Here is a 144179-nt window from a genome sequence, read left to right as displayed (position 1 = left end):
AAAGTAGTAGAGAGTCGTCGAAGGATTCAATAAATAACTTTTGTGGCCAAACTCCTTAACTTTAATTAATGCCCCGGCTCTGCTGTCCAGTATTGATTTTCGAGCATTTCGTAGACAGCTTCGCTCATCGAATATACTGACAACCATCGGACCATGGACGGTTTTGATGAACCACTGGTGTCATACAACCGCACCTTCACGCTGGTCGAAGAATTATTTGACTTTGGACAGATTACTTTCCGCGCCTTTAGTAGAAGCCTGACAAGGTCTAGCATGCTGCAATCGTTTGGTTCTAGATTTAGGTTCATATTCATGAGAAAATCTCAAAGTTGTCAGTTGAATCAACCAAAAATACAAATACAAACTTCCATGGAAATGCTAACCAGGATAGTTTTGTACCACCCACCATACTCGCCAGACATGGTCTTGGTCATGCTGCATGGTTTATAAAAGTAACTCTGAATATAAAAGTAGCATAATTTTCAGCATATAAGTAAAAATTGATGAAATTTCGACTAAAACTGGTTATGGGTGTAATATTTACGTTGTTAGGACTTTATCACAATCTGTTAAGTTATTGAGATGGCATCAAAGCTAGAGCTGATCCACCAAAAAATATGTTTACTGTCAAGGAAAATTCAACTGCACTCCACTAATCGATCGAGAAAACCTTCCAAAAGGCAGCAGAATCTGGGCACTAGAGGGCCAAAGTTTTTATGTAAGCCAATTGAAAACATACCGTAAACTAAAATTTGACTTATTTAGAAAAATAGTTTTTAGTTTTCATAAAATCACTTACAAGTATCACTAACCAGCAACAGCAAGGCAAACCAAACCATCAACAGCCACCAAGCAAACAATCTCTTGCATCATTATGCACCAGTAGAGCAGTTGACTTTTCAGCTTCCGAAACCACTTTTCACTAACCGAATCGTTCAGGGTACGCAATTTCATTCGCTCCCGCCCGGTAGCACAGCCGGCCCGCCAGCCCGCCAGTCAGCCAACCGGCCGGCCGGTTTCCCCTGTTTCGTTTGGGTTTCTCTGCTACCATGCCAGAGCCGACTGCCCGGCCGGTAGTGTTTTGGTTCCGAGTGGCGATGATGACGGCGAAATGGGGACAGGATTAATTGCGGGCAATAAATTAGAACGATACACACCAATTGACACGCCTCTCTGCTCGGCTGCTGCAATCGTTCGAAGAATGCCTGAGCAATGAGAGCAGTTGATGCTAGCAGGAAAAAGCATTTATACAGGCGTGAATTAGAAAGGTTTCACTGTCGCATGCTAGCCTATCGGGTGGAAAAGTAGAAACTTCTCTCGACAAGGATTCTGGTCCTAACAAAAAAGGAAAAAATAGAAAGTATGTACGGTAGTGGTGGGATGGTCTGTATTAGCCTGATGCACAGATTCCGGATATTCTTCTTGTACGAGGGCCCTATGTTCCATGTAACGAAGCTTCCAACGAACCACGACGAAGTGCCTGAATGGCAAGTTTATTAGGACCTCTAGTGTATGAATCCTGCCAGAGATGGTGGCGAAGGACGAAGAATGAATCTTGGCACCCATCCTACCTCAATACAGAATCTAACTGCGGAGAAAGAACTGGTAGAGAATGTTGGAAAAGTTGTGAGAATAATTGCTCTGATGGCAAACTGCGAGCCCTAACTTCCACTGGCAGAAAGATTTAGAGTAGAGATATTTTTGCTCTCGGTGTTAATGCAATGTTATGCGGCAAATTGTGTTATTCCCAGGAACGCCCATCTGTGTGGGTGGTTGCCAACTGAGACGGATGTTGCATTAAGTGACTATGGAAATCAAACTTTACGACTGCTTAAAGTCAGCAAAGGCTAAGAATAGTTAGCATTTTTGTACCATTCTTCTTGAAGCTAAACATCCTGCTCTGTATGTACTAAACAACAACTCATCCCAGCTAGAGCATTTTCGTTGCCTCGTGTTGCCGAGTACGTATCGGGTTTTCCCCAAAATACACAAACGCTTTCGTCCAGAAAGCGGCCCTAATGCCATTTCCGTTTGCGGGCATCAGTTCAAAAGAGGCGGCAATCAAATGAAATTTCTGGTTGCCGCTTGCTCTTCATCTCGAAGGAAACCTCCCAGCCTCCCAAAAAACGAGCTACGATTAATCATTGCCTCTGCGATGAAATTGCTGCGAAATTGTTTTTCACGGTACATTTGGTTCTCGTTGCGGGAAATGTTTCCTTCTCAATCGTTCGATGCCCTGGCACTGCAGCTCCCGGTGGGACTTTCCAATCCGACAGTCGTAGCATCTCTCTTCTGTCTGGTGGCGACACATGTGAACGACGACGACGATCCTCGTTGCCGTGTCTGGTGGAATTGTCCCACCAAAGCAGCAGCAGTGGAAACGGAACGGGGCAGGATGCAAGATGGCGAACATCCCTCCTGCCATGGTAGTGCCATCAACCGTCAGAATGTCGTCACACCATACATGTACCGTCTGCACATACGGTTGTACACCATGTGCTTCGAGAAAAACTCAAAAGACGTCAGGAATTGATCAACCAATATCGAACCACAGAACGTGAAACGGAACGGAAAGGCGAAAAACGTTTACTCTTTGGGTGACACTGTTTTTCATTACTGGCTGCTGGCTGATACGTTTGGTGAGATGCTTTAATGCGGTGGTCCTCTTTGCATTCATGCGCTTTGCTGCAAATTTAGAACGTTGATGACATCTTGTTACGAAGTAGGAATTAGGTTTTAACAGATCTAATTGTTGTTGATTATTCCACTCAAGTTAGCAACGTGATATCGTACGATCGTCGGGGTCTGAAAATTGTATATTAGAAATAGAATTAGAAATTAGAAATATATACCGTTACCTAAAACAATAGTCTATAAGACAAAATTCTACTATAAACAAGTATCAAATTCATGTATACAATAGAAACAACGCTTTAATTTTAATTTAATATTCAATTTCATATGTTTAAATCTTTAAAAACCCTTATGTGACTTGCTCCATTTTTACTTACACGTTGGCTGGAGTCTGGTTGGCTGATTAATCGTTTTCTGATTCTGCGTCAAGTTCATTGCAGTGCAATCTGATTATTTTACAAATAGGTCTAAAGTTCCCCAAGGAAGTAACCTTGGCCTTGGTTCATATGCTGCTTGCTTCCGCCTGGTGTATACTGACGATGTGAAGAAATATTTAGCTATTATAAAACCACACCTATCATATGAAATTACCAAATCTGTGGCACTCAGCTAGAGCGTATGTTCGGTTGTGCGATTATGATATAGGGAGTCCCTATATGGTTCTTTGGATTGCTCGGTTTGCAGCGGTCCAGAAGAAATTCACAAGATTTCTCCTCGTCCTGCGTTGGTGGAACGACGTAACCAATCATACGGCATCTAGTGTAGATTGCTTAGGGTAAATTGGGGGAAAATCTATCGTTGCTGTTATGGACGCAGCGGAATGAGAAAGACGAACGATTGGATTGGGATCATTCACTACCTTTAGTGGTGGATGAGCTATTTAGCAAATACATCAACAACTTACACTGTTTAATACAATTCGCATCGAGCGCTGTGTCGTAATTCTCATGACAGTTAATATTAAAATAGATGCACTGTTTTTCAGGCGCTTCTAAGAGAGCGTATAGCGTATGCCTTTAGTTAAGGAGTAATAATGCACACTGAAAGGTATTGCTTCGATCGCTTACCTTTAAATCAAGAGCTGCACCACTCCAAGTACGGACTATTGCTTGATTAGAATTGTATGGGGCCTGGCTCGCGGCTCAGCTTTTCGAGAAGATTCCACTTCGATTAAAGCTACTGCAACGCCGTATTTGTGGACAAATTCAACTTGCGTCCTACGCTGGATTAGATCATCTTCAACTAGTTGGATTACCTATGTAGTGAATTTGGTGGTTACAATACAATCAATTTCTGCAGTTTCCCAGTAGAATTGCGTTCCCGGATTGCATAAGCCGGCTGACCTTATCCCTAGAGGGATTTCACTAGAAGTTATTGTTAACAATAAGCTCTGGTGGCAGTGCCTTTATAGACTTCAAGGCGGCGTACGATTCTGTCAAACGAAATGAGCTGTGACAGATTAGGCTGATACGTGCTACCCTTGATGGTTCAAAATCAAACGTCAGGATAGCGGGTGAGACATCGGACTCGTTTTGACGTTAGATGGTTTGAAGCACGGTGACGGACTATCGAATTTGCTGTTCAACGTTGCATTGAAAGGTGCTATTCGAAGGGCAGCCGTGCAGAGAAGCGGTACCATCATCACGAAATCTCATATGCTCCTAGGGTTCGCGGACGACACCGATATCATCGGTGTTAACCGTGGAGCTGTGGAAGAAGTATACACTCATTTTAAAAAAGGAAGCTGCGAGGAATAGAGCTTACCATAAATTCTACCAAAATAAAGTATATGGTAGCTGGTAGAAGCGTGGTAGCCCTTCAGGTGCCAGAACTGCGATGGTGATCGATGGAGATACTTTTGAAGTAGTCGACGAATTTGTTTAGCTTGGTATGTTGGTGACATTTGACAACGCCCAAGTAATATTGACGATTTTATTACATTCTTATGTTGGTTTTTACACGCTTATGTTAGTTTTTAAGACCAAAAATGAGCATCAATACCGTTATAAGAGCGCTATAAAACTCAAATTGTTACTTAGCCAATGAGAGTCGTAAAGTAAAAAGCCGGATAAACTATGAATAACCTGTAACTTTTTGCTTCGCTTCACTAACACTTTTTAACTACTCTGACTATGTTAATCGCTAGTAAATGTTATAATTCGATTAATTGTGGTTTGGGCTACACAATTATGATAAAACATCAGAAGTTTTAATATTTATTACTTTTGTTTTTACCAGGAACATTTTTGGTGTAAGTTCGGAGCAAAATGCACCCCGTTACTCGGTGCAAAATGCACCCTCAGCAAACATACTTTATTTACTTTGCTTCGTTTTGAAAAGGACACGTAATTACGTCCGAATATCTAATATGTTGTCAGATACTGTTAAACAACTGCAGTTGGCACTGGAGGTTGTTAAATAATGTGTTTCAAAAATTATGCTTCTCGGCTACACGGAATTCCAAAAAAAACACACCTCCAATAATTCATCTTCCTTCCCTTGCTTAGGAACTGTAATCACAGCATTTGGTAAAAACTAGAAGCGACATTGTCAGTTAGCACGCACGAATTGTATTACAATTATTGAATTCATTGAATATATTCCCATTAATTGATACAAAACATGCATGGGTGCATTTTGCCCCGGCTAGTTGCGTTTTCAGACTTTTGCCTCAGTATCAAAAATCACTTTGCACGCCTTTTTCAAAAGGTTTTCAGCATGATAGCTTTAGAAACTTTTAACTAATATTCCTGAGATTATACTCAGTATTTAAGATTGATATTTGCTTTAAGCTTTAATAGAGAAAAATCACGATTTCCTTAAACGGTGCATATTACCCCAGGCTACCCTACTGCCAAAACTCGGTTGAAAGAACGCTGTAGACCAGAGATAGCGCTGTTGGCACTGTAATTTGTCCGTCGAAAAGGTAAGTTTAGTAGAAATAACCTCCGCAGTGATCTCGTTGGTGCATTCAAGTTGATATTTTTTTGAAGCGATAATTCTACAATTGATGAAGGGATGGTAAGAGAAAGTAATGAAGGATTTTTTCTGAGAATGGTGGGGACGAGTACGAAGGAAGGGGGGGGGGGGGTAATAGGTAGCTACGCGTAACAAGTTGTCGTTGTGACTCCTATCTTTTGTCCAATGCTGGAAGGTGCATGGGTCGAAGCTAGCTATAATCAGAGATTATAACCGGATTTGAACCCACAACACCTGCCAGGGCGTGTGGATCGCTGGTACCCGTGTACCTTTGAACCATAGAGGCGCTGGACAAAAGAAGTCTGCACAACCCCCCTTATTAACCGTAGCGACATGGGTTGGGCTATTTTTAGACACAAATTGTGCCTCTTCCTCCACCTACTGTAGAAACCACCGACTGAGAAGTTTTAATCTAACTTGTTTTTACTTTCAGGACGACGACACTATGCAGGCCCTTACGACTTGCAAGGTACTGCGTGTGACGTTGTTCGTCCGTAAGCGTGTTACTCCGCGTCTTCTCAGCGCGGGTCTTCGGAGAAAAGCTCCGTTCCTATGAAATTAACCAAACTCGTGATTTTAGTCATGACCTTAAAATGCGCTGAGAAGACGCGGACTAACACGCTTACGGATGAACAACGTCACACGCAGTACCTTGCAAGTCGTAAGGGCCTGCATAGTGTCGTCGTCCTGAAAGTAAAAACAAGTTAGATTAAAACTTCTCGGTCGGTGGTTTCTACAGTAGGTGGAGGAAGAGGCACAATTTGTGTCTAAAAATAGCCCAACCCATGTCGCTACGGTTAATAAGGGGGGTTGTGCAGACTTCTTTTGTCCAGCGCCTCTATGGTTCAAAGGTACACGGGTACCAGCGATCCACATGCCCTGGCAGGTGTTGTGGGTTCAAATCCGGTTATAATCGCTGATTATAGCTTGGTTCGACCCATGCACCTTCCAGCATTGGACAAAAGATAGGAGTCACAACGACAACTTGTTAAGCTAAGCGTAGCTACCTATTACCCCCCCCTTCCTTTCCACTCTTTCCCCCCATTCTCAAAAAAAAATCCCTCGTCATTACTTTCCCTTACCGTCCCTTCATCAATTGTAGAATCATCGTTCCAAAAAAATATTAATGTATGCCTGACCGCATTTCAAGGTCATGACTAAAATCACGAGTCTGGGCATTCAAGTTGATTTGACGAAGGATGGTAGGGCAGTCGATGTTGGATGTCAAGATATCCGAAACAACCATGACGCGCGCTGTTTCTCGGCGAAGTTCGAGAGTATCGATTCGGATGAGTTGGCAACGATCCTCGTATCGAGTATTCCTCATTGGCTGTCGCCATGGAAGCAATCGAAGAGCGCAGCATAGCATCGCGACGCTGGATACTTTCGATGCGGCAGATAGCGTTATTGTAGTTAGGGATCCGTACTACGGAACAGTATTCTTCGGAAGCTCGAACCAGTGACCCGTAGGGCGCTACCAAACATTCAATGCTGTATAAGTCACGTGTTATTTGCATAATTAAGCCTAGTTGTCTAGAGTCTTTGGCAACAATCAACGAAACGTGTTGTTTGAAAGTTAGCTTAACATCAAGTAACACGTCGAGATCCTAGACTTGTTCCACTCGCTAAATTGGAAGTCCATTGAGTTTGTAGTTCAATTGAATCGGTTGATTTTTTCTCGTAAAAGTGATTACAGAACATTTGATCGAATTTAGTAGCATACGATTCGTCTCGCACCAGCTGGCAAAAGCATTTAGCTGTTGTTAAAGAAACAAAGCATCGTCAATGTTTTGGACAGCGTTGAACAATTTTAAATCATCCGCGAAAGCTAGACGTGGGTATTCTAGCGAATGGATTGCATCGTTAAAATACAGGACAAACACCAGCGGGCCCAGATGACTGCCTTGTGCAATCCCGGAAGTAGCATGGAACGAAGCGGAAGTCACATCACCGATTTTCACACTCAGGATTCGTCCAGTTAAGTACGATTCGAACCAGTTCAACATGTTGTCGCTAAACCCATACCTATCCAATTTAGCGACAGCGATGCCATGATTAACTTAATCGAAAACAGCGAAGAGGTTGTAAATCGCGTCGGTTTGAGCTCGTTTAATGAAGCTGTCAGTTACGTAGCTAGTGAAGCAAAGTAGATTCGTAGCACAGGAACGTTTTGGGAGAAATCCGTGGTACTCATCTGCAATCGCTTGTTGGCAATGCGAAAAAAGTGGTTTAATGACCACTAGCCCGAATAATTTCGACGTGGCACACAGCGCAGAAATACCTCGATAGTTATCGACCTTCGATCGATCACCTTTTTTGTGAACCAGAAACCTTCAAGCTGCTTTCAGCTTTTAAGCTGCAGGGAATTTTCCAGTAGCGATAGATAGACGAAACAGAAGAATGAGAGGCTGAAGCAAACCAGCTATGCACTTGTTGAGCAGCGTAACCGGGATTCTATCCGGGCTTGGAGAGTACGAATGTTTGAACTTTGCAGAAGCGGCCAGAATCATGTTGACATCAGCTCCTAGAGTTTTTGAGCGTAAGATTCTGCGATCAATTCTCGAGAGCATATTAGATGAAAGAGTGAGGCACAGGCGCATGAATCATGAAATATACCAAGTATACTAAGCTGCTCATATTGTAAAGCAACTAAAACACGACAATCTACAAGTGGCTGGCCAAATAGCAAGGATGCCGAATGAGGGGCGACAGGAGAGCGGCAACCCAAGATCGAGAAACATGGAGACGGCTCCTGAATTCGGCACGGATTCGCTGAGCGGATTGTCACCGAAAAAGTAGAGTAAGTAAGGCAGGATTATATGCGCTCATATCTTTAACGATTTACTTTAGGGACATCAAATTCGTCTAGGTTAAATGTTCATATGATAAACGCGATCGAAGGGGTGAGATAGTTTTACATTTTTGCAAAATTGTTTACTTCCAGAACATCAGTTTCGTGTAGGTTTTATCGGTATAAATAATTTATGACCTGTTGGGATGGCAAGATTCTGTCACTGAGTAGTTCTCGCTGAAACGGGGCCACTACTGACACGACGTTTTCAAATATTGGAACTTTTGCACTTATCAATAAACCAAAGCTGTCGATTTTTGAAGGAATGAATAAAAAGCCAACTACTATGGTTTTTGATGCAATAAATTAAATATTTGCTATTTTGGTTGCGTGACCAAAATTATGTGTGTTCACGATACAGAAATCATTTAAATTTATACCATCATTCATGAGTTTAGCTGTGCAACTTCACACATTACTCCATTTAGGTGCCAAATGGACCAATGAAAAGATTTGTTTAGCAACGATACCACCACCCACCCGCTGCATATCGACGACGCAGGACGACGACGCAATGAAGTAGAAGCTTCAATCCGCCGCCCGGTCTCGCTTGCGTAAGCACCAACAAAGAAAGCGCGTCGATTGAAGCGAGCGGCTACTGGCGAACTGAAAAGGATTGTACCATATGTCATCATATGGCATCCGATCAGTTTAACCACGTGAAAGTGATGTGCTTCCTCCCACTGTGACGACGACGACGATGACGACTAATACCAAATCGTCCTCGTCCGTCAACAAACTGCGATGAGAGACAGGCTTTCGATGATGGGATACCACATGCGGAGTTTCGATAAGAGCTTCGTAGCAGACTGACTGATTGGAACAGCTTTGGTTTGCCCTTGCAATCACATCTTCTAAGCTGTTGTTTTCGGTCAGCCGGGCCCGGTGACCGGTACGAGACGACGGGAAATCGATAGGACGAATTAGTTCCGCTGGCCGAGATAATCGCTTCAGGTGTTATAATGCACGAAGTAATCCGTTCCGACCCATGCGGGTTTATGCCGAGTGCTTTCAAAAGCATTTATTGTTTCCATGCCTCTCATGAGCATATGAAGGCAGTTGAATACAGTCCTTTGGTTGTGGGAAACTTTGCCTTTGCCGTTTTAAAATCTAATTATGCTAGTAGTGTAGAGCAGAGCCACATCAAATCGGTGTCTCTACATAATTTATTCCTCATTACGAGTCCTGTGAACGAAATCGTTGAAGCGAATGCAAACGAAGCTACTCTAAAGAAAATCCTTGCTCGCATTAACGCTGCCACCGCATGCTTGCTTGTAGTACGAGCATAATAAAGGGTGAGTAATTCCTCGCTGTTAATTTAATATTTTAAGCAATGTGTCACGTTGATGTAATTTAAAATTCATCGCATACGTGTACTTATTCAATTGTCTGTTATGCATCTGCTTCCCGGAGTCCGGTTTTACGCCAGATAGAAAACATTTTTTTGTGTCCATCCGCTTTCGTTCCGTTGGATGCACAACTTCCAGAGCTTTAGTGCTAACCGGAAACAATGTCGCCGTGAACGGTCGGTGGTAGTGAGCGCTCCGTGAAACCGTCACAAAATGTACAAGCGCATGCACTTCGGTCTGTGCTTGGGCGGTGTGTGTGTGTTTGTGTATGTGTCGCACACGTGTACGTGTGAGTGTCAGTGTGTACAAATGCATTTGAATGCATTTTTTGAATGTAAGTGCGACGCAGTCCTATCGTTTTTAATTGAATAAAAAAAAGTTAAGCGTTTTCAAATTCCTCTCCTGGTGAGCCATCAAGTGAGTAGTGGCGGAAAATCCATGTCAACCAGCACTCGTGAACGGGCCTGTATTCGCACCTCGTCCGGTATTTTTCGTTCCTCTTAAGTAATACAGGTGTAACATTTGGTTGCAATTAAAAAAAACCTCGCAACAGAAATTGGAGGAACTTGACGAAAAACAAATTATAGCATTTACTGAATAATTTGAAACCGTGACGTTGCTGAGAACCTTAGGCAATTTGTTTTGCTGATTTAAAATTAAGAATTGACGGAAAATTTTATGTTGTATGTAAAAAGTAATGTAGTAAATTTTATGATTGTTTTGTAGACGTCTGATGATGGTCGAAGGAAAAAAGTAGCCAGAAATGTCACACCAAATCAACAGTTTTTGATTTTCACCGAAAAGAATCAACAAGTTCTAATACTATTCTTAAACAATTTGCTTGACTCGTTTCGAATTTACAAGGTTTTCGTTCTTTTCGAGACTACAGTCAATTGCACATTTGACTCTATGACTTATGGCAGACAAACTACATTCTAGGCAGACAAAGCCAAAATATATATATCTTATTCTATCTTCCTTATTATTATGTTCTAATAAACAATATTTTCTTTTGTTTTCATTTACAGGTAAAGCAATGATGCACTATTCATGTATGATGTTGCATTCGTACACTACGGTAGTGGTAGGAAGAAGAAAGCAAGATTCTGGTTCTGGTCTTTGTGTTACCAGGTTTGTGATTTCCAATTGAATTTCTTAACAAAGATCTGTTGGGTTGTTGTTAGATTGACATTTATAGTAAGATCAAATACCTCACATTTTCTTTTCATCATTAAACTAATAAAATGAAAATAAATAAGTGCAAGTAATTTTTACGCTCAATAAAATAATCATTCAGCATAGAGAAACTTAATAGCATTTTTTCTGACAGGCAGGGGTAATGAACTAAATTTGAATTAACAGGAATTTCTTTTGTATTTTTTTTTTGTTTGGCATTTTTCTTAGTTCGATTCTCAGTTCAGAGTTTTCACAAGCTCACCTATAATTTCTGCTGAGAAATTTGGCAAATGTGGATGCATGGCTATTTATCTAGTTTTAAGTGTACCAGATGCGCCTTACCTCCGGTATTGTACAAATAGCCATGCGTCCTCATAAAACGATTATTTCAGAGCAGCATTGGACAAGCGACAGGCTTGTATTGTCTTTCTCAGTTAGAACTGAGTAACGTCAATTTATAATTGAATTCCGTAAAGATCCAACTTCCTACAGCAGTTGTTAGAGTTGATTAAACTACGTTATTCAACACATCTCTGCATTTTCTATAAAATATCATACCTTAGTACAAACATATAAATTACTTCCACTAATTGGGGACAACTCAAGTTAAAGCCATTTCAAAGTAAAGACTCAATGATTACGCAGTCCACGGGCTTTGACCGATGGTCCCACCCGAAAGGTTTAATTAGGCACTTTGCTGTGCATAATCGCCAACCCAAATTCCGCACACTTATTTGGCTAAACACAATCGAGAACGCAAACGCGCGGTAACGCAAGCGCCACCGCTTCTGTAACTTTCACCCATTTATCCTAGCACCAGCAATTTGCCTCTAGAACGGTTATGGCTCCGATTATCGTTTAACCAAATCGTTTTGCCAATTAAGATTGAATCAATTTGGACGCAGCTGGTTTGACTTTGGGTTCAATTCGAAAATGAAAACGAAAAAAAAAAACAAATCGCCATCCGAAGCGTCGCCGCGTAGTGTCCTTCAGCCGGTTTTCTGTTTGATAAATGATGAATAATCTGCAGTGCCTGCGTGCGATGGCGCAGCCCCGCGCGAAATAATTGAATAATGAATTCCAATTCAAGCTATCAATACCCGGTGTACTTCTTGGGAGTCGCAGCCGCAGACTGAGCGAAACACGCTAGATTTCAGAGCAAAGGCCTAAATAATTCAATTCAGCCGCAAGGAAGTCTGGAACTGACGATACTGCCAGAACGCTGGCTGGGTTTCCATCGTAAGTTAATGAGTGAAATGAGATGGAAAGATGGTGCAAATTTAATTCGATGGAAATTTAGTCCCAACTTTGAGCAACTTTTTAAATGATTGAAGGCCTTTTCGCGGAAGTCGAGAGAGGTGGGTGAGGGGGGCGGGGGGTTGCCTGCAGTGTGGAAAGCTTTGAGCACATCTGCATACTCTCATGTGTAAGGGTGTGAGTGTATTCCAATGGCTTGAAAACTTCAACCACTTGGAGCGGCGACAGAAGGTTACACGCTGTGCATGGCTTGTGAAATTTATAGCTTTTCTACCATTGAAATAGAAATTTTATGGATTATGAAGGAGGTGGGCGAAGAAAAGCATCAATATTGATTATACGCGTGGTTTGGCAATTTGTTCAATGGATCCATAAATTATGATTGGCCACCTCATGACGACTGGGGGTGGAGGCGCTACGTAGAGAGATAAATAATGTATGCGAGTGGTTTGATGGTGAAGAAATTCCATCATTCGTGATGCATACAATATGTGATGATTGTCAGTTTAGAATACGATTACGTTTAACATTAAAATATAATCTTTCACGTTCAACATTTCGTTTTCTTCGTTATCGGTTTTAACCGACCCGTCTATTTTCCGACCAACCCGACATTGTTTTCAAGCGTATTATGACGTTTTCTTAAGGTTTTTATATCTCTTCAGAAGATTTTTATATCTCTACTAGTTGAGCCCGAATCTTACGATCCGGAAAATATAAATGTCTGTTTAGAATTCAGAAAACTGCGGATACATTCCATTGGCCAATGTTTGCGAAGATATTTAATCTTTGTATTTGTTCTTTGAGTTCTTAATATAGTTGCATAATATAGCTCTAAAATGTTGTACATAAAAGAGTCATAACCGGAAACTGAAACAAATAGTTTTCATGGTCGTATTGGATTTTATTTAACTGAATAAAAACATTATCTCCACTGTGCTGATTCTACAGGCGGGCAATATGACTCTTTTGTGTGAGTGGATCTGAACCGTCTATTGTCTGCCGCAAACGTATTTAGATGGTCGGTGTTAAGTCAGATAGAACCGAGTGGCAAAATTCTGACTTCGAGAAAAACGCATTCAAAGTTTACTGGATTCGAAATCATCTTCTAACTCTGGCTGTTTGCAACATTTATGTAGTCTGATTAGAGTAAAAGGCTGCTCGTTTGCTAGCATCAACTAATTTTTTAAAATTTTGCGACTTGGTCAAGTCTGATTTAACGCCGACCATATAATATCGCGACAAGCAATCGAGTTGAGCAGGCGAGTCGAGCAATCGAATCAAGTAATCGAGTCAAGCAGTTGAGTCGAGCAGTCGAGTCGAGCAGTTGAATCGAGTGGTCGAGTCAAGTAGTCAAGTCAAGCAGTCAAGTAGAGCTGAGAAATCGAGCAGTCCAGTCGAGTAGTTTATTCGAGCAATTAAGTCGAGTAGTCTAGTCGAGCAGATGAGTCGAGCACTCGAATCGAACAGGTTAGTCAAGCATTCTAGTCGAGCAGTCGGATCAAGCGGTTCAGTCGAACCGTTGAGTTGAGCAGTAAAGTCGAGTAGTCCAGTCGAGCAGTTGAATCGAGCAGTTAAGTCGAGCTGGCGAATCAAACAATTAAGTCAAGCAGTTGAGTCGAGCAGTCGGGTTGAGTGGTTAAGTCGTGCAGTCTAGTCGAGCTGTTGAATCAGGCTGTCAGTTGAGTCTACCAATCAAATCGAGTAGTCTAGTCGAGCAGTTCATTCGAGCAGTTTAGTCGAGCAGTTGAGTCGAGCAGTTCATTCGAGTAGTCGAGTCGAGCAGTTCATTCGATTGGTCGAATCGAGCAGTTCATTCGAGGAGTTCATTCGAGCAGTCGTGTCGAGGAGTCCATTCGAGCAGTCGAGTCGAGCAGTTCATTCGAGCTGTCGAGTCGAACGGTTTATTCGAGCAGTTTAGTCGAGTAGCCCAGTTGAGCAGCTGAGTCAAGCAGTCGAGTCGAACAGTCAAGTCGAGTCTAGCAGTCGAGTCGAGTAGTCCAGTCGAGCAGTTGAATCGAGTAGTCCAGTCGAGCAGTTGTATCGAGCATTTGAATCGAGCAGTTAAGTCGAGCTGTCGAATCAAACAGAAGTCAAGCAGTTGAGTCGAGCAGTCAAATCAAGCTGTTCAGCAAAGCAGTTCCGCCGAGCAGTTGAGTCGACCAGTCGAGATGACCAGTTGAACCGAGTAATCGAGTCGAGCAGTCCAGTCAAGCAGTTTAATTAAGCAGTTAAGTCGAGTAGTCCCGTCGGGCAGGTGAATCGAGTAGTCTAGTCGAGCAGTTGAGTTGAGCAGTTGAGTTAAGCAGTTGAGTTAAGCAGTCTAGTCGAGCAGTTGGGTCAAGCGGTTCAGTCGAGTAGTTAAGTCGAACAGTTGAGTCGAGCAGTTCAGTTGAGTAGTCCAGTCAAGCAGTTGAATCGAGTAGTTATGTCGACCTGTCGAATCAAACAGTTAAGTCAAGCAGTTGAGTCAAGTAGTTGGGTTGAGCGGCTAAGTCGAGATGTCTAGTCGAGCTGTAGAATCAACCTGTCAGTTGAGTCGAACAATCAAATCGTGTAGTCTAGTCGAGCAGTTGAATCGAGCAATCAGGTTGAGCAGTTGAGTCGAGCAACCGATTCGAATAGTCCATTGAAAGCAAATTGGAGGTACGCTATGTAACGCTAACACTATTTAACTCTATGAGGTGCAACAACATTACTTTTGCTCGTCTTGAATGTAATCTGGTACGATTGGTTTGAGTCTTTGCTTAATGTGGGCGATTATTACCACGAAAATACATATCGCGCCCCTCGTTTTGGCGTCAGACATAAGCCTCTTATATAAATAGATTATATAAATAGATTATAAATAGATCAGAATCAGGTAATAAACTGAAGTAGCCTCATCATGCTCTGCTCATGCTCTGCTGAAATCTATACCTATAAAGAAGGATTTCTGTCTGTCTGTCTGTCTGTCTGTCTGTCTGTCTGTCTGTCTGTCTGTCTGTCCTGTGTTCCTTATAGAATCAAAAACTACTGAACCAACCGGCGTGAAAATTTGCATGTAGAGGTTTTTGGGGCCAGGGAAGGTTTTAGTGATGGTTAGAGACCCCTCCCCCCACTAAGAGGGGGGGCTCCCATACAAATGAAACACAAATTTCTGCATAACTCGAGAACTAATCAAGCAAATAGAACCAAATTTGGCATGTGGGTGTTTTCGGTGACAAGAATTTATTCTAGGGTAATTTGAGACCCCTCCCCTCTTTATAAGGGGAATTATAACTCCTCTCCCCTTTAAGAGGGGGGGTTTCCATACAAATTTCCTCATAACTCGAGAACTAATCAAGCAAATGGAACCAAATTTGGCATGTGAAAGTTTTCGAGGGCAAGAAAATTTTCTATGTTGAATTAGGACCTCTCCTCACTTTAAGTGCGGGGGGGGGGGGCTCCTATACAAACGAAATACAAATTTCCTTATAACTCGAGAACTAATCAAGCAAATGGAACCAAATTTGGCATGTGTGTGTTTTTGGAGACAAAATTTTTTTCTATGATGAATTGGGACCCCTCCCCCCTTTAAGTGCGGGGGGGGGCTCCTATACAAACGAAATACAAATTTCCTTATAACTCGAGAGCTAATCCAGCAAATGGAACCAAATTTGGCATGTAGGTGTTTTTGGAGGCAAGAATTTTTTCTATGATGAATAAGAACCTCTCCCCACTTTAGGAGGGGGGGCTCCTATACAAATGAAATACAAATTTCCTCATAACTCGAGAACTAATCAAGCAAATAGAACCAAATTTGGCATGTGGGTGTTTTCGGTGACAAGAATTTATTCTATGGTAAATTGAGACCCCTCCCTCTTTATAAGGGCAATTTTAACTCCTCTCCCCTTTAAGAGGGGGGGTTTCCATACAAATTTCCTCATAACTCGAGAACTAATCAAGCAAATGGAACCAAATTTGGCATGTGAAGGTTTTCGAGGGCAGGAAAATTTTCTACGGTGAATTAGGACCCCTCCCCACTCTAAGAGGGGGGGCTCCTGTACAAATGAAATACAAATTTCCTCCTAACTCGAGAACTAATCAAGCAAATAGAACAACATTTGGCATGTGGGTGTTTTTTTTGGTGACAAGAATTTATTCTATGGTGAATTGAGACCCCTCCCCTCTTTATAAGAGGAATTATAACTCCTCTCCCCTTTAAGAGGGGGGGCTTCCATACAAATTTCCTCATCACTCGAGAACTAATCAAGCAAATGCAACGAAATTTGGCATGTGAAGGTTTTCGAGAGCAAGAAAATTTTCTATGGTGAATTAGGACCCCTCCCCACTTTAAGAGGAGGGGCTCCTGTACAAATGAAATACAAATTTCCTCATAACTCGAGAACTAATCAAGCGAATTGAACCAAATTTGGCATATGTGTGTTTTTGGAGACAATTTTTTTTTGCAATGATTAATTGGCACCCCTCCCCACTTTAGGAGGGGGGGTCCTATACAAACGAAATACAAATTTCCTCATAACTCGAGAACTAATCCAGCAAATGGAACCAAATTTGGCGTGTAGGTATTTTTGGAGGCAAGAATTTTTTCTGTGATGAATTAGGACCTCTTCCCACATTAGGAGGGGGGGCTCCAATACAAATGAAATACAAATTTCCCCATAACTCGAGAACTAATCAAGCAAATAGAACCAAATTCGGCATGTGGAGGTTTTTGGAGGCAAAAATATTTTCTACGGTGAATTAGGATCCTTCCACACTTCAAGAGGGGGGGCTTCTACACAAATGAAATACAAATTTCCTCATAATTCGAGAACTAATCAAGCAAATGGAACCATATTTGGCATGTGGGTGTTTTTGGAGGCAACCATTTTTCCCATTATGAATTAGGACTTCTTACCTTTTTAGGAGGGGGGGGGGCTCCCATTCAAACGAAATACAAATTTGCTCATAACTTTAGAACTAATCAAGCAAATGGAACCAAATTTGGCATGTGAGAGTTTTAGATGGCAGAATTTTTTTTCTGTGATGTATTACGACCCCTTTCCCTTTTAAGAGGGTGGGCTCCCATACAAATGAAATACAAATTTCCTTATAATTTGAGTACTAATCAAGCAAATGGAACCAAATTTAGCATGTAGGAGATTTTTGAGTCTTGAATTTATTTTATGATAGTTAGAGACTTCTCACCCCTGTGGTAGGGGGATATGGACTCTCATACAAATAAAACAGAAATTTTTGCGAAACTCAAAAACTAATCCAACTCGAGAAATTCGAGACTCTTCCATAAAACATTAATCAATAACAAGACCACAAAATCTTTCTATAGTAACACTAGATCATTCAGGACGAGCCGGTCGCGAGTGTTGCCGGTGACCCGCCGTCGGAAGCGCCGCCCACTGGGGGGCTTGCAAAACTCGAGATAGTGACAAAGATCATCCGAGATTCATGATTTATGTACAACACAGGTTAATTTGTGGCAATACGAAGTTTGTCGGGTCAGCTAGTCAGTTATAAAACCGATTATACTTTGATGACCATAATAAAATATCCCATACAAAAATTAATAAATTATTAGCAGTCTCCGTTGGTTTGCAGCATATGCGCATTAAATTTTATCGTGCATAATGATACGAAGGGTGGGTAAAATCAACGCGCCAGTTGTCAGTTAGACAATATCAATTTCTAGTAAAGTTGCTTTTATTGCTTCTTGTGACAAGAAAATCGATTGATAATAATATTCTTTCTGTAAAACACTTTGCCTTGATGGATTTTTGTTTGTGAGTTAAAACGAAATACCAGAATATGGTAATATGGCCCCGCATAAAAAAAAATGATTTCGGTGTTGCACTTTGGTATTCTTCATAATAGCAGCAATAAATCTGCTTAGTCAAGGTATTATCGTATAAAACTAAAAGTATTATTGTGGTTTGACAAGCTACTGTAATAAGATCAATTTTGATTGGTGTGCCATATTGATTTACTACGCCACAAGTATGCTATGTTTATAAGAGACGCGGTGCAGCCAACTAGTTTTATCGTGGTAATATAAGCAACCACAATAAATTTGCTTTATTAACAGTTTTATTATGGTTTAATAACTAGCTATAAGTGTGCTTTGACTCGTATCCTCTTGGTATTGTGTAATATAATAATATAACCGGAGGTAATGATTAAGACGGCAATAACAACTTTACAAAAATTCAAGTAAAACCAAATGCCTTTATAATTGTTACTTGGGATATACCACCTAGCCAGCACCAACTCGTATATCAATGTACGAAAACTATCGGAAAAATCTCTTAACAAATTCGGACTCGTAAATAAAGCCTAATAAAGCGCGCACAAGTTGATATTCTATCGTTTATAATGCTATAGTAACTGACAAACATACGATTTTCAGCACAAAGTCGTATAGTTGCATGCAGCTGGTCGTGCTTAATCGGATCTTATCGCATTGAAAAACCTATATAAGTGTATCGCTCAAAATTATTGCTCAGTGCGTATATCGCTTCCAAAATGGTACGGATAAGCGGCTTTTGCGCGTCGAATACAATTTTGTTGAATACATATCAGTACGTAACTCTTATTTGCAATCTAGTTACACATATGAAAATGCTAACTGAGCACCGACTCGAATGCAATATTTATCAGGGCAAAGCTGTCCTCAAGTCTGCATACAAAATTTTATCCCGCATCCTGTTTCATAGACTGATACCGTTTGAGGTTACCTTTGTTAGCAGAGTGGTTTACGAGAAGGACGCTCCAGGATAGACCAAATGTTCTTCTAATGACAAATTCTCGATAAATTCCGGGTATTCTACTTGGAGACTCACTATTTCTTAATTGACTTCAAGGCGATGTATTATTCTGTTAATCGAAATTAACTGTACCGGATTATGCTCTAATATGCTTATCTAACAAAACTAATTGGGTCGATACGTGCTACCCTTGATGATTTAAAATCAAGTGTTAAAATAGCGGGTGAGACATCAAACTCGCTTGTGAGCTTAGATAGTTTGATGCAAGATGAGTGACTATGGAATCTGCTGTTGAACGTTGCATTGGAAGGTGCTATTCGAAGGGCATGCGTACAGAGAAGTGGTACCAATACTCGTGGACGACACCGATATCATTGGTATTAATCATTAAAACGATGTGAGCCATGGAGTGAAAATGCGGAAAGGCCTTCTATGGATTACGCAGCCAGCTCGAGCTCCTTCCTTGCAACTCCGTACAAAACTTACGCTACAATGCATCTTTCAATAAGATGCTTTTAAGTGGCACGATCACCTACTCGTTTCTCGTACCATAATTGAATGCCCTTACTATGGACCTATAGTAGTTTCAACAAGACGGTGCAACATGCCACACCGCTTGTGCCGCAAGCCGTAATCCGCATAAACCTTACATCAGCCAGCAAAAGCAATAACTACATAACGTTAATTAATAACGTAAACACAGCGATCTAAAATTGCCACCTTGTTGAACTATTGAAATGCATTAGAGCAATTTCGAATAATACGCAAATAATTTTACGTAGTGTTCAATTCTTAAAACAAAGCAAAAGAACGATAGGTTCAAGAGAGAGGCAATAAATAAATTGCAGTCGGTAGTTTCCGATAGAATCTATGCCACCGATACCTTTGATTGACAGTTGTCTGCAACGAGAGCGTCTTTAATAACAATTTCACATTACACATGAAAGCACGGTAAAACTGTATGTTTTAATCGAAATTATAAAATCCACTCCACAGTCATTTCGACTTGTTAGCGCCACTCCAGTTCAATGTTCCAGTTTAATAGAGGACTCAATTTTAAACAACAGGCTTATTTCGTACTTGCGCTTGCATTCTTTTGCCACCAAATCCTTATTTTACGATACGAGGTATACCTTTTTGCCTCTAGAAAGCCTCATTTAACTTACCCGTTGGTCCCTGGATTATTCGGTATCCAGTGTGTGACGGGATTGTGCCGTCGTCCCTGCTGCCGTAGGATGTGCGCACACACACACACGCTCACGGAAATTGTCATTGGATGGTTAGGGTCTGTTATGTGCAAATTACCAAAAGACAGCTTCTCCGTCTGCAGTTTATCCCCACGTAGACAAGTGTGAAATTACATCGAAATGGATATTACTACTTCTGGTGATGCTTCTCTTCTGCTGTCGGGCTTCGAATGCCGTTGGCATTCAACGTTGTATTACATTTTTTATTTGGCTATTTTCGGTGCTCTAGCTATTTGCTGACGCCAGCAGCTTTTTTGCGGAAGTCGGTTAATGCTGGTAGTTAAGTTGGCGCCTGGCTGTGCCGTAGATTCACCACCCTTTTATGCAATTGTGTTGAATCCTCATCCAAAGCGTAAAGCTTACCAATCTTACAACGTTTTGAATTTAATTCAGATGGTCAGTCTCGGGCGACAGACAAACATTTCATTATTAGTATCCAATCAGAATGCGGTAGCTTGTAATTGTTCTTAGTCCATTTCACCTGATGATGCAGAAATGCTCTGAAACTGCACTGCAACATACCGGCCAGCGGCCTCTGCCTATTAGCGTATTTGCACCAATACCGATGACGCTAGCTTATGTAGGCAGCCACCTTGCAGGAAGATCTTTTGTGTTGGCTCTCAATGCAATATTCCCAAGTTGGATCAAACGTATCTGCACAATTGTCTATGCAGTTCAATATCGCTCTGCTTAGCAACTGGAAACCAATAGTTTACCACACCAGGAAGTTTGAAGTGTGCACACGAACAAACAGAGCAGCAGCTGTGGAATGAAAGTATAGAAAAGGATAATGATACTCAAACAAATTCATTAGAATAGATAATATAACAAACTGAAAACGGTCCATGGAAGATTCTCCACGAAGGAAGCGAAGGAAACTATATATCCGCACCAAAATTCACTCATCATCTATGATTTTGCTATGCTATTCTCAATCCTATGCATTGAAGGGTTGGAATGCTAATATGCAACACATCGATATTTCCAAGTAGTAGCTCGTACAGTGGGAGTGTGATGCTCGGCTGGCAAGAATTGCTAGCGAATAAAGGTGCCCGCAAGTTTTCATTACTGCTGCGCCGAGATAAGAAAAGCATACTGGAGAATGCACACAATGGAATCAAAATTGCAATTAGATGTGTATTAATTGAACCTATTCAAGTGCCACTTATGAATACTGCTCAGCCGAAGCCGATACGATCGATTTCCAATCATAAGAGCGTATTCCGGTTTGCAAAGGAAAATACAAAGATTCATATCGCACCTTTACACGAATGCTGATGATGATTATTAAGTTAGGTAATGTAGCGTTTAGATTTTTACTTGCGCTTGAATGACCAACGGCTATACGAGCGATTTACCAAATAATTAGGCGTATTAGCTCCTTTTAGAAGAATGTTTTGACCTGGAAAATCTACTATTACTTATCACAAAAATAACGGTCGATTAGGTTGAAAACTCCCGACTTTGGGGTGCAATTGAATTTTAAATCAAAGCTAAAATTCGACTAAAAATTAGACTTGGAATAAACCAGAAATTAGAGTTAAAAGCAGATTTGAAAACAGACTTAACAAAGGACATTAAATTGAATTTAGACTAGCTTGGACTTGAAGCTTTTCTTCATATTGAACTGGAAATTGGACTTAATTTTAGAGTAATTTGGACAGAAAGTTTTATTTAGAATTAGACATAAAACTTAAAACTAGACATGAAACTCAATTTAAAACAAAATTTGAAGTTTTGAGCTGAAATTGAACTGGAAACTTTATTTGAAATTAAAATTAAGTTAGACTTGGAGTTGGTTTTGACCTGGAATTGGATTGCACTAAAAACTGAACTTAAAATAGCAAATAAATTGGACTTAAAATTGTGTGTGTCTGTGTGTGTGTGTGTGTGTGTGTGTGTGTGTGTGTGTGTGTGTGTGTGTGTGTGTGTGTGTGTGTGTGTGTGTGTGTGTGTGTGTGTGTGTGTGTGTGTGTGTGTGTGTGTGTGTGTGTGTGTGTGTGTGTGTGTGTGTGTGTGTGTGTGTGTGTGTGTGTGTGTGTGTGTGTGTGTGTGTGTGTGTGTGTGTGTGTGTGTGTGTGTGTGTGTGTGTGTGTGTGTGTGTGTGTGTGTGTGTGTGTGTGTGTGTGTGCTGTGTTTGTTTGTGTGTGTGTGTGATACAATCCATCGCCCGCTGACCGGCAGCGCTTTTATGTAAAAAATTACTTGCATCTTTTAGTTAGAAAGTTTGTCTTCCTAAATACAAATAATTTTAGTCCTGGAGATAGAAGGTGATAGCTCTATTGTTCATCCAACGACCCATTTCTAGAATGCCTGGATATACACGCACATTCCGAAGTCGCCTTCATAAACAATAAGCCCCGCATGGATAGTTTTACATACCCACACTTTCAGAATAATTTTCATTATTCTGGCGCTTATTTAATTTGACAAAATCATTGTTATAATTTGAAACAAGCAGCATGCGAAGCTGATTTGAAATAGTTCTCTTCCATATATATACCGTTTAAGTTCTATTTTGGAGATATTGCATTAAACACGAAATTTCATTCATTCAAATTATCCGCTTTTATAATTTTAATCAAAATACAGCCGAAGAGAACATTTCAAAACTCTGCTTAACTATTTTAATTTTGATGCATAACAGCATCATCTGTACCGTAGCGCCAACTACATGTCAAACGAAACCCATATTCGTCAATAAACATCGAAAACAATTGTCATCTCGAATTATTTTTTATGGGGTTTCTATGACATGTCATCGGAAACTACTTTAAGTTTGAAAATGTACTTATCCGTGCTTATCCTTTATAAATCAGCGGGATTAGTAAGCCATTAGCACTAAACTACACACTCGCGCAAACTCCAAAAATAAATACTGAGTTTTAACACTGAAAATTTCGAAAGCAACGGAGCGATAAAATAAAAACAACTATTCTGAACCGTGCTGCCAGAACTCCAAGCAAATAAAATGGATTTAAAATTGGACTTAAAAATGGACTTAAAATCGGAAATGCAATTGAATTTGAAATTTAATGTGACTTTGGAAAAAATGAACTAACTTGAAGTTTTACTTCAAACCGGACAAGGAAACGAAGTTTTACTTGAAGTTATACTTGACATTTATCGTCTTGTTTTCTTACACGTTTTAGCTCGTCCTATTCTTTTTTTTCTCTTTTACAGTCTCGTTTTTCCACTGTTTTATTGTTTTTCTTTCTGTTCTATTGTTTTTATTCTTTTTTCTCGTTTTCCTTTTTTCTGTCCCGTGTTTCCCGTTTCATTATTTTATTTTCCTTCGTTTCTTGCCCGATTTTTTCTCATTTTCAGGAATTTTTCTCATGTTTTACACTCGTTTTTTGAGTTATTTTCTTTCCGTTTTCCAAATTGACTATACTCCTTTTTTCAGTGTTCGTCTTTTTCTAACTCGTTTTCTTTTTTGATTTTCCTCTTTTTGTTACCCCATTTTTACGCCTGTCACGTGTATTCTGATTTTGGCTCACTTTTTTCTCTTTCCTCTCTGATTTTCCTTCCCCTAATCTTTCGTTTGATTTCACTTCCATTTTAACCTTTTTGTTCAGTTTATTTCTCCTATTTTTCTTTTCTTCTTTTTCTCCCGCGTTTTGTCCCCACTTCTTCCCTTACATCTCGTTTGACCTCTTAGTCTCCTCTGAAGTTTTTTGAGCGTCTTAGTGGAATATGAAAATTGAAATCAAAGAAAAACTTTTTTAAGATTCACACATAGTTTCAAGATTCACACAATAGTTTTTCTGATTTTCCCGTTTTCTCTACCGGTCTTCTTTTTTCATTCTTGCAATTTTTTTTCTTATGATTTTTTTGTTGTCCTCTCGTTTTTCGTTTTCTCTGTGCACTATTTTCTCCTTTTATATTCCTTTTTCTTCTGTTCCTGTCCCGTTGATCGCCCTTTTCATGAATCTGGTTTTCCTCTGTTCCGTTTTTCGTATTTTTCTTCCGTTTTTCCTCGTTTTAAGGTCCGTTTTTCCTCTTTTCCTATCTCATGTTTTGTCTCGACATTTTTCTTTTTCTCGGTCCTATTTGCGTTCTCTACGCTTAACTCTTTTTCTATGCCGTTTTTCATTTTCGTCTCTTCCGTTTTCCCTCTATTATTGCTTACCTCATTGTCACGTTCTGTTTTTTACGTTTATCTCTTTTGATTTCCGTTTCCATTTTTATCTCCACTTCTTTAATGTTGCGTTTTGCTCTCTTCCTATTCTCGGTTCTCTATTTTCCTGTTCGCGTATTTAATCGTTTTCTTTTTTTCTTTTTTTTTGCTGCTTTTCTTTTTCTCCTTTTCTTTTTTTCCTTTACCAAACGGGATATCTCTTTAATGTCACATTTTCACTCTTTTTCTATGCTATTTATCATCACACTTCCCCTATTGTTTATTTTTTTCTTGTTTTGTCTCTTGTCTTCTTGTCTTGTGTGGAATTTCCTTTCTGTCTCTTCCAATTTTCATCTTTTTCTCTCCAGTCTCCTCGTTTTTTGCCTTGTTTTTCCTTTCTTTCTCTCACATTTTCTTCTTTTCCACTTTTTTCTCTTTCCATGTCCTGTTTTCCCCCATTCTGACACGTTGTTTCTTTCGTTTTCTTTTCATTTTTTCACACCAATTTTTATTCTCTTTCTCTCTCGTATTTTTCCAGATTTTGTCACGTTTTGCCTTTCATGCTCGTCTACGTTTTGTCTGCTTTTATCTTATTTTTTTTTTGCTTCTTTTGCAAGAGAACAACAAAAAACGAGCAACCTCTACATCCATCGGTAATCCTTCTGTGAATATGCTAAGAAAACGAACTAACGTTTTCATAAGAAACCGTTTGCTCTATGTTGCATGGTGGTACATTTTACTCAGGAACAACAAAAAATGTTACCAAGGAGGTCAAGTCTGAGGAAGACATGATGAAAAAGTGGATTTCCGTACAGATGAAGCTGCAGCTAGGTTGTACAAAACTTTTTGAGTGGAGTTAAGCGTAAGGTGTGAGCATACGGCATTATGGCATGGCTTATGGCATTGAAGTTGAATGAAATAAATGTGCCATAAGCTTCCTAATGGGTTATATTTTGTTGTCTGGAAGTTTGAAAAGAATCGGTCAATTGGGTAATTTTCTACAGCGTTTCTTCCGTGGTGCAATTTGATGTGTGACACCATTTATGCAGATAAAATTGAATTTTCTTGAATTGAATGATTGGCGATGATTTCGCATTTTGACCATTTTGCATGGCTTGTAGCACTAGTCAACTTTAAGCAACTGGCTGCAACCTGGTAGGCAGTTGACGAAGTTAGCTTACTTAAGTAGCTTGCTTACAACTACGAATCAACCGGAAAAATAAATAACTATTCTGGGTTATCATTTATAACACTGAGTCGCATTCGTCAACTTGCACGAAATTGTTGATAGCACCATTCAATGTCATAGATTGATTTGAAGTATAATTGTCTTGCAACTAACATGTGGACAGCCAGTTAAAATATCAATCAGCTAACGTCCTCTGCGTCTTACTAGTTCTTTTCGACACTTCTTGACAGCTATTTGCATACTTGACAGAAAAACAGTTTAAACTATGTAAATAATTGCAGGCAACTAGCCGGTTAGTTGGTTTCGAGGTGCGATGCTGGTCTAACAAGCCAGTCGTCGTATGTTCGAATCTCGGCTAGGCGGTGCTGCTAGATACAGTCAGTAGGATCGTTGTACTAGCCCCGTAACTGTCATGTACTCTAATAGTCGGTTGCGAAGTCTGTCGATAAAGAACGGTCAAGTTCGCAACAGGACGTCGGAAGCAACTAATCGTCGGAAAGCAGCAAATGAAACGCTCAAAAACTATTCTCGGGTAAGACAGCTGTAGCTTTTTGTCGCTTTGAGAATTGCTGCGTCACGTCACATGCACAAATATCTCTTCAGCTCTGTTTCCGTGTCCGTTTCGAACAAATTCTTGCAGTACATGGATGCAATCTGGAACTTCTCAGTGACGTTTCTCTTTCTGGACATCAAATTGGACTAGGGTAAATGTTTAAACGATAAAATCGGTTGAAGTGAAGGACTGGTTTTGCACTCTGATGTACTACCCAAGCACAGATATCAAATTGGTATAGGTTTAAGCGTCGTAAAGAATTTTCGATTTGTTGAGACATTGGGGTTTGTTACTTTTTTTGTAGATTGCGTGTGTAACTGTCGTCCCTATTTGTGACGCAAATTAATCATGAAAAAAATGCATGTGGAAATTTGATCTTGAAACTTTACATACATTTTTCCTATTAAGCATATAAATGATTGTTATAAATATGTTATTATAACATTGTAGGACATTTCATCTATCCAACGACATATAAACAATTATATTTCGTTCAGTACCCAGTTAATCAATAAGCATTAGTATAAGCAGTAAATCAATCGTTTATTAGCATTCCTGGTGTTTTATACTGAAGGTTGCTGTTTATCAGCCTTTTGACTAACTGTTGTAAATTGGCATCCACAATTTTATTTAAATTCTTCTTGTCGGTAACTAATTGTAGATCAGCACTATAGAAGGGCTAGCAGTAAAGTAGCCGCATATTTTGCCAAAATAGCATTTAAGTAGCATTTAAGGCAACTTAAATGCTTATTGGCTTGCATTTAAATTGCATCAGGGTTAAGTATCTTAACAATAAAACACATGTCACATTCACAGTGCAAAATGCGGTACAGTAGTCTAAATAGTCATAAAAGGGGCAATAATTTTATTAATGACACAAGCAAGCTCAGCTATTAGCGAGCGAATTCCTGTACCTACAAACATTTTTTGCGCCCAACTCCTGAGAGTATATTAAAGCACAAACACAGTTTGTTTGTACACGTTGTTTTTCGAAACATAAAAGTTATACAAGTAAATTCAGATTACAGCCACCTTCATACAAATAGACTACCCTTAACTCACTGGCTCGGAAAAGTTGGTCCACACAAAGTGCTCAGCAGTGAATTCGTAATTCGTTAGCATGACCATTCAAGGACGTAAGCGTTCTCCCATAAGTGTGGACGGGGACGTCAATAAACAAGTGAACGAGAAAAAAACTCAATTTACAGAACACAGAAAGCAGCGCCGCCAAGCCGACGGACGGATGCCGTCGGAGCGATGACACTTGTTATTTATTGGAAATATCTCGTCGGCTTTCGTCTTATCTGGATCTCGGTGGGCCGAAACGGAAATGCTTCATCATGCTTCGGACGGCCGCAATCGCTAGTTGGTATTCCGGCAACGAGCTGCCGAGTTGCGACTTGCGGCAGTCAGAGTGTGGTGGAGCTTATAACGATAAGAAAATGATATTGGTCCCCAGACTGCCAGGTGACGCACCACTTCGCTCCACCGGGACATTCGTAAGCTTATAATACTTTCTCGTTTTTTTCTCTTGCTCCCAAGAAACGAAGCTTGCCACTGAGTAGATTGCGGACCCAGCCGATGCGGGAAAATCTTAATCCTATTCCTCTAATCGACCTATTCAGGATTTCTTTCACGGTTCCCAATCTCTTCAGACTTGTCGGCCGAGTTCGACAGATTGACTTATTTATAAAACGTTCAGCGGCACGGCGCTGGCGGTGAAGCGAAATCGTGCCTTTCAAATGGCTTCGGAGGGCGGTGAATGGAAAACAGGTAGATAATCCATCCTACCCGTCTTCCCGACACGGAACGAACTGGATGCAAGGGATGAGAAGTTGATATATTTACGATTCCCGTTCCAGCGCACGGCGCTACTAGGGCAAGGAATTTTGGCTCTTTCCGCAGCCTGGCGCTAGAAATGAGCTCTGAATTTGAATTATTGCTTCTACGGTTGGTTGACATCCAGCGGAGTACGCAGTTTCCTTCATCGTAAGCCTGCAATGGCTCCTGTGGGGGTGGACTGTGGGGCACAAGAGGAAGTTTTTATTGATTCCAGCGGCTAACAACAATAGGTGCAAAGTGGATTCATTTGATAATGTTTGCGTCTTAATTTGCACCATCATTTTGAAATTTGGGCACTTAGGAAAGGTTTTATATCTCAGCTTTGAGCACCGATTAGCAGTGCTGCTTTCTTTAACAGTTTAAAATTTTAATTTAACGACGCATAAGACTGACACCATCAAAATTTAAATGTTCCTATAATGACCGTAGTAAACATAATTTGTCGGTTAGGTTTTAACCACAAGCATTTTCCTACCATAGGACCCTAAAGTGTGTATAAAAAGGCTTCTAGCGAAGGCGAACGACACGTGACGGCAGCTGTAATTGTCACTCAATATTCTCATCCCATGATGAGGGCACCCCCCATGCCGTAAGTAATCACACATTCGAATTACCTCTCCGGGATTCCATGGACGACAACAACGATGACGACGACGACGACGACCAACCGACAACGTATGCGAATCACCGACCAAGCATAAAAACACACTTCACATGCTCGCTCACTGGCGGAGGTTGCCGTCTGCCTCACCACGTCATACGTCGGTTCCTTTCAACCCAACACCTATTCAAACATTCCTCCGCTGTTGCCTCCCACCCAGAGCTTTTGGGGGGGGGGGGGGGGGGCGAATGGTGTGAATTGTTCGAGCCGAAAAAGCTCCGGTCCTAATGTTTACTTCGCTACGAATTCACGATAACTTTTTGCATGCTGGGTGCCAGGATTCGGTTCGGGACTCGAGCTTCATCCGGATGTGAAACCTCAGAGCAATTTGTTTAGCCAGTGCAAACTTTTTCCCCCGGAGCGCTTGGTGACAAAAACGGTCCTATTTTGCGGTTCACTGTCTCTGGCCTGGAAAAAGTCCCACTAGCTAGCTCGGTTCTGTTCTGCTATCGGCAGGGCAGAGCAGGGTCTGCATGATGGCAAACTGCGACGGCTTTGATGGACCGACCGAACGCTTTGACTTTGGTCAGTGGCAGTGCAACGAAAGGCGCGCGCTACAATAACAGTGCCGGATCCAAACACGCATTATTCTCATCATTTCCCATCACAATCAATGACAAGTTTGTTGCACTTCGTGATGTCATACATTGTAAATATGCTGCGGTTAGTGATTGAAGGCTGGTAGGCTAGTCGTGTTTGATGGATGCTTTCGATGGTGATTCGAATGTCAGTATGGGTGATATAAAAAGGATAACATAGGTTTAAAGTATCGTTTAAAGTACTGTTTAACTTGAAAACTTGAGCTTTATTCTACCGATGGCCTTGTTCGTAAGAATAAAGATTAAATCGTGCTGTAGCCATAAAACAATTGAAAATATTTATTCTAAAATATTTGTTTTATCATTTACCATTATTCACTTCATCAAACAAAATATTTTTGGAAAGCTGATTTTAGAATTTTCTTCAAATCCCTCTAAAATTTTCAAGTGAATGTTTTTAGTGGAGTTTAGTGGAACTTAAAACATAAAAAAAACCATACATTGTCATACAGCCTCCCAGTTAAGCTCGAGATAATCAATTTTCGATTTTCTCGGCTGGATGTCCGAGTATTTCTAAACCATCGTAGAACAAATATTTCGATTTTGTCTGTACCGTTTTGCTTCTTATTATGTCGTACTTCACTTCCTTCTGTCTTTCGTTTTCATTTTTCTTTTCATTTCTTGTCTGTTGCGCTTTTTCTCTTTTTCTGTTCTCCTTTCTCCATTTTCTGTTTTTCTGTTTTTGTCACATTTTTTCCTTTTTTTGTGTAGTTTATCTTCATTTTCTTTATTTCATTATGATTTTTCCTTATTTTCTCTCATTTTTTTGTCTCTTCCGTTATTCAACTTTTTCTGTCAAGTATCCTAGTTTTTCGCCTCGTTATTTCTACTTTTCTCTCTCGTTTTCTGTTGGGGAAGAATAAATGCTTAATGCGAGAAATGTAGATTCAGGCAAACTGAAAATTCTTGATATTAGGCCAAAAATATAGACTTAGCGAAGGTGAGAAGGTGAGGTCGAACTCACAGTTCCCAATCTCTAGTTGAGCGTGTTGTTTAACCAATTACACCACTAAGCCGTCTATACTCTGTGGTCTTATATCAAGGTTTTGTTATGTCTCTTCATTTCTCGTCTCTTCATTCTTCGTTTTCTTCATTTCCACTTTTTTTATGTCACACTTTTGCTTCCATTCGGTCTTGTGTCTTCTTTAGTTTTTCTTTTTCTTCTTCTTCTTTTTCCATCCTATTTGTTTTGTTGTGTTGAACGAATATTTTCAATTATTTATAACGGGCTGAGGGGACGATAAAAGAAGGTAATGAAGTAAAGGTATTTATAGTATCCAAACAGAGTAGGACAAGACGTGAAGAACAAAAAGTGGAAAATTAGAGAAGGGACGGTCATTGAAGCAGCGCTAATAAGCGATCAAAACGCTTATTTTTTTGCTGATTTAAGAAAAATCTCGCAACTTCCTCCCCCCTCCAGTAACCCAACATCGGTAGGATAGAAACTTTATGTGATAGACAGACGTTTTTTTTATTCTATATTAGAGAGGTTTTCAGTCTGCGGCTGGTTCGCCTCTTTTAGGCAGAAGTTGTGTTCGAATCCAATTTCAATTGACTCCCATTATAGCTTGATTCAATCAACGTATCCCCCAGCATAGGTTAAAAGGAACGATACACATACTTAATAAGCGTTGCTTCAATAACCCTTTCGTACCTAATTCTCTGCACTTTCCCCTTCACGTCTTGTCCTACTTTGCTTGGATACTATAAACACCTTTGTTTTATTTTTTTTTCTTCTACCGTCCCCTACGTTAATTGAAAAAACTACCATTATGAAAACAGGCACAAATACTTTATACTGAAATAAATTAAGTGTTAATATAATTTAATATCCATGAAAGTATTTAACTCAATTGAAGCTATCATTGTATCAATATAATTATGTTTTTTAACTATTCTTTAAATGGAAAATTAACTAAAAGATGATTTTGATTTGCTAATTTTTAAAACGATTATGACGTTTCGACGTATTTTTCTGTCTGTCGTTTTCACTTACTCAACCATAAACCTGTAGTTTAAATGATTATCTCAGCGGTAGAGTATTGCGAGTAAAACTCGGCTCCAGTATTTCATCGGTGTTTACTAATAAGTCTGGAGTTCCCCAAGGTAGGAACATGGGACCTTTGCTTTTCTTGTTGTTCTTTAACGACATCACTTTATCGCTTGGTATTGGCTGCAAATTAATGTACGCTGACGACCTGAAATTGTTTGCTCCAATACAAAATATCAAGGAACTCAAAATCCTGAAGAAATCTTCGATTGGGCGCACTGAGACAGCTTTTTCGGGTCGTAGTTTTTGGGTAAAAATGGGATCGAATGGCTATTCAGGAACGATTGTGGCTTTTTGACGTAATGCGATGATGCTCTATCCGGCCAAAACACGTATTGTCCATCTGCATGATGTTTTTGTAGAAACGGGATCAAAATTTTCTTCAACCATTCGTCTGGTGCATCTTAATTGATAGCCAAACCAAAGGGCTTGTTGTTGAAGAAACGAGAAAGAGAACGATATCCTTCTGCGTCCATAATTTCGGCTGGTCTTCCACTACCTTGCTTGCGAATAGTTGTTGGGCATCTTAGGATATGGTAAACAGTCGATGCCGCAACGTATTTGCTTTTTAAAAGTTGTACCGTATACTTTTTGCCGATATTTCTGTGGTAGTTCGTAGAAGTGTACAACGCGCTCCCGAAATGCTTCTTGTTTCGAAGCCATTTTTAGCAAAACTGGGCAAGCATAAACAAAACAAAAATATTAACAAAACGAGGCGAGAGAGAGGGCTAACACATACATACTCTCATTTCTCTCTGAGCTCGTTTGTTGTTGAGCGAAAAAATTCCAAAATTTTAGATACCACCCGTTATCACACATTCTTGAAAAAACCTCAAGGTAAAATTGCATTCTGAACTTAAACATTATAACCTACAGCATTCACTGTTATTGCTAAACTTATTTTGAGCTGTAAAGTAACTAGCATTCTATTTAAATTTGTAATAAAATAATCTAAAATTTTCGCAAAACCATCTCTCTAAAAAACTCAGCCACTTACTATGCACAAAAGCCAACGCATGTGTCACGTGCTAACAGTAATCATGCAGCTATTCATATTGGCAGCGTTACTGTTCCAACAGTTTTCACTTCCCGGAACCGGAGGAAAAAAATTGCATTCCCCATTTTCACTGGCATTGTTTCCGTACGGGCGGCGACAACGGAAAACAATTTCATTCCTATTGGAAACATCTCCGCTGAATAAATATCATCGTCCAGCACGAAACCGTGCCGCGCGCTTGGGGAAACTTTTCTTCGTCCTGCAACCCTTTTTTCAGTCAGTTTTTTTTTATTTTCCACTTCACTGACAAGGGTAGTGACACTCCGATGACAACGAGCAAAATTAATTGCATTTTTATTAGAAACATTTTCCCTTCCACTGCGTCCCACTTTCAGCGATATTGTCTGCTTAGTTCCGATTGTGATATGCACAGTAAACATAAAAACTTTTTTTTCCACTTAACCACTTTTTGGTTGTGTCAACGTAAAAAGGTACGAATGCTGTCACTGTAAAGTAAATTATTGATGTTTTTGATAAAGAAAAAAACCTAAAAACAGTGACTAATTCTCTCTCTTGAGCTTGCCACAATTTATCGACCCCACTCGATACCATCCTGCTAACTGATAAAAGCGTGCGAATTAATCATGTTAAACACATTTTCTTCGCGTTTACGTCAAAGCAAAAACATATTTCACTTCAGTCGAAGTAAAAAAAGAACAATAATGCGAGCAGCGAAAAAAAAATTCCCGCTTCAAATTAAAATTATGAGCAGAATAATAATCACCACAACCCAACGGTTTCCGCTCTATTTTTCACCATTTTTCGCAGTCCATCAAGTCTTCCATCTGCCATTCCGCCAGCCAGAATTCAGGCACTGGAAGATTGTCGTTTCTTTGCTTGCGCCAGCTATTGGTTCTTCGTCGGTAGCATTATCCTAACTAATGGTTTCCTCGGAAAAGTTCCCTCTTTGTTCCCGTTCGTATACATCGGTACGTGAGGTTCGACACACTAGTTATTTCCAATTCTCACTCTCAATCCTTGCACACCACCACCACCACCACCACCATCGTTCGACCGGCCGGCCGGTGGCGGAAGCTTAGAATAGGGAACTCACACAACGGTCCTCCCTCCCCTTCCGACTGCCGGCCTTTTTCCTCGAGTAGAAAAAGTATCATTTCATCACGAGCCAGCTAGACGTCTCGCGGTCTATCCAGAGCTCCAGTTGGTACCAGCAGCCAGCAGCGAACCGAACCCGTACCGAAGTGAAACTGTCAGATGTATCATTTCGAGAGTGCACTTGAAATGCAGCTGGCGTATGCCGCAAACGTAACGAACTGCATTAGAAAAATGGCATCTCTGGTGTTCTGATGGGTGGGCGAGGTTCGTGCCCCATCTTTCTTTCCCTCATCGTCCTCCGAAACGAAACGAAACGAGAACGAAACGGGCAGTCTATCGAGCAAGTGGAAATCATGCAGAAGTTGCAGACTTATTATGGCTCGTATTTTCCTGATTGAGAAAGTGAAAGGCACGTGAATGTGGTTTATAGTATTTTACTACTGGACATCATGGCAGGATGCGGTCGAAAGCTAACCGTATGACATAATGCAATTTTGGTTAAGTTTCTGGAGAGATGAAAAAGGTATTTGCAAAGGTTCGTGAAAAATTACACAAATATCTGTAGTTCGGTAATCATTACTACCAACCTTTTTTTCAATTATAGTCACTTTAACAGCTTATGTCATTCGTGACTTCTGCGGAGCTGGGATTCGAACCCGGGTCCTCGGCGTGAGAGGCGTGAATGCTAACCACTACGCCGGGACTGGCCCCTTACCTACCTTCATATTGGAGAAATCTTTGGAAGAAAAAATCATTTCAGTCGAGTTTTAACTACAATTGATTAGCTATTGCTACAAACTTACAATAAAACACAACATATCATGAGAAACATGTTTGTTAGACGCATTGCCCAAACAATTTTCTGCTATTTCCTCTTAAAACGAACGAAAATTGGATCAGCGAACCTAAATTTAATACTCCTTTTCTATGTTCGGGTTAAGCTTTTACCTTTCATTTTCCATCTCTTGCTATTTTAACTTTTAATTTTAGATTTTTAACTTTAGACGCTTTCTCAACTTTTTACTTCAGTTTGATTCAGACTTGAATTTCTGTTTTCAATTTTCGGCTTTCCTCTTTTGACTCTTGAATTCGGACTTTCGAGATCTGCTTTCCTTCCGAATTTCGACTGTCACCATTCATTTTTTTTTCAAAATTTCGATTTATGTTTGATGTTTGATTTAAAATTTTCGACTTTTGACCTACAATTTTCGAAATTCGATCGATTAGTGGCTTTTAACATTTTTTCACATTCCAACTCTCAGCTTTCTATTTTCGACTGTCAGCTTTCTTCTTTTGATTTCCGACTTCCAATTTTTAGCTTTACACTTTTGATTTTCGATTTTCAGATTTCTTTTGATGTTACAGTTTTGGTTTTTTGGTTTTAACTTTCTACTTTCGACATTCGACTTTCGATTTCCGTTTTTGGGTTTCCAACTTTTGTCTTCATTGTTCATTGACTTTCGGCTTTCGTCTTTCATATTCAATTTTTGACTTCTGGCTCTTATTTTTCAACTTTCATCTTTTGATTTACATGTTTTGATTGTACTCTTTTGGCTTTCGACTATCGGCTACTGTCGGCTTATCAAGTTTCGACTTGCAACTTCACATTTGTGACTTTCATTCTGCTTCTTCTTCTTCAGCAGCATAGAGCCGGGGTGGCTCGTGCTGTTTCAAGCACTCGTCTCCATTCAACTCGGTCTTGGGCCACTCGTCGCCAATTTCCTAGTCGTCTCAGAAGTCGCAAATCGCTCTCGACCTGGTCGAGCCATCGTGCACGTTGGGCCCCCCTGTTCCTGGTGCCGGTGGGGTTGTTGAAGAGGACTATTTTCGTCGCACAGTCGTCCGGCATCCTTACGACGTGTCCGGCCCACCGTAGCCTGCTAACTTTCGCTAGATGTACGATGGGAGTCTCCCCAAGCAGTGCCTGTAGCTCGTGATTCATACGCCTCCGCCACTCTCCGCTTTCAGTTTGTACTCCGCCAAATATCGTCCGCAGCACTTTCCGCTCAAACACGGCAAGGGCGCGTATGTCCTCCGTAAGCAGCGTCACGGCTTCAAGTCCATAAAGAACTACCGGTCTAATAATGGTTTTGTACATTGTTAGCTTCGTGCGGCGGCGTATGCTTCCTGATCGTAGCGTTTTACGAAGGGCAAAGTAGGCCCGATTTCCCGCTTGGATGCGCCGCTGGATCTCCTTACTAGTGTTGTTGTCCGCGGTCACCAGCGATCCCAAATACACGAACTCTTCTACCACTTCTAGTTCGTCGCCGTCAACGGTTACCGTCCGTGGGAGGCGCACATTTGTTTCCTTTGAGCCTCTTCCTTTCATGTATTTGGTCTTCGACGCATTTATTTTTAGCCCAATTCTCCTAGACTCCGCTTTCAGTCTGGCGTAGATTGCCTCCGCCGTCGCAAAGTTCCTGGCAATGATATCGAAGTCATCTGCAAAGCCTAGAAGTTGGCTACTCTTGGTAAAAATCGTGCCTCTCGTTTCGATGCCCGCTCGTCGGATCACCCCCTCAAGAGCGATGTTGAACAGCATGCAGGATAGACCGTCACCTTGTCTCAACCCTCGTCGCGTCTCGAAGGGACTCGAGAGTGTCCCAGAGATGCGTACAAAACACATCACTCGATCCAATGTAGCTCTGATCAGTCGCGTCAGTTTGTCCGGAAAACCGTATTCGTGCATTATCTGCCATAGCTTGTCTCGATCGACTGTATCGTATGCTGCTTTGAAATCAATAAAGATGTGATGCGTGGGCACGTTGTACTCCCGACATTTCTGCAAGATCTGTCGGATAGTAAAAATTTGGTCCGTAGTTGCGCGAGCCCCCATGAAACCCGCCTGATAATTCCCTACGAAACCTTGTGCTATCGGTGACAGCCGGCGTAACAGGATCTGGGAGAGTACCTTGTAGGCGGCATTTACCAGCGTAATACCGCGATAGTTGCAGCAGTCTAGCCGATCACCCTTTTTGTAGATGGGACAAACCACTCCTTCCATCCATTCCTCCGGTAGCTTTTCCTCCTCCCAAATCCTCGAAATAACCCAGTGTAGAGCCTTTGCTAGCGTTTCTCCGCCATGTTTATAAAGCTCTGCCGGTAGGCGGTCCTTCCCAGCGGCTTTATTGGTCTTCAGCAATCTGATTTCTCGTTTGACTTCTTGGAGATCAGGTGCTAGGACATCACTATCTTCCATGGGCGCTCCTAGGTTAACTTCCGTTCCGCCTCCTTCTGCGACTTCGCCATTGAGGTGTTCATCGAAGAACTGCTTCCACCTGTCGACCACCTCGCGCTCGTTTGTAATTAGATTCCCTCCCTCGTCCCTACACATGTCCGGTTTCGGTGTGTAGCCCTTCCGAGTTTGGTTCACCTTCTCATAAAACTTGCGCGTGTCATTAGCTCGGAATAGTTGCTCCAATTCTTCACGATCCCTGTCCTCCTTTTGGCGCTTTTTTCTCCTCAGGATCGTGGTCAACTTGTTCCTAGCTCGTCGGTATTTGGCCAGGTTCTCTCTAGTGGCAATACTTAGATAATTTTTCCAAGCATTTTTTTTCTCCTCCACCGCTTGTTGGCATTCCCCATCAAACCAATCATTTTGTGTACTCCGAGGCTCAATACCTAGTGCCGCGGTAGCGGCCTCTCCGATGGCCGAGCGTATTCTGCCCCAACCGTCTTCGAGGTTTGAAGCACCTAACTCCTCGGAAGAAGGCAGTGCCTCATTCAGTACTCGCGCGTAGTTCTCGGCAGCTTGTGGGTTATCTAGCTGCCTGATGTTCAGCCGAGGAGGGCGGCTTTGACGTGTTCGGTATACGGTGGACAGCTTTGAGCGCACATGTACTGCTACTAGGTAATGGTCAGAATCGATATCCGCACCCCGACGGGAGCGTACGTTCGTGATGTTAGAGAAGAACCGGCCCTCTATGAGAACGTGGTCAATTTGGTTCATTGTACGTTGGTCAGGTGATCTCCAGGTGGCTTTGTGGATATCCTTGCGCGGGAAAAAGGTGCTTCGGATCACCAGGCCTCGGGAAGCTGCGAAGTTTATACATCGTTGGCCGTTATCGTTTGTGTCGGTGTGCAGGCTATGGGGTCCTACCACCGGTCTATACATTTCTTCCCTACCGACCTGGGCGTTCATATCCCCGATGACGATCTTGATGTCCCGTGACGAGCAGCTGTCGTACGTTGCCTCCAGCCTCGCGTAGAACGCTTCTTTCTCATCGTCGGGTCTACCTTCGTGCGGGCAGTGCACGTTAATGATGCTATAATTGAAGAAACGACCCTTTATCCTCAATACACACATTCTCTCGTTGATCGCCTTCCAATCTATCACGCGATCCTGCATACCGCCCAGCACTACAAAGCCCGATCCCAGTTCGTTGGTAGCGCCACCGCTATGGTAAAACTGGGCCTTTCCGCCACGGATCTTCCATACCTTCTCTCCTTTGCGACAGATTTCCTGCAGAGCTACGATACCGAGTTTGCGGGGTTCCAGCTGTTCAATCAGCACCCGCTCGCAACCTGCGAAATTTAGCGATCTGCAGTTCCAAGTCCCGAGTCTCCATTCGTCGTCCTTATTCCGTCGCCTAGGTCGATGCCGAATATTCCGCTCCGAATATGCTTGAATGTTGTTAGTTTGTGTTGTTTAGGTGTGTAGCCGTACTGGGGCAACACTACCGAGTCTCGTGATGGGGCTGCCATCTTATAGTGCCGAGACTCACTACCTCCTTCCCGGTTAGTATACGACCTTAGTTTCCACCGGGGTTGGTTACCCGATCTCCGCTAAGGTTGCTCGTATTCCGGCTGGTACCACGAGGAGGTCGGGATCGGAGTGGCTGGATAAGAGGCTAACGACCACTATGGGGTCTATATTCCGCATTATCCGGCCGTTTACCAACCATTCTGCTACTCATTCTGCTACTTTCGATTTATTTTTAAGTTTTGACCTTTCACTTGGGAATCTGGATTTTAGACTTTCGAATTTTGACTTTTAATTTTTCACTTTTGAATTTCGACGTTCAACTTTCAACTTTCGACTTTTGACTTTCGACTTTCGACTTTCGACTTTCGACTTTCGACTTTCGACTTTCGACTTTCGACTTTCGACTTTCGACTTTCGACTTTCGACTTACGACTTTCGACTTTCGACTTTCGACTTTCGACTTTCGACTTTCGACTTTCGATTTTCGACTTTCGACTTTCGACTTTCGACTTTCGACTTTCGATTTTCGACTTTCGACTTTTGACTTTTGACTTTTGATTTTTGAATTTTGATTTTTGACTTGACTTTTGACTTTTGACTTTTGACTTTTGACTTTTGACTTTTGACTTTTGACTTTTGACTTTTGACTTTTGACTTTTGACTTTTGACTTTTGACTTTTGACTTTTGACTTTTGACTTTTGACTTTTGACTTTTGACTTTTGACTTTTGACTTTTGACTTTTGACTTTTGACTTTTGACTTTTGACTTTTGACTTTTGACTTTTGACTTTTGAGTTTTGACTTTTGACTTTTGACTTTTGATTATTAACTTTTGACTTTTGACTTCGAGCTTTGAACTTTAAATTTCGGCCTTTAGATTTATGAATTTTGACTTTTGAATTTGAGCTTTGGAATTTTGATTTTAAACTTTAGACTTTGAAGTTTCAGCTAACGACTTTCGAATTTCAACTACAGTAGACTCTCGGAAAAGTTAACTCTCTGAAAAGTTAATTGTTCAGAAAAGTTAATTGTTCAGAAAAGTTAAGCGAATATTAGCTATCATGTAACGCTCTAAAAAGTTAATTTTTGGCTTAACTTTTCTGAGAGTTAAAATTTATTGGTTGTCCAAAGCGTTTATTCACACACGTGTGTTTTCCTTCTATCTTTATTTCTCATTTTTCGGTTTATTATCGCCTTTCCACAACATACAGAGTATTATCATAGCTGGGATTAAATTAAACTCTTGTACCGGACAGTTGTAGTAATATAGTTCAATACGGGCACATAGCTGCTTCAGGATTTTTGAAAACAAACTGGAAAAGCGCAAACTCGGATTGAATTTTAAATGCAAAAGAAGGAACAGTAGGGAACAAAAAATAAGCGCGAACATTGTCAAAACGTTGTCGTAGACTACGAAAAATCAAAAGTTACCTAGAATAACCGACTATTTTAAATTTACTGAAAGGAACTAAGTATCATTTCATAAGGATCTTGCTGCATATTTCTTTACATTACAACTTCCAGATTCCTAAAAATGTGTATCCTGCATCCGAGAATATATTTTTCGCTTTTGTATTTATCATTTTCGATGACTCTTAGGACTACTCAGAAAAGTTAATATTTCAGAAAAGTTAATCGATCCATTTCCCAATCGATTAACTTTTCCGAGAGTTCACTGTATAAGCTTTCGATTTTCAGTTGTAGACTTTTGAACTGTGTTTTTCAGATATTGACTTCCGACTTTTGGCCTTCAACTTTTGAGGTTCAACATGTGTCTTTTTTACGAATTCCCATTCTTTCGACTTTCGAAATTCAGCTTTCGTCTTTTGACTTTCGATTTTCCCTTTTCGTTTATGGCTTAAGATATTCGGCTTCCGACTACCGAGTTTCAACTTCAGGTTTTTACTTTTGGCTTTCGACTTTTGATTTCACATTTAAACTTTCGTTTTTGTTTTTTAAACTTTCGAATTTCAACTTTCAACTTTCAACTTTAGACTTTAGACTGTATACTTTCGACTTTCGACTATAGGCTTTAGACTTTCCTCTGTTAACTTTCGATTTCTGATTTTTGACGTTTAACTTTGGGCTTTGGACTTTTGACTTTTAAACCTTTGACCTTTGACTTTTAACTTTTAACTTTTGACTTTGGGCTACATTTTCCATTTTCCGTTTTCCATTTTCCATTTTCTATTTTCCATTTTCCATTTTCCATTTTCCATTTTCCATTTTCCATTTTCCATTTTCCATTTTCCATTTTCCATTTTCCATTTTCCATTTTCCATTTTCCATTTTCCATTTTCCATTTTCCATTTTCCATTTTCCATTTTCCATTTTCCATTTTCCATTTTCCATTTTCCATTTTCCATTTTCCATTTTCCATTTTCCATTTTCCATTTTCCATTTTCCATTTTCCATTTTCCATTTTCCATTTTCCATTTTCCATTTTCCATTTTCCATTTTCCATTTTCCATTTTCCATTTTCCATTTTCCATTTTCCATTTTCCATTTTCCATTTTCCATTTTCCATTTTCCATTTTCCATTTTCCATTTTCCATTTTCCATTTTCCATTTTCCATTTTCCATTTTCCATTTTCCATTTTCCATTTTCCATTTTCCATTTTCCATTTTCCATTTTCCATTTTCCATTTTCCATTTTACATTTTCCATTTTACATTTTCCATTTTACATTTTACATTTTACATTTTACATTTTACATTTTTACACACTTTATATTTTATACTTTATACTTTATACTTTATACTTTATACTTTATACTTTATACTTTATACTTTATACTTTATACTTTATACTTTATACTTTATACTTTATACTTTATACTTTATACTTTATACTTTATACTTTATACTTTATACTTTATACTTTATACTTTATACTTTATACTTTATACTTTATACTTTATACTTTATACTTTATACTTTATACTTTATACTTTATACTTTATACTTTATACTTTATACTTTATACTTTATACTTTATACTTTATACTTTATACTTTATACTTTATACTTTATACTTTATACTTTATACTTTATACTCTCGATTTTCTTGATGCCCTCAAAGTACGGTGCACTCCAACTGTTATAAATAGCTTATTCTCCAATAGAAATTTGTAAATACATCCTTTTAGGCCATTACAAATATTTTAAAAAGTTTTTGTCCCTCCGGTGTTGGGCCACTGAAGGGGGGGGGGAACAAAGAGAATTTTTTAATCGAGCAAAAAAATATGGATTTTAGGTATTTTTTTTAAGTTTAAACGTTAAAATCAAATCTATTCTTGCTTTTAATATATACGTTGTTATTTTCCATGCAAAAATCTACGAAAAAAAAACAAAAGCGAAAGAAAATTTTTGGTCGATTTTCGGAAATTCCGCTATTTGAATTTCCGTCTTTATTTTATGCTAGAAGCGTTAACTCAACTCGAACACTCAAGTTTTTCAAGCCGTAGAGCCCGCAGACAATTGATTTTATAAAAAAAATTTAACTCACATCCTACAAATTATTTTTGCCCCCTGATTTTGCAAGCCAATTTCGAAGGGGGGGGGGGGGGTGACAACTTAAATGATTTGCAATGGCCTTATTAATACAATCCCTGTAATTGGTTAGAATGTCAAAATCCTTCACTACTGTCAAGCGAATACAGTTATTCTTTCTTAGCAAATAGCTTAAATTCTTTTCCTTGTTCTTGCATTAATTAGCTTTACTCCGAACCAAGTAACAAAACTGCGATTTCGAGAAAAAAGTGTTTGCCCTATTTGGTTTATACCTATCAATCGTTCAAAATCATTTCATAACTCTGGGTGTTTGCAACATTTATGTAGTCTGATTAGAGTAAAATGTTGTTTAGAAAATTCTTATCGTTTGCTGTCATTAACTCATTTTTTTGAATTTTGCGACTTGGTCCGGTCTGATTTAACACCGATGAATTAAAATATTATGAGGGCTTCAGATAATACAATAAAAAGGCGGTGAAAGAAACCAAAAATACAACAAAAAGACAACAAAGAGACGGCGTAAAGATTACGAAAATGTGATGCAAAAATGATGAAAAATTGGCCAAAATATAATGAAAAGTTGACGAAAAGACGACGAAAGGGCCAAAAATAAAACATAAATAAAATAATACGATAATACGATGAAAAGACGTCAAAAAGACGGTAAAACAGTGAAAAAAACGATAGCGCGGAACATGCTAGAAAGATAGAAAAACGATGACCAAATGACGAAACGACAGTTAAAAACAATATCTTTGTTTTCTTGACATCAAACAACAACGAAAATGGTAAAAAAGTGACTAAACAATAACAAAAGTCTGTGAAACAACGACAAAAGACGATGAAAAGATAACAAAAAACGAAGAAAAGACGACATAAAAAGCGACAAAAATACCAAAAACAGACGCCGAAAAACCAAAAAATACGATAAAGATATGGCAAAAAGAAGATAAAAATATGACAGAGAGGTGATCAAAAGGCGACGAATAAAAAAAATACAACAAAGAGATGGTAAAAAGATGAGGAAAAGACGTCGAAGATACCTTAATGAAAAGACTACGAAAGAATGACGAAAAGACAGTAAATAGACAATAACAAGGTGACAAAGAGACGGTAAAAACACGAGAAGATGACAAAAAAATGCCAAATAGATAAGAAAAACGATGGAAAAAGGTGAAAGACAACCAAAGAATCAAGGTTTTTTTTACATGGATTTGTGTTAGACAATATAGCGAAGCCAATGTAGCGATCACACATTCACACATTGGACCAACGCAAGCTTTTTACTCTATGTATCATTGCATGAAATCTGAAATCAAATTAAAAAGAAAACTTTCCGATTAAATTCTATTTGGCATGTATTCTGGAAAGTTTTCTTTTTAATTTAATTTCAGGTTTCGTATTCTACTAAAAAGCAAAGCAAAGCCTAGGTTCTACATTCCGTTATCGAAACATGACCTTCTATTTTTATGCGATAGATTTCGCAGCCAGCTGTTAGGGCACAGAACAATTGCGAGGCCAGTTGCGCCCAGCCGATATTCGTATTCTACTAAGTCCTAAAACTTCAGGCAATTGCATAAAATATCAAATTTCTGTACGTAAGGTTTGAGTGACTTTTAAAGTACACCATGTATACAGCTATTCTATGAAAAAACTAATATCGAAAATCAAAAATGCTCATGGAGACGCATGATATTTTATTTTGGCAGAAAAAAATCTGGCAGAGAAATGTATATATTTTTATATTTCTAGATACAAATGTTATAGAAACAATAAAAAAGGAAATCCGCGTAGTAGGACTCGGTCCTGCGGGACAATGTTAATAACGAAATCAAAATTTGAGAATTTATAAATCCAATCTACCCACCATGACTGGGATTCAGCTTCCCAGTTGGCAAGCCAAACTCGACCACACCAAAGCATTAATCTTTTGAAAGTGCTTTCTCGGTTGCAACAAGTAATCCACCATGCGCAGTTGAGATCGTTGTCATTTCGTGTCCTGACTTATGATGACAGTAACGTCCAATGAGCGCATTGTTCCGTTCAGTTTAGTTTCGTGCCGAAGACATACTGCGAAGCTTGCATTGATCCGGCTGCAGAGCAGCTCCTTTCCAGTGCGGCTTCTATTGGAACGAATTCCAATCAGTGGAAGACCGTATTCAAATGTCGTTCAAAATGCACTCCGTTTTTTTTCGCCACATCACTTGATGCAAATTCATGGCTCAGCCATAAACAATGAGCCATGCAGACACTACTGTTACGACGTAACTGGTACAAGAGTGAGCTGTGGGACAATGGCACTTCTTTTGTTCACATGATTTACAACAGAAGGAAATTAATTAAGAAGCTGTGATCCCCCGAGGGATTTGACTTTCAGTGCCACTGGAATGTATGGTTTGTTGGAACAAGGGAAGACAGCAGTTTTTCTTGTCATTCGAAGCTTAACAGTTTCAGCTTTTCTTTACTTTACTTTACTTTACTGCATTGCAGAACCACCCTTACTCAGACGGAGAGAAATAATCCGACAGACGAAAAAGCACCTACGCGACCACAGAAGGAGAAAATGCATTGAGTAAAATCTCCTAGAAGATCGACTAGTCTGCTAACGGATCCGGACAAGACAGTTGGCCATTGTGAATACAAATCACTTTCCATCCGCGTGCATACATCGTCCTGCCCAACAGCTCACACACGCGCACGCTTACAACATAACATACCTACATATGATAGAGAATGGACGCGAAAGTAGTTTTCTAGGCACATTCTCAATCCACTGGACAGACAGTGGCAGAAGAAATGAAAACAAATGGATCCGTAATTAATGTTTACTTCATTAACACTTTCCATCCGGGGGAAAAAAAATCTGGTACATGCGCTGAATTTAATGACTATAAATTTATCACAATGAGCAGCACGGATAACAAATAACGAAGGTTGATTACAGCTGCGGAGAAGGATCCCAGCCGGGATGAGCATAACAGTTGAACCATGGCTTGCAGTAATGGTTCATGTCTGTCAGAAATAGCATTTGCTAATTTGTTGACCAGTTACTGGATGCTCATTTGTATGTAGCACTTTAATTTACTTAAGAGCATATCAGAGCTTTTCATAAACTTTAAAGTTTACAAAGCGGTTTCCGGTGAAGCATCCTTACATCAATCGATTGGATATTCAAAAAAACGACAGTCTAGTCACAAGCACAAGTTCACTCATCTTTCGCGAACTTGCATCGTTAGCACATCATCACGTCAGCCAACACATTTTTGCGCTAAAATAATCAAAATAACCTTTCTCATCAACGTACCCGTCAATCAAAAGCCAGGCGAATATATATAACTGACAAGTGCAGGAAGCTTTCATCAGCTGCTGTGCAGAGCCTAGTCAAGCAGCAGTCAATTACCGTCTATTTTGCAATAATCCATTAGCCAACATCGAATCATCCGAGAGCACTGTGCTAATCTGGGAAGGTGTTGAAGTACAGTGGCGGCGGCAACAGGGCAGCCTAGTAGCGAGGAGCGTCCGTTCACGACCAGCACTCCTGCTGCCGCCACCAAGTAATGAAGTCCTTTCACTGCTCCCGAAAGCATCCGACCGACCTAGTTGGCAGTTCGTAGCGGCGCACATCAAGCTGCACCACTCGCCTATTCTTCACCGTCCGCAGAATTATCACAACATGTTTGCTGCCGGTTTTATCCTTGAGGAAGGGAAAAATAATTTTCTCAATTACATTTGGGAAATCAATAATATGCTTCCCGCTATTCCACCTGCAACCAGGGAAAGCTGTTCTTCACGTTATTAGTTGCCGATGTTCCCGTTTGGGTACACCTAGGCAAGTGACGCAATATGTGTGGCGAAGGTGTTGTGCGACCAAACGAGAGCTTGCTGAACCTGATGCCCCACTAAACTCCCCCCACTGGTTGTTGTGTTCGTACCCCCGTTGTTGGCCGTGTCTGCCGGGAAAGCTACTTGTTTGCAATTGACGATATTTGATATTTATTATTTGCCTAGCTGGCGCAGAGCTCTAGCAAAGCTTATAACACAATAACTGGTAAACCGTACGATGTGGGCGGGTTTTCGAGTGCGGATGGCTGATGACAGGTGTTTTTGTACTGCTTTTTCGGAAGGATGCGTAACCAACCAGGAATCGCCCACCGAATCCTAGCGATGGCGGCGGCGGCGGCGGCAGTGACCCGGACGGTGACTGCTGTGCAGGCACAGCATGCAGCAGCACACAAAAAAGAAGGGTTGCTTGCCAGCGGCAAATGGGCTGTATTGAATCAAAATATTTGCTTTTTGTTTCCAATTACGGCATTTGTGACCCCGCGGGGGTATGCTGAGCTGCAGTTACCAGGCAGCTGCTGTACGATGGAGCAGCAGCACAACACTTAAGTAGGGCGGGACGGTGCTGCAGGGAATGCGGATGTGTTTTCTTTCTAGAGGATTTGAATGACAAGCAGAACATTGTAAAGCAAATGAAAAAAACAAACGATGTTAATCACTTGAATGAGATAAAAACTGACACCGTTTACATCAAATTAAGATCTTATACCCGTGAAAATACCACAGTTGAATACAGAATTGACTTTTTGTATTTGAACGTCCAAATACAGTATTTGAATTTTTTTGAGTGAATATATTAATGATCAAACATTATCGTTTAAGTATAACAAATGAATGACATTATTTAAACGATTTTAACGTAGAACCTATTTTTCTTAATTACTTGGGATGCACCTTAGATGTATGAGCAATAAACATGTATCGAAAAGTGACCACATTTTGCACGCTTATAACTCAGCCAATTTCCAAAAATTGGGCTAGGCATTGATTAATATAGAGAATATAATTAAAATTTATCGAGTGATTATTGAAATAAGTATTAATATTAAGCACTCCCAAGTAACAATCCAATAGCAAATTGGTCTTATGCATTTCTTATAGTAGTTTTATCAAAGCATTGCAAAATCTATCAGGTTTTATAATGTTTTTCCTCAAGTGAATGTTATCTTATTTGATTAGCATTTCTGAAGTATGATTGAAGGAGACTTGAAGAAACACGCATAAAACTTAAATATCAATAAGTATAATTCACCTTATAAATGGTTTTAAAGGATACTTGATTTCTGCTCAAAACGACGCTCCTTAAAACCTAGCAATAGTTTTGACAAAAATTTATGACATTCTTCTGCAAGATTGGTTTGTCTTAACAATGCTACCATAAAACCGTCTTAAAACCGTACATTCTTGTAAGAGAAATCATAGTCTGGAGAAAGAACATTCGAGCGTAAACAACTGATCTGTCAAAATGGGCATCTGAACCAGGAGAAAATTGAACAAATATGGATCTTTTAATCGAAACTTTAACAAGATTTCACATGAAAAATCAGCGAAATCAAAAAACAATGAAGATTTCCAGTATATGAGCTGAGGAAGGACTATGCCGGTGATGATGCATCAATGGTGGATTTATATGTTATTAGAAAATTTCGTTCGATTGTATTTTGACGGAGGCGGTGCCGGTGCCGGTTTGTAGAATTGTTTGTATTTTTTTAACTGAATATAGAGGACATTAGCTGGTGTTGGAAAAATGTTCGAAGGGGTTGAAGCAGTTGAAGCATATTTTTTTTAAAGACGGTTGTAACGACAAAGTATATATAAAATTTTGCAGATTAAACTTTACGCATGGAACTGCCGTGCAGCCCTCTTTTAATTTTTAAAATCAATTTATATGGGTAATCATAATGATTGCTGTACTTAAAAAATAATTAAACTCAATATAAGTAGGTGAACCTCCAGCACAAAAAATATCCTACATTGACACTTTGTTGACGTTTTCTTTGTTTATACGAGAATGATTATCTTGCAAAAAACTTGGTCCCCTTGAGTAATTCAAACAATTCTTGTTCAAGCACAAGTTGTGTCAAGAATACAATAAGTATAGATGAACTTATCGACCTCTTGGAAAATTTTTCTTTGTTTTGTGCAAGAAATATTAGTCTATTCAGCGCTTTCAGGTTGATTTAGATAAAACCATTGAAAAAATTGCGAACAGGACTGTTTTGATTACTTTTGAAATTCTAGCCAATTGCATATGGGCGTTTATAAACCTGGTGTTATGCAATACCATAAGTGATTTTATATTTTTAAATAAATTTTCGGACACTTAAAAGACTTTTTGCCGCAATTTGTTAAAAATTTGGTAGCTATCAACTTCTTCATGAAATTATTGAATTTTTTTTTATTTATTAAATTTTTTAATAATCTAGCGAAAATAACCGGCGCGTTAAAATTTTCTAACTTTCATATCACAAAACATCGACAAACTGAGCGTGACATGAAAAATTTCTCATTGATTGACAAAAAGCAGCTGCTTTTATTTTCAATTTTCATTTATATCCATTTTGGAAAAGCAATATCTGTGAATGCTTTTTCTCTTATAGCTTTTAGTCAATTTAAAAAAATTAAGACTGTGAAAAGTGTTGATGTCTTGCAAGTGTTCTTAGAGACGACAACTATAAAAACATGAACTCTTGTGATGGTTTTCTTTTAGTTTCAACTGACTCTTGGAAGTCACTATAAATACATATCGATAAGAATTACAAGTTTTAAAAGGACCTTTAGAAATATTCTTGAGAACCTTCTTTAGTGTGGGCCTCCCCAGATTTATAAGGGTTTTATGGCTGTTTTATCACAGATTTGTAGAATTGCAAGTTTTATATTCGGTTTTAAGGAGCAAATACTAGAAACCCCTTCAAGTGCATCTTAAAATTGAATTTGTTACTTGGGCTGTCACAGAATGCACGAATAAATCAAGCACCTGTAAACACTCTTTTGCTTCCTAGACTCGGTACGACGTTCTTCTGCACTTTCGATTCTAGAAAAAATTGACGGAATCTTTCCGTCCCAACAGGTCAGGAATGATTTATTTCAATGAAACACAGACCGACATGATGTCCTGAAAGTAAACAATTTCGCAAAAGTGTGAAACTTTCTCTCCCCTGCGATTGATTTTATCATTTCAACATCAAACCTAGACGAACTTGATGTCCTGAAAGTAAACCATTGAAGAAACGAGCGCAATCATTCTTCCTCTTCAACCGATTATATCCTTATACAATGAAAATTTTTCGAAACTGAAGTCTTGTACGTAAACGTGGTAGACGGAATATTCGAGCATGTGACGTGATGCTCCGGATGTTCCGGATCTCTTAATATAGTTTTGATTGTATTGCTGTCAAGTATAAAAATAACCGAAAAGCATTGTTGCAAGAAAACTTGCAAGCTACAGAGAACGTCGTCATCGCCAGTGGCTCGTACTATTTCAAGCAGTCGTCTTCATTCAACTCGATCTTGAGCCCCTCGTCGCCAATTTCCCAGTCAACTCAGAAGTCGCAAATCACTTTCGACCTGGTCGAGGCATCTTGCACGCTGAGCCCCCTGTTCCTGGTTCCAGTGGAGTTGTTAAATACAACAGTTTTCGTCGTATTGTCATCCGGCATCCTTACAACGTGTCTGATCCACCCTAGCCGACTTCGGAGATAAGAATATCTCCAAATAGTGCCTGCAGCTCGTGATTCATACGCCTCCGCCACTCTCCGCTTTCCGTTTGTACTCCCCAGCATATCGACCATAGCACCCACCTCCCAAACACGGCAAGAGCGAGTGTGTCCTCCATGAGTACCGTAGCGGCTTTAAGTCCATAAAGAACTCTCGGTCTAGTCTAATAAGGTTTTTGTACATTGTCAGTCTCGTTGCTTTTTGAACGTAGCGTTTTACGAATGCCAAATTAGGCCCGATTTCCCGCTTGAATGCGCCGCTGGAACTCCATACTAGTGCTGTTGTTCGCGGTCACCAGCGATCCTAAATACTCGAACTTATCTACAGCTTGTAGTTCATCGCCGTCAATGGTTTCAATCCGTGGGAGGCTCGCGTTTGTTTTCTTTCAAGTTTTTGGTTTTCGGCGCATTTATTTTTAGTCCAATCCCCCTAGACTCCACTTTCAGTCTGGCGTAGAGGGCCTCCACCGTCGCAAAATTCATGGCTATGATATCAAAGTCTACATCTGCAAAGCCTAGGAGTTGGCTATCCTTGGTAAAAATCGTACCTCACCCGTACCACGTCGGATCACCCTCTCAAGAGTGATGTTGAATAGCATGTATGACAAGCTGTCACTTCGTCTTAACCCTCGCCGCGTCTCGAAGAGACTCGCGAGTGTCCCCGAGATGCGCACGAAATACATTACTCGATTAAATCAGCTCGATCTGATCAGTCGCGTCAGTTTGTCTGGAAAACTGTGTTCGTGCAGATTGTATCGAATGCTGCTTTGAAATCAATAAAGGTATAATGCGAGGGCACGTGGCACTCCCGACTTTTCTGCAGGATCTGTCGGACGGTAAAACTCTGATCCGTTGCGTGAATCCCGATGTCCCCTTAGTGCTATTGGTGACAGCCAGCGTAACAGCATATAGGCGGAGTTTACCAGCGTTATACCGCGATAGTTACAGCAGTCGAGCAGATCACCTTGGTTGTAGATGGGTTAAAGCACTCCTTCAATCCATTCCTCCGGCAGCTTCTGCTCCTCCCAAATCTTCGAAATAAACTTAACCCAGTGTAGAATCCTTGCCTATGCATTTCTCGCTCAACGTCATAAAGTTCTGCTGGAAGTTAACCCTCCCAGTGGCTCTGTTGGTCTTTAGCTAACCGATTTCTCATTTAACTTCTTGTAGATCAAGAGCTAAGGCATTACTATCTTCCACGGGCACTCCAAGGTTAACTTCCGTTTGGCCTCCTTCTCCATTAAGTTGTGCATCAAAGAACAAAGAACCCTTCCTTGTCCCTTCTACTCGTATCTAGTTTCTAAGTGTAGTCTTCACAAATACACCTTCTCGTAAAACTTGCGTGTGTCATTAGCAACAGTTGGAACCTACTTACTTAAGTGACTTTCCGTCCTAAAACAAAACCTGTTGAACAAGGTTTCTCCAGTCAACTCGGTTGTGGGTTACCGCTCTCCAATTTCTCGGATACCGAGTACTCTTCGCCAGACCTCGCTCCATCTAGTCTATCGATCTTGCTCGCTGCGCTCCTGGTCGGTTTGTTCCTACCGGATTTGAGGCAAACACCATCGTTGCAGGGTAGTGGTCCGGCATTCTTACAATATGCCATGCCCATCGTATCCGTCCAGCTTTAACCACCTTTTGGATACTGAGTGTGCTATAGAGCTGTGCGAGTTTATGGTTCATCCTTCGTCTCCATATTCCGTTCTCCTGTACGCCGCCGAAGACCGGTGTTGGCACTCGTTTTTCGAAAACTCCGAGCGCTCATAGGTCCTCCTCGAACATTGTCCCTGTTTCTGCCCGTAGATAACAACCAGTCTAATTAGCGTGTCGTACAGTACACTTTGCCTATAGTAAGCACAACTTCCGCTGATAATACGTCTCCGAATCTCACGGCTGGTATCATTGTCCGCTGTTACCAGTGAGCCAAGGTACACAAATTCGTCGACTTCGTCGATCATTATACAACTGCCCAAGCGGCGTCGGTCGGTCTCGGTTCCAACCAGCATGGCCAGCATGTACTTGGTTTTAGACGTATTTATCTTTAGCCCAATCTTTTCTTCTTCTCCCTTTAGTCTGGTGTACTGTTCAGCCACCGCCACAGATGTTCTGCTCGATTCATAACACCTTGTGGCGCTATGTTGAATAGCATGAGAGACCATCAACTTGACGAACCCCTGTGTGTGGTTCGAATGAACTTGACAATCCACCCAAAATCCGAACACAGCACTGCATAATATCCATCGTAGATTAAATCAGTTTGATGAGTTGCATGGGGAAGCCGTTTTCGCTCATGATTTTCCATAGCTCTTTCTGGTCGATGGTATCATATGCGGCTTTGAAGTCAACGAACAAATCGTGCGAGGGAACTCTGTATGCAGCATGCATGCATGCAGGGCCCTTTTGGAAGACCTGCCGCAGTCTAAATATTTGATACTGTAGCAACTGTAGGAACAGTTGATCTAATTCTTCACGATCTCTGCGTCTTTTGACGCTTTTTTACCTGGTCCTTTGCTCGTCGGTATTTGGCTAACTTCTTCCTAGTGGCTATGCACAGATAATTTCTCCAAACATTTTTTTTTCTTTCTAGCGCTTGTTGGCATTCCCATCAAACCAATCATTTTGTATACGGGGCTCTTCGTCTAGTACCGCGGGAGTGGTCTCTTTCATGGTCGAGCATGTCGAGCACCTAACTCCTCGGAAGAAAGCAGTGCCTCATCCAATATTCACGCGTTGTGGGTTATCTAGCTGTCTGATATTCAGCCAGATAAGGTGGCTTTGATGTATTTGGTACGCCGTTGCAGTTTTAAGTGCACATATACTGCTACTAAGTGATAATCAGAGTCAAAATCCGCACCACGTAGGAAACATATGTTCGTGGTGTTAGAGGAGAACCGATCGTCGTTGAGAACGTGGTCAATCTAGTTCATTATACGTTGGTCAGGTGATCTCCAGGTAGCTTTGTGGATATCTTTGCGTGGGAAACAGGTTTCGATCACCAGGCCTCAGGAAACTGCGAAGTGCGAAGGAAACATCGCTGGCCGTTTTCGGCTATGGGGTCGTATCACCGGTCTATACACTTCTTCCTTACCGACCTAGGCATTCGTATCCCCGGTGGCCCGATGATCTGCCGCTGCCGTGCAGCTATCGTACATTGCCACCAGTCTCGCGTAGAACGCTTCCTTCTCTTTGTCGGGTCTACCTTCGTGCTGGTAGTGCACATCGATGATGCTGTAATTTAAGAAACGTCACTTGATCCTTAACAGACACATTCACCCTTATTCTGCGAGGCGAGTGACGTGACTATTTGGAGTCACCTCGCGAGTGACGTGACACGGTCTGTCACTTAGGTGACAGGGGTTTCTTATTTAGGTGACTCGACTCGCCGTGGCGAGTCACGGCGAGTAACAATTGTCGTATTGAGTCACGTGACTCGCAGAATAAGGGCAATTCTCTCATTGTTCGCCTTCCAATCTATCACGCGATCCTGCATTCTGCCCATCACTACAAAACCCGTCTGCAGGTCGTTGGTTGCCTCTCCACTCTGGTAAAACTAGGACTTTCCGCTGCGAATCTTGCGAACCTTCTCTCCTTTGCGACAGATTTCCTGCGGAGTTACCATGCCGAGTTTACGGGGATCATGCTTTTCGAGCAGCTTCCGGTCGTCACCTGCGAAACTTGACAATCTGCAGTTCTAAGTACCAAGTTTCTATTCGTCGCCCTTGTTTCGTCGGCTAGGTCGATGCCGAGTATTCCGATCCGTATTTGCTTGATTGTTCGTTGTGTAGGTAGATTTAGGTAGGTTGCCTTACTAGGGCTACACTACTGAGTCTCGTGATGGGGCTGCCATCTTAGATGCCGTCACAATACAGTGCCTCCTTCTCTGTCGGTGTACGTCCTTAGTTTCCACCGGGGTTAGTTACCCAATCTCCGCAATGGTACTAGCTCGTATTCCGGCTGGTAGGGGTATGAGACTAGGATGTAAGGATATGAGTTGCTGGATAAGTCCATGATGTGCATTATCCAGGCATTCACCAACCAAACTAACGACTGTAATAATGAATAATCTTGTAATCAACATAATTTTTAATTGGCATTCTGTATGTTAGTTGAGAGACAATCATACTTCAAATCAAGTTACAGTTTCTGCACAGGTTCACCACAGACAAACAGACATAACTCTTAGAGGAAAACCCCACAAAACTATTAATAACTAACACGAATATTAGCACCATCTATGATCGATATTCCTAAATATTAACTTACAACAGGAGTATCCCTCGCATAAGTTTTTATGGGGCATTTTCCTCCTTTCATTGAAAAGCGCCACTTTGACGAATACGGAAACATTCCCAACCAAAAATAAATTTGAAATGACTGTTGCAGTGAGTGAGGAAAAGGAGAGTGAGTATTATGTCTGTTTGTCTGTGGCTTCACCATTTCGGAAAGATTAGAATATTAGATTCGGAACCAGGAATACTGTCGTTGATGTTCCCGCTTCCCGCTTTCATCCGTTACGCCCCCGCGAAGGTAAGGTAAGGTTCCTAGTTTGAGCTGACTGTAAATTGGTAAGACCTGTCATGTTTAAACGGCTGTAGTTTTGTTATACGTCACATCTAGACTTTGATCAAAAACAGGCCGATACATTTTTTCCCAGCCTTTCCTTGATTCTTTGGATCCCAGTTGATAGCTCAAACCTGGCCTCCACCGGAATTGAAAAAACGTTACGTTTCGCAAAATTGTTTTAAAGAAGTTTTATTTTTGAGGTTTTGGCCATGATTTCTTGACTTTTCAAACACAAACGACACATGCTTACACGGACTGGTCACTGATATGCTTTGGCGTGGAAGTTGCAGCTTAAAAATTAAAAAGCAGAATACGTTGGACGGTATGAAACCGGATTTAATAGCATCGAGACAATAGGCTTGTTTTTCGAGGTGCAACTACGATGTGTGTGATCGTTCATGCTCATGCTTATGCTCATGCTCGAGACTGTTGGACCTTGGCAGATTAATATAAAAGATCACTATTTATCTAGCCTGAGCAACAGGTTATAGGCCCAGCCAACCTAAAGATCGTCTAGTGGAGACTAGAGTTTTCGTGGATTAGGGTTACTAATCCGAGGAAGAAATTCCTATTTTCAATAAACAACTAGTAGTCAATCCGGTGGTTAACCGGATAATTCGCGAGTTCGATTTACTCGTGGAACGTCGCAGGAAGATTGCTGAACATGCTATTATTGGGTGGTTAACCCGGTGATTCTCGACATACTTCGATTCAACCAACATGGCGGATGGTGACAACGGCGGCAGCAGTCGACGGAACGGTGACTACGAGAGGGGCACTCTCGAGCGCACATTGCCGTTGACTGCAATACGTGACTTCGATCGGGAAAACATCTTCAACGACAACCGTGCCGTATTCGCAGCCTGGCAAAGATACAGCTCATTCACACCCTGCTGAGGACGCCGATGGAAGTGGTATTCTACAGACCAGTAGAAGGAGCTACTCCGGAGCAAGAGGCAGCAAGAAAGGAAAAGCTGCAAAAACGATTTAACGAAGATATTGAAGCCATGGACGAAATCATAATGCTGATCAATAACGAAATTTTGAACAAGATCATCGAACTACAATATGCAAAGGAAGTCATGGACGTAAAGACGTACCAGAAAGCCGATACAGCCGCAGTAGTAAATATGCGAAACCGACTGTTTGGCATAAAGTATAAGAATCTACAGACACTGGAAAAGATCTTTGACGAGTACGATTTAGTCATAAGGGAGCTAGATCGTATGGGTGCTAACATCTCGCATGCAGAGAAAGTGCATGCTCTGCTAATTGCTATGCCGACCAAGTACAAGTTCATCAAAGGGTCACTAATGATTCAACCTCATGAAGAGCTCTGTAAGAAAACAATCGCCGAACTAAAGCAGGTATTCCAGGACTCAGAAGTTGATGAAGCCGAAGAAGATAAGAACCACAACTTTGCACTGAAATCTAAGAAATTGACAAATAGATGTTTCGGATGCAATGAAGTTGGACACAACAAAAGTAAATGTCCACTGATGAAAAAGCTGAAGGCGAAGGATAAGGAGCAATACAAGATGAAGGAAACTAAGCGTACGCACGCAGATGACCGGAAGAAGCTTCAAGAAGCGCGGAAACATAATAGTTAGATGTGCTGCAGATTCTGCAGCTAGCGACCACATGGTTAACGACAAGTCACTGCTGGAGGATGGACAAGAACTGGATGAAGCACTCATAATAACAATTGCGAAAGCAGGCGAAAAACTTAGGGCTACGAAGCGCGGAAGTATTAGATTGAAATCTGTTGTGGGAGAAAATTTAATAAACAATCTGAAACTGTACAATGTTTTATGTATTCCCGGACTAGAAACGAGTATCCTTTCAGTCAGAAAAGCGAATGAAAATAATAAAAAGGGTCACTTTTACGAAAGAAAAGGTAATTTTCGAGTCTGAAAATAAAGTTGTTGCTTCGGGGTAGTTTGCCGACGGATTATTTCACCTTGATTTCATTTGGGAAGACAAGTCGAGCAAACATAATATCTGCTCAGCATTGGTAGGACATCGAGTGAGTCTGAATACTTGGCATAGAAGGGCATGGTTGAGGGTATCAATTGCAATTCAGAAATGATAGATACAGCAAACGTATGTATATTTATGCAAATTTAGATAGATTTTTGAAAATTCGCTGTTGAACTTATGCATTAATATCAAGCACTTTAAACAACCACTTAATTAATCATAAGTAAAAGCATACTTTTTGATTTCCAACCCCGAAACGATAATTTCATAGACCTTCGATTTCGATTACATAGATTTTAAAATTCAGAAAATAATTGTCAGAGTCTTCTCGTATCTCGTCACGATTACGGGTTATTTATTTCGGTTGAACCTAAACCAAATTGATGTTCTAGAAGTAAACAGTGTTGTGAAAGCACATAACCACACTCTTTCTTCAATCGATTTCATCGAAATGCTTAGATACTGTATTATAGAAATTTCCTGGTACCCGTACTATTGAGTTAGGGATATTTGTGTTTTAGTGTTGAGCTTAAAATTCTTTCAATAAAAAATCTCAAAATAAACTCTAATAAATAAAAATGGTAATGCAAAATTTTGGTTTATTTATATTACCAATAACAATTGGAGATTACACAAACTCAACGTACGTTTAAAATCTATCCTATCCCTATTTTTCAAAAAGTGGTCCTTTTTGTAATAGAGTAATACTCTCATCAAAACAAATAAGATTTTCATATATGAAATTAGTTAGAACACACTAAGAAAATCATGCCACCACATTTCCACAAAGACTCAACTTTTCTGATGAGCCTTGGGGCTTCTGAAGCCACCACAAGCTTGCTTTATTCAAAACAATTTACCACCACTCGAAAAACTCGCTGTACTTTCTTTAGCTTACCGCATCATCCCGGTTGACATCTTGACACGCATTCACTTGGCAGTAATGAACACCGGTGAATGCAGGCAGGCAGGCAACTGGGATGCGTGCCAAACTTCCGACGCTCATCTTCTTTCTTTGCCAGCGAAAGATCGTTTCCTCTCGCCCTAAGACGATGGATTTAATTTTTACTTTGCATTCGCCGCGAAAAGCTGGCACCGCTTTCGGATTCTCCTCGCTCGAAGAATAACGATGTAGGCCAAGGAGTCAGAACGGGAACATCTGTAAGATAGCGCTAATCTACGGGATGAGTTTTATCATTTGACTTGCATATCCTGTGCTTTTAATATGGCGCAACACGAACAAAGCCTATATTGCTCTCGTTCGGTTTAATTGAGACGTTTGGTTGCCGTGGAAAGACGACGAGTAAAAGCTGCTCCGCAGATTACTTTAATGTCGAGTGGAAAGTTGAATGAAGTATTTTGTAATTAGGAAAACTTCAATGTTTATTCATATTAAATGTAAATAAACGTACAGAAAAATTAACCAATACACAGTTTGATTTTGAGAACTTTGTTGCTTTTATATGCGAAGAAAAAAAAATATTCATGAAAATTTCAAAATGAAAAAAAATCTTTTCATTTCAATATTTTTATTCGAACAATGATTGCATGACATAACGAAATCTTCAGCGCGAAAACCCCTCCACGGAAATAGTTTTAAATTTTAGCCTAACAAATCACTGAAAACTTTTCCCTTCACCAGTTTGTACCACGCAAATGCTTCCGCGAACTTTCTGACAGCATTTCACCAGGGCGCTCTTCTGGCAAGCAGTGATCCCAAATGGAATTTTAAATAGGCAGCAAATTTGAATGTTGGCATTTTGCGAACAAAGTTTTTTCTGCGGCCAATTATGATTAACAACAGAGTCAAACTTTACGAAACGAAACAATACTTTCGCTATCGACAGTGCCTGTTTATTTTTCGAAGAACCCCACGCATTTCCGTAACGAAAGGTCTTACACGAACTCGAAAGAACTGCAAAGTAAACGAAAAAATCATTGATTGAAAACATTCGTTGACACTCCGGAATCACAATGGCACCAATCAAAAGCATCATAATGCCAATTTGCTTGGACTGGAAACAATCCAACATGAACCACCCTAGCAAGGATATTCATTTCATGCAGCACATTTGACAGGGTTGAAGAAACGGAGTTGATGAAAATTTGCAAACTTGGTCGCATTGAATACTGGAAAAGGGAAAGGGATGGAAAAGGAGAAAAAACTATGCTCCCGAACCGAACGGCACAATACAGCACACCACAACCCAAGAAAATATTACAGAGAACTTTCCTGGTTCCGTTCGATGTCCGTTCTTCTACTGCTGCCGCTATCTATGCGGTTGGCTGGGAAGATGGACTTTGCGGAACTTTCGGTTCAATCCAGACGGAACGCAGTATTTTGACCTTTCCTTTCGCTGGCTCTATAGCATTGTGTTCTAGAAGTTATATTAAAACTTTTGCGGGTACGGTAAAAAGCGTTTGCATATCTAAGGTAGTCAACCCAGCTCCCGGGGTGCGCTAGTGATGATTCGATTTCAATCAGCACAATCGCCGACCGGGTCGGACAACGGTGGAGCATCTTCAGTAAAACTCTTTTTTGTTCGCCGAAAACTTTCACTGCCAACAAATTCACACATTTTGATTTATATTTTCCTCGCTCAGTCAACCGTACTTCCGGCAGACTTATAAAGATTTTGGTGATGAAAAAATGGAAATTTACTAGTTTTTATTCGTCCTTTACAGTTAAATACTAACGCAGATGTTTTGTTTCTCTTGTTCTTTTTTTTGTAGACATGCTACGAAATGGAGCGATACCTGAAGGATGAGCCAAAACTGCAGACTTATAAAAAGCTGCCAGCTGACATAGCCACACCATGGGACCTGTTCGCTGCACCCGGCCCGATAGCGGGCTGGAAGGTAGAAGTAGATTCATACTGTATAGAGGAACTAAACCTAAATGATAGAAACTCAGACTCACACTCGAGCTCGTCGTCGTCGTCCTCGTCCTGCTCCGGTTCGTGGGACAGCAGTCCGTCGCTGAGCTGTGCGGTAGTGGTAAAAAAGGAACGACTCGATCCGGATGACGACGATGGTAACAATTCCGACAGTTACGACGAACAAAGTGAAAAATTTGGCAAAATCTCTGTTCATCATCACCACCATCATCATCATCACCCGCAGAATGCAATCGAGCTAAGGCTAGTGGCACGAGCGACGACATCCGAACTGTTACCGACGCTAACGCCCCCCTCCTCACCGGAATCGCATCTTAGTATAGGCAGCAAAGGTAGCGGTACGACGCTGGCGACGACCGTGAAAACTGAACCGGAAATTGCACTTTTGGAGCACCAGGGTAGCATTCTGAGGGTATCGACGGGGACGCACATACCACGGAATGCGATCGTCCGGTTGACGACGTCCAGCAGTAAAGGTGGCGTCGGGTTAACGCGAGTGATACAGGTCAGTCCTCAACTGCAAGCAGCCATCGCCCAGCGAAGTTCCACGTCGTCCTCCAGCACGTCATTTTCGTCAGGTAAGGCCGCGGAGAGTTTCTCGATAATTGCTGTGATATTTAATTGATTTTTTCATTCCGAACTTCACAGTGAGCAGCTCGAAACATCACCAGCGGCAGCACGACCACAGTCCAGACTCGAAGCGACGGATACACAAGTGTCAATTTCTCGGTTGCAAGAAAGTTTACACCAAGAGTTCGCACCTGAAAGCGCACCAGCGGACGCATACAGGTGAGTGACACATTTCTATTAAAATGCCTCTTCTTGGTAATACTTGAAAAAAACGGCGCAGTCATAAGCAGGGACGGGCATATATTTACACTACTTTTTTTTTACTAATTTTTAATAATGACTAGCTGACCCGACAAACTTCGTATTGCCACAAATTAAAATTAAATCGTGAATCTGTCACAATCTCGAGTTTAGTAAGTTTCTGAGGAGTTCAACTTTAGATAGCTCGTTTTGGCATTTACGTCACTATGAAAGCATGGGTAGTTTAATTTACAAATTTTCAATTTTTCCTCACAGTAAAGTAGAAAACAATCCCCCCGTTACTTAGCCAAAAAAAATAAAGCGGACAGCACTTAAATATTCGCCATGATTGTATAGCATTTCGCTGAATACCATTTCGCGAAAATCCTTACGCGGAATGTATCATTTAACGGAAAATCTTTTCGTGGAAAATACCATTACGATCCTTGGGGTGATCCGGCAAGAGCCGGACAATCTGTGAAATCAAAAAGCTGTTGCAGGAAGAAGCTTGGCCCATTCCAGATTGGCTCGACGCTGAAATTCAAAACGCCATTGCTGTTAGTATGTTCGAGCAGGGCAAATATGCAGACAGTTACGGCCATGCATTTAGCGCACTACTATCACTAACCGACGATAGTAGTCATGAAATGAAAGTTTCAACATTTCGGCAATTAGCGAAAGCATGCATTGCTCGTAAGCAACCGGACCAAGCTCAATTTCTTATAACACAGGCCATCAGCTGGGCATGGCATAAATGTGGACCGGTAAGTGTGCCTTATGCAAGGGCCCTGGAAGATTATGCGTATTATCTACTGGCAATGGGTTCACGCGACGACTGCGTGCAAGTATTTTCGGTAGCTAAGGATGTCTACCGTGAACTGTTTGGACATCTCGGTCTGCAACCGGATTTGGCCCAGGGCAACTTGCCGTTCTGGTTGTACCTGCAGACGACGCACTTCAAGGAATTTGGTTCAAAGGAAACCTATCTGAAGTTTGTCATTGATGTAAATCAAAAAGACAACTCAGCGATACCATTGAAGCCATCGGAAGACAGACAAAAGATAGCGGTGCAGCGAATCGATGCTCTAGAAAAGGCAGCAGCTTTGGCAAAGGGAGTTTTTTGTAATTCCTCCAGAACATGTGCTAGAAATACAGGAGCAGTTAATGTTGGATGATGTGAAAAGGGAATTTCATGAACATTACAGACTCCCGAAAAGGTTCTAGACTACAAACTAATTTTAGGTTCATGATTTTAATAATATGTTATGTATGAATGCGTTTAATGAATATACAAATAAATAAATTCCATTTGAACTTAAATTACACGTTTTATAATTCCTCGTTCTACGATATCGTTCTTATTTTCTCACGCCCAATGTTAGGTATTTGCCCATAACTGATGTTATGCTGATTGTATAGGGTAACGGTACCGGTTTTCGCCACCCTAGTGGATCACAGGTGTTTTATTGCTAGTTGGCCTACGATAATTGGCATAACATGAAACCTATGAAATTGACCAAACTCGTGATTTTAGTCATGACCTTGAAATGCGATCAGGCATATATTAATATATATCATACGAACGGAGCGTTTCTCCGAAGAACCGCGCTGAGAAACGCGGACTAACACGCTTTCGGACAAACAAACATCACACGCAGTAACTTACAAGTCGTAAGGGCCTGCATAGTGTCGTCGTCCTGAAAGTAAAAACACGTTTGATTAAAACTTCTCGATCGATGGTGTCTACAGTAGGTGGAGGAAGAGGCACAATTTGTGTCTAAAAATAGCCCAACTCATGTCGCTATGGTTAATAAGGGGGGTTGTGCAGACTTCTTTTGTCCAGCGCCTCTATGATTCAAAGGTACACGGGTACCAGCCCTGGCAGGTGTCGTGGGTTCAAATGCGGTTATAATCTCTGATTATAGCTTGGCTCGACCCATGCACCTTCCAGCATTGGACAAAAGATAGGAGTCACAACGACAACTTGTTAAGCATAGCTACCTGTGTTATAAGAAATTGAGCTTGGTCCGGTTGCTTACGAGCAATGCATGCTTTCGCTAATTGCCGAAATGTTGAAACTTTCATTTTATGACTACTATCGTCGGTTAGTGATAGTAGTGCGCTAAATGCATGGCCGTAACTGTCTGCATATTTGCCCTGCTCGAACATACTAACAGCAATGGCGTTTTGAATTTCAGCGTCGAGCCAATCTGGAATGGGCCAAACTTCTTCCTGCAACAGCTTTTTGATTTCACAGATTGTCCGGCAAGAGGCACGGTGCCTGCTTGAAAGGGTTTCTGGTAACAGGAGCGTACGCAGGATGTTCAATTGATAGATCGATCTGTGTTTAGTGCGCGTTCTCAGCACACATAAGAGCACAATCGCCTCGGCGTACCAGCCTGATCCATGCTAATTTAAAGCTATTTAAAATTCCAAACAACTTATAATCGTTCATAGTGGGAGACGGTCCTATACGAACGATGAAATTATCCACAAACTCCATAACAAAGTTTTTCTGGTACTTTTCCATCCACAGTAGGGATGAGAAAACTATCATTAATTACTGATAGTTATCAGTAATAATACCACTAACTATCAGTTAGTGATGTCCGTTAATCATTCGATTAATTCAACTAATCGAATAACACAAGAAATATTCGAATAATTTTTAATCGAATACTGCCAGCACCAGCAGTTGAATTAATCGAATAGTTCAATGAGTACGAATAATCCCCGAATAATGCTCGTTAATCGTTCATAATCATTCGATTAATCGAATTATTCAAAGAAATATTCGAATAGTCTTAATCGAACACCACTGGCACGAATAGCTGAATTAATCGATTACTGCAGACAACACTCACCGATCAACCGGTAATCGAATAATTGAAAATTTCGGACATCACTAGTATCAGTAAGGTTTCGCAGTTATTGATGCTTACTGATACAGTTTCGTCGTCCCGTTAGAAAAATCATTTGGATTAAAGTTAATGGTCGGTAGTTGCGTACGATAGACGAGAGTGACACAATATATCGTCGTTGTCGTCAGCAGCCTAGAGCCGGGGTGGCTCGTGCTGTTTCAAGCAGTCGTCTCTTTCAACTCGATCTAGGGTCATTCGTCACAAATTTAACAGTCGTCTCAAAAGTCATAAATCACTTTCGACTTGGTCAAGCCATCTTGCATGTTGAGTCTTCGTGTTTCCGGTGCCGGTGGGGTTGCTGAAAAGAACTGTTGTCGTTGCTCTGCCGTCCGGCATCCTTACGACGTGCCCGGCCCAGCGTAGCCTACCGACTTTCGTCAGATATAGATGAGAGTCTCTGGGATTCTTAAGCAGTAAAAGTATGTCGTGATTCATATACTTCTACCCTTGATGCAAATCATGCCTCTCGTTTCGATAACCGCTGGTCGGAACACCGCCTCAAGAGTGATGTTGAACAGTATACTGGATAAGCTGTCACCTTGTCCCAACCCTCGCCGCGTCTCGAAGGGACTCGAGTGTGTCCCAGAGACGTGCGAAACACATCACTTGTTCTAATGTAGCTTTGAATAGTCGCGACAGTTTATCCGGAAAACCGGTTTCGTGCATTATGTGCCATAGCTGGTCTCGATGGACTGTATCGTATGTTGCTTTCAATAAAGATGTGGTGCAAGGACACGATGTACCCTCAACATTTCTGCAAGATCTGTCGGATGGGAAAAATCTGGTCGGTAGTTGCGCGAGACCCCAGGAAGTCCACCTGATAAATTACAAGTTACAAAAAATAATGCCGGTATTAAAATTTCCTATTTTTTTGCTACAATGTCGTGATGGGTAAAATTACTGATATTTACTGATAGTTATCAGTAACGTACTGAAACTACTGATAGTTATCAGTAGCGATGTTTAATGATAGTTCCCATCCCTAATCCACAGGAAAAATTTTACTAGCTTAATGGATCCGCACGGCTCGTCCTGAAGAATTTTTGCAGCGTTACTTGGATTTAGAAGAATGGTTCTTTGAAACTTTGAAAATTGTGTTTTCGTATAGAAATCACTGCTCCACTCTCTGAAAGCCCCATGAGTTTGGACATTTAAAAAACCCGATTTAATCCACCTATTGGCAGTGGTTGGAGAATTCGCGAAAAAGTGATCATTTGAATCGATTAACATCCCTCATGAACATACACTATTCGCCTGCGTCGCCGATAATGCACGCATCAGCTTCGAATTTTATCACGAACAGAACCTCAATGTGAACATCAGAATTCGTTCAAAAATTGAATATTGAACATTGAGTGTGTTCGATTTTTCGGATATAGAATGCCCGGGGACGTCGGAAATTATTCAAAATAATATTACCACGAAAAGGGAATAGTTTAAAGTAGTGTTAGTGGCTTTATAAGCAGCAGAAAGCGTCGATTCGCACTTTTGCGTTGCTCACGATATTCGTATATTCAGCGATGCTACGAAACGTGAGTGTATGTTGCTCATTGTTATAGGCGAATTGAACCACTCGCGTAGCTGTTTTATCATGATAAAAACCGTTTGCCGATGCTCGGCGTATCTATTCATTTTGTGAGTTTTCCAACCTCTGCCTATTGGTGAAAAGAACCTTTGTTATACCATCTCATTAGTCATTTAAGTTAGAATTCGACACGCCTTCGGAACATAATTCAACTTTTATAACACTATGGTAGTTATGATCAATACATATGCATGTCTTTGTAATATACTGATAAATTTGTATAATATTTCAAAGCAATCAAAAAATGTCTTCCTTTTATTTGCAATTTGTGATTTTGAGTTAAAAGCGGGGTCGTATTCCAAAATAGCGGCCTCTAATTTTTGGGATTACGAGCTTGTAGGTGTACATTTAGTAGGTTACACATATTTTGCGAATATTTTTGCCATTACCAAACCTAGAGTATGCCAAAATCGAAATCTTGAGCAGTTCAGTCGAGTTAAGCAGTCGAGCAGTAGAGTTGAGCAGTCGCGTCGAGCAGCTGTGTCAAGCAGTCGATTAGAACAATCCAGTCGAGCAGTCGAATCAAGTAGTGTCGAAAAAAGAGTGTACGGAGTGGTAACACTCTCCGGTAGTGGTAATCCTCAACACTCTCATCGGATACCGAAAAACAACTCGGAATCAGAATGGAATGTTCTATTGGCGATCAGGATCACAAGCGTGTCCTAAAAGCGTTTGACCGGAATCCCAATGCTGCGGTCAGGGATGTGACCAAAAAGTCACGGGCCCGACAACTGTACACCCAGTTGCTGATGAAGCTACATTGTCACTTACGTCAAGGCGAATTTCCGGGACTACTGTTTTCACCGCCCAGTACAAGTTTGATGTTCCGGAGGAAGCAGATACTTTCAAAGTTTGCCAAGAAATACATGATTTGGCAAGCGACTTGCTCTTGCGATGTGTGCCGTTCGTGACTACCGGGGCTGTAAACGAGCAGATCTACCTCAAGGAGTCTCCACAGGAGTATCTGCTTCCTCTGTTTAAGCAACACGAGGGCCCACGATCTTCTGGCTGAATCTAGCATCGTGCCACTATTCAAAGGATGCCCTGGATTGTTACGATTGCAGCCCGAACACAGAACCTTGTGAGAAATAAATATGTCCAAAGGTTACAAAAGCCAATTCAAGAACTGAAAGACAGAGATATATTGGATGTAGTTCAATGTATTTATTTATGGTATATTGAGGTTTCGTTTATCCAGTTATTGCTCGGGTGGACAGAAATAAACACTTTGTGAAGTAGTAAATCTAAAAAATATTTTAATCTAAAAGTCTAGACACGTTGCACCTTATCTAATACATAGCAATCGTCGACTATCTTCCATTTGTTGCCTTGAGCCGTAATGATAAACGTTTGCTGGAACGGTCTAGGCTTCTGCAGGAACTTGACATAGCCAGCCACCTGGATGATGAAAGTTAACTGTGACGGCACTACATCATCCCAAATCGGATTTGCATCGAAGGTGTTCATTGTGTGCTCCGATCGTGGTAGTTGTTGGAAGTATCTTTGAATGTTGTCCGTTCCCGTTGCGCTGTGCCCATTCCAAACCAGCCGTCCATTGTCCATGTAGAAACGGGCCACCTGGTGACGTTTGTTATCCACACTTTCGTAGTACATCTTAGTAAATTCTTTAGCCGCTTGACAGGCGGTATCGATTTTCATACGCATGAGCGGATCAAAAATTATCGACATGTTGATAGCACCAAAATGTTAAATTAAAATAAAATTACAGTGAAATACAGCCGATCCCTTCTAAAGCTTTAAGCCGAATTTTCAGGAGCGAATGATAACGTATTGGTGCTTCAAACTGCTTAAATAGCAGATTTATTTACCTAATGGCTTTGTTGACTGTACTTCAAACAATGCGTACCAAAAATACCCTTTTATCGATAGGTAGAACACACGGTAACGACCGAGCATGTATTCTATAGATGTTCTAGGTAACATTTCGTGCCTATTACGAATTACCGAGAAATGGCTGAATCACAATTGGCTGAAATAACAAATGACTTACGTTAAGCGCTTTTATTAAGTGTTTTCGAAGCTTGTTTTTTGGTTTTGTAATAAATAGTTGTATTACTTATTTTGTTTTCGTCTTACCGCATACCGTTTCATGACAGACAGCAATTAATATATGGTTTCTACTAAAATTTTCTTTTTCAATCGCGTATCAATAAAAATCAAAGACAAAACATATAAATCTATACCTATAAAAATAATTTCTAGTAATTAAATTATTAATTATGAGTACCACTAAGAACTACATAGATCCCGATCAGCATGGATTTGTACCTATGGCTGTTCCGTGACTATAAACCTTTTGGATTTCGTGTCGAACTGTATTTTGGAAACCGAACGTTGAGCACAAGTTGACGTAATATATACAGATTTGAAAGCAGCTTTTGACCGAATTTGACCGAATCAAAATTTTGCGCTTGGTTGCTACTCAGCGGTTTGTCACGTGGCTGAAATCATTCCTGTGTGATAGAGTTTTACAAGTCAAGCTTGGATCGGATTTATCATCTGCATTCACAAACGAATCTGGTGTATTGCAGGGTTGCTACCCTGCCTTGGCCAACTTCTTTTTATTATATTTTTCAATGACGCAGCTCATGCTATAGCCCCCACGAAAGACACAATACTCGTAACACAAAATTTTGTAATCTGCGTTTTCGAACGAGACTTCAGTTTTGGTTACAGTTTAGTGTTTGATCAATAAAATTGGTCGAATAGAAGAAGTGGTTGTGCAGTGTTTCAATATGCTCTACCTTCAGGACATCAACTTGGTCTAGGTTCAGCCGAAAAAAGTAATCGGGACGGGATGGTTCGGTTATTTTTTTCTGAATTCGAAGTAAACGAAATCGTAGATGTATAAAAGCGTAGATGTATGGAAGCTATTTGAGTACATTTCGCGGGCGGCAAATAAATTTTTATACTGTTTAATTAGCACTTCTGCGCAAGATAGGACCATCACCAACCGATTCCTTGCATTTGGTACATAGGAGAATAGGTATCTTGTAAGATTTCAAACTAGCGGCTTCTAATTATTGGGATTACGAGCTCGTTTTCGCCCATTGCGCGTTGGTGGCGATAATTTTTGTATCTTCAAAAAAGAAGAAACCGAGAATTGGTTTTGGATATTATCACGACTCCTACGACTACGACGATTAAACTACGACTTAGCCATAGGATAACGTATGGTATGTAAGTAAACATTGTAATATTATTATTATATGTATGCTTGACGAATATAGAAATAAAAAGATTTTTCCCATTCCCGGATGTTATTGTGATAAGAAAATTAAGAAATTTCGAATTTGAAGGGTTCTTTTCATCACATGGTCCATCGAAGGGATTCTCTTAGCCTCAGTAGAGAAGCGAGACAGGTTTCCTTAAACCGTGGATCAAACCCAGCCGAATTTAATGTTTGTGTTAGGAAGTGCACTACAGCTGCAGTATTCGGTTGTAAAATGATTCTATGTACGCATGTTTGCCATTTCGTTGGAAGAGTGCTTTGCAAGGGTGTGCTACTAGACTACTAACTGCAACGAATAGCTTGATTTGTATAAGTATTAGCCGGATGCTGTAAATTTACGAAATAATGTGCATTAAAAATTTAGGAAATCTGGTTTCATGAACAGTGTCGCCAAATTGATGGTGGCAGGAAAATTTAGCTAATAAAAATTGCTAATAAACTGAATGGAGAAATTAATTCACCGAAACTTTGGTGCTTATCACAACCGAAACTGCACCGGTACTTTTAGTACTTCTTTAATGGAACACCTGTTTGAATTTGGATAATCAAGGCATGAGTTTCATCTAATTCAAGTACTGATAGAAGAGATATTTTGTATGTAGTTTAATGTATTTATTTGACCAAGCTTATGTATAATGTGGTATAATCAGGTTTATTGTAATTATATATTTTATCCGTCCATAAGATCAGATGGACAAAGTAACGTAAAATGTTATTCAATTATTAATCTAAAATTTGTCGCACTTTATCTTAATACATAGCAATCGTTGGCAATCTTCCATTTGTCACCCTGTGCCGTAACCATAAACGTTTGCTGGAACGGTCTAGCAGGATTCGCTAGGAACTTGACGTAGCCGGACACCTGGATGATGAGAGTTACCTGTGACGGCACTGCCTCATCCACAATCGGGTCTGCATTGAGGGTGTTCATTGTGTGCTCCGATCGTGGCAGTTGTTGGAAGTATGCCTGAATCTTGTCCTTTCCGGTAGCGCCGTGTCCGTTCCAAACCAGCAGCCCATCGTCCATATACAAACGGGCCATTTGGTGACGCTTGTTATCCACAGTTTCGTAGTACAACTTGGTGAATTCCTTAGCCGTTTGACACGCGGTATCGATTTTCGTGCGCAGCTCCGAGTCAATAATTAACGACATGTTGATAGAATGTAATCCGTTGAACACAATGAATGAATGAATACTTTTATTCTACTAGGAAAGCTAGTGAAAACACAATCGATATCTTCGTATGTCGAGTTGTCAGTAGCGAATGATAACGCATTAGTGCTTCAAACTGCTAAAATAGCAGATTTATTTACCTAAGTGATTTGTTGACCTAACTTCAAACAATGTATATCGAATTTATTCGATAGGTAAACTTGACACAGGATAACGGTTGAGTATGTATGTTTTAGGTAAAAATTAATTCCTTCCTTGAAATTACCTCGCATGCGCATGCGCATTACCGCGCATATATTGTTCAATTCGTAGAACGATTTCAGATCGACTGATAGGGTAAGCGTACCAGTAGTGGAGCATTTAGTAGTAAAATTTTGAATTTTTGGTTAAAATATAGTGATATCAGAACAAATATACATGTACACGCGCACGATATGATTGAAACATTCTTAATCTTACTAAAAATGACGGTTGGAATCATTAAAAATTCGAATTTTGTTAAAGAGAAAGATTTTTTCTACCATCATTGGTTAGCCTACAGTGGTGGTATCTACCGAGGTCCCTAGATGGAAGCATCGTGAGCCCATAATGGAGGCATTTTACATTACATTAAACATTCAATTACTGCAATAAAAATTTATACAAACTGGATCTGCTTGTTTGCATGAGATTACGTACTCACTTTATATGTTCGACAGCAGGGCCTTAAATTATCACCGAATTTCAAACAAAACAGAAAATCTTTTTTCTCAGCACACATTGTTTTTTATGCCTCTGAGTTTCGTATGTACAACTGCACAGTGATTTTCATCATAGTATACAAGTTCAATATATCGTGAAAATAGAACAGGAGAAAGTGATTTTCAAATCCAGAAGGTGATATTCAACAGTTAATCAGAATTTAGTAAAGATTTCTAATTGTGATTAACTTAAACATTATGTAGTAAACCAAATTGTACCATAATCCAAAACCAGACAATACTGTAGGCTAAAAGAATTTAGACAAAGACGATCAACACTTTGTAAGTAACAAACAAATTATAACCCAGATAACAACAGTTAATAAAAGTACCCTTTCGTAGAAGCCCTGATGAAGATCCAAATCCGGGTCGATACGTTGGCGTAAAAAGACAAATATAACGTCTACTAAAATTTAATGACTGAACGGCCAAAATCCCAATCATTCTATAAGGAATGTTTATAGAAACCGTTCTTTTCCTTACGTACATTTATTTGTGTTCAAGCACGGAGTAATTTTTGTAGGGAAATCCAGCATTGCTTACCTTTGTGCCTTGTTCGTTGCAAGAATCTACGACAATAGCTTTTTTCAAAGTAGAGAATGACAGTTGTACTTTATCTGTTTTAGTTATGTCGAAGGGAACCTTTTGAAGGGCATAAGGAAAACCTCTCAATATTAATCAGACAGCTACCAAACCACAACCGTGAGACACATCTTTCAAGATACCGTATAACTGTACACGTTACTTGCCTAACTGTTACCAGAGAACGCGGTAGCGTTCATTTCTTGCTCGATAATAATTTAACGCAACCGTCTTCAGAACTACCACCATCATTCACAGTGTGTGCGCGAAGCAATCATTTTTGGGAGCGATCAATCAATGTAGTATGAATAAAAGATTGTGCATGCAATAAAATGTCCTTACACCTTCGGTGTGCTTCGGTACGCTCGACGACGATGATGCTGTTGGTGTCAAAGTTGTCATCCGGTGCTGCCGGTGCTTTCCGGGAAACTTCCAAAACCGATGATGGATAAGTGCATATGGCAGTCTATCAAACTGTGCGGCACTTTGCTTCCAATCAACTTGATACTCTAAATCGCAACTGCAAGAGAGTTACCTACTTCGCAAATCTTGCAAGCATTTAAAAATACATGAACAAGAAGAGCGGGAAATCAACGGTGCAATCAGGCGTAGGAAAACCAACGTACCAGGACTGATTTGCCATCCAAGCCGCAGCACATGCCGCGCCGTCGCCGCCGCCGCCGCCGGATGGTTTGCGAAACGAAGTGCTATTACTCAAAAAGTGCTTATGTTGCAGTAAATTGTACACGCTTGAAGGCATTAAGCGAAAGCATTCCGGGAACTTCCGTACCCCGTCCGTACACTCACTGGGGGTGCTAGGCGAAGACATTCGCAACGGATGGGAACATTTCCTGCAGCGAAGCGACGGGAAACAGTGGTTTTTCAGTTTGGTTAGAAAAGTGTGGGCAATTCAGTGGAAATTAGTTGGAAAATTTCATCAATTTGCCTCTCTTTATTACATTTTTTGTGTTCAAGAATATGCCAGTCAAATTACTGTTTTGAAATAGTGACCACTGAGGGTGAATATTTAACCCTATGTGTAACAAAAAAAATGCCTGAAGTAGTGCAAACCTTCCAGTTTGCAGTAAATATTGTTGAATTTTCAATGAAAGTACACAAACATTTCCACCGAAGGGAAAACTTTCTATGTTGCCTGCTTAGGGGCTGCTGGAGATGCTGCTGTCGTTGCTGGGAAGTCCTCCTATCTCGGGGGTTCCGTCACCTTATGCGCTGCCAGTTCTACTATGTAGGTGGTTGTTTACTTTTTCTCAACTGCCGCACAGTGACAGCACGGCACGGTATGGCACACGTCATCTTTCTTGCCAGCACCAGCTCACCATCAGGAATACATGGCAGTTTGTTTGGAATCAGGAGTGAAGCATCTTTTGCCATTCCGGCCGAAAGAGCCATAGACGACGTCGACGACGGCGACGACAACTGTCGATGCCTTATGTTTGAGAATTGAATTTTGAGCGATGCTTCGGGCGTCAGCGCTTCTTTTGCTTGCTGAATTCATGATGCTCGATACTGTGTTCCAAAAGCAACTAAGCATACATTGTACATTTTTGCATAATAGCATTTCAATTCAATCATGATGTAAATTGAGTTTTATTCTGGAGCGGTAGGCGTAATAGAAAGAACGTTGGGCTCATTGATTATTGCTTGCAAAACTCTGCAAACTATTAGGTACAGGTCGCTTGACTAAAATAAAGCAACTACAGTTATGTCATAGATGGACGGTCACAAGAGTATTATATTTTTTGCTGTACATCACTTATTCAATGAGGAACGGGTCTTATATTGAAATACTATGCTGCATCAAAATCCGGACGGTACCAATATCCGGACACCTTCTCTAATTTATCCTTATTAAGTCATAATATGGTCATACTGCATGGCTGAGTTCGTACTTGCGCGAAAGAGTTCTCCGTGTAAAGCTTAATAAATGTTGTTCTACTGAGTTTACTAATAATTCTGGTGTCAAGGCAGTAACATGGGGCCTCTATTATTCGCACTATTTTTCAACGATGTTACATTACTGTTGGGTGTTGGCGTAAAACTTGTGTACGCCGATGATTTGAAGCTTTATATGCCGATACGATCCATCGAAGACTGTCGCCGATTACAAGAGCTCCTGGAGATATTCGTAAGCTGGTGCCGTAGTAACTAATTACTTATTAGTAAGGCTAAGTGTCATGTTATTACCTTTCACCGCACTGTGAATCCAATAGTGTTCCAGTATCAGACCGACAACCAGGAACTAGCAAGAGTAGATCACGTTAGCGACCTGAGTGTTTTGTTAGATGCGAAGCTCTCTTTCAATTCACACCGCACAAACGTCATCGCTAAGGCAACACGTCAGCTTGGCTTCATCTCGAAAATTGCTCGGGATTTCAACGATCCTCATTGCTTAAAGGCCTTATATTGCTCACTGGTGCGACCGCTACTTGAATATGCAAGTTTAGTATGGTGTCCTCAACAACTTGTTTGGAACTAGCGAATAGAACGTGTACAAAAACGGTTCCTCCGATTCGCACTACGTGATCTACCTTGGCGTGATCCGGCGAACTTGCCCCCGTATCCCGACCGCTGCCGCCTTCTTGGCATCGACACTCTTGAACGCCGCCGAAAGATTGAGCAAGCAATGTTTGTAACAAAAGTGATAAATAGTGAAATCGATAGCCCAAGAATTCTATCGCAGCTCAACTTTCGTGCCGCGCAACGTACCCTCCGTTCTAATGGTTTGCTTCAGCCCCGCTTTCACCGCACGACGTTTGGATTCAACGAACCGTTAACCTCCTACATGCGTACCTTTCGTACATTAGAAGACCTGTTTGACTTTGGTGTGCCGTCTAACAAATTACGACAAAAGCTTTTATTGTGTAGACTATAATATTTTTGTGTCACTTTTCGAAATTTTTCATTAAGACAATTAGTCAGATGAATGTTATATTAATAAATAAATAATATATATAAATTATGAAGTTTAGCTATGTGGATTACTTTGCAAATATATCTAAGATCATTAAAACATAATCGGTAGTTAAGTATATAGGCCTATAGCTATAGCCGGACTTTTATTCCCCTCGTGGGATTTTTAGGGAAAACGAAATCGAAAATACAACAAATGCAGATACGGTGGAAACCCCGTTCGCGAGACGAGGCAGCCAGCGTTCTCCACCAAGGGTGGAGAAGGATGCAACTAGAAGCGTATCAACTAGTGTGGGTGTCAAGGGCAGCGGTATGCCCACCACGCCGGACACAACGATGAACGACCCCGCGCTAATCAGGGCGATGGAGAAGAATAGAGACGCAGTAGGGTGACGGATCCATATTTCGCCACCTTTATCCAAAAAATTTACATGAAACGAAACAGAACAAGGTTCTATAAGTTCAGATATTTCATAACATGAAAAAATTATACTTCTGACATTTCTTTTACTGATTCAATCATCATATTCATACTAAATTGTGTATTTTTCTCGTTATATTGATTATTTAAATGTGTATTCTGTGCCCAAATTTCGCCACCCGGTTGCCAAATTTCGCCAGGCTCTGGACCCAAATTTCGCCACTTCAGAAAAACCCGATTCAAATAGCTGCAAATGTATAAATGAATGCTCTATATTCTTAATAAATCTAGTTGGTAAATAGATTTTGCTTCGTTTGCAAGTGATTGTTCATGAAACGTTTTTGAAAACCAATAAAATACCAAAATTCACTCATAAAGTAACTTAATTTTCTCTGTCTCCGGTAAATATATGCGAATCGAAATTCTAGTCAAATAGCAATTGTATCATATAGGCCTTAGGAAACTCTAAGTAAAGCGACGGCATTTTATTCAAACAATTAAAAAGAATTAAAAATATTTTCTTTTGCATTAACCCCTCTAAGGTCAGACTGTCGCAGTGGCCTTTTAACCCAATGCCCTTCTGGCATACAAAAAAAACCACGGAATCCGTAATAATTCCGGACATATGGCCATTATCTATAGATATTATGAAAATAGAAAAGATTTTCAGGAAATCCCCCAAATTTGGTGAAAAAATATTGAAAGATATAAAAGTTTTTAAAAGTACCATTTTAATGAATATTGCGATGCTAAAAATGATGTAGACCTTATGGGGTTGAGACAATTCATAAATTAAAAAATATCAAGAATCAAAGCACCTTGAATCTACTTAAGCATAACTTTCTCCTAATATTTTCTGTCAAATTGTCAAATTGTATTAGGGGGAAGTCCTGTATGGCCGGACAGGCCTCTATATCCGGACACAAGCGATTTCTCAAAAACAAGGAATGATAAAAATATTTGGAAGGAATAGGACAATACTACCGTTTAAGTACTCTTGTTCCATTCTTTTCAAATATTTTTATCATTCCTTGTTTTTGAGAAATTGCCAGTGGCCGACTTCCCCCTAATTATCCTTCGAAAAAATGTTAACTAAATGGTAATATTAATTTGTTTTTATTTTATATTTTGCGGAAAGCATAAAGTGTGTCAAGTGATTCTGGTTAAGAACAGCATACGCACAAAATTACAGCTTCTGCTTTTTGTTATTTCCAATTAAACTACAAATTTCGGGGATCGGCAAACTCTGTAAAATCTCGAATAGAACTTCCTTTTTTAATCACACAAAATCGCCATTAAATTTTCTGTTACAAACTTCGCTGACTTTAATTACAATTTATTCAAACACGATTTCCCTGTGAAACACTTCGTTTAATTTTAAAAATGTGTTTTGTATTCCCGAAGATTCCACAACAATAATTCACTTGTCGTCCCTTTGGCATTGAATAGCAAGGAATTTCGTGGAGTCAATGGCATTGAAATCCAACTGATGAAGTAATAAAACTCTTAATCAACTTTTAAAACGGTGTACCGTTAAGGAAACTGTAATATTCAATATAAATGTTCGATATATAGTTAACTAACTTTTTTTTATTGATTTTGTTCTAATTTCTGCAATTTTATTAAAGAAATGACATAACTAGAGACCATTCAACGAAAACGGTTTAAAAAAAAAATCAAGTGGCGAAATTTGGATCCATGGCTAAAAATGGATACCATATTTCGCCACTTTAATTTTGATGAATTTTTCTAAATTATCCAAAGTTTAAAGTGAAACCGGTATAAAATTAGCTGAAATATTGTACATAGAATCATATTAGTCAAGAATAATTGAATAATGAAACAGTTTGAGTACATTTTTCCCCAATAGTATTTTCGCCTCTCGTTTTGATTTTGTAAAAAAATATACACTTAGTATGAGATGGTATTTTCAAATTGTAATTAATACATGATAAATTAATAACAAGCGAAAGGCAATAATTATTTGTGGTAGTACATGCCCTTAATTTTACCAATTCGTTAAATAATTTTTTTTAAGTCGACCAAAAATATACAAAAAAAGCTTTGGATTCATCAAACTGGCGAAATATGGCTCCTGGCGAAATATGGATCCTCTACCCTACCTAAAGTGGTAGCAGCGTCACAGCAGCTCGATATAATAATCGAGTTCACATTAGGTCGCGGCAATTTCTTCAAGGACCTGAAGCAGAGCTTGCTCATGCTTCAGAGAACCTTGAATGCAGCGACCAAAACGCACAACGACCTCGTGGCGCGTGCAGGAGAGGCGAAGAAGGTACAGACGGCCGCCTGCCCGTTGACGGAGTGCCGCAACGAGGCCCATGAGGCCACCGAAAGCGCTACTAACAGCGGTAAGGCATCTGCCAAGCGTCTGAGACAGTCCCCGGGGGATGGCACCCTAGGTGGACCAAAAAAACACCTGATCGGTAAAAGCCCTCAGGCTAGCGAGTTGGTGGAGCCAACCGATCAAGCAGCGGGAAACATCAAGACGGGTGGCCCGTGGATCGAGGTCACGGCCAAGAGGAAGAAAAGAGGAAGCTCCACCAAAAAGAAAGCTTTACCTAAACCGACAGGGAAGCGAGCGAAGAAGGGCGACGCACTTATCCTGAAAACCGACTGGTCGAAATACTCGGAGGTTCTGAAAGCCATGAGAGGAGACGCCCTACACCCTTGGGGATCTGGGCGCGGACGTGCGGAGCATCCGCCGCTCACGCACGGGCGATATGATCCTGGAGTTAAAGAACAACGCCACCAAGAAGAGTTTCGCATACAAGTCCATAGCGGAAGGAGTGCTCGGGGACGGAGTGCTGGTATGTGCTCTCACACCAGAAGTAACTCTCCAGCTTAAGAACCTGGATGAGATCACCGAAGTATGCGAGGTCGTACAAGCTCTCAAAGAGCAAAGTGGAGTGGTGGTAGCAACCTGGGTCCAGCCGGGACCCAGGTAGCCTCCATACGACTTCCGCTAGCGGACGGAAATGAAGCCCTGAAAGCTGCTAGGCTAAAAGTGGGGTGGTCGGTATGCCAACTGAGCGTGCTCAAGCAGTCGGAAGCTTGCTTCCGGAGCTTCGAGCCCGGACATAAAACCTGGAACTGCAAGGGGCCAGATAGGAGCCAATTGTGCCGGAGATTTGACAGTGCTGGCCATAAAGCAAGGGACTGCGCGGAGCCTCCCAAGTGCCTGATCGGTACCGGTAAACCGGACGCAAAGCACGTTACGGGAGGTCCAAGGTACCCGGCCGGTGTGCCGGCGACACGTCACGTTCATAGTGCAAGTGACACAACTCAACTTGAACCACTGCAGCACGGCTCAGCAACTGTTACACCAAGCAGTTTCTGAGTCAGCAATGGACATTACCATAATCTCGGACCCATATCGCGTCCCTGCCGGAAACGGCAACTAGGTCTCGGATAGGTCCCGGACGGCGGCTATATGTACGACAAGCAGGTTCCCGGTTCAAGAGGTTGTATCAACTGCAGCCGAGGGGTTTGCGGTTGCCAAAGTGGGTGGAGTGTTCTACTGCAGCTGTTATGCTCCGCCGAGTTGATCTATCGAGCAGTTTACGCGGATGGTAGACCGAGTATCAGTTGAGCTGACTGGTTTAAGGCCGGTGGTTGTGACGGGCGTCTTTAACGCTTGGGCGATAGAGTGGTTAAGTCGTCGCACGAACCATAGGGGTCGGGTTCTGCTTAAGGCTCCGGCAAAGCTTAACGTCGGCACCACAAGTATCTTCAGTAGGAACGGTGCGGAGTCTATCATCGAGGTGACTTTCGGCAGTCCTGGTCTGATAGGAGACTGGAGGGTAGACAATGGCTACACTCACAGTGACCATCAGGCGGTCCGCTATGTTTATCTTCAGGTTTAGTTGAAAAATTTTCGGTGAAATAATGAAACTGATGAATATATCGCGTAACGTTTCAGCCTACTACTCTTCAGCTATCGTCTGACGCCTGTAAATATTTATTACCATTAAAATGTCCGCTATGTTGTCGGTCAGATAACGAGGCGGCAGGCGGTGACTAGAGCCAACACTCCAACCACCCGTGAATGGAAGACATCATACTCCGATCCCGAAGTATTTGTGGAAGTGATCTGAAGAGAGTGCGGTGATCGCGGTATGCTCGATCCGAACGCTGATCATTTGGTTGAGGTACTGTCGCGAGCGTGCGACGCTTCCATGCCTAGGAAAAACCGACCTAGATATGGAAGGTCACCGGTATACTGGTGGACAGCTGAAACTGCGGAACTCCGTGGAGCGTGCTTCCAAGTGAGGAGAATTATGCAAAGAGGTCGTTCGGACGAAGGCAGGGCTGAATGTACGCGCAGCGCTCAAGCGTGGGATAAATGCTAGTAAACGAGCCTGCTTTGAAAGGTTATGTGCTACTGTGCTAGTGCCAATACGATTCCGTGGGGTGATGCCTACAGGGTCGTAATGACAAACACCAAGGGCATGATGGCGCCGGCAGAGTGATCGCCAGAGATGCTGGAGCGGATTATCGAGGGCCTCTTTCCGCGCCACGAGCCAAGGCCCTGGCCTCCGGTCGCTGGGTCGTCCCACGGCCGACGTTCCAGTATCTCCGACCATAGTGTTTGATGGTCGGCCTCCTAACCTAGCGTAAGCGTAAGAGGACGGGTATCCGCTATTCCGCAGATGTCACGCTCGACGTGAGAAATGCGTTTATTAGCGCTAGTTGGGACTCCATAGCCAATTCGCTTCGGAACGTCCAAGTGCCGGTGTCGCTATGCTACAACACGGAGTAGGGTCAGAAGTGCGTTCCAATCACCGCAGGAGTTCCGCAAGGTTCCATACTGGACCCGGTGTTGTGGAACGTCATGTATGACGAGGTGTTCAAGCTAAAGTTCCCGGTAGGGGTGGGGATTGTCGGCTTAGCGGACGACATCACCTTGGAAGTCTACGGTGAATCTATCAGAGAGGTTGAGTTGGTGGCTGCCCACTCTATAAGGATTGTAGAAGATTGGATGCGCTCCAGGAAACTGACGCTAGCGCATCATAAAACGGAGTTTATCGTGATGAACAACCGCAAGTTGGTGCAGCAAGCAAAGATCAGCGTCGGTGACTGCACTATTTCGTCAACGCGGTCCTTAAAACTCCTGGGAGTTATGGTCGTCGATAAGCTCAAGCTCGAGAGCCATGTCAACTATGCCTGCAAGAAGGCTTCCACAGCTATTTCGGCATTGTCTCGTATGATGTCTAATAGCTCTGCGGTATATGGCAGCAAGCGAAGACTATTAGCCAATCTGGTCCAGTCCATACTTAGGTATGGTGGGCCGGTGTGGTCATTGGCGTAAGGTACCAAAAACTACCTAGGTAAGCTGGAAATTACCTATCGTCTCATGTGCTTGATAGTGGCGAGTACGTATCGCACAGTTTCACATGACGCAATCTGCGTCTTAGCGGGTATGATGCCTATTGGCATCACCATCAGCGAGAACGTAGAGTACTTCAACCAACATGGAACTGGAGGAATACGGAGTACCACAAGATCGGCCTCGATGAACACATGGCAGCGAGCTTGGTCTGATTCCACAAAAGGCCGATGGACACATTGACTTATCCCGGAACTATCCGGGTGGGTCAACAGGCGCCACGGCGAAGTCAACTTCCACCTGACACAGATTCTGTCAGGGCATGGTTGTTTTAGACAGTATCTGCGCAAGTTTGGGCATACGGAGTCCCCCGCGTGTCCCGAATGCGTGGATGTTGAGGAAACGGCAGAGCATGCTTTCTCCATATGCCCTCGTTTCGCGAGCGCAACATGATGGCAGTGAGCGGACAAGACACTACTTCGAATAACTTAGTCCAAAGGGTGTGTTCGAGCTCGGACGTCTAGGTAGCGGTCAATGCGGCTGCTACCCAGATTGCACTTGAGCTACAAAACCGCAGGAGAGCCGATCAACGGCGAATGAGCAGCCTAACTATCATAGTCCAGTAGTTATCTAAGAGAGTGCGTTAAGCACAATAGCCACTCCCTGAAGCAACACCGATAAGGTGGTGCCAGGGGGGATTGACGTTGGAGAGTCGAGTAGGTTTTTAGTGGGTCTGGACCCTCACGCCCCATTAGGGGGGTCGGGATACTTAAACTCACTCCCTGAGTTGTCTTCTCAGGTGCCTGATAGTACCGTATCTTCTAAGTAAGGTTCTCTGCAGGCAGGGAAACCTCGTCAAAAAGGGTAAGGGATCTAGTTCTTCGACCCTGTATTAGTTTTTGCACCTGGTTTCGCAGTAGTGCGAAAACTAGCACAGAGTCGCAAAACTAGTTACTATGTCTAAGTCAACTAAGTCTACACGAAAATACAAACAGTACAACAAAGATGATAAGCAAAACTCTGAGGCAAAACACTTAAAATGAAAAATATTGTAAGGAATAAAACAAACAAAAAACTGAGTCGAATGGTATATGACATTCGGCCCGCAGGACCTTCTATCCATTTCCGGTTTTCCAAGTGATTTCTATACCTTTATACTATCTTCTTCTATACCTATAAAGAAGGATTTCTGTCTGTCTGTCTGTCTGTCTGTCTGTCCGTATGTTCCTTATAGAATCGAAAACTACTGAACCAATCGGCATGAAAATATGCATGTAGAAGTTTTTTGGGGCCAGGAAAGGTTTTAGTGATGGTTAGAAATCCCTCCCTCCACTAAGAGGGGGGGCTCCCATACAAATGAAACACACATTTCTGCATAACTCGACAACTAATCAAGCAAATAGAACAAAATTTGGCATGTGGGTGTTTTCGGTGACAAGAATTTATTCTATGGTAAATTGAGACTCCTCCCCTCTTTATAAGGGGAATTATAACTCCTCTCCTCTTTAAAAGGGGGGGCTTCCATACAAATTTCCTCATAACGAGAGAACTAATCAAGCAAATGGAACCAAATTTGGCATGTGAATGTTTTCGAGGGCAAGAATATTTTCTATAGTAAATTAGGACCCCTCCCCACTTTAAGAGGGGGGGCTCCTGTACCAAAGAAACACAATTTTCCTCATAACTCGAGAAGTAATTAAGCAAATGGAACCAAATTTAGCACGTGGGTGTTTTTGGAGACAATTTGTTTTTCTATGATGAATTGGGACCCCTCCCCACTTTAGGAAGGGGGGCTCCTATACAAATGAAATGCAAATTTCCTCATAACTCGAGAACTAATCAAGCAAATGGAACCAAATTTGGCATGTGAAAGTTTTCGAGGGCAGGAATATTTTCTATGGTGAATTAAGACCCCTCCCAACTTTAAGAGGGGGGGCTCCAATACAAACGAAATACAAATTTCCTCATAACTCGAGAACTAATCAAGCAAATGGAACCAAATTTGGCACGTGGGTGTTTTTGGAGACAAAAATTTTTTTTATGATGAATTGGGTCCCCTACCCACTTTAGGAGGGGGGGCTCCTATACAAATGAAATTCAAATTTCCTCATAACTCGAGAACTAATCAAGCAAATAGAACCAAATTTGGCATGTGAAAGTTTTCGAGGGCAGGAATATTTTCTATGGTGAATTAAGACCCCTCCCAACTTTAAGAGGGGGGCTCCTATACAAACGAAATACAAATTTCCTCATAACTCGAGAACTAATCAAGCAAATGGAACCAAATTTGGCACGTGGGTGTTTTTGGAGACAAAAATTTTTGCTATGATGAATTGGGTCCCCTACCCACTTTAGGAGAGGGGGCTCCTATACAAATGAAATTCAAATTTCCTCATAACTCGAGAACTAATCAAGCAAATAGAACCAAATTTGGCATGTGGGTGTTTTTGGAGGCAACCATTTTTTCTATGATGAATTAGGACCCCTTACCTTTTTAAGAGGGGGGGCTCTCATACAAACGAAATACAAATTTCCTCATAACTCTAGAACTAATCAAGCAAATGGAACCAAATTTATCATGTAAGTGGTTTTGGACGCAAGATTTTTTTCTATGGTGAATTGAGACCCCTCTCTTCTTTAGAAAGCGACTCCCTATTAAGAGGGTGGCCTTCCATACAAATGAAATGCAAATTTCCTCTTATCTCGAGAACTAATCAATCAAATGGAACCAAATTTGGCATGTGGGAGATTTTGGAGTCTTGAATTTATTTTACGATAGTTAAAGACCTTTCACCCCTGTGGTAGGGGGATATGGACTCTCATACAAATAAAACAGAAATTTTTGCGAAACTCAAAAACTAATCGAACTCGAGAAATTCGAGACTCTTCCATAAAACATTAGTCAATACAAGACCACAAAAATTATCTATAGTAACACTAGATCATTCAGGCCGAGACGGTCGCGAGTGTTGCCGGTGATCCGCCGTCGGAAGCGCCGCCCACTGGGGGGCTTGCAAAACTCGAGATTGTGACAAAGATCATCCGAGATTCATGATTTATGTACAACACAGGTTAATTTGTGGCAATACGAAGTTTGTCGGGTCAGCTAGTATATTTATATAGTAGAAAGGCAAAAATACATTATGAACTGATGAAGTCTGAACACATTCATACACTAATGAAGCCTGCGAATCGTAGGCAAAATCCGTATCTGCCGCGAACAAAATCAATAATGTAATTTTATGGTGAAAAAAGCCCGCTTTCATTTAATTATCGTATTATACTAAAACGCTCATAAAAACTCTTTAGTAAACCAACTTTTACCATCGACATTTGTAAAAACCAGAAATGTCGTCTGCTTTTACCGAACGATGTTTGCTTTATTGCATGCATACTGTTATCCAATAAAAGCATCTGTTTACATCTAACATGCACCAAACCGGGAATGGAATCCGGAACTGATTCGGTTCGAAGCCGGGTTCAGACGCGAAGACGGTGGAGCTATAAATTGCTTGTTGCGCCGCTGTATGTTAGCGCGAATAGAGAAATTAGACCCGGTTCATTTCGCGCCGGCCGCTTTTGAGTCGGTATCGACAGACTGCAGCAGCAGCAGCAGCAGGAGCCAAACATACGGAGGAGGAGCCCTTTCTCCAGGTGTTGCCACTGTTAGTTCGGATTTCGGATTCTCTTTCATGTTCGATGGGCTATCGAACGAGATCCGATTTGTTAATGAATTTGAAAGGTTTGAAAGTGATATCGAGAAAATCGATCACAACGGGCCGGTTAGTTACGTAAGCAACTTTAGCAAAGTCGATTGAAGCCTTTGATGGGATCCGTCAATATTTCTATAGGGATTGCATAACCTGTATAGATATGAAAGCTGTAATCGTTTTAGGTAGGATGATTTACGCTTCCGTTGGCTATCGCACGATTGTACACGGCTTAGCAACAGCAAACAATGACATCAACTGCGACGGATTATTAATCGGACACGAAATAAATCTTTGTCATAGTTGCGACGGAACAGAGAAACTTTCCTTTTCTGTTCTCAACTGCCTTTGAAACTATCAAATTGCGTTTAGGGCTCTGTTCACTTTTGCTGCTTTGAGGTATTTTCCAGCCAGCTTGAGTTTGCAACACTGTTATAATTAGGATCAGCTTCTTATAATACGTTGTTCGTGAATGCTTTTGAACTGGCAAAGAATTCAAGTCTCGCCGCTTGCTCCCTCAGGGAGTTTCAGCTACCGAGAAAAACTTTCAAATAACACGCACGCAGGTTCTTTTCTTTCATCGTTTCTTGGCGAGTGCATAGTCTTTTGCCTGTTAGATCAAACAATTGACGTGAATGACAATAACGACAAGGACGAAGACGACGACGACGACGACGATGATGATGATGGAACCAATGTTGAAGAAAGTTTAGTCCAAAATTATCCAATCTCGTCACACAAACTTGCTCTCAGAACCGACGCCAATCATTGCCAAGTTGAACGACGACGACGTCGTGGAAAAGTTAGTTTTATGTTGGTCCTTTTCCAACTTGCGCACTAATTTATTTATCTTCAGCCAACTGCTTGCGGTTGAGTCAAGGATGAGTCTTCTGGAATCGACATCGATGAGTAAGCAGATTGCATTGGATTGATTGGATATGGCAGGGTAGGATATAACATACTGGGTTAACCATACACGCAGCCAGCCCTAGGAAGATACATAACTTTGTATTCGAAGGGGGGAAATATATATGGGATGTTTGTATATTATTGAAAAAAAAAAACTGCACGAGTAGTACATACTCAATGATTTAATTGAATAGAACATATTGATCTGCTCTAATCCATTTAATAAGGGTTACTTCTTATGGAGAACTGATATCGTTTGAGAAGGTATGGTGCGGAATTTCCAATGAATCTATTCCATCAAGGTGCCCAATAAGTTTTCCTTCAAGGCCAATCGAAAGTTTGTTTGTGATTGGTTGTGGTTGCGGTCATTAGAAGGGATCGTTTCTCTTTCCAGATATAATTTATCAAACTGAAATATGCCGAACCCTTCGTCACCTGTACAACATCGACATCATCAACATTTCGCATAATTCATAAGAGGTAAAACATCGCTCTATTCAGTATAGCTAGGTGAGGTTTTCCTCCGGACGAACATCGCTTAATCCGTTCACTCCACCCTTGGACAAGAGGAGCTCGATCCTGTGCACGTTTAATGAAAAATCCATTAATGCTGCTAGTATGATAAACCCTCCATCGTAGCCCCACTTTACTCTACAATGGAAGAGCAGTAGCAAAATGTGTAATTTGAAATGAATTCCCTCGTGAAAGCAATATCATTGTGCTGGCACACGTTGAAAACGCTCCATGCCGACTTGACCCATTGTTTTCCGACATGAATTTACGCCATTCAGCATCGACACTGAAGCTAATCCGCACAAAAGATGGACTGGCGAGTATCATTCATTTCCTTCCTTCCTGTCTTCCCATACATATAAACGGCAGGCACTGAAATGTAACCTTCTATCTGGCACACCCAGAGCTTTCGTGGACTTGAATGACAGCAAGTGTCCCTGTTCTCACTCGTTGGGCCCTTCGGATCTGTTCGGAAAGAAAGCAGCGACGGTGATGCTGCAGCACGTTCCACCCAAAGTATGCTCCGTTTCGCATCAATACCTTCCAGGGCGAGGAACACTCACGCAATCTCTAGATTCGACGCATAATTTCAATAAGCGAAAATAAATATTTAGAATCGTGTAAAACGACCGAGTGCAAGCAAATGTGAGTCCGTTCAAAACTGCACAATTGCAGCTGCAGGTCGATCGATGAACGAAAGCATCGACTAACCGCTTGCTGAAGATATGCCAGGGATGCTTTTTGAAAAGTTTTTAGATAAATAAAAAAATGCTGCTGAGAAATTCTATGCTGCCACTAGAAGGATATTTTTTTGAGGAAAATGCAAATTTTACTTCCAAGGTCGAGGAAATTATTTGTGGGGAAGAAAAACGTTGCAGATGTTGAATATTGAACATAAAACTGAAAACTGAACTTGGGAAACTGAAAACTCTATAACGAAATCGCTTGAATTGCCAGCCAAATATGACACAGAAATGTTGATTTAATGATTTTTATCTACTTTTATAAGTAAGTTTGATTAATTTGCAGTCATTAATGTTCCACTATTTACGAAATGTAGAAGACGATTTAGTAGTGCATCTGTCCGGGCCGGGCACTTCCAACGATGCTTTAAAGTCAATTTCGGAGTCATCGCGTGCTAAAAGATGACTACGTTTTAGCGTCAGAATGTGTGCACAATGAGCCAGATTTGCCGTACGAAACACAACTGTGTGTGTTGGTGGTAGCTTCCAAGGAACCAAGCAACTCACAGGATCTGCTTTCTTTCGAAAGCAGAAGCGACTGCTGCTGCTGCTGCTGGCCGGGTTGAAGCTCTTGCATAAGGCGGAAGCACATCACGCTCGGTACACAGTTTTATTATATTTATGAAGTCTCGTGATAATAACTATATCATATTTATGAAATAATGTTTCCTTGTAGCTTGTAGACTCGCCTCCCGTGGGGTCCTTATTCGTATTCTCCTCCGAGAGAGCACGCCCCGATGCGGGTTGGAGTTATCACGAGCACGCGATGAGCCATCCCAGCGCCAGCACCGGTCGTAGAAAGCAGCATCCTGGGTGCTAGAAATCGCTGCTGCTGCAATAGAATAATAGAAACTGCTGTCATCTGAGAACTGGCTAGCTAACACCGCACCGGTGTCGCCCATGCTGCCGTTAGTATGGTAGACTAGCTGCTAGTCGATTTATGCGAACAGCGACGACGGCGACGACGACGACGACACGACGTATGGATCACATGATCCGAATACGTAAGAGCGCTACAAGTATATAGCCTCTATCATACCTTATGATCCGTAACTATAGTCGCTATTACGAGGGATGGGAATCCTTGATACATGTGCACATAACAGGGTAAGAGCAGAGGACGCTAACCGACCGGGCAGCTGTAGATGAGCGGAATATTGATGATGTCCTCCAGGAGGGATATTAGCAATCACGGGAGGATTTGTTTCCTCGGCTTCAATGTCGATGAGGTTTGGAAGCAGTTGACTGACAAATTTGAAACATAAGACAAAGGGTAAATGATGTGGAAAGCTCGTTGCTCTACTGGAATAAACAATACTGTCTCGTCCGCTGTGCTCCGTGAAGCCGGATAAAGAATATTCATTCAAGGAAATGAATTGAAAAATACTTTTATTATTTTGACGCACGACTATGTTCTTTAGTTGGTGCTTTTAAATCAAATAGGGACACAGTTTTATTTATTAATTCAACCTTATGTTTTTTGTGTTGACTTATTAATAAAGTCAGGTCAGACATTTGAATAATTTTTTAAACCTAACGAAAGTTTCTTTCCAAGAGACAAATGAAATCGTAGAAGAAAGTAATGAAACACAGGTGTTGTAGATTCATAGTTCGTCCCTTTCTACCAAGAAAATATGCTGATGAAGATTCGCGGATTGAACCAAGCTTTAATGAAGCTAATTATAATCGAATTCCAACCCGACTTTTCTCCCACCTCATATGCTTCACATATATTGACTTAGGACTACGTCTTGGATTAGTGATTACTACACTCGGTAGCACTTTGCGAAAACGAAAACGGAACTGTAACGTTTGAATGGAAGAATTCCGTCGTCAATACGTCATTGGACAGAAAAAATGTCCTACAATTTTGTTATGTGTTGATAGTACTTTTGTACTTTGTACTTTGTATGCAATTAATAAAGCAGAACAAATTGGGAATGAATTCCTTTTACTTCTACTATATTTTAGTATCGTTCCGTGTACCCGCATTTCAGGTACAACTTGAAGCTTTCTTCAGCGTGTGGCAAGTTTTGGAAATAGTTTTAATTATTCTGAATATGAGATTGGTAAACTGTCAAACTTCATTGAAAAGTCAAGTTTTTCAATTCTTTCTCATTTTTCAATCCATCACAGATAAGCACACTTTTCGCTACTCTTACCCGAGACGGCCATTTTACACACGACACACCTACGATTTCGCTCACTTCGATTAAAAAAGAACTAACCAAGCTATCTCGTCTCGATGATTTGTTTATAGTGAACCTAGACGAAGTTGATGTCCTGAAAGTAAGCCGTATTGAACAAGCGCACTACCGCCCCTTCTCGATCAAACCATATCCCATTCTTGTCAAATACAAAGACACCTAAGCAAACTTAGCTTGTTGGAATGTACCCCATTAGGCATACGGACGTTAGGCATAAATACGTTAGGCATAATGGACGATAGGCATAATAAACAGTATGATATGGTAGGAATAATGGACGTTAGTTAGTTAGTTCATGATCAATTTCATAAAACCACTAATAAAACTATTAGCTCCACCAGAACTTTCTGATGACCGCTATAAAACTGTCTTCTGACCAAGCGGCCCACTCCTCAGAATGTAAAGGCTAAATCAGTTCGTCAGCTTTGTAAACTTGAAAATACATTCGTGAGCAGAAAAGTTAATTGACCAAACTTATGTTTTAGTCTTTGACCTTGAAATGCGGTCAGGCATTAATATTAATATTTTTTGAAACGATGGTTTTACAATTGTTGGAGGGACGGTAGGGGAAAGTAATGAAAAATTTTTGGGAAAGAGTGGAAAGGAAGAGGGGGTAATAGGTAGGTACGCTTAACAAGTTGTCGTTGTGACTCCTACCTTTTGTCCAATGCTGGAAGGTGCATGGGTCGAACCGAGCTATAATCGGAGATTATAACCGGATTTGAACCGACAACACCTGCCAGGGCGTGAGGCTCGCTGGTACTCGTGTACCTTTGAACCATAGAGGCGCTGGATAAAAGAAGTCTGCACAACCCCCTTATTAATGTAGCGACGTATCTGGTTTTTGGGTTATTTTTGACGGAGGAAGAGGCACAATCTGTGTGTCTAAAAATAGCCCAAAAACCAGATACGTCGCTACATTAATAAGGGGGGTTGTGCAGACTTCTTTTATCCAGCGCCTCTATGGTTCAAAGGTACACGAGTACCAGCGAGCCACACGCCCTGGCAGGTGTTGTTTCAAGAAACCGACAATTATTCAAAAGAAATAGCGATTGACTGTGACTGTGACTGTGACTGTGTGAGTGTTGCGAAACCCGCACGTGTGCGCGCTAATTTTCTCACACACGTGTACTCGTTCTAATGTACACGCCGGCATAAGCATTCCTTTCGTACTCCCGCTCTTGTTTATTCATGCTCTGCAACGACTTTTGCATGTGTGTATTTAGCTAACAGCCACGGTCGTCGCACTTGTACGTCATTGCAGCCTGAGTAACTGATACCGATAACTCGCGAGGACTCGCACTCCCAACCGTATGTAGAATCGAGGGCATAAGCTGAAGAAAAAAACAAAAGTATCCCACAAAATTTGACTGCCAGTGTGCCGCTAGCCCTCACGGGTAGTGACGAGTTGTTTGCCTCGTGAGTCGTTATGCAGAAAACCGCTACGAGACTGTGCGTTTGCGAGAGTGTAGGTAGTAAAATGTCTGCACACAGCAACGCCGGCTATTTTTCGTTTGTTCTGGGGGCACCATTTTGAGAATTTGCGTGGTGCGACAAATTGGCTAGCGCCGGCCCTGTTTCCTGTGACAGCAAAACCGATTGCTAATAACTTTCTTTCTGAAAAACACTTTGCTTTGATGAATTTTGGTTTGCAAGCTAAAACAAAATCTAGAATATGGCAATATGGCCTCGCTTAAAAAAATTAATTTTGGTGTTGAACTTCAGTATTCTTCATAACAGCAGCAAAAAAAATTGTTTGGTCAGGGTGTTACTGTTTTAATAACTCTATAAAACTAACAGATTTATTGCGGTTTGACAAGCAACCGCGATGAGATCAATTTTTACAGGTGCGCCATTTTGTGTTGCTACGTCACACTTATGTTATGGTAAGAGACGTGGTGCAGCCAGCAAGTTTTAACGTGGTAATATAAGCAACCACAATAAATTTGTTTTATTAACAGTTTTATTATAGTTTTATAAGTAGCTACAAGTGTGTTTGAACTCGTATCCTCCAGGTTTTGCGTAATAACACAATAAAACCAGAGGTAATGATTAATACCGCAATAAAACCTTTATGAAATTCAAGTAGAATCAAGTGACTGTAGAACTGTTACTTCGGGAGTCAGATTACATACGATTGGTCGAAACTCAAATGGCCGTAGCGAATGTCATAAAAGATATTCGCGGTCTTCCACCGGCTCAAATGGTGGGTATATACTGTCCTTACTCGCTACAGCTTGTCCGGACTCAACTGCTAGTCCGTAGACCTAGAAAAATGCATGCACCTAAATAGAGCTTGATGCGATGGCAGTTTTCGTATCTCCAGATTATGAAAACATAACAGTGAGGAATTAAAAAACTACAAGGTATACAGTCCTAAGGGTTGTACGAAAGGGTGACGTAGGACTATATCAGATCATTAGATTAAAGACTAATGCAAACTGCATTCCTGTGAGTGCCATTGTTTAAGTGAATGTTTAAAAGAGAAGAGCGAAATATTCAGATTCAATTCTTCATTGAATGCAATGGTGGATTTGAAAATACGTGGACGAGGATTCATAAGTACAACGCCTGCAACCATTGAGGCATAGATTTCTTTTAAAAATCACTTGTGTGCATCATAAAGGTTAAAATAGTAATGAATGACCAGCCCAGATTAGTATATTAAATATGATTATGCGTAGCTTGACATGTTTCAATACTCTTACTTTTATTCGCTTGTGGCCTTTAAAAGGGTTATTGGTTACAAATAACATTAAAGCCAAAGCACGTTCGTCGCAAATCTGACGTGACATTCGAATGTCCTTCTCTTTTGACATGAATATCAACAAGTACGTAAGTTAGCGGCGCCGATTCACTGTCTTTTGCTCCGAGAAGTTTAGTTTGACAGCTTACCGCTTGTTAAATAGCAGAAAATATGGCACATACGCAAAAATTTCTATTTTATTTGTATGAGAATCCTTATCCTTCTTCCATAGGGGTGAGGGGTCTTAAACTATCATAAAATAAATTCATGCCTCCAAAACCCCCACATGTTAAATTTGGTTCCATTTGCTTGATTAGTACTCGAGTTATGAGGAATTTTGTATTACATTTGTATGGAATCACCCCTTATTAAAGAAGGCAAAGGTCCTAATTCACCATAGAAAAAATCCTGCCTCCAAAAACCCCCACGTGCCAAATTTAGTTCCATTTGTTTAATTAGTTCTTGAGTTATGAGGGAATGTGTGTTTCATTTGGATATGAGCCCCCCCCTGTTAAAAGACGAATGGGTCTCAGTACACCATAGAAAAAAAACCTGGCTTCTAAGCCCCCCCCCCCATGTCCAAATTTGGTTCCATTTGCTTGATTAGTTCTAGAGTTATGAGGAAATTTGTATATTATTTATATTCGGACCGATAACAGGGATGGCGGTGTTTGGCATCAGAATTAGAAAAAAGTATGGAGGTCTGTGACTATAGGAACGAACGAAGATTTCACGTAGTTATACGAATGCGGGTACAATAGTACAGTGGACAGCCAGTTAAAATATCCTCTGCATCTCACTAGTTCCTTTCGACACTCTACTTTACAGCTATTTGCATACTTGACAGAAATACAATTGAAACAATATAAATAAGTATCTTCAAGAAATAATGATTTCACCGAAAATTTTTACCTAAACCTGAAGATAGTGATTTTGCGGTGACTTAAAATCAAAGAATATAAATAAGTGCAAGGAACTAATTCACGCCAAACAGCGAATGGAACGCTCAAAAACTATTCTCGGATAAGTCGCTGATCTTCCTCGCTTTGAGAACGTCACATGCACAAATATCTCTTCAACCTTATTTCCGCGCAAAATAACAACAACAAACAAATTCTGGGAATCTGGCAAAAGAAAAGGATGATCGCTGACTCTGATTATAGCTTAGTACCCCCCCCCCCCTTCCTCTCCACTCTTTCCACTTCATTCCCAAAAAATTTTCATTACTTTCCCCTACCGTCCCTCCATCAATTGTAGAACCATCGTTTCAAAAAATATTAAAATTAACGATCAAATAGATTAGTTTTCTGAGATTTTACATACCCTTAATTTTCCATTTCTAAATTTCTAAAGCCTGGAGTCGCTATTACATATTTAATTGCTGTCTATAAACCACGTACTTATTATTGGTTGTTGAAGAACCCCCCCCCCCAGTAGTTTTCGTGCATACGTTTTATTATAGTTTGTAAGGTGCGTTGAGTTTGGTCGTCCTCCGACTTCTAATGGCCCACGTGGTTCATGGTCGCCCTGTACGGACTAGTTTATATTGTTCTACATGTGTATTTTTCATAGATATACTACTGTTTATTTATTAGGTATTTAGCTTAACTTTATGGTGTTGGCACAACGTCACCCCCTAGAAGGAGTGAGATTGTGCCAAAGTTCAATTAATTTTAATATTATCAATGTTCATTGTAATTAAACCATTTTTCTGGCAGTTGTTTAATAAACATTGAAGTATATATTGACAGGCTTCAAATCAATTTAATCGCTAAATTGTGTGTATAAGAAGCTAAAGAACAAAAACCTATGTTTTTTTGGCACAATATCACCCCGGCAGACGATACCAAAACCATTGAAATCGATTCAGTAGATCACGAATCATAAACTTATAAAGAAGATAAATCTTTGATGCTTGAGTCAATAAGCATGAACCTGGGTCAATTTAAATTTAAATTTTAGGTCATTTTGAGCTTGAATTTGGGTCAATTTGAGCTGGAATTTGGGTTAACCTGGCATTTAAGTTGAATCAATTTAAGCTTAAACTTGGGATAATTTGAGCGTGAGCTTGGTTTAATTTCACCTTGAACTTGAGTCACTTTTATCTGGAACTTGAATCAATTTGAGCTTAAACTTGGACCAATTTGAGCGTGAACTTGGGTCAATTTGAACTTAAACTTGGGTCAATTTGAGCTTGAACTTGGGTTAATTTGAACTAAAACTTGAATCACTTTGAGCTTGAATTTGGGTCAATTTGAGTTTGAACTTGGATCACTTTTAGCTTAAACTAGGGTAAATTTGAGCTTAAACTTGGGTCAATTTGAGCTTGAATTTTGGTCAATTTGAGCTTGAGCTTGGGTCAGTTTGAGCGTAAACTAGGGTCAGGTTGGGTCAATTTGAGCTTGAATTTTGGTCAATTTGAGCTTGAATTTGAATTAATTTAAGTTTGAATTTGGGTCAATTTGAGCCTTTATTTGAGTCAATTTGAGCTTGAATTTGGGTTTGAATTTGGACCAATTTTAGTTAAAATTCATATAAATTTAGGTTTAAACTTGGGTTAATTGGAGTTTGAATTTGGGTCAATTTGAGCTTAAACTTTGGTCATAATTTGCTTGAATTTGGATTAATTTGAGCTTGAATTTGGACCATTTTGGGCTTAAATTTGTACTAATTTGGATCTGAATTTAGTTCAATTTGGGCTTAAATTGGAGTCAAATTGAGTTTGAATTTAGGTCAATTTAATCTTAAATTTGGATCAATTCGAGATTGAATTTGTGCCAATTTTAGTTCGTATTTATACAAATTTAGGCTTGAATTTGGGTCAATTTGAGCTGTAATTTGGGTCAAATTGAGCCGTAATTTGGATCAATTTCAGCTTGAAATTATGCTAATTAGGACTTGAATTTGGTTTAATTTGGGCTTAAATTTGGGTCAATTTAATCTTGAATTTGGATCAATTTGAACTTGAATTTAAGTCAATTTGTGCTTGAGGGTCGATTCAAGTTTGATTTTGGATCAATTTGATCCTTTATATGAGTCAATTTAAGCGTGAATTTGGATCAATTTGGGTTTGAATTTGGGCCAATTTTAGATTGAATTTATACCCATTTAGGCTTGAATTTTGGTCAATTTGGGCTATTATTTGTGTCAATATGGGCTTAAATTGGGCTTAATTTGGGCTTGAATTTGAGTCCATTTGAGTTTTAATATGAGTGTATTTGAGTTGAAACAAATTGGGTTTGAGTTTGGACCAATTTTAGTTTGGATTCATACATAGTTAGACTTGAATCTGGGTTAATTTGGGCTGTAACATGGGTCAAATGAAACTTGAATTTAGGTCAGTTTAATCTACAAACTCTATCTCATAACGGGTCTTTGAAGGCCAAATAAAAAAATTGCTCTAATATTTTTCGAAAAGGAACAAGATTTGAATAGACTAGAAGTACATCTAAATTTAGATTTTAAAATTCATGGAATTGCTGTATAATGTATTGAAAACTCTGTTTGTTGTTTAAATAATTTCAATAGAATACTGAGATAACCGAACAGAAGATAAGTCAATTTCAATCCAAACGATCCATTACTAATCAAAATACATTCTTTTACCGAGTATCACTTTTATGAACTTTCAGGCATTGTTTTATAAAAATTGTTAAACTTAACATTTGGCATCATTTCTCATTTGGCTCTACCCACTTGATGAAAACTTAAAAAAGTTCCAAGCACTTTTATTTTCCATCCGCTTGAACTTTGCCCACCCTAGAGGGTTTATTTCGACTGCTCGTGCCGCAGAAAATAGCTTCGGGTTTGTTTCTTCGATGGACCACGCGGTCTACACGGTACTACACCACGGTTCTCCGGTGCGGCAACTACCGGTACATAAAATATGATTCTAATAATCTCCAGTTAGCGGCAGAAACGTGAGCAATGTTCCGTGCACGACCTCGGCGGCGGGTTGGCGATGTCTACTCGTTCCTAGGGCACCGCCGCCTCCGCCCGAATACCGAAACTGGACGGATGAGGTGCCGAGTTAAGACCGCGGTGCAAAATCTGGGGAGATGCTCCGCTAGAATCCAAAGTTATTCAGCGAGCATTTTCGACGGTTCAATTTTTATTTTGCGGAGCACGCTTTCCTTTTGTTGAAATACGCGGCATACCACCCACCGCAGCGCACCGCAGCGTGAGGACCGTGAGGACCGTAGTTACCGTTGGTCGTCCGCCTCCCGCGTTTCCGCCAGCAACTAGCCAGATGAACTGTCGGTTTTCCTCCTGGGCATGCTTTCGACAGTCATCTGGTCTCGTCAGCTACTCGTTGCGAGATTTTGGTGGTTCTGCTTCTTTGAAAGGACCTGCACCAACCAACCAACCATCGGTATGCTGAAATGGCTTCATGTTGTTTCATGCCCCAGGTGGCATTAGGCAAAGGAAGGCATTTGGAAAAAATGAGATGGGTTCGAATTTTTTTTCTGGCAGTTTTGCAACGGTGTAACCATATTGCGTTAAAAGTTTTGGCAAAGTAATTGAAAAATTGTTTTTACCAAGCTCTACGTTTCCAATGCGATTTATTTTGTTCGAAAAAAAAATTAATTTTTTCTCAGAGAATAGCTGTGGTAAATTGGTTTGCTTATAATTTATTTTGTTCCTGTTGTTGATTGCTATGGATCAAAGAATTTTGTAGGCTAAGCTGAAATCTATTCGATTTTTATAGATATTGGGGGTGTAATACAGATGGTTTATTAAAAATATCATCACGTATAAGATGATATTTTTAATAAACCATCTGTATTACACCCCCAATACATAAACAAAACTGATTAGTATTAAATATTATTGCAATGGAATGTGAAATAACTTTCAACCTTTGGAAAACAATCAATAGCCTAAAAATTCAATTCCAAGTTCTACTGTATTGAAGAAGCTTTGCGTTCATATGCTGTATAATTTCCACACAGCAATTTTATGTTAATGACCTTGTATTATATGATGGGAAAAGTAATGGTAGCGAAGTTGTATCGCTTAACCATCATTTTTTGCACCTTGGCTTGTTTCACTCAACGATGTTGAAATCATGAATAAATCATTAATATCATATCTGGAAGCTCTACTTAATAACGAAATCATAAACCGGCTCCCAAATTTTCTTCCCATAAAAACACACTTCATATCACTACAATTTCGCAAACATCATGCTACGTACGGCATCATGGCATGCGATGTGGCCATTAGCGTGAACCGTTGTGGATTTTTTCTTACTGCACTGCAAGTACATTTCCTTTTCCGGATGAAGTACCGACATGAAAGCCATCAGCGCCAGAAGTTCCTTTGCAAAGTGGATGGAGCATGGCGAGATAGCAGTAGCAGCAGCAGGGAAAAAATCCCCAACCTTCTTGCCGTGATTTAGTCGTAGGATTCGAAAAGGACAGCACGATAAAACGATTCGTTGCGAAATCTGTCAACATGTCGAAAGCTAATTCGGACTTGGCCAAGAAGCAGCAGATATGCTTTGCTGGAGTACCTACCGGCGCGTTAAGATCGGCTCCCGCAGGGCTTGCGGTTTGGTTGGCACCGGTTCTCGGAGCGTGGGAGGCTTTTAGTGCGCGCAAAGAAGCTGGAATTACGTTGATAGAGGTCTGGTAACGATATAAAAGACGACCCTTTCACGAAATAAGCCAGGATGAACAGCACGGTAAGGCTGTTGAACCACGTGAAATAAATTTCTCCGTAAAGTAATAAAATAATTACAGCTCATGTGTGTACATGGCAGGTTTTAACGAAATGAAAAATATACAATTTTTAAGCTTTAAATGACATTGCTGCTTCGCTTATATTCAGAAATTTAAACCGTAGCACTTCTTTAAAACCTACTTACAAAAAAAACGGTTAAATTAATTCCATGTCGAAAGATAAATTAATAAAAAATAACAATTTACAACCATCCGCATTCCGTAGATTCCACCGCATCGGAAATCCGACCAAAACAGCTGTAAATCGCTTTCTTTATAACCAATTTGCTTCCCAGTGAACGGAGGGGAAAAAGCTAAACGTACCTTTTTTTGGGAGCCTTCATTTTCATTAGTCGAAATGTGCGAGCAAGCGAATGACGATGGCGTACGTACGATGACGGCTTGCCGCAAAAGTCTTGCGATACTGCCAAAGCTACACACACACACAGGCTCTCTGATCGGCGGTGCCGTTTTGCGTGTAAGGCAAACGCAAAAGCGTATCGGGAAAATCACTCTTTTTTCCCTCCTACTGGTGTATCCTTTCCGGTTGGACAAAAAATTCGCCTCTGTTTCACGCAAATTTTTCGTATCATTGCCTTTAATCCAGTGGCTGAGTTCTATTTTTTCCTTCCAATTCCGGATTACTTCGTCGACTGTGTTACTTCGGTTACCAGCGGGTACGGGTACGAGTACGAGGCAACGCAGGGAGGAAGAGCTTAGCAGATGCTGTGCTTTCCATCGAATGCTGTTTGTTATTATCCTTTGCCGTGGAAAGCCGACCGACCGCCCGTCCGCCCGTCCGCCCGCCCGGGGGAAGTGCCGTGAGAGGTCACACGCGGCAGCAGTGAAAGCGTGATAAGTCTCAATGTTGTCGAATCAGGAATAATACCCCGGGTAGGCAATTAGGGTTCCACTTTCTCCCGAGCTGCTGCTTTGTGCGCCCGGAGACGGTAATAATTGAGAAAATTTGATTTCAAGGATGGATGGAAGGTATGAGCCGGTAATGGCATTAATGACTTGAAGGTTTCGGGCGGAAAATATTGCCCCAGTTGGCATCGTTACCAGCCGGAAACCGGGAGGTAAGCGTCGTATTATTAGAGCGGAAATGGCGGATTTTTTTTTGTTATTTAATAAGATTTGATTGTATTTTAAGGCACTTCAGTGAATATAATTCGGATAATTTGAAATTTCATAAATTCATAACGAGATTATAATGTGCAAATATGATTTGAAATAGTGTTAATAGTGCTAATTTAATGCTAGATAACGAAAGTCATTTTTCAGAATAAACCTTCGGAAATGTAGTTGATGAAGAGATTTACAAAGCCGTCCTAGTCTATAATTCTCTATAGTCTTTTTCGGTCTGTAGGTCTCTCTATAGATCTTTCGGTGCACATGATACCATATGTGCAGCTTTCAAGACGACGAATGAATAGTGCATGGAATTACTTAACAGAATGACAAGATTTTGGCATCAATCGCTCAGAAATTCTTCTACGCGGTGTTTTGCATGAAAAACAAATCATATTTTAATTGATAAATGCGAGTCGGAAGATGTCCCGGACCTTGAGATTTCGTGGCGCAAAGTTGATGTTCAGCTTTAGCTTCAGCTATTTAGCGATGAAAATTGCTCTAGAAGCATTTCTTCCCTTAACCAGAGTGTCAACGTTTAGCAGTTTATATCTGCCTTCATAAGGTTTATCGGATCAGACCGTGGGAGAGATCTTAACGCGTGTCTGATGAATCTCCGCTGCACGGCTTCAACTCTAGATATCCAAATTTGCGTATGCGCGTTGACGAGCGTAAGCTGCTGCCACCTCAAAAAGTTTACTGTAGGGGTGAAGCGGAATAGGAATTTCTTAAAGAGCGCAAGAGATCGAAACATTTTAGCAGATTTTCACCCACGGGTACATACGCGTATTTCTATGAGTGTGCAAGAGATCGTTTAATGCCGTCAACGCGAATTGGACTTAACACTAAAGAGGCTGTGTACTAACTAAAAAGTAAAGGGATCGCAAACAGTACGCATTACGAAAGTCTTTTGCTATGTTCATTATGGATCCCAAGTTGCGGTTTGCTTTCGCTATAATGCTCTGGAAAAGTGGTTTTGGAACGTAAGCTTGGAGTCTAGTTCCACTCCTATATCTTTGATATTCGTAACACGTTGCAGAATAAATTAATATGATTGGGGTTTTGCATCTGGTAAAAGAGATAACTGAACATTAGGCACGCCTATAGTGAGGTTGTTCATATGCCACCAATCAGCAAATTGGTTTACCAAATCTTGCAGGCTGTTTGCAGTCATCTGATGATAACTATTGACTAGTCGTCGCGTCCATGTAAAGAGTAATGAGAAAGTATCAGCGGAAAATTATTAAGTGCAAAACTTGTATTGGTTGGTAATGCGTAAAACAGACCCCATTGTGGTCCCTAGCCTTTTATCTAGCAACTCCTACCCCTACCTCCACGTGGTACCAGCCGGAATACGAGCAACCTTAGCCGAGATCGGGTAACCAACCCCGGTGGAAACTAAGATCGTATACTAACAGGGGAGGAGGCACAGTTCAGTGTTGTCTCGACACTGAAAGATGGCAGCCCCATCCCGAGACTCGGTAGCGTAAGCCCTAGTACGGCTACCTATCTAAACCCAAAAAACTAACAACAAGAGTCAAGAAATATCTTCTGGGAATATTCGGCATGGACCAAGGCGACGAAATAAGGACATGGAATGGAGACTTGGTACCTGGAACTGCAGATCGCTAAACTTCGTTGGTGGCGACAGGGTGCTGCTCGATCAGCTAGAACCTCGAAAGTTTGGCATCGTGGCACTGCAGGAGATCTGTCGCAAAGGCGAGAAGGTGTGAAGGACTTTTCCAGAGTGGTGGAGCGACCACCGAGCTGCGAACGGACTTCGTAGTGTTGGGCAAAATGCAGGATCGCGTTATGGACTGGAAAGCGATCAACGAGAGAATGTGCGTGTTGAGAATAAAATGCGTTTCTTCAACTATACCATCATAAACGTGCATTGTCCATACGAAGATAGACCCGACGACGAGAAGGAAGGATTCTATGCGCAGCTGGAGGCAATATACGACAGCTGCTCACGACGAGACATCAAGATCGTCATCGGGGATATGAACGCCAAGGTCGGCCGGGAAGCAATGTACAGACCGGTGATCGGGCCCCATAGCCTGGACACCAACACGAACGATAACGGCCAGTGATGCATCAACTTTGCGGCTCCCCGAGACTTGGTGATCAAAAGCACTTTCTTTCTCCACAAAGATAACAAGGCCACCTGGAGATCACCTGACCAACGAACCTCGAACCAAATCGATCATATTCTCATCGAGGGCCGGTTTTTCTCGAACATCACCAACCTACGCTCCCTACGGAGTGCGGATATTGACTCGGACCACTACCTAGTAGCAGTACATGTGCGCTCAAAACTATCGACGGTTTATACCACGCGACAAAGTCGCCCTCCTCGGCTAAACATTCGGCAACTAGACAACCCGCGAACTGCTGAAAACTACGCACGCCTACTGGATGAAGCTCTGCCTTCCTCTATGGAGCTAGATGCTTCGAACCTCGAAAACGAATGGAATAGGATACGCTTGGCCGTCAACGAGGCCGCAACCGCGATGCTAGGTGTGGAAACCTCGAGTGCACGAAATAATTGGTTCGACGAGGAATGCCAAGAAGCGATAAAGAGGAAAAAAGAGCTTGGGAAAACTATCTGAGCATATCCACGAGAGAGAATTTGACCAAGTATCAACGAGCGAGGAATGAGTTGACCACGATCCTGAGTAGGAAAAAGCGCCAGAAGGAGGACAGATATCGTAAGGAGCTAGAACAACTATTCCAGGCTAATGACACCCGCAAGTTTTACGAGAAAGTGAACCAAACTCGCAAGGCCCACACACCAAAACCTGGCATGTGTAGGGACGAGGAAGGGGATCTAATCACAAACTAGCGCGAGGCGGTCGACAGGTGGAAGCAGTTCTTCGATGAGCATCTCAACGGCGATATAGCCGCAGGAGACGCAATGGAAGTTAACCTCGGAGTACCTACAAACGACAACAGTGTACCGGCACACGATCTCGAAGAGATCCGGCGAAAAATCGGTCTACTGAAGAATAATAGAGCCGCCGGAAAGGACCGACTCCCGGCAGAACTCTTCAAAAATGGCCAAGAACCGCTAGCAACGTGAAGTGCCTGGCCTGGCCTGGCTGATTTCAAGGATTTGGGAAGAAGAGAAACTTCCAGAGGAGTTGATGGAAGGCGTAGTTTGTCCCATCTACAAAAAGGGCGATCGACTAGACTGCTGTAACTACCGCGGCATTACGCTGGTCAACGCCGCCTACAAGATGCTCTCCCAGATTTTGTTACGTCGTCTATCCCCAATAGCAAGAGAATTCGTAGGGCAGTATCAGGCGGGCTTTATGGGAGCCCGTGCTACTACGGATCAAATTTTTACTCTTCGACAAATCCTTCAGAAATGTCGAGAGTACAACGTGCCCACGCATCATATTTTCGTGGATTTCAGAGCAGTATACGATACCGTTGAACGCGAACAGCTATGGCAGATAATGCACGAGTACGGTTTTCCGGACAAACTGACGCGGCTGATCAAAGCTACTCTGGAACGAGTGATGTGCTACGTGCGCGTTTCGGGGACACTCTCAAGCCCTTTCGAATCGCGCAGAAGATTACGGCAAGGGGATAGACTGTCCTGTATGTTATTCAATATCGCTATTGAAGGTGTGGTCCAGCGAGCGGGCATTGAAACGAGGGGAACGATCTTCAGTAAGAGTAGCCAACTCCTAGACTTTGCAGACGACCTCGACATCATTACTAGAAACCGTGGGACGGCGGAGGTAATCTACGCCAGACTAAAAACGGAGGCTAGGAGGATAGGGTTACAAATTAATGCGTCGAAAACCAAATATATGGTAGGAAGAGGATCCCGAGGAAGTAACGTTTGCCCCCCCGTGGACAGTGACTATTGACGGCGATGAATGGGATGATTTGGGATCTCTGGTCACCGCCGACAATAATACGAGTAAGGAGATCCAACGACGCATTCAAGCTGGAAATCGAGCCTACTTTTCCCTCCGCAAGACGTTTCGATCTAGAAGCATACGCCGTCGCACAAAGCTGACGATGTACAAAACGCCAATAAGACCGGTAGTCTTCTACGGACTTGAAACAGTAACTTTGCTTACGGAAGACATACGTGCACTTGCCGTTTTTGAACGAAAGGTGTTGCGGACTATTTTTGGCGGAGTGCAAACGTAAAGCGGAGAGTGGCGGAGACGTATGAATCACGAGCTACAGGTACTGCTTCTTCCCATCGTACACCTGGCGAAAGACTACGGTGGGCCGGCCACGTTGCAAGGGTGCCGGACGACTGTGTAGTGAAATCCGTTCTCTTCAAAAACCCCACCGGCACCAGGAATAGAGCGGCTCAACGTGCACGATGGCTCGACCAGGTTGAAGCCGACTTGCGTGTGTCGAGACGCGCAACGAATTGGCGACGAGTAGCCCAGGACCAAGTACAAGTACAATGGAGAGGAATTCTTGATACGGCAAGAGCCACCCCGGCTCTCGGCTGAATAAGTAAGTAGTAAAACTTGTATAAACGCCATCAGCATACCGTGGTACGGCCACAGACCAAAAAGGAAAAAAAATCGTTTGTTTCCAATTTCTAATATTTTCTTGAACCTTTTATAACCCCTTTCAACGACGTGTACTAATGTTTACCGGAAGGTTGTAAACATCTGAATGCCGACGACCTTAATTTTTTTGGGGTACTCCGTGACTGACAGTTGTTACAAGATGTCATCGACAAATTTCACGACTGCACAGTGGTTTGATTGCTCGGAATCGTGAACTTTTTTAATAATTCTTTTCATAGCGTTTATTTCAATATGGCGTCTTCGGCAGAATTTCTGTATATCAATAGACGCAACGACTGGTGGTTAGTATTAATTCGGAAGTCAAACACAGGTGGCGCTGCAAAATTTAACTTTCTAATTTGGTGATATAGAGCTATAGTATGCTCTAGAAAGTTTTAGATAATCTTATTATGAATCTTTTTGCTGAAAACATTATTCCTCTAAGTATCACGGTTTTTGAGATATTAGGCGTCTTTCATGACGGGCCCCCAAAAATCGGGGTTTTCACTGTAGCTTCAAAACTATGTGATTTACGGAAAAATAATGTTCTGCAAACATTTGCATCTATAAATATCACACACTTTTGCACAAGAACGTGAACACGTATCTTCTATACAGAGCGAATTAATGAACGATTTAGGTAAAAATTAGCCATATTTCGTACTGCTATACAATGAAAAGTTGGAAAAACTGGCGACCGAGATATAATTAAAGTGAAAGTGCATTAACGACTGATCTTAAAACATGACAAGTCATTTGTCTCTTTTAGTGTCTTCATTATTTAATTTGCATTAGCAATCATTTGATGGCTGAGCCCCCAGGTTTTATGACATAGTGTTATTTAGGGATGCCCTAGCGTTTAACTAGACCCAATGAAAGTTAACCTAGTTTTTCCCATTTTAGACATATCCAGAAACCAGTAATTTTCGTCCTATGAGATGGGGTTCTTGAGTTTGACTCCTCCGATGTAGCAATCTTTATTATCCTTCAATGGAAAGTCTTGCTTTGCCGTACATTATTTAACCTGCAGCTGGCATACCGTCTCACACTACACCTCCCCCTCCGAGTCGACCGGCCGTGGAAAGGACACAAAACCGCAAATAATTTAACCTCACAAAAAATTCTAAACGTATAACACGAAATGCCATTTGCCGACCCCAGGGAAAAATAATTCCTCAAATATGTTCCGATGTAGTTAAATCATTTCTCTTACGAAGATACTAGCACCTGCTTTTAAGGGGGTCGCCTTAGAATGAAACGAGCGATACGCCGTGCAGTTGTCAGTGTACGAGTTCGTTATTACCCTGTGAACTGCCAAACCCAGTCTGTGTCTTGTTTTGTACTCGAGTCACATTTTCAGTGTGCGTTTAATCATATGCCTCTGGTTTCAAGCGGTATGAAAGACATTTTCTGGTTATTTTGCAGGATCCGAAAAACGATGATAACTTAAACATGTTCCAAATCCTTGCGCAGCAAATTTCCCACCAGTGAGACTACGAAACGGGCACAAACGTGAGTCGCTGCAGTAATTATGCTGTCATAAATTAAATTACTTTGATGTCAACTGACGCAGCAGGATCAGCGAGAAGCGAAACGCTTCCGGAATGGAGCGATAGTAAGTAAAGCTGAACCATCCGGGATACAAGGCAGTTATTCCGTCGGACTGTCTGTTTCGGTTTTCGTGGGAGGAAATTCCTCGTTGGGGTTGGTGGCCGCGTCAAAGCACGGTGAAGACGCTTCAGCGGCGCTGCTGCCCTGCACACACAGCCAAGCGACTAGAATGAAATGAATTCATAATAAAAGCGAGACTGAATATTTTAGATTTTTCATTAGAGAGAAATTTTGCCCAAAAGCAAAACTCAAGAATGCTTTTTATTCCATTCCATCCATCGGGTTGCCGTGAGATACAATTTTGTTGTAACTGTTCGCGCCTGACGCAGGCAGACTTCCGCAGCGACTGTCGGCGGCGGTGCGAATTCGCGAGCGCTGCAGCGAAACGTCCTTATCGTGGAAACTCCGGTGGTAGAAAATTTGTCGTGGAACGTTTCAATTACAATTCGAGAAATAGTTTTAATTGCAGCTGTTCACGTCTTGCAACATCAATTAGTCAAGTTGCGCTTGCTTGCTGGGAAAAAAAAGTTGACAAAAAAGAACTCATTACAGCTCTCGCTTTCACTTGAACCGTGCAAAGTTAATTTGGGATTTAACTATTTTCTATCAATACATTAATATTGAATAACAGTAATCGTTTCTTATGTTCCACATGTACTTATCGCTTTACTCTTTGTCTTTTCAGGTAAAAACCACATACTTTGGAGTTGTGAAAATAGTGAGTAAAGCCACCCATCTGATTGAATTTACTTAACACTTATGTTACATTTGGTCCAATTTGTAATAACCACAGCAATGGAAAATTCATACACTCTAGTTTCCTCCCAGATGAGACTCAATTGCGGAAGCACTATAACCCTGCCAAAGATTAATAGAGTAAAAATTTTATCCGGTACAGCTTAATGAAACTTTCCCATCTCGCCATCAACGTTCCTGTATCCGCCATCAAGGGGTTCACTTTCCAGTCTATCCGCTTTCCTCGAATGTCCAGTTTGCACCATGGCGTGGCCCTGAACCTAAACAGATCCCAACCTCGAGCCTGTGCATTTTGCAGCAGTCACTAGCCAGTAGCAGCAGCAGCAACCTTCTCGGCTTCTGGCTGAGTCAGTGCAACGAGGTCCATAAAATTTATAGCTCTTTTAATGGATAATCATATTTCATTGCACATTTTAATAAAATGAACGAAAGTGAGCAGCAACCGGGCATTACAGGCGCAGCTTCCGTTACACTGATTTAAAGCTTCACTAAACGGATCATCATCGTCTCTCAGATGTCTTTTTTGCGCATAAACTTTTATTCGAGTTGGTTAAACGACTTTCGTTCGGTGGCCTCTATAGGTACCTGCTCCGTCCGGGTTGCAGTCCGATGTTGTCGACGACGACGACGACGACGACGACGATGGTTAAGCGATGGTCGTGCGTGATTCTTTAATGCGTTTTGAATTAAGAACAGCGCCATATTAATGATTGCTGTGGTTTTATGATTCAATTGAAAAGTTTCGGAAATGGTACGGTAAATTGCACAATCGCCACTGTAAGCGATTTGGCGCTTAGGCTGGTCAAACTGAGCTGATGTACTTATCTTTGTGAAGTTTACAAAATAAGGTGTACGCAGTCTACTCTCTTCATTCACAAGCTTTAAAGTTCCAGTCAACAAAAGTGATTCCTATTTTGCTACTATTTGCATCGTGTCCTTTTACTCTGGTTCTTTCGTTATAAGCCGGCAAATTCTGTTGTACTCTCTAAAGTTGTAATCCAGAAATCCGCACTTTTCAATTTTATCTGCCATTATTTTTGCGATAGGTAAACTATCAGTTCCGTTTTTCTGCTTTTCTAAATCTTTTTTTTTTTTGTTTTGTTCTGGAAGGAAAATTCCTTTTTCTTTCGTTTTTCCTCTTTTTTCTGTCGTAATTCCTGTTTCATGGTTTCCAGTCCATTTATGAATTAAATTTCAACTTTAGTTTAAAGCCTAAATCCAATTCTAGAGTCAAAACTGATTTCCAGTCTAGTTTCAAGTCCAATGCCAACTAAAATTCCAAGTGCCATTTGAATCTAATGAATAGCCCATTTCAAGTCTAATTTCTGTTCCTACTTTACGTTCAATTTCAAGTCTAGTTTCTAATCCAATATCAACTTTGATTTTGAATTGAACTTCATTCACTATTTCGAGTCTGATTTCATCCAATCTTTCCAAGTTCAACTTCACATCTGATTACAAATGCCGTTTCGCAACCAATTTATATTCATTTTCAATTTTAAGTCCATAAGTAATAGTAATGGACTTAAAATCCATAAGTATAAGTAATGATATTGAGAAGTCGGAAAATTATGTTCTGTCTCATGGAAAATTTTTCAAATGTTTTTTTCTTGTTTGTTATTTCCAAACCTTTAATGATAAAATCTTAACCTAATCTTGGAACCATTTTTTATTGTTCCTGAGTTACGACCGAAAAATTCGGTTTTCCGGGATATTGTTCAAATCAAAAATTTATATCTCATGAACCAAACAGCATAGAGCAAATGGATTTTTATAAAAATGTAAAATATCCTTGGCATATTTACCATAGAGACAGTCCATTTCCTGAAAAAGAAGCACGACATCAAAAGAGAAAAAAGTGGAAGAAGTAAATGGGAGGAAAAAGAAGCAAAAAGGGGGAAACTGAGCATAAAAAAAGGAAGAGAATAGAAGAAAAATGAAAGAAAAGATGATAAAACGATTATGAAAACGAGAAAGTAAATAGACAGAAAAGGAGAAAACACGGGATAGAAAAGGAGGGACGGAAAAGACAAAAACGAAAAAATAGAAAAGGCATTAGAAAGGAAAACAAGACCGACAAAAAACGTAAATGAAATGTCAAAAAGGTAATGAAAAATAGGAGAAACGAGTGGAAATTCAGGATAGAAAAAGTAGAGGAAGAATGAAAAACGAAACAGCGGACAGAAAAAAGGAAAAAACAAGAGAAAAAAGGAAAAAAATCGAAAGAAACTGAGGGAAGACAGTATAGAAAAAAACCGTGACAGAATAGATAGGAAAACGGGATAGAAATCGAGACAAGGAAGGAAGAACGAACCAGAAAACAGAATAGCAAGAGAAAAAGGAAACCCGATAGAGGAAACGAGTAAACTGGGAAAAAGTGATCAGACAGGAAGATGAGACAAAAAACGAGAAAATGGGACAGAAAAAGAAGAAAAACCTGTAATTTTCTTCTTTTGAGAGAAACCCCGGATACGAAAAAGGAAAACCGGAGAGAATAGGAATAGCCTAAATATAAAATATAAAAATAAACATGAACAGAAAAGAAGGAAACACGGGGCACGTAAAACAGGAAAAACTGAACTGATAAAAATGAAAAATGAGAATAAAAGGAGATAAAAAGAGTTAGAAACAAATGAAAACAGCTTTCGAAATCGCAGAAATCAATGACGCGTGTTTGAACGTTGAAATGGGACATTAAATTGGACTTGAAATTGCACTAGAAACAAAATTTGAAATTGAATTACAAATCGGAGTTTAAGCTGGAATTAAGGTACATTTGAATTGGATTTGACTTCGGACTTGAAATTTGACATTAAATGACATTTGGCCGTCAATTGGACCTGAAATTGCACTTGAATTTGGACCCGGGATCGAAAGTGAATATAAACGAGACTCAAAATCGGACATTAATTTAGACACAAAATTGGACGTGAAATCAGACAGAAATTGGACTTGATATCGAAAATGAAATTGGAATTTAATAAGACTTGAATTAAACCTTCAAATGGAACATTATTTGGGAATTGAAACTCAAACTGACTTGAAATTTGATTTTAAAATAGACTTAACATTAAACCTGAAAATGGAAACGAAATTTGACTTGAAATTGGACTAAATGAGACTTCAACTTAACCTTAAAATGGGACATAAACTGAGAATTAAAACTCAAACTGAGTGAAACTGGGCACTAAATGAGACATTAAATAGAACTTCAAATTAATAATGGCCTGATAATGGAAACGAAAATTAAGAAATTTGGCTTGAAATAGGACTTGAAATCAGACCTGAAATTGGACAGGATATCGGAGATGAAATTGGAATTAAATAAGACTTAAATTTAACCTTAAAACGAGACAAGCTTAAAATGGGACTTAAAATTAGACTTAATGTTCAAACACGCGTCATTGATTACTGAGATTTCAAAAGCAGTTTCAATACTCAAAATAGTAACTACGTTCGTAAAACTGTTTTTACTTCATTCCTTGCATCTATTAGAACACAATGATTCATTTTCGTGAACATATCTTTTGTTTTGAGCAAGAAAATTGCTTTTAAAATCCTCGAAATCAATGACGCGTGCTTGAACCTTGAAATGGGTCATTTAATTGGTCTTGGAATTGTATTACAAATCGAAGTTCAAACTATAATTAAGGTATAATTGAATTTGATTTGAATTCGCACTTAAAATTTAACATTAAATTCTAGTTGAAAAGGGGTGTCAATCGGACCTGAAATTGGACTTTAAATGAAGCCTGAAAATGAAAACGAAATTAGAATTAAATAACACTTGAATTTGACCGTAAAATGGGACATTAAATTGGACTTTAAATTAAGTCTGAAGTAAGATTGAATTGAAAAATTGAAATTTCCTTAAAGCATAAGCATAAACATAATCATAGGATACCTCCCGTGCGCTGCTACTCCGTTATAGCCCAGGACCGATGAAAATTGCAAAATGGTGGCTGAAAAAAGCGTACTTGGGACAGCACTCTATTCCTCATTGTGTCCAATACTTGTTGCTACCAAAGGCCAGGGAATCCTCTGCATCTTCACAAGCATTTCGGGAAAAGAATTGTTGGTAGTAGATGGGGGGAGCTATAAGGATAATGTAATTATGTAAGCACCAGCTAGACCAACTTAGACAATCGACAATCAGTAATTACGAAAATAAAGATATAAAATGGTACTCATAAACAACCATATTTTGTTAATTTACATCGATAAATACTATGCACATGCGGCATTTATGGTGGCTCGAAAATCACGTGACAGCTTGAACTTCTAATACTTGAAAATAAAAATCAGGCATAATGAAACGAGCCGATATAGTCCCTAAGTTGATATGCATTTCCTCTAACAAACGCTAATCTGCAGAGATACTGCGCCCTACATGCTTAATAAGACTTAAATTTTTCCCTAAAATGGGACATAAATTAGAAATTAATACTCAAACTGATTGAAAATGGACTTAAAATGGGACATTAAATTAAACCTGAAAAAGGAAATGAAATTTGGCCTGAAATTAAAGGTCAAGTCAAATATGAAATTGGGCTTAATAGAGCAGATGAAATTGGAATTGAATAAGACTTGAATTTGACCTTAACGTGGGACACTATTTGAGAATTAAAACTTAAACTTGAAATTGGGCCTAAAATGGGACACCAAATTGGACTTTAAATAACGCCTAAAAATGGAAGTGAAAATTGGCTTGAAATTGGACTTGGAATCAAACATGAAATTGGGCATGATATCAAAAATGAAATTGAAATTTAATAAGACTGACATTTCACCTAAAGGTAGGTCATTATTTGGGAATTAAAAATTCAAACTTACTTGAAATTGGACTTAAAATGGGACATTAAATAATTAAGCCTGAAAACGGAAACGAATTTTGGCGTGAAATTTGTCTTGAAGTCAGACATGAAACTGGAATTTAATAAGACTTGAATTTGGCCTTAAAATGGGACATTAAATTGGATTTTAAATTAAGCCTAAAAATGGAAATCAAAATTGGTTTGGATTTTGAAATCAGACATGAAATTGGGCTTAATATCGAAGATGAAATTGGAATTTAATAAAACTTGAATTAGACCTTACCCTTAACCTTAACTTACTTGAAATTGAGCTTAAAATGGGACATCAAATTGGACTTTAAATTAAGTCTAAAATGGAAATGAAAATTGGCTCGAAATTTGACTTGAAATCAGACATGAAATTTGACCTTAAAGTGGGACACTGTTAGGTAATTAAAACTCAAACTGACTTGAAATTGGGCTTAAAGTGGAAATTAAATTCGACTTTAAATTAAGCCAAAAAAATGGAAATGAAATTTGGCTTGGAATTGGACTTGATATCGAAGATGCAACTGGAATTAAATAAGACTTTATTTTGACCTTAAAATGGAACATTAATTGGGAATTAAAAAAATGTAATTGGATTTAAACAAGACTTGAATTTGTCCTTAAAATGGGGCATTAACTGGAAATTGAACGTAAATTGGACTTTAATTTGGATTTGAAAGTCTGTTTAAAGTAAAACATGACATATGACTTCGGACATGGAATAAAATGGGACACAAAATTGGAAACTGAAAATGGACTTGAAATTAAACCTCAATTGCACTTGAAATTGGATTTGAAATTGCGCTAGATATCAAACATGAAATTGGATTGCAAATCGGAGTTGAAACTAGTATACAAGTTTAATTAAATATTGATTTTTAGCTAAACTTTATTTCATGAAAGCAAAAAAATGCCGTCCGTTTCAAAAGCGCAAACCTTCAATCAATTAACACGGTTTGACCTGTCCGCTGGTTGATGGCGGATTTGCATCTCGCTAGGTTTTCCCTCATCAGTGCTGCTTCATTTTTTGCTTTATCCAATGACTTTTTCAAAGCCAGCTTCTCATCGTTCAACTGCTTCAGTTGCGATTGGGCTTCTGCTAGACGCATTTCCACTTCTTTCAATGTTTTGGGAATCGCCTCTTGGTTGCCATCACTTGGTTTCTTAACAGATGATTGAGGAGCCGGTTGGGAAGACGACAATTTCGACATCTGAATCTGTTGTATGATCGGTTTAGTGGTGACAGCCAGCATAGCCTTAGCCGTTGTTGAACTTTGCTGTATTTCAGCTAGTTTTTCGGCCTGTAGTAGAACCAACTCGTCGAACGAAGTTCCCAAGTCACGACAACAAACTCCGCTTTTCACTACCTGGTAAGGAGCGCACTGCTGACTGCCAAAGCTGATTGACACTTTTTTGGCCTTAAGTTCCGCCACGGTGACTTCGACATCCCGACATGCCCAATCATTGTTTCCCAGTGAAATTTCCCGTAAATTAGGAAAATTACCTAATCCTTTCGTGACTTCGAAACTCACCAAATAGTTGTCGCTCAGCAATAGTTTCTCCACCGACCTGAAGCCGGTACTATCGTTAGCAGTTAATCGAGTCAGCTCGTTGTGGGAAAAGTCAACTAGTTTTAAAGCGTTGGATTTAAGCTCGGCTGTTGACACCGTAAATATGTTGTTATGAGCTAATCGAATCTCCCGCAAGGAGTGCATGTTTTTGAACAGTGCGAAATCGATGCTCAGCAGCCGATTATACGAAAGGTCAATGTAGGTCAGCTTGGTGAAGCGCACGAGCACGTCGACGTTGCTCAGCCGGTTTCGCGAAATGTCAAAATATTCCAACATAAACACAAACGAATCGCGATCTGCTTTCAATTGGCGGATGTGGTTATTTTGTGCTTCCAACTTTCGTGCATATTTCGGCACAGTTAACTCCATAATTAAGTTGTTGCTCACATCGACGTGCTCCAACAAACGCAAATCATTGAAAGGGTCCCAGTTGACGTAGATAAGCTGATTGGAGGACACATTCACCTGGCGCAGCCGGTTGCATCCGATCAAAGCGACTCCGCTGAAGGTGTGCAGCCGGTTCTCGCCGATGTTGATTACCTCAAAATGTTGACATGTCCCGAAAACGTCGTTCGGAAGCAGGCCAACAGCATTCGATGATACGTCTAAATGCTTCAGATTTGATGCTTTGGTGAAAGTGTTTGCTGGAAGCTTTGCGAGGCTAACTTTCTTCGCAATAAGTGTCACCATTTTAGGAAATCGATTAAACAGAACATCCGGAAAGTAGCTTAACTGTGAATTTTTAAGCCAAATCTCCGTTTCGTTTGACGGATTGGCGGTTGGGTTTATTATGTCCTGATCGTGTACATTGATGTTGTTCAAAATACATTGTGTAGGTTTTGTTGGTGGTAAACAATTTAGGTTGAGGGATTTTAATTTTTGACCTGCTGTAGCAGCTAAAATTATACTGAAAATATCATAGAAATACAAACTATTAAAGATTTAACATAGACATAAAGTACACATACCCGAAAACGAATGCTGCTTTGGTCCACATTTCTCGTCTCACTGCAAGGCTTAATCTGCACATTTGGCATTTTTGCCTCTGTCAGTACTGATAAATATAAACAAAATGAAACTAGAGTAAATCATGAACGGAGTTCTTGAATTTTTGTAAACATATTGATAAGATTCATTTCCAAGTTCAGTGGCGTGTTTAAAAAAAGTGACTCAGTGCGAAATACAAATAAACAAAAATAAGGGATGTTCGATTTTATGGTTCATTCAACCTATGTTTATTTGTCGATTATTTTGCCCAACGCGTGTTTTTTCACCTTCTGTTGAAATATAATATTTGAAAAAAAGGAGGTGAATTTTTTCCACAAAATATTGTGGTGCAAGTGTGTCCAACTTGCAATTTGGTACGAATTGATTGATTGGCTTTGATTGAATTGAGATTCATTGAATTATTGAATGAACCATGGGCCATTTCCCGGTTCTAGAAAAGGGATTGGATGCAAAGTAGCAAGTTTTCAAGGAAAAAACACCCCCTCATACGTACCCTTCGTTTGTGTTGAATTCTCCTTTACCAACGATGAAGCCTTTAGTCGGGACTCATTATGAAAATGGCGCTGTTACAAGGAGTGTAATGAAGCTTCTTGTTCTATGACCAGACTTCGCACTTCCTGACTCTAAAGAGCGCGGTTGGTTCAAAAGTAGTAAAAGATATGTAGAAGAGAAAATAGAAAAATGCCGACATTGAGTGTACAGAAAATAGCAGTTCGCTCAATCAATAGCGATAATACAAAAAGAACGAAGTGCGGAATACAGCAAAATATGCCTAGACGATATTATAATAAATCAAAATGCTGGTCGAAGTACTAATGTTCCATGCAAAAAAATGCGGATGGAAATACTGTGGAAAACAATACCTACGTCGTCCCTACAGATGTTTTGCAAATTATTTAATTTTTTCGAAGTAATCCATGCCTTTTGAATGGCGACTCGTCGAAGCCATGAACGATGCACTAAAAGCTGAAAGCAAGCAAAAAGACTCGATCAGTTCATGAAGTTTCGTTCCAGACAGTACCGAATGCTAAAAATAATTACGGAGGTAATCTGACCGCGAAAAAATAGCATGTAAACAATACACTCTAAACTACTTTTACCCTAATTTTCAAGAGATAATACCCAATGGGTAATTTTCTACAGCGTTTCTTCCGTGATGCAATTTGATGTGGGACAACTTTTATCAACTTATCTGTTCATTGGTTTCAAAGCCGCATATGATTCCATCGACCGAAAAAAGTTGTAGAAATGGCCGGGAACGGAAGCTGATTTCGAATGGATTATCGAGTTCGAGTCGAACATTGTGCTAAATGGTATTATTAGCCGCGTGAATATCAACACGTAAGGCACTATCTTCAACAAGTCTAGTACAGGCCAGATGAATTGGTTTGCCGACAACAAGAATATTGTCAGCAGAAAATCTGCGGCAGAGGCAGGATGGTGCAACAGACTAAACCGCGATGCAGATGGCTCAAGCTGGGCGAATACGATGAGCAAGGCATGTTGCATGAATGCCAGACAATCAGCCCACGAAGATGGTTTTTCTTCCAGCCGAGAGTCGGGGAGGTTCTTGCCGTATCAAGAATTCCTCTCCACTGTACTTGTTCCTGGGCTACTCGTCGCCAATTCGTTGAGCGTCTCGGCACACACAAGTCGGTTTCAACCTGGTCGAACCATCTAGCACGTTGGGCTCCTCTACTTATTGAGTGGAATTCTTGAAGAGAACGGATTTCCCTGCACAGTCATCCGGTATCCTTACGACATGGCCGGCACACCGTAGTCTCCCAGTTTTTGCCTCTCAACTGCAAAGTTGGTGTTGGTTTCGAATCCGATAGAAACAAAACAACCAGGAACACAGCGAGCGAAATGTGGATAGACCAGATGGAGCGAGATCTGATGGAGAATACTCGTCGTCCAATGAATTTGACAGTGGCAACCAACGACCGAATGAACCCAGAAAACATTGGAACTGATTGGACCGTGACAAAATTGATTATTTCACGGTATACAGAGATTGCAAATAGGCTTGAACTTAACATAGAAGTTGTAATATAAAACCTTTTAAGCAGGCTAGGAACGATTACGTGAAAGCTTCATGGATCATGTCCTGTAATAACTCCAATGTTCAATGCAATCATCGTGTACTTATCAACGAGAATAATCAACAACCATACTGGTCTCCTCTACTCCTTCAGAAACGACTGGAATGCATCCACATCATATTTTCGTGAATTTGGATTTCAGGGCAACTTACGATACAGTCGAACGCGAATAGCTATAGCAAATCATGTACGAGAATATTCAGATACACTGACGCGGCTGATCAAAGCTACTGTAGAATTGGAGGTCGGGGAGGAAGCGACGGTTATGAACAAGGAACTCATTGAGATCGCTAAATCCCTAAAGGTGAGCAAGGCAACGGGGCCAGACGGAATCCCGAATATGGCCATCAAAGCGGCTATTCTAGAGGCTTCCGAATTATTCGGGGCAGTAATGAGTAGATGCCTAGAAAATGGTTACTTCCCGGACAGATGGAAGCGACAGAACCTGGTCCTATTGCCGAAACCGGGAAAACCTCTGTCAAGCAACCAATTCAGCTTCCGAAAAAGCAAATCTACGGTGGATGCCATCTTGTATGTCACCAAGACAGCCGAGGTGGCAATCCAGTCCAAGAGGACAGGTATCCGTTATTGCGCAGTTGTCACGCTCGGTGTGAGAAATGCGTTTGATAGCGCTAGCTGGGACTCCATAGCATACTCGCTTCGGAACGTCCAAGTGCCGGTGTCGCTGTACAGAATTCTGGAAAATTATTTCCAGAATCATGTGCTATGCTACAACACGGAGGAGGTTTCCAATCACCGCAGGGGTTCCGCAAGGTTCCTTACTAGGCCCGGTGTTGTGGGACGTCATGTATAACGAGGTGTTGAAGCTAAAGTTCCCGGTAGGGGTGGTGATTGTCGGTTTTGCGGACGACATCACCGTGGAAATCTACGGTGTATCTATCATAGAGGTTGAGTTGATGGCTGCCCACTCTATAAGCATTGTTGAAGATTAGGAAACTGGAGCTAGCGCATCATAAAACGGAGGATATCGTGGTGAACAACCGCAAGTCGGTGCAGCAAGCAAATATCAGCGTCGGTGACTGCACTATTCCGTCAACGCGGTCCTTAAAACTCCTGGGAGTCATGGTCGACGACAAGCTCAAGTTCGGGAGCCACGTCGACTATACCTGCAAGAAGGCTTCCACAATAGCTCTGCGGTATATGGCAGCAAGCGAAGGCTATTAGACAACGTGGTCCAGTCCATACTCAGATATGGCGGGCCGGTGTGGCCATCGGCGTTAGGTACCAAAAGCCATCTAGCCAAGCTGGAAAGCACCTATCGTCTCATGTGCTTGAGAATGGCGAGTGTGTATCGCACAGTTTCGCATGACGTAATCTGCGTCTTAGCGGGTATGATGTCTATTGGCATCATCATCAGCGAGGACGTAGAGTGCTTCAACCAACGTGGAACTAGAGGCATACGGAGTACCACAAGATCAACCTCGATGACCACATGGCATCGGGTTGGGTCTAATTCCACAAAAGGTCGGTGGACACATCGACTTATCCCAGAACTATCCGGGTGGGTCAACAGGCACCACGGCGAAGTCAACTTCCACCTGACACAGATTCTGTCAGGGCAGGGTTATTTTAGACAGTATCCCCATATTGTACTTGAGCTACCGCTAGCCTAACTACCATAGTCCAGTAGTTATCTACGAGGGTGCGTTAAGCACAATAGCCCCTCCCTGAAGTAATACCGATAAGGTGCTGTCAGGGATGATTGAGGCTGGAGACTCGAGTAGGGTTTTAGTGGGTCCGGATCCTCACGCCCCATTAGGGGGGTCAGAATACCAAACCCCACTCCCTGAGTTGTCTTCTCAGGTGTCTGATCTGGCATGGTGACCGTATCTTCAAGGTGCTCAGCAGATTTCGCAACTCGTAAAGAAAAGCTACTCTAGAACAAGTGACGCGTTATGTATGCGATTCTAGGGCACTCGGGAGTCGCTTCGAATACCGCAGAGGTAGGCGGCAAGGGGACTGTCCTGTATGGTTTTTAAGATCACTATTAATGATGTGCCGTGGAATGGTGGAATGGATGCCGTGGAGCGTGGAATGATTTTCAATAAATATTGTCATTAGAAACTTTGAGCACGGCGGTGGCGATCTACGCCAGACTGCAAAAGAAGGTTAGGATGGTTGGGCTAAAAATCAATTTTATAATTGTTTTGTAAACGTCTGATGATGGCCGAAGAAAAACAGTAGGCAGAAACGTCACACCAAATCAACAGTTTTTGATATTCACCGAAAAGAATTAACAAGTTCTAATAATAAAAACCAATGCGTCGAAAACCAAGTATGTACATGATTGAAAAAGGCTCCAGAGAAAACCTCGTTCGCCTCCCACGGACAGAGCATATTGACTGTACTGAACTAGAAGTGGTTGATGAGTGCATTCCTTGAGGATCTCTAGTAACGCTAATAACTGCCCGAGGAGGGAAATCAAACGACGCATTGTAGCTAAAAATCGGGCCTTATTTGCACTCCGCAAAACGTTTCAATCAATAAACATACGCTATGGCACGAAGCTGGTAATGTACCAAACGATAATCATACTAGCAGCCCCCAACGGACTTGTAACTATAACCATGCTTACAGAAGACATGCTTGCCCTTGTATTCGAACGAAAGAAACTGCGGACTATTTTGGCTAGGTGCAACCAGGAAGGGGGCACTTTCGGCGTGCAGTGAAATGGAGAGAGTGATTCCCGGCGTACAGTCGGCGAAAGTCACGAGGTTACGGTAGGCTGACCACGTCACGAGGATGCCGGGCAACCTTTTGGTGAAATCTGTTCGCTTCAAGAACCTCGTCGGTACCAGAGATAAAGAGGCCCAATGCACTAGATAGCTCGATCAGATCAAAGCTGGTTTGCAAGTATTAAGATGCTTAAGAAGTTGGTTACGAGCAGCGCAGGACCGAGTATATTGAGGACGAGTTATTGTTACAAGGGTTGCCAATAGGTTTTCTCGAAAATCTGTCAAACTCGAATAATAGTGCCTGACAAAAATCTGGTGGTAAATTTGACCAGTGGACAGGTGTTTTTTGAGAAACATCTTACAAACTTTGCTCACCGCAAATGTGAAATTTTGTCTATTTAGTGTAGTGATGACCTTTTTACATAACGGAGAAATAGAAAGCTGCCATAAGTTTTTCACATTACCAAATATCCGAAATATTTTAGGCTTTGTCTGTTTGACTGACACGCCAGTAAAATTTTGGCAGATCCCAGGTATATCTGTCATAATGGCAATTGTGGCATACAGCACGAACCACCTTGTCAGTATACTGTTGGCGAAGAAGAAGAAGAAGAAGAAGAAGAAGATTCTCTCCACATGTTCTGAATTCATTGTGACTAGACAAAGCCTCTTTACTCGTTGAATTCGCTTTTCGTTAAATCACAGCACAGTTTCGTAATGAATTACTGGTCTGAAAAGCAGCTTGTGCAGATAATGGCCTTGCCAACGAACATCTACCTAGAACTAGTCGTCGACTCCAATCCTGATAATCCCTAAATAAACTACACAAACTTTTTTCTTCTTCATTATTACACTGTTCAAGTCAAGTCTTCTACTCAAAGCTTCCATGTCATTGGTAGAGTCTCTTCAATTTCCAAGTGTATCCCGTCCTATCTACTTGAACCGACTGGCTCCTCAGTAAAAAGTAGTTCTGCATCTGTCACATGTGTGTAGTTCCCGTCAGCTTCCAAATTGTGTAGTTGCCGTCTATATAATAAAGCTCGTTCTCTACGATCTGTCAATTCAAAAAAGTCGATATTATGGACGAAATGGCTTCAGGCGCACTTGACGAGTTGTAAAGGTAGCCTCCAAAAAATCGTCCATTGTTCCACAGGGAAGTTAATTAAGACCATTGTTCTTTCTCATACGCTGTAATAATATGTGGATGATTTAAATTATTTCTTGTTGTACGATTCCTAGCAAACTATAAGTTATAAACATCTACTAGATTTTGTTAATCGATTCCTGTAGTAGTCAGAACTTACAGTGCAAACTTTCGACTTTACGAAGACAATTTTAAACTTTCAAATATATACACCTTAATAAATGAAAACAAAATTAACACTCTAAAAATCTTGTCTATACTGTACATTAATAACCTACCTAAACTTCGCAAAGAATGGTCGACGTCAAAGCGACTTTAACGTGCGTTTATTCACAGGCCCTCCATTGGTCTTCCTTCGTGCTAAATTTTATGTTACCCCGACGAAGCACTCTTAACAGCGTCAAAAAAGTTACTTATATAGTTGAATGTAGGGCCCGACAACATCACCTTCACGATATGCTCACTCAACAATGAAGCAATGAGCTTTCGGTTTCAACTGAAGCAGCACCGCTTCACTTCCAAACTGGCTTCGGTCAGCGTCAATAAAACAGGCTTCACTTTATCATGACTGTCAGTTTTAACTTTTCATTTGTACTTTTCTATCAAATATCCAGAATAATGCCAGCAACTTTGAATGCAAATGAACTGAATTTGAGAAGCATTTCCTACAATAAAACGCATATTATAATTAACATAAGCAATATCGACAAATCATGCCTGACTTTCAGGCGTCGTCAATTGAAAAACAGCCATCAACTTCAACTGAAGCTTGCTTGAAACGTGCTGTTCAATAAATGAAACAAGTCGCTTCATGTATGAAGCGAAGGTAAGAGAAAGTCAGCTTCATTTATTAGTTTTGACGATGCCGAGCCCTGGTTGAATGTACAGATCAATCTCGCCAGAATTGACTGTGCAAGGAGCAAAGAGGAGCTAGCGTGGGAGCTAGCATTGAAGAAAGGGTAAAATCCAAAACACACAAGCATGCATAGAAAAATCACAAGCTTTATCGCTGGCTCAATAGATATTTTAACAAAAAAGAAATGCAGATGTCAGCATTCTTCCGGGCGATATCATAATTGATTTGTAATCTGTAACTTTATTCTGCTGGGATTCTATGAATTGGATTTTTACGTGTTTGTGTCATCAACCTTGTATGATTCATCACTTCCAACTCAAATTTTTTGCCTCCCATCGTTAATAAGTAAATGAGAATATGGGCGCAAAAGGAGCAAGATGCAAAACAACCTGCCCTGCACGTCGAGCTACCAATACTGATTCTGGACAACTTTAAGTTTGACTCAGCGTTTTCCAAACTAGATATATATTATAGTGAACAACAGCATACTTTCGCTGTTAAGTGAATTAAAGGTTTTGTGTGTATACTTAATACTGATAAGAAAGTGATAATTTTGCTATCGGTTTCACAGGTTGCATTCAATCAATCAACTCAGGCATTTAGCGATTAAATATTGGCGCATTTACCCTGAATTTCCGAAGAACCAAAGACGCACGGTTCCGGGGGTTCCCAAGCATCTTTTCAAGCTACATTATAATCTCGTTTCGAGCTGACAAGCTCAGTTACTCAATATAGATTGAAACAAGTAGTCCGCGATGAAAATCCAGTTGAGTATTGTGTTGGTGGTAGTTTGCTCTTCATTGTCATTCTCCAATGCTTACCGCTGTGATTGTGATAGAATAAATTATTTGCTGAACGAAGAAATTAAACATTATAATTTATATAATTATCAAAGAACAGTGAGTGATAAAACAGTATATGTTCTAAATGAACTAAATAGACGCATTAACCAAAGCTATGAACTCGACCATGTTATTGTGCAAGAAAGTAAACAATATGCAGTGGAAATTGTCGGCTTGGAAAGTGGTGTGCATAGGCTGACTAAACTACTGAACCATCTCGATGAACGCGACCGTCATCTCCGCAATCAGATCGACCAACAGGAGCAGCAACACAGGATACTCTTGAACGAAACGCAAACTCTACAGGAAGCACTCGAAACGGTTAACCAAACAGCCATTAAACTTACCCATACGGTTGCCACTCAGAATTCAACAATCAACAATTTGAAAAAGGAAATCAGAAAATTAGAGGCTAAAGTGCATCGCAATGCAGCATCTGTTCACGGTCAGACAGGTATCGTTACTGGAGAATCAGAGCTCGATAAAAACCTTCTTTTGTCATCCAATAAAGAAAATAAAGAAAATAACGAAAGAAACGTCGAATCAAGCAGCACGCTAATTGAACAAAATAGTTTGGACCCCCTACGTCATACGGACTCTACCACTACCAACGTACCGTTGATAGATGTTCGAATGACCGACAGTAATGATACTAAAATCAAAAACAATTAAAACGATTATTCACAAAAAGAAATATAGACATAGGCGACAGGAATAAACTAGTTTTTTGCCAGATTGAAATTAATTTTAAGTTTAATAAATTGAATTGGTACGAAAATTTAACTCCCGCGTTCTATATTTTTTGAAAATATATTATTGTTATTGCTTTTTTATGAATGGAAAGTATCTCAGTCTCCGTTTCCGAATGCAGTTATTTGATAAATTAAAGATGTCAGACAAACGTTCGGTTCGTAAATCACAATGAAACCAATTCCAACACATCTTCCTCTAAATAAAAGTTTGGATCAGAAGGCTTTCACTGTTTATCACTTGACGAGCAATTAAGTATGAACTTTTGCAACAATTAATTCACAAGTCATTCTTATCAATTTTACATTTCCTGTAGTAATCTCATGTCGAGCTGTCCAATTCAGTTACTTGATGGAAAGCGAGGCGAATAGAGCTTTTAGAGATGGAAATTAAACAGAATTTTGTCATATTGTTGATAACGTCATTTTCACTCTCCTACGCTATAAAATGCAAATCGGTCGATGAACAATTGGAAATTATAAATGATCTATTAAATCATGAAATAGTATCAAAGTTATTACGGAATACTAAAATGTGTTACAACACTAAGGTAAAATATGTTATCGAAGAATTAAACAAACGCATAGATCAAACAACCTGCAGTGAACTAGAGCAGGAAATCGTACAGCAAACTAAACATTATGCAGTGGAAATTATTGGCTTGGAAAGCAGTGTACTAAGGTTGAATAAGCTACTGAATCATCTTGATGAACGCAACAATTTACAGCGAAAACAGATCGCCGACTATGAACAACTTTATAAAGAAACGTTAGAAAACAAGCTGGCACTGGAAAAAGAACTGACGGCACTCAATCGGACGGTCAGTGATCGTTACGCCAATGAAGTTTCCCAAAATTCAACTATCACCCTGCTAAAAACGGAAATCAGAAAACTGCAGGCAATGGTGAATAAAAATTCGCCAGCTATTTACGGTGGAGCGAGAACGTTTACAGAGGAAACCGAAACGAGTGAAATATCCTCCTCTATTGCTTCAACATCGGACAACACTACTAACTTATTGGTATCATCAGAATAAACGATTGACGAAAAGGAACACTCAGTGTAACGTAATTATAGTTGGAGAGTTAAGTTCTGCTTAAAAAAAAACACAAAAAAAACTGTAAATGCACATAAATGTATGCACGTGCTCAAAAATTTTAAAATAAAGACAAATAAATGCATAAAATATTCGAAAGTAATGTAAATGCAAATCGAACAGATTCTAAAAAAAGAAATTGGAAGGTTTTATTGACTTTTGATATGACAAAGCAAAAAAAATTCTTCACATACGATGTTGACTGTAAGCAGTGTTTATTTGGTGCAATAAAACTAGTTTTCTTCGGCGCTCTCCGCTTTCATTGAAGCTTTAAACAGTTGATGAGTGTTGATTCGTATGAAAAATCTCAAATATACAGAATTCTTTATCTATGTAACACGAAAAGGCGAGCTTTTTGCTGGCTTTGCTGATTCGAATGCCAGTTTTGAAAGAGTTTCTTGAACAAACAAGTTTTTAAAATACACAGAACCAGAAAAACATTTTCTTTCAAATTTTCATTGCAAAATGTTATTCACGCCGTCTATCGTCTGATCTTATAATCAGAACTCCGGCAAAATATTGTATTTAAATGATTTCTCAGAATTACTTTAACGGTTAACTTAACCCTAAAACATGTACATATAACACATAAAGGCGCTCAGGGTCACGCCCAGCTTTACTTTCAATCAAAGAGTGCAATGTAACTGACCTAACCTGTTTTTTTTTCTCATTATTGCTATGCACTCGGTAATTATTTTTATCGACCGATCACTGCAGCTTCCGAAGAACGGTGAACTCGTACCGCATCCCGTCGTGCTCAGTTCTGAAAGCATGGAATATGCAGTAGGGTACATTAGTGAACCCTAGACAGTCTCTTGTTGGTCCTCAGAGCCACCATAAAAGCTTGTTTTAATCAAGAATATTTTGGCCCCAACACAATAATTTTTGACAAAACGTAATATAGTACCATGGTTAGATGCTTGGTTGTTTATCCGAAATGACAAATTCTAAAACGATATGAAAGTAGGGGAGTGTCGTCATGGTTGGGCCACGTTTTGGAATTCGCCCATAACTTTCATTTCAAAAGTAGGTTTGCAAATCTAAATACATCATTGCAAAGGTCTAAATACATCATTGCAAAGGTCTAAGACTAAGGTATATTTCCGGAAAGTTTTGAACTGATTGCTTGAAAAATAAAAAAAGTTATAGGCATTTACGTGAAGACAAAAAATGTTGTCATACTCGGGCCATGTTGCACAGGTTGTGCCACCGCAGAAAATCTAAAACATACGTATTGAAATTCTATATAGAGACTTGAAAAGAATGAATTTCGTGAACAACGGGTCATATAGGTAGAAATACCCTATTTTTAATTGCATTTTTGCGAAATTTTGGCGATCTTGTAAAATCAATATTGCTATAATCGCCTAATAGATGGTAAGTACAATGAAAAAACAACAAAAATCTAGGGTTTTATCGTCTTAATTTTGCTTTATTTTATCACATTTTACGTGACTGACATTCTCTAGCGATTATTGCGCTTCTGCGCTTAAAATTATGGTGGCCCAACCATGACTGCTCAAGTGGCCCGACCTTTACAAATAGCTATCTTCAGGTTTAGTTGAAAATTTTTCGGTGAAATAATGAAACTGATGAATATATCGCGTAACGTTTCAGCCTACTACTCTTCAGCTGTTACTGTAGTAACAACAACAAGCCAGTTGGACGGAAGGAAAACCAGCCCACTGATGAAGGCTGAATAACTGATATGAATGTGGCGTAAATACTAGAATAATGCGTCAGACGATAGCTGAAGAGTAGTAGGCTGAAACGTTACGCGATATATTCATCAGTTTCATTATTTCACCGAAAATTTTTCAACTAAACCTGAAGATAGTGATTTTGCGGTGACTTAAAATCAAAGAATCTTTACAAATAGCGCTTTTCTAGTATTTAAGCTTAGCTTTCCCAAACACCTTTCTGGAAGGGATTTTTCTATGGTCTTCGTGTGCAGCACAACACACTTCATACATTTTCAAAATTTCTCTCGATAATTGCATTTCATGAATCATTTCTTGAAGGAAAGATCATTGCGCCAGGAAAGCTTTTTTTGTGAGATTTAGTCACTGAATTCAGTACGGATGTTTTGAATACACGATTGAAACTCACAATATTGTGAAAAGTTAGCTATCACAGTAAGAAGTTTTACAGTGGTTCTATCATAGATATCATGAGTTACTAAAACTGTAAAATCATGATGGCCCGACCATAACAGTGGCCCGACGATAATGACAATACCCTATTACAACTCATCAAACTGTCAATTTCACTTAACGGAGATTACTTTGGATACCACACTTCAAGTAAACTAGGGAATGGGTCATTAACCCGTACTAGCACAATTGTTACAAAGCCATTATGGCGATCGATGTATGACTAATTTCAGTCTTGGATCTGTTGCTGCAACTAAAAGTGGCAACAATAAGTGTGAAATGCATTTCACCGAGCACGTAATAAGCACCTTATTGTTTTTATCAGCCTATTGTGAAAATTGTCCTACATTCAGGTTAGTGTGATAAAACCCAAGGAGCGGCTCACGACAGTATCTGACCTGGAGCGGGTGGTTGACGTAAGAAACTCAATAACAAACAACCACGAAAATTCGGCATGGATAAAGGCGACGAAATAAAAAATATAGAATAGATGCTTGGTAGCTGGAGCTGCAGATCGCTGAATTTTTCGCTGAGTGGCGAAAACGCGCTGCTCGAACCGAAAGTTTGGCATCATCACACTGTAGGAAATCTGTCGCAAAGGTAATAAGGCGTGGCAGTAGAGCAGTGAAGCTTTCAATAGGATGAGAGCTGACGATTTGGGCAGAATGGAGGTTCGCGTGATCGAGTAGAAAGCGACCCTCCATTCAAGAGGATGTGTCTGTTGAGGGTAAATCAAAATTTCTTCAACAACAGCATCGTCAACGTGCGCTGCCCTGCACAAAAGTAGACCGTACAACGAGAAGGAAGCGTAAGCGCAGCTGGAGGCAACGTACGACAGCTATTGGCTACGGGAAATCAAGTTCGTCATCACTATCACGCTCCATACATCACTTTTTCAAATTTTGCTTGGCTGAGGAGCAGTAATCAAAAGAGCAAAATCGAAGCGAAAAGTGTATGCCAAGCCTGGCTTAACGCTTACAGGGTGCGAACATTACCTAATAATTGTACCTATGCCCTCATAACTGTCAACTGTATAAACCGTTTACCATACACGTGAACGCCGCCCTCGTCGGTTCAGAGACCCACAATCTGCCGCAAACTGCGCGCGTATATTGGACGAGAATTTGCCTTATTCCGAAGAGTTAGGTGCTTCAACCCTTGAAGACGGTTGGGGCAGTATATGTTCGATCATTGGAAAGGTCGATACCGCGGAGTTTATGAAATCAGAAGAAATTGTTTATCCCATCTACAGAAAAGAATGAGCGGCTAAACCACTACAACTATCATAGCATAAGGTGCCTATAAAATACTCTCCTAATTCTTGTTATGCCAGCTTTACCGATAACCTAAGAATTCGAGAATAGAATCGGAGTTCATGAGAGGTCGCGCCATTGCCGACCAAACTTTTACCATCTGACAGATCATGCAGGAATATCAAGAATGCAACGTATTCAATGACTTTAAAGCAGCGTACGATGCAGTCCATCAAGACCAGCTACCGGAAATATGCACAATTGTGAATTTTTAGACAAGCTGATGCTACTGACCAAAGCAACATTGAATCAAGTGATATGTTTTGTGCATTTTGGAAGCCCTCTTGAGCCAATTGAGTCAAAGCGGGGATTGAGACAAGGGAACGGCATATCCTACATGATATTCAACATCGTCCAAGAATGGCTGTTTCGATAAGCGGGCCTAGAAATGAGAGACTTCATTTTCACCAATAGTAACCAGTATCCTAAGATTTTCATAGGGTTTCAACAGCCAGAAACTTTGAACCCGCGTAGACAATCCAGACTAGACTGAAAACGGAAGCTCGAAAGCAAGCGTCGTAAATCAAATACAAAAGTGTGCTTTCGTCGGACGATAATCATTGGCAGAGACTAACTTAAGGTGGTAGATAAGTTTGTGTATTCAATTTATTGTACTACTTTGCTGTACATTTTACTGTACTAGTCAGTTTCAAGTTTATAAAATATTTAGTATATAGTTTTTAGCTTTAGAAATAATTGATACGCAATGTGCGTTAAGCGTGAGCAAGTAAAATGCCAAGGTCAGTAACATGGTCGGCTCTGCGCAAAGTGCATCAGTCCGATAACTACAAAGAATCGAGTTTTTTAGGCGGTCATTGCTTCGCATTTTGCAACACTTATAGTGAACCAGTTTTGTTTACACCATCGATATAAGCGAGTAAAGCTTGTAGGCAGCGACAATCATAATTTTTTTTTAACTGCCAGAAATAATTTTAGGTCATCAGCATATACAAGTCTGCAACCAACCCTCCACAGGAAGGTGACGTCGTTAAAAAAACAGCGAAAAAACCAACGACCCCATATTGCTACTTTGCGGAACTCCAGAGATGAATTGCGAAGAAATACAGGAACCTAGTTTCACACGCAGTATTCTACCGTGCAAGTACGAGCGTTTAACCATTGTGTCATCTGTTAAAATTCACCGAGTCGGGAAAGCTTGCGCAATAATATTACATGGTCAATTCGACCAAAAGCTACTTTCAGGTCCGCGTAAATTGCGTCAACTTGCTTCTTGTTCTCCATTTGCGAAATGCACAACGAAGTAAATTCCAGCAAGTTCGTGCATACGGAACGACCAGCCATGAAACCATACTGAGTCGTAGGGTAAATTGACAATATTTGCACAGCTAAGCACTCGTCTATAGCAGTTTGATGATTTTGAGCAAATGAAAGCAGATTTTTTTTTGTAAAACCGCTTACTATGCCGATAGACTAATATATAATAGGTTCCTGTAGCCATCTGTGTTGAATTCCTTACAAAACGGTGTAAAATACGTTTTATGCATAGCAATTCTGCACCTAATTATTGCACACCAAAATAAACTTCAAATCTTATTATTGCACACCTCACGCTCAATTGTTGCACAACTTTTGTTTCGACTTTGCCTCATTATTACATTGCCAAGTTATTTTACTTGTGGACGAAGCCACTTACATATGCATAGGGGGATTAGGGGTATAATAAGCACACGGGGCGAAATGGGCACCCCTCTTTTCTACGAAAGTACGCATTTTGTAACATCATATAGCATGCGAAACACTGCTGTAGGAACTACAGTATCTATTTATCAAAAAATGAGAGATCTCGACTTTTAAAACACGGAGTTATATTAAAAAACTCAACTTGGTTCTCAGACGCTGAAAAAATTATAATTTTGGTGCACTACCAAATAAGCTTTTATGATCATTTAAATATCTTAAACTATCAAGTGTACACTGCCACATGATGTATACAATGAATCTCAAATTTTACCTTCATTGAAGTTTTGATTTTATACTATAATGAGTGTAAAAACCCATTTTTACTTTAACTACTTGACTGGGGGCAAAATGGGCACCCTTAGATGGGGTGAAGCGAGCACTTTGTCAAATTAACTAACCTGTCAGTTTCTTTGTTTATCGCGTCAATGCTTGTTTACAGTAATGGTATGCCAAGAATATCCGGAAGACATAATTTGTCAAAAAAGGCCTTGCAAGTGGCCTTGACCACTATAAGGCGAGACGGAATATCCACAAAATAAGTCGCCAAGTACCACGGCATTCTGCGGTAGACGTTAACTCGGTATGTAAGACCATACGAAAGGGCAATCTGGGGGCAGAAGGTGGACCAAATTGATTCCTTCAAATCTGTTTTCGCTCTTGCTGCAGAACAAGAGCTGGTGATCCATATTTTGTATATGGAGGTTCGATGCTACGGTATTACTACTCGTGAAATCAGAACCCTCGTATAGAGGGAGTAGGTAGAGGGAAACGGAAAAGCATATGTTTTCAACACTAAAACACAGCTAGCTTAAGCGTCATCCGAAACTTTCCTTGTGTGCTCCAGAGGCAACCTCCGCGGCTTAATTGCGTTTAAGCGGCTTGCGGTCAATAGTTTTATCGGCGTTTTGACACGTTTTATGTTTGTGTATGTATGGGTGTGTATGTGTATGTGTATATGTGTATGTATGTGTTTATGTATGTGTATATGCATGCGTGTGAGTGAGTGTGTGTGTATGTGTGTGTGGTTGTTGTTCTTATATACACCCTTCAAGCATGTGTTTATAAGGGTGCTCATTATGCCCCACACACTGACCGATTTTTAGTTTTTGAAGCATAAGTTTAAATTGCAATTTTCGTCATCATATTAATTATTTTTCAATTTGTTAACAGTATGCCTTTAATTATCGATAGTGAATGTATGTTTTGCAATGACGACACTTTAAAAATTCTGTCATTTTGGGTGCTTAAATCAGCCAACAAGTTAGGATGCTCATTATGCCCCTAATGCCCCTACTTTAAGATTAGCTTAGCATCCATTATGGATCTGGAATCCTTTCAATAGACGGTGAAAACCGGCAAAAATCGTGAGACGAAAAACAACAGCTCCCACCGCTTGCGTTGATAAACAAAAAGCAACACCTCAGAGAATTGAACTGTCAAATGCGCGTTGCAGAAAAACAGGGGTTAGGACAAGAAAAACAGGCGTGCAATGAAATTGAAAGGAGTGTCGTACGTTGTTCCAATTATTATTGAACTTACGAAATTATCGGCAATTTGTGTTTTAAAGACCCAACTTTATTCACTTATTGAGTATAGTAAGTTTCTATCAATGCTATGAAACCCTTAGAACATGTTTATTTTCATCTAACGTTCGGTGAAAGATAATTTTGTAAATCAACTTTTTTAATAATTTTGACAAGAAAACCGTGTTTGTTCGAATGACGTTCTAAAAATCATGCGTAAAGTAATGGCCAATGGCTCGGCACATTGCTGCAGCGATGTAAGAGCACAGCTGGAATACTATCAGGTGCCGCGGAAAAAGAACGCTTTAATTTCTTCGTAGCAGCGAACACCATGTCGGAAGTAATGTCAAATAAGCTCAAGTCAACTAAATCGGCCGGAGCATGTAGAGCTTTGCCGAACTTTGCGACGTGACACAAAATACATCATGCGAATCCTGAAATCCTGAAAACATTCAAAAACTAGATCAATGGATGTCAAATAAACTACCTCGGACCACATTGGTATCTATCTAGACATATTCGGAGGATGCCGAGAATCCCCAACGAGGTGAATAGCTTAAATGTCTAAATACATTGATCTTTTTCTTAAATTTTAATGTGATTTAAGGTCTTGCTTGATGTATTTTGGTTCAGGTCACAAAGTGGCAATTTCCTTAAGCGGCTACTTCATCCGGAACATTTTCGAATAGTCCCAATACAATTTAAAGCTCCTAAAATAAATCACCAACGGGCATATGCAATGGGTTATTGAAGATTTTTGTTCAATTTATACGAGCAGTCTCACTGTTTAAATTTCAAAAGGGCGTAACTCAGAATATTTGTCAAATGATTTTTTTTTTAATTTGGCCCCTAAGCCAAATAGGGTGGCAATGTAAACCAACTGGTATTTTTTGTTTTAATGGCTTATTTTTTACAACGGCCAGAGGAACAGAGCTGGCTGTTGAGCAGCGACAGTTGTCTACCAAGGTGTAGCCAGGAGACTTCCAAAATAGTCCAACGGCGTTAAATCTTGGAGGATAGTTCACGAATCAATCATGCGAAATTGACTCGAAGGTTTTTCTGACGTAGGACTACGTCTTTGTTTACTATACTGGGACTGCGTAGCACTTTGTGAAAACGAAAACAGAAGTGTAACGTTCTAATGAAAGATTTCAAATGGTAAATACCACTAAACTATTGAACGAAACTGACCAATTTATATGTCGTTTGATAGATAAAATGACCAGCAATTTTATGAAGGGTGTAAGAGAGCAATTTCATGGAGGGAGTAAGAGGGGGAGGGGGCTCCTATACAAATGAAACACAAATTTCCTCAAAACTCAAGAACTAATCAAGCAAATGAAATCAAATTTGGCATGTAGGGGTTTTAGAAGGCAGATTTTTTTCTGAGGTGTACTGAAACCCCTTCCCCTTCTGAGAGGTGGGGCTCCCATACAAATGAAATACAAATTGCCTCATAACTTTAGAATTAATCAAGCAAATGGGACAAAATTTGGCGTGTGGGGGTTTTTGGAGACAGGAATCTAGTAAAATCTTCTAGGAGCAAGAGACAGTGAATCGACGCCGCTAAATTACGCACCTGTTGCCATTCATGTCAATAGAGAAGCACATTCTAATGGCACGTCATATTTGGCCCTTTTAAAGCGAGTGATATAGTCCTACGTCATCCTTTCGTACAACCCTTAAGACTGTATACCTTGTAGTTTTTTTTTATTGAATTAATTATGGTGCGCGAGGTGTGGCATGTTGCGCCGTCTTGTTGAAACAAAAGCTCACTCGCACTCAATCGTGGTACAAAAAAGTCGATAATCGTGATTGGAGCTACAGAATTGTTTAATATGATCCCAAATGAACACATTCGGGCATTTCTTGATACTACACTCTACAAAAACAATAGCTTTTTCGGTGAGTACACACTATCTCTGGTGATGCGTGTTAACCTGCAGAATAAAAGTGGCAAACGATATATAGGGTGCTGGAATAAAGTGCTTGGTGCGCGATAAAATTAGCACATTCTTCACATGTTAATCTGTTCATGACGAAATGGCAAAGCAAACAAAAAGTTTTGCAAATTTAAAGTACAGTTCTTCTTTAAAAACGGCCTTTCTATAGCAGAGTATTTCACTCTAACCGCAACCATTAATGATTGATTCACTCCTCCGTTATAGTGCTCTTCTTTTTTTCTCATACATAAACCTCCAATCTAGCGCATATGGCCAAAGGATAATATTGATGAGCAAACCTAGAACAAGCTTCCCATACGATGGGAAGCCGCAGCCAGCGCAAACACCTTCGACAAACACACCTTTCGCGCTAATGGAACATAATTCAATTTAATTGCCAGATCTGTTGAGTTATTAATAAGCACACTCTCCTAGAAGAAGAAGGGACGACGCAGTTGAAGGATTTTCTTGTGTTCAGCTCAAACCTGGAAATGGAAATGGCAGTTGATGATGGGTGGAAACCATGATCCCACTGCTGATCCATCCATTTTTCAGACAACGCCACCGGGAGTGTTTGATGGTTTCTTTCCCGCCGTGAACGTTCATTGAGCAACACATCGGCGAACCTGTAGGTACCGGTTCGAATATGGCATTTTTTTAAATAATTAAGAACGTAACGATGAGGATGAAATAAATGAAGAAGAAATGGGCTTTGCAGGGATAGAGATAACGACTCTAATTTATGGCCAAAACTGGGTTCGGGAAAAGACGCTGCTTATGAATTTTTAATGCAGATTTTTCCATCATAATATATAATGACAACGGTGTAGCACGCGTATATTTCGAAATGGTTACGAATATTTAATGAATCCAATATTATTGAAATCTTCACTGACCATGCAAAATTATTCCCAAAAATAAGTCTTCGATCTGAACAATGTCATTACATTATTACTATTATCATCACGTCAGTTAATGTTAAATTGCGCAAACTGTACGACCTTTAATCAGACTAAAACGGTGAATCTCATACTCCCTGTTAAAAACCTAGCAGCACACTTCAACAGTTCGTATCTGAATATAAGAAAAGTCTCTCGAGGCACACACCACATTCCGTTATTCAAAGGATAAGAAATTAAATTTCAAATGTAATCACTTTACTCCCTACGGTGGGGTTTTGCTGCTGAAAACGCACAGCCAACGTCGGATGGTATCTGCGGACTTGCGGAGGCTGTCGAGTACTCTGAAGTACACACAGTGCAGTGCAGCAGTTACAGATTGGTACACATCTTTACACAAATCCTGTCAACATTCCTCACCAGCACGGCGACCTAGTACTGCTGCTGCTGCTGCTGCTGCACATCGGTACAACAGTCGAAAGTCACTTTTGCGTCTGAGTGCTTGGGTACACAGGCCTGAACGTTCCGACGTTCATAGACCGAAACTATTTCCATTAACTTCATTGTATGTGCAGCATAATCCCACAGGAACGAAACTCACCGGCTGCTAGTAAACTTACAATAAATATACTTTGCTCAAAGAAGACGGGAACTCTTTTGCTACTCAGCTTGTATCATAAGCATCTTGCAGATTCCCCATATTTGACATCATGTTGAACTGAGATTTCAGGATGCAGTGTGGAGCAGTCAGAGCGCATATCTCGAAACTGGGAAAAGGTGAGATTCCTTACAAACACTGATTGATACAGCATGTAAATGTGTACCCGGTATTGTGTTCGAATGTTGCAAAAGTTAGTCGAGATGCATGATGAACAAAGGTTAGTGACAAACAAAATGTATTATTAGAGGGTGTCTCAAAGTAGATTACGTTATCAAAAAATTGAATCCAAAATTGAAATTGTCAAGCCCATTTGATTATACATTAAACCTTGAATTTAAAATATCTTTATGGGTTTACCTCTTTTACATTGCAAAATTTCTACTATGTTTAGAAAAGACTAAAAATGTTCAAACTTTCGAACACCGTACTTGCAAAATAGTAAAAATTTAAATTGGACTATTTTCTTTGCAACCTGTACCACTCTGGTAGCACGTCCTTGTGCCTCACCGAGTCAGCTTATCGCTTCTTGCTTTTAGTATTAATGTAAACAAATTCAAGGGATGCTTGGCTTAATTCTAATAAATTATGTTCATTTTTCCTTGTCCAACACTGTGCCAGTGGCAAAGCGATGGTGTCGAGTCCCGCTTCCGTTCAGCTCGCTTGGCTGGAGGATAAACTACCATAACATCCCATAGGTTGTAATAGGAACCAGCCTTCGGGTACTTTACGGCTTCCTCCGCACGGCTTCCCAGCGTGCATGTGAGATGTGCGGAACGGGATATGGCACTTCCGGTAGTCAATGGGAGCCCAGGCTGGCCGGGCAAAAGAAAAACGAACTTTATTATGTGGTCCTCTGCTGCCGGCCGTAAACTACCCGACTGGGTAGTGCAACTGGATGATTCTTCCCTTTGTCGTTTGGGCAGTTTGGTCCCCGTTTGAAAAATACGCTTCCTCTGTAATGCAAATGACTCCTCGGTTGTCTGACTTTTGTAAAATGAGCTAAATTTATCTGAAGCATGGAGCGAACCAAATGGAAGTTCAAATTGAAATATTTATCAAATTATTGTGGCTTCAGAGAAAGAGTCACTGATTGTGTCTGATTGTGTCTCTTTCGCCAGGCAAAGTTTTTCGTACAGCCATTCCATGCCAACGACCAGAAAAAATCGAAAATTTAAACCTCTTTTTATATCATTTCCACCAAAATAAAATAGTTACACTCTCAAACTTCGCTTTGCAGGATTCACAATATTCCTTCCACGTTAAATCAAATCCCACTAGACACCCTGCTACGTATCCGTTCAGCGGAATGATACAATTAAAACTTTAAAATAAACAGTCAAAACATCGAACCGAAGGCAGCGAACCTGAACCGGCAATTATGGAGGAAGCGGAAGCTGTAGTTGTGGTTTTTTTATTTTTCTAGATTACTCTGGCTCCGATCCTTCACGGACCGATTTGGATTCGGTTCGTTCCGCTTAAATCGAAATGATGTGCATGTTACTACTGTACATCTTTCGCCCCAAAAACTCTGGGCAAATATGCACAATGTTTGCTCATCGTGCTCGTGCCTGGATGACTACTCCCGGCCGCCCTCTCCTTTCCTTTTTCCCCGTCTGCCCAGGATAAGTTCCGAACAGAATTATGTAAAACCCCAGAAACATTCCGACCGACTACCGGCCCGGCGCGGATGAAAAACAAAGAGAAGTCGGAAAAAGCTGCAGCCACAGCGCATCCTTTAGTTTGACTAAAATTTTCCCCGTATTTGTCTATGCTTGCTCAAACTGTTGACTAAGCCCTTGCAGGCAGTTTGCGACAAAACCGGGTACTGTCTCGTCTCGATGTGTACGGACTTTTATTGCCGAAAATCACCAGCAAATCTTCGTCACTCCGTAAGCTTATATGTGACGGTAAAGAAGGACCTCGGAACGGCAAAAAAATGTACGTGGGTTGGTTGGTGGGAAATGCGGTTTGAGCGGCGTTGGCGGAACCGGCTGGTTCCGAGTGATGTGATATTTTGTTTTTTCAACAAAATGACAAGATGTGTTTAGAATGTAAATATGTTTCCGGTACGCCAAAGGAAAACTTGCGGTATTTTGTACGTTCGAAAAACCAATCTTGAAATGTCACGAAGAACTTCGTACTAATGCTTTTGCTACCTACATCCTGTGGGTTACATGCGCGGTATTTTGTTTCGTTTTCAGAGAGATACACCTGTCATCAAAGAGCGGAGCAAAGTTCGTAAAAAAATGTTTATATTTTTATTTAAAATTCTTTTCTAATAGTACGAATTTAAACAAGCAAATTTTAGAAATAATAAGGGTTCTTCTAACGCACATCTTTATCGAAATTATAATTTATGTCTATTCCAATTTTTATCATAGGTAAAGTAAAACCGTGAGTTCGAATACTATAATCAGCAATTATATATAAAAAATTACAATCAAGATTTGTACACGATTGTTAACTTGTCGAAGCTTTTAGAACCAACATATCAAACCGACAAACAATATAAGACAAAAACCAAAAATGCTATAGAGTAAGGAGGGGTAAAAGTGCGATTCAATGATTTATCGGTGCAGATTCCGAGTGAATTAACTAATTTGACATGGATGGGTGACTACTTTGGCAGTTTGAATCTAACGTAAACATTGGTTGCTTACGAAACATAGTTGCTAAGTTATGTGCAAATGTTATTTTAGGGATGTTTTGATGTAATTTTTCGTTATACGGCAAATACGATATCAACAGGAGGATATTACTTGTTGAAAATTTGTAGCAGCGTTTTACATCACTCACATATATGTTTTCAAAATACGGTGAAAAGAATTTACAAAATATATTTCGCTTTTCCGTAATTTAATCTAACCCCGCCAAACGCTTAGCGGAATAAAAGTGCGATTCACAGACGGGGCAAAAGTGCGATTCATGGACGAGGCAAAATGTATAGCTTATTATATACAGCTTTAGGCACTATATTACAGTTACTAGAAAAGGAAGATCTGCAGAAAACTGTGTGCTCTATAGATGTTGGTCGAAGGAAAACAATGTTTTCCGCTGACGAAACAAAAAACAAACGTTTGGAAAAGTTTCGATCTAACGGAGGCTGCAATACACCAGCGCAAAATAGGAAAGGTGCAAATTGAGAATATTCTTTACCGAAACATAACGCAGATTGGAGATACTATAGTTTTGTTAGCTACTGTTGTGCTAATTTCATGGATTCGAGCTTCGCACTTTTGCCCTACGGTATTCGCACTTTGGCCTCGCTAGTGGGGCAAAAGTGCGAATCGGCACTTGATCAGAAGAAAGAAGAATTTATTTTGCAAAACACTATTACCGCAGATGATTTATAGTTGAATGTAAAGACATTGAGTTACTGCATCACTATAAAATATATTATGTTGTTGTCCTTCTTTATATCTCACGAAAATTGATGACAACTTCAAACATCGCACTTGTGCCCCGCCCTACCCTATTAGTAACCTTAGAGACACTATGTTCAAAATTTGCGATGTGGTATATTGCAATGTCTTGTTGAAAGCATAGCTCTTCCACATTAAGGACACTTAGTTTTGGTTGAAAAAATCAGAGGAGTGTGTACTAGACACGACCGCATAGTTGACGTAGGACTACGTAAGCCTCTTTGTAGCGATTATGCGTAGAATGTAATATTTATCAAAGCATAGCTACGTTCTCAATAGATTTCAGAGTTATTTGTGTGAATTAATTCGATCTATACCGTAAGTCCAGAATTAAGTCCTGTCTTGAATATGATGCTGACATGGTGATTCAGGATGGCAGGGCGATTATTCGTGAAAATTGATTAAAAATAAAAAAAAATATACTTTCACATCAATTCCCATGTTTTCAGTTCAAGTTTTTATTGGCCTTAACTTCTATGAAATACTATCTACAAATTCACTAGAACAGCAGAGCAATGATTCTTTTAATCTTCAAATGCCGCCCGTGACAAGAAAACTTATTCCCGCCATTTGTTGTTGGTTGTCTGCAACGACGAAAAATTCAACTTTTCCCTCATTACCTGAGTGTTATTTTGATAATAACTGCGCAAGAGAATATAATAAACTCTTCAATCGTTATGTGTGGACCTTAAAAGGACCGATTGTTGGATTATCATAACTCCAGCTTGCATTGTTTACTTCAAACAAGCATGCTTATTTATAAGTTGCTTGCTCAGCAAATTCACCAGTCAATGACAGATGCACGTACCACCCTACGCGCCTCCTTCTTCTTTTCTCGCTTGACGATGTACTTTGCGAAACGTCTTGGAGGCTTTTTAACGCGCCGAGGGCACCTTCGCGTCTACTTGCTTCACAGCAACTGAAAATTTTACCATGCGCAGGCCGTGTTTTGTTCGAACAAACTATCTTCCAAGGCCTGCTTGCTTGTGTTCGCTACGCTACGAACAGCTAGCCCTTGTTTTATTCACATTTCAAGTACACTTTTAGTCCGTCCTATTTTTCATGGTCTGTCACTCCATTACTACGTTGAACAAACTCGAGCGAGTTTTATGCTTTTTCAATTGCAGTCTGTACACAAAGGAGGTAAAGTCAAAGTCCCGTTAAATTCATGCTCGTGTCACTGTTTGCACAGTGAGCCTCGTTTTCTGCCACACAGAAATTACGCTACGTATTACTACAGCTGTACACTTGTTCACAGCAGATCAGCCGATTTTTCAATGTAAAAATTATCCAAAGCGACTCTTAGTGGAACGACATAGCAGTAATGGTATCATTAGGACAAATCAACGAGAAGGAGTAAAATCCCATTTAATTAAATTATAACTTAGTTATAGAAGAATTAAATGAAATTTTCGTTCAACTTTCTCGTTGATTCGTGAATTGTGCCAAGGCTTGTTCGAAAATAATTAGAAATTATTCCATCCAAACACGAAACGAGAGTTTCTAGTTTTAGACCGAGTTAGAGTTATTTTCAACTATTCAATACCACGCACTTTAAAGTGGTGTAAATATCTTTGAAATCTAATTATAATTGGCTGAATTATAAGTGTGTAATCGCGTTATCACTTTGACGACGTCATTTTCAACAACCAATCACGAAGCAATGAATTCTTGGTAGACAGTTCTCCATTATTTTTAACTTTTCAATAGTGCGCACCCCAAAATCAATAGGTTTCTTAATTGGTGTGGATGCGTAGAAAGTTTTCCGATCGATTGGCACAAAGTTATTTAAAATCGATCTAGAAACCACTAAGCTATTGGCGCCCAAAACCTGTCATTTTTTCTTGACGGTCGCATTTTTCGATTTTCCCTATCCCAAACCTTACCGTAAGACGTAGTTCTACGTAATGATGTAGAACCACGCGGAGCTTCTACGATCTTAGTCGCTAAATCTGCCGGGAGAGAATCCCGGGAAGAAAATGCACTGATGTGTGGACCTACCTTCTGAGTAGCATATAGGAACCGGGCGGTGGCTCGCTGTGGTAAACAAAACATTGGTACACAAAACAATTTAAATGGTTTCGCTAACATTTGCATAAAATAATAATAACCGGACGTGACGGTGAGCGACTGGAACCAGAATGATAAAGTAGGTCAATGCTGTGCGGACAGTAAAAGACTACCGATCAATACCCTCCGGGACTAAAATCCGGGTTTAAGGTATCTTAAAATAGGACGCGCGGGGAAGAGGCGCTACATCCCCCCCCCCCCCCCCCCTACAAATCTGCAAGTCATATCGCAAGATCGTGTTTTCTCCAGCACCAAACTGCTACTTCGGTAACCTGTCATCGTCCGTATGTGACCACCGATTCCATGGATTACACTCGTATTCCCGAACATTTCTGAGTGGAATTTGGAAAATGACAGGAGTTTTAAGGGGGGACCCTACTCTATAAGACCGAAAAATAATAGATTTTCGTAATTTTTTTCAGATGCTAGAATTATAGGTAATTGTTGGGGTATTTTGGTTATTGGTAAAGGTATATTTGTAGATATGTTTTGTATTTTTTGGACACCAGAATTCTGATTATTATGCTGGTGGCAGGCGGGCGCGTGAATGCCCTCTAGAAAATAGTTCCTTGCTGGCGGTACGTGCCGGCAACTAACGGAGTATCGTAGAATGGATTTCAAGGATGATTTTGAAGCTTCAGGTCAATACCTAAATTGTTACGTAGCGGTTTTTGAAAATTCGAAAAATTACCAAAATGGCGGCAATTTTTCCAAAAGAAAAATGTTTTTTCATCAAACATCGCCAATTGAGAGCTCATAAAAAATTGAGGTATCAAAAAACGGCTACGTAACAATTTAGATAATTCATTTGTACATGCTGAAAAAAAATTTCAGCCAAATTGTTCTGAGATACACGTACCGCCAGCTGAAAAAACATGGTTTTAAGAAAAACGCGTTTAAAGCTTCGTACAGCAATGCTATTTCCTGGAGGTGATCCCACAGTTTTCGTCGTAACTTTTCAACTAGATCAGATATCAGAAAATCCTTTTTGGCATGATATTTCTGAAGGTATTAGGTTCTCGAAAATGTAAAAAAATAACATTCGATTTTTTCGATTTTCCAGAGTAGGGTCCCCCCTTAAGTGTATCGGACCACCGCTGTTCTATGTCATCAGGCCATCATAGCCATCATCATCAACTGAGTTGTCGTCTTTTAGTATTCCCGCGGCATGTTGGTTGCGCGTCCTGGCAACTTCGTTCATGATTGCTGTTAGGTCTCGAGCGTCTAACACTGGCTTCAAGTTTTGTATTGGCTTCAAGTTTCAGTGTGGACCTCTTGGCCTACCGCACAATTGGCTTCCGTCCAAATGGTTGATTGGGTCATTTACATGGATTCGACTAGTTTGGTATTGCGTGATCAGTGGGATCATATGCGCCCCATCGACGCTTTGGCTTGGGATGGCTTTGTAGTTAGGGTGCAGTCATCTCTATTGAGTTCTGAAGATGATACACCGTTGCTATGTCATGGTTAATTAACTTGTTGATTTACTAGTTGATTGTTGAAAAGAAAACCTCGCTCAGCTCTTAAACATTTAAATCTGGTGAATTTATCAAGCTTTAGGCTTCTTGGTGGTTGCATTCGAAGCTGTAAAGAACCTTAACAGAGGCTTTTCTGTGCTTTCCATTCTATTTTCAGAATGTAAAATAGTTTTGCAATGCTTTTCTAGCCGTTTAATCAACGTCTCTTCAACCTTTAAATTCAACTATGGTCGTACCGAACCATATACACTGAAGTCGCTTTTTACGCGGTTTTTTTTACGCGACTATTTTTACGCGGTTTTTGAAATTTACGCGGTTTTTTTACGCGTTTTTCGGAATTTACGCGGTTTTCGGAATTTACGCGGTTTTCGGAATTTACGCGGATGTGCTCCAAACGTCTAATTTTCGCGTAGTGTTGAAATCCACAAAGTTTTTTTTACGCGAAATTTTGGTTTTTTTACGCGGTTTTCGGAATTCACGCGGTTTTTTTTTACGCGGTTTTGATTTACGCGGGACGTATCCTGCGCGTAATAAGCGACTTGAGTGTACATCATTCAACAACGATCGTATCTTATCTTTTAATTCATAGATAGTCGTACCGAACCATATACTGCATCAACAACGATCGTACTGAATCATTACATTCATCTATGGCCGTACTGAACCATGCACATCATTCAACAATAATCATACCGAATCATTTAAGTCATCTATGGTCGTACCGAACCATATACTTCATCAATAATCAACATGCCAAATCATTTGATCGATGGTCGTACCAAACTATATACTTCACCAACAATGATTGTACCGAATTATTTCAGTTTATGACCACATAGACCACCAGGTCTTTCATCAGAAAGTAAAAGAACGAAAGGAAGCACGGTAATAAACAAGCGTTATAAAAACATATTCTACAGGTTCAGTTACTCAAGTTATAGATCCTATCCATTCTGTGATAATAAAACATTGGCAAAATTATCTTCTTATAGGGTACCTATGCATTCTGATCAAACAACCCTTGAACTCTCAGAAAAGTTAATTGTTCGGAAAAATTAAGCAAATGGCAACTCTCGTGTAGTACTCTAAAAAGTTAAAGAAAAGTTTTCTCAAAAAAGTTTTCTTACTTAACTTTTCCGAGAGTTTGAATTTACTCGTTGTCTGAGCAATCATTCACACACGTACACGATTCCTTTTGTTTTGAAACTGTAAAATAAGTGGTCCTATATTGAAATCTAAAATGAGCTAAAATGGAATTCATGAAACTTTGTCTTGAAAAATACCTTGACTCGTTCATTACAAGCGATGGCTGGCTTACCCACAAACAGCATACGTGATGTCCAGCTCGATAACTTCCACGTGTATTACCAGAATGTACGCGGAATAAACGCAACGTCCGGGACTATCTGCTAGCGTGTGTTGATTGTACATACACCATGTCCATGTTTTGCCGAAACCTGGCTTAACGAACGAACCTGTGTAGCGGAGAGCTCCATCGGGCATGTGGCCCGGAATCAGCGGAACGATTGGTTTGACGATGAATGTAGGAGGGTGATGGATGAGGAGAACGCTGCGCGGGCGGCCAAGATGCGCAGTGCCACACGTCAGAACGTGGAAAGACACAAACAGAAGAAGATGCAGCGAAACCAAATCTTTCGGGAGAAAAAGCGCAACCTGGAAGAGCAGGAATATGCGGAGTTGGAGCGGCTGCATCGTTCTCAGGAAACGCGGAAGTTCTACCAGAAACTGAACGGATCCCGCAAAGGCTTTGTGCCGCGAGCCGAAATGTGTCGGGATAAAACTGGCGGTATTCTGACGGACGATCGTGAGGTGACGGATAGGTGGAAGCAGCACTTCGACGAACACCTGAATGGCGCTCTGGCGGAAAACCATGGCGGCGGGGAAAGCGATTTCGACGGTGCAGCAAACGGGGAAGAGGTGCCAGCCCCAACGATAGGCGAAGTTAAGGAGGCCATCATGCAGCTAAAGAACAACAAGTCAGCTGGAAAAGATGGCATCGGAGCGGAGCTTATTAAAATGGGACCAGAAAAGCTGGCCGTTTGTCTACACCGACTAATTGTTAGAATTTGGGATACGGAACAGCTACCGGAGGAGTGGAAAGATGGGGTTATCTGCCCGATCTACAAAAAGGGCGACAAGTTGGACTGTGAGAACTATCGAGCGATCACCGTTCTCAATGCCGCTTATAAAGTGCTGTCCCAAATCATTTTCCGCCGTCTATCACCAATTGCGAATAGATTTGTGGGAACTTATCAAGCCGGCTTCGTCGAAGGTCGGTCTACAACGGATCAAATATTTACACTGCGGCAAATCCTCCAAAAGGGCCGTGAATACAGAGTTCCCACGCATCATTTATTCGTTGACTTCAAAGCCGCATATGATACCATCGACCGGAAAGAGCTATGGAAAATCATGGACGAGAACAGCTTCCCCAGGAAGCTCATCAAACTGATTAAATCTACGATGGATGGTACGCAGTGCTGTGTTCGGATTTCGGGTGGATTGTCAAGTTCATTCGAATCACACAGAGGGCTTCGTCAAGGTGATGGTCTTTCATGCCTGCTGTTCAACATAGCGCTACAAGGTGTTATGAACCGAGCGGATATCAACACGCGGGGCACGATATTCAACAAATCTAGTCAATTCGTCTGCTTTGCCGATGACATGGATATTATCGGCAGAACATCTGTGGCGGTGGCTGAACAGTACACCAGACTAAAGCGCGAAGCAGAAAAGATTGGGTTAAAGGTAAATACGTCTAAAACAAAGTATATGCTGGCCAGCGGAACCGAGGACGAACGACACCGCTTGGGCAGTAGTATATTGATCGACGGCGATGAGTTTGAGGTAGTCGATGAATTTGTCTACCTTGGCTCACTGGTAACGGCGGACAATGATACCAGCCGTGAGATTCGGAGGCGTATTATCAGCGGAAGTCGTGCTTACTATGGGCTCCACAAGCAATTGCGGTCGAGCAGACTAAGTCCCCGTACAAAGTGCACCCTGTACAAGACGCTTATTAGACCGGTTGTTCTCTACGGGCATGAAACATGGACAATGCTCGAGGAGGACCTGCGAGTGCTCGGAGTTTTCGAACGACGAGTGCTAAGAACGATCTTCGGCGGCGTACAGGAGAACGGAGTATGGAGGCGGAGGATGAACCATGAACTCGCACAGCTCTATGGCGAACCCAGTATCCAGAAGGTGGCTAAAGCTGGACGGATGCGATGGGCAGGGCATGTTGCAAGAATGCCGGACAACTACCCTGCAAAGATGGTGTTCGCCTCAAATCCGGTAGGAACAAGACGACCAGGAGCGCAGCGAGCAAGATGGTTAGACCAGGTGGAGCGAGATCTGGCGGAGAGTACTCGGTGTCCGAGGAATTGGAGAGCGGTAGCCCTCAACCGAGTTACATGGAGAAATTTTGTTCAACAGGCTTTGTCTTAGGACGGCAAGCCACCTAAGTAAGTAAGTAAGTAACGAACGAACCTTCTCCATACAAATCTTCGAACCGAACGGACGGCAGCGTTTTAATAGCAGTTTATAGCCAGCTCAAGGCCTCATTCTTGGAATACAACGACTGGCTACCTGTCGAGCAAATTGACTATAAAACTATCCGATCCCTTTTTTCACCAGTGCGTCGACTAGCTCCCACCGGACCGGGTAAGGCACGTCGTTCTTCTTAAGGCTCATATGGCATCAGTCTCCGAGATCTCTTCGACAACTTCCGACATACTTGTTCAACCTTCTCGGTATAAATTGGGGTGAACGCGATAACGGCTATCTGTTCATCGACTTCGGTTTCCCCGCTCACCACCGAGTTGTTCTACTGCTATAGCACAGCCATTGTGCATCAAATTACCAAACTCTCCAATCTAAAATTAAATAAAAAAAACTTATCCAATTTAATTCTGCTATGTATATTTTATTCACGACAGATACGTATTTCGCCTACGACACAGTGTATTTAATTTTAGGTTTCGTATTCTACTAAGACGCTCCAAAAACTTCAGTCAGACTCCCCAATGAGAACGGAAGATGCTTGGATCTTTGCTTCGCTAGTGTTCGCAGTCTGGCTCCGGAATGTGCATTGGCGTCTGCTCCACTCGCCTGGGATGTTTTCCATTATCCACCATTATTAGTTACAATTCATCCACCTAAATCCGAAAAAAGGCTACTTTAAGGAGGTGCTAAAGGCAAAAGACCCAACTGCTAAACCATTACCTAGTTTTCAACAAACAGCAGAAAAAGTTTAGTCGCATATCTTCCGAAAATACTTAAACAACGTTGAACGTAGACTGAAACGCAATCCCAATCCCAATGGGAATTTATTATTGCTCAACGGAAAAACGATGAGCAAGCAGCCTTGGAGACAACACTGGTACAAATATAAATAAGGTTTGAGTACCTGTCAATCTAGTAACACACACTTGCAACGTAATAGATTGTTTTGTGCTTTGACGACCATTCTCAGATAGACTTCATCTACACAGACCTCTCTGCAACTTTTATTGGAGGACCGCTGCCGCAACATATAAATCGTACTAAGTAATCTCGTTAGTGTATTCATCGACGGGTTTCTTTCACCTTTACTGCTTTTTGCGGAATTCCACAAGGCAGTAATCTCGGACCGTTGATTTTTCGGATTCATCGGACACCCTCGCACTCCAGAAGCAGCTGATGGTATTCGCTAGAAGGTGCAATAACAACCGTTTGATACTAAACCCGAGCAAATTCGAAGTGATCACGATCTCGAGAAAGTTGAATCCGATAATGTCCGATTATCAAGTGTACCTCCGCGCAGTGTAGATTGCGTCAAATATCTTGGGGTACTGTTCGACTCCAAATTGATGCATTATGCGTATCGCCAAAACTTCAATGATATTTATTGGATGAAATCGCTCTTCTCTGCGTTGGTTTGTTCCAATTTGAAACACTGCGCATCCGTATGGAACCTGTATTGCCAAAATGGGGTCAACCGAATCGAGACTCGTGCAGCGGAGGTTCTTCGCTTTGTTCTCCAAAGGTTACTATGGAACGACCATTCCAGCTACCAAGCTACGAGCAGCGCTGTAGATTAGTGAACCTGAACACTTTGCAAACACGTCGGGACGTAATTAGAGTTGTCTTCATATCAGATGTCTTGACGTGCCGGAGGATTGACTGTCCTTCATTTCTGGCACTTCATTTAGAATTGGAATAAATTTTTGCTCATATTGTGGCGGTCTTGGTGGACGAATTTGTAAGTTCTTGGCGCCCAGGTGTCGGAGATTTTATTAGCTTCACCTATGTGTCTTTCACATTCCGCAAAACGACTGTATTTTGTAAAGAAACAACATGGAAGCCGAGAGAAGGGAAAAATTGTGCACAGTTATTTGGAAAATCCATTGTGGTCTTTATCTAGGCTAGCTAAACAGCTGAAATTGCACAGAAATACCGTATGTCGCGTTATCAAACGCTATAAGCAAACATTGACGACGATTCGGAAGTCTCAAGCTAATAATCGAAGTGGAATTGTCGACCGAAAACTGCGTGGGAAGATTTTGAAGACCATCAGGAGGAATCCCAATCTGTCGGACCGTGATTTGGCCAGAAAATTCGGTGATGCCCATAGTACCGTGAGGAGAATTCGACTGCGGGAAAGAATCGGGTCGTATCGAGCTAGCAAACAGCCAAACCGAACCATAAAACAGAATAGTATGGCCAAAATCCGTGCTCGAAAGCTATACGACCGTGTGCTAACCAAGTTCGACGGGTGTCTTCTGATGGACGATGAAATGTCAAGGCTGACTTCGGGCAAATGCCAGGTCAAAATTTTACTTGGCAACGGCTCGGGGGATGTTCCAAGCAAATTTAAATTTGTTTTTTCCGACAAATTGCACGAAAATTTATGATTTGGCAGGGCATTTGCAGCTGTGGCAGATAAACGAAAGTTTTCGTTACAAATAAGACAATGACGTTAGAACTGTACGAAAAGGAGTGACTCTAAAAACGAATTTTGCCGTCCATTCGATCTCACCACCGTCCCGTGATGTTTTGGCCAGATTTGGCAACCTATCATTACAGCAAAGTCGTTCAAGAATGGTATGCATAGAAAGGAGTCCAGTTTGTCCCGAAAGACCTTAACCCACCCAACTGCCCCCAGTTCCGCCCTATTGAGAACTGGATATAAAGGGCAATCATGAAGAGAAGACTCAAGGCAAAGGGAAAAGTTGTCAAAGACATCAATCAGATGAAGACCTGGGGGAATAAGATAGCCGTAACGATGGGCGAAGAAAGTGTGCGCCGCTTAATGAGCCATATTACAGGAAAAGTTCAATAATTCTTTCGAAACCGTGACGAATGAGTTTATCCGTATTTTTTTCTTAAAATTATGAAATAAATGCCACATTTGTCTAAGAAAAGATCTTGAATTCAATAATAAATAACTGAAATACACGCAATTGTTTTTATTCCAATACTATCTGAAGCAAGCTTATAATGTCTTTCTCAAACTCATGTTAATTTTCAGATTTTAATGACGTTCTGTTTCACCGAGATCTTATAACAACTTAAAATAGAATATTCTAAACAAATTTTTGATCACTGTTTTTCTCGATATCTCTTCCATTGCAGGCGAAAAACCCTACAAATGCTCTTGGGAGGGCTGTGAGTGGCGATTCGCACGCAGTGACGAACTGACCCGCCACTACCGAAAGCACACCGGAGCGAAGCCGTTCAAATGCCGACACTGCGACCGCTGTTTCTCCCGGTCGGACCACCTGGCCCTGCACATGAAACGCCACGCATAAAACCAGAGAGCCTTTCCCTGGCACCCGATTGAATGAGCTTGTACCATCACATAAAATCGTTTTACAACACCCTCACCAATTTCGATTACCATTCGAACTGCATAAAACATGTACACCCACAGGCGCTGATGCGCGGCTAAATTTGATAAGCGAAATATTGTTGAAAAAATTGGCTTTCTTAAAATCTACACAAATTTGATTAGCCATACTGAGAAGGGTACTCAACCAGGGTTATGTCTAACCCTAACGATTATCAACAACATCATCATCATCACCGACATAATTATCATCATTAGCATCATCATCAACATCACCAACATTATCCGACTCACTTTCGCAATCGTCCCCGAATAAACACA

The 144179-nt window shown here is 40.7% G+C and overlaps 2 protein-coding genes across 2 annotated transcripts; one reads left to right on the top strand and one right to left on the bottom strand.

The window, feature by feature from the left end:
- The first annotated feature begins 58418 nt into the window (after positions 1 to 58418).
- LOC128738974 (Krueppel-like factor luna) lies at positions 58419 to 143820 on the top strand. Its single transcript, XM_053834500.1, has 3 exons — positions 58419 to 59154; positions 59225 to 59365; positions 143645 to 143820. Exons 1-3 carry the CDS (start codon positions 58425 to 58427, stop codon positions 143818 to 143820), a joined length of 1047 nt encoding a protein of 348 aa, XP_053690475.1. The 5' UTR covers positions 58419 to 58424.
- On the bottom strand, positions 67891 to 68298 carry LOC128738977 (NTF2-related export protein-like). Its single transcript, XM_053834501.1, has one exon. It carries the CDS (start codon positions 68296 to 68298, stop codon positions 67891 to 67893), a length of 408 nt encoding a protein of 135 aa, XP_053690476.1.
- Positions 143821 to 144179: the final 359 nt, after the last annotated feature.

This window comes from Sabethes cyaneus, chromosome 2, assembly GCF_943734655.1.
Source record: "Sabethes cyaneus chromosome 2, idSabCyanKW18_F2, whole genome shotgun sequence".
NCBI lineage: Eukaryota > Metazoa > Arthropoda > Insecta > Diptera > Culicidae > Sabethes > Sabethes cyaneus.
The sequence above is the reverse complement of the archived record's forward strand: the minus strand, read 5'-3'. Positions and strand labels throughout refer to the sequence as shown.

Excerpts from the sequence above, each read along its gene's own strand:
- LOC128738974 (XM_053834500.1), top strand. The coding sequence starts at position 58,425 with ATGGAGCGATACCTGAAGGATGAGCCAAAACTGCAGACTTATAAAAAG. Across the intron at positions 59,155-59,224 it reads CAGCACGTCATTTTCGTCAG|TGAGCAGCTCGAAACATCAC; the intron begins GTAAGGCCGCGG and ends CGAACTTCACAG. Across the intron at positions 59,366-143,644 it reads GCACCAGCGGACGCATACAG|GCGAAAAACCCTACAAATGC; the intron begins GTGAGTGACACA and ends CTTCCATTGCAG.
- LOC128738977 (XM_053834501.1), bottom strand. The coding sequence starts at position 68,298 with ATGTCGTTAATTATTGACTCGGAGCTGCGCACGAAAATCGATACCGCG.